Genomic DNA, 122,873 nt, shown 5'->3' with positions numbered 1-122,873 from the left:
GTTATATATGGTTATATGCGTCATTGACATCTAAGGGGTGTAGCCCCTCACTGTGTCAAAAGACATGAATGATTTAGAGACTTTTTTACAAAATTCCAAAATCCAGGATCATTCCCTTTTCTTTACAGGTGAGAAAACCTGAGGCCTAGAGAGAAGTCAAATGCCTGAGATCATTCATGTACTAAATTGTGGAGCCAAGATTCAAATCTACATCCTTGATTCCAGTTTTACAGTGCCTTGTTGAGTTCACCCATGGTTAGGGAGAGGTGACCCCACTTAACACAGAGCTGTCACAAGGCCTGAAGGGAGACGCTATCCTAAGAAAAGTGAGTCAGAGTCCAAAGCTTGAGGATAAACCAGAGGTTGTTCTGTGTCAGGAATCAATTTCTTGGGCACACCAAATGAAGGAACTGTGACAAATCAAGGAGTAAAGAGAGATAGCAGTGATAGGCCCACATGCCCCTATGGCTTCACAGTGATATATCAGTATGGTCATGTGGTGGCAGCTGATCTTTAGCCCCTCCCGACTCAGCTAGGCTGGTAAGGACATGGGATTAGAGAATAAAGAGAGAAATTGCAATGGTAGCTTCCAAATCTATGAAGCATTCAATTGACATTAACTCACCTTTTAAAATGTATATTATAAATTTAAAACCATCAACAAAAGCAAGTAATTAAATCTACAAGAAATAACTTCTTATTTAAAAGCCTTAGCATTCAATGATATAAAATCAAGTGAGTCCACAGACAAGCAAAAGAAATGTTCCTTGACCCCCTTCCCACCAAAAACCAGCTCACCAATGAACCCACATAGCAAATAACAAAGAAAACCATTTCTCCAAATTTATGGCAAAGAAACAGACATCAGAAAAAATATATGCACAAAAATATATACCAGACAATATAAACTGAATGAGCTCTCCTTTTGGAAGCAAAATAGCTCAGCTCAATCTCAGAGAGAGTTCTAGATCTCACCCAAGGGTTATTTCCTGAAGTCTCAAATGTAGTAAGCTTGGGTAAGGGGCATGATAGAAACTGCTAGTTTCCATCATGCTGGCCTCTTCTCAGAGTCTTTCTTTCCCCCAGAGAACTAAAGCAAAGCTGAGATGGCCATCTTCTCTCTCAAGCCAAAAGAGGCCGGCCTACTCTTCCTCAAATCAACTCCACCAATGCACAGGGGATAGAAAATCAATCTCCACCAATGAGGAGAGAATGCCATACAATTGGCACTATGAGCCAAGAATTACATAATCCTTGTACAAGCAAACTAGATACAGGACAAAGTGGAAATAATCCACAGGAAGAAGACAGATTGGGAAAGACTTCCTGTGGGAGGTTTTTGTTTTGTTTTGGTTTGGTTTTTTTTGCAGGGCAGTGAGGATTATGTGACTTGCCCAGGGTCACACAGCTAGTAAGTGTCAAGTGTCTGAGGCTGGATTTGAACTCAGGTCCTCCTGAATCCAAGGCCAGTGCTTTATCCACTGCGCCACCTAGCTGCCCCGCTGTGGGACTTGAAGGAAATTATTGAAGCCAGGAAGCAGAGACGAGGAGGGAACATTCAATGCATGGGAGAAAGCCCTTGCAAATGTCCGTTTGCAAAGTGCCCATAGTGTCTTGTGCATGCAACTGCCAGGAGGCCAGTCACTGCATCAAAGAGAACATATCAGGAGAAAGGTTGGAAAGATAGGAGAGGGTTAGGTTACAAAGGGCTTTGAAAGACAAACAGAGCATTTTGTATTTGATCCTGGAGGCAATAGGGAGCCACTGAAGTTTAACAGGGGGTGGGTGGAGAGGAGGGTGGTTGGCCCTGACCTTTAGCAGCTGAATGGAGGGTGAATTGGAATGGGGAGACAGACCCACCAGCAAACTATTGTAATAATCCAGGTGTGAGGTGATAAGGGCTTGCACCATAGTGGTAGCAGTATCGGAGGAGAGGAGGGGGTCTATCAGAGAGATGATTGCAAAGGTGAAGTCAATAGACCTTAGCAATAAGCCTGGATATGGCGGGAGGAGAGACAATGAGGAGTCCCGGATAATTCCTAGTTTTTTTTTCCAACTGATTACCGCCAAGGGAGGAAGGGGTCAAAGACAACTTGTGAGTTTTGATCCTGAGTGACACTTGATAGGGACTAAGATGGCAGACAGGCTCCTAGGGCCAGGAGAAATTTTTAAAATACAACAACAGCTGAGTAATTGACAGTGATGGTCCAACAAGAAGCCACACACACAAAAAAAAATCCTCAGCAGGGAAGTAGCATGGTATGGCTGGTGCTCCAACATTCTCAAACATTTTGGTCTTGGGACCCCATTATAATCTTAGAAATTAGAAATTATTAAGGACTTCCTCCAAAGAGCTTTTGTTTATATGGGTTCTATCAATATTTACCACATTCAAAATTAAATCATTTTGATATAAAATCGTTTTGACCTCACAGACCCCCTAAAAGGGTAATTAGGATCTCCAGGGGTCCCCCCAACCATAGTTTTGAGAATTGCTGGTATAGTGGATTGAGCACTGGACTTAGAATCAGGAATCCCACCTCCAAAACTTGCTGTGTGATCCTGGACTAGTTATTTAACTTCTCTGGTCTTGTTTCCTCATCTGTAAAATGAAAGCATTGGACTGGATGACCTCCAAGGTCCTTTCCAGTTCTAAATCTATGATCCTAAGTCATCTCCCCCAATTTTTCCACTCCCAATGAATGAGTTACCTTCCTCTGCAGCTTCCTTGGAAAAGTCACCTAGCCTTTGTTTGAATATTTTCCCAGTGCCGGGAAGCTCACTTTAATTTTTAACAAATTCTGCAAACTATTGAAATGGAACCCATTTCCTTAAGACTACTCCAACAGTGAGTCTATGCTCTATAATTCCCCAATTTTGTCTCTGGGAGCTCTGGTTGGAAACATTTTAAAATAATAGGCCCTCTTAAGACAAAATCAAATGGGCTTTGGGTTTCTCCACTGGAGGTCAACCCTGAATCTACTTCCCCATCACTTGACTTGCCTAGGACCCAAATCCTGGTTCAGATGGGTTCCCCTAGGAGAAGCCAAAATGAAATCACACAAAATCTCAGAATTCTAAAGTTCATCAGAGATTATCAAGACCAGTCCATACCTGGACACTTTGGAAGTGTTGGAATTTGAATCCAGTCATCTGATTTCATGTCCAAGGCTATCTCTGGAAGTTCAAAGACTAGGATGGGAATGACATGCTTTAAACTGGAAAGCTCCTCAAAGATCATCAGCTGTAACAAAATCATTTTCTAGAGGAGAAAACTGAGGCCCAGAGAGGGGAAGTGATTTGTTCCATGTCTCAAAATTGGTAAATATCAACCTTCCGGTCCAATATTCTTCCTACCATAGTGGGCTGCCTTGGAAGGCGCTGGGACTTAGATGGAGGTGGGAGATGGATATTCAGGTCAATTTTTGCTACTATTGCTTGGACAACAGCTTATTCAGTTCATCTGAAATGTGGTATTCATGAAGGGGAAAGAATGTGAAATAAAGTCGGGAAGATCCATTGGAGCCAAATTGCCCTTTATACTGCAGCATGCCACTCTAGGAAGTTCTGGGACTCCTGATGAGATGGGAGATAAAAGCTCATGTCAATTGGGTTTTTTTTTTAATTAATTAGTTTATATGTTTTTAACATCCTTTTTTCTTAATTTTGAGTTCTAAATTCTCTCCCTCTCTCTAGCGCTTCCCTGTTTCATTGAGAATGGAAGCAATATGATATCAATTAGACACATGAAATCATGCAAAACACATTTCCATCATCTTGTCAAAAAAAGACCCACTACACAATAAAAAGCAAGAAATATGAAGTGAAAAAAGTATGCTTCAATCTGCATTCAGAGTTCATCAGTTCTCTCTCTGGAGTTGGACAGCATTTTTCATCACGGGTACTTTGTATTGATCAGAGTAGCCAAGTCTTTCCTATTTGATCATCATTACATATTGCTGTTACTATGTCCAATGTACTCCTGGCTCTCCTCACTTCATTCTGCACCAGCTCATAGAAGTCTTCCCAGGTTTTTCTGCAACCATGCCCTTCGTCATTTCTTACAGCACTTATAGAGCTACTGTACTCCACAATCACATATCACAACTTGTTCAGTCATTCCCCAATTGATGGGCATCCCTTCAATTTCCAATTCTTTGCCACCACAAAAAAGAGCCAGCTGCTTGTAATATTTCTGTACGTATAGGTTCGGGTCAATATTCACTATTGCCTGGAAAACAGAAATGGAGACTGTATGACGGGAAATCATATGAAATAAACTTAGGAAGGTCGGTTGGGGCCAGATTGCCCTTTCTGCCCTAACACGATGCCTTGGGAAGTGCTGAGACTCGGATGTGGACCATACAGGGAGGAAAACAGAAGACACAATCCAGGGAGCCCCCAGTAGCACACTCCCTCACCTGCGCTGCCGCTGGCCAACAACCGAGATGCCGAGTCCTCCCGCCTTCCTAGAGCGTCTCAGGAAGGAAGCCGGGGGACCCGACTGAAGAGGCTCCGCAGGAAGGGGGTGTGTGCCGTCGAGGGGACACTTCCTGCCGGGACTGTAGCTTGGGACCGGGCTCAGGGCCTGAGCCGATGTGGTCTGTGTTTGAGTCTTGGGGAGTCTACTCTCCCCACAGTCCACCCCAGCAAAGCGCGCCCCATTCCACGTGAGGGACTGCGCTCCGAGGGCGGTCGGAAGGCCCCAGGCCGCGGCTGACCACGAAGTCCAGGGTGAGTCCAGTGGGGATGGGGAGTGACGGGAGCGGGTCGAGCCTCACCTGCCCCTTCCTTCCTTTTCAGAGCCCCTTCTATCCTTTCTCCACATTGGTTCCCACGGGTTCCTCCTTTCTCGTGGGCATGGAACCCCCAGCCGGCGGGCTGTTGCTCCTGGCTGGATTGGGCTGGAAGAGGGTGAGGGCAGGCGCGGCAACTATAGTAGGGGGCCCCCCGATGATGCGGCGAAGTCGGAAAGGCAGCAAGCCTTTATTAAGCTCCTACTATGTACCGGACATCGGGCTAAATGCTGGGGATGCAAAGACGGGCAAAAGACAGACCGTGCCCTGAAGGAGCTTGCAGTATAAGGGCGAAGAGAAATCGCCAACAACGATGTACAAACAGGGTATTGACAGGCTAAATTAGAGAGAATGAGCACGAGGACCGCACTCGCCTGAAGAGAGATCCGGGAAGACTTCCTGCAGGAAGTGCGATTTTATGTGGGACTTAAGGAATCCCCGAGGTAGAGATGAGAGAGAACATTCTAGGAATGGGAAAATGCCCGGAGTGGGGACTGGGAGTGCCATGTGCAAGCGGGAACAAGCGTGCAAGTGGATGGTGGACGTTGGAAAGATGGGGAAGGGGCCAAGTTATTCATTCAGAGCATTGAACCAGTATCCTAATCCCTGCTTCAGCACTAACGCTGCCATTTAGTAAATAGTGGGGCCTTGAGTAAGTCACTTCCCCACGTTTTTCTTGTTTGCAAATTAAGGAGGTTTGTAGGAGTTGAGCATTTCTTAATGCTAAGAGGGACTTAGAAATCATCTAGACCACCGGATTTATTTCACAGATGAACAAATAGACACCCAGAAGTTGAGTCATCAGTTGTAAGTGGCACAGATGAAATATGGACGAAGAGTAATGCTTTGCTTTGTGTTGGGGGCAGTGGAGGAGTGGGAGAAGGATTTCATGAGTGTGTGAACTCATCCATAATTTACAGTTTTAGAGCTTTGCCTGGGCACCAACAAACTAAGTCACTTGCCCTACATCACACTGCTCATATGTGTCATAGACAGGGTTTGAACCCATATGTTCCCTTCTCCAGAGTGACCGGTATCCAAAATGTTGTTTGTACTTCCTCTCACAAATTACATTTATCTGTCAGATTCCATCTTTTTAGATTCATCTCAGAATAATCTTTTTGTATCCTGATTCTTTTATCATACATTGGACTAGGGTCTAGGGCAATTAGGTGGTGTCTAGCCTGGAGTCAAGAAGACTCATTTTCCTCAGTTCAAATCTGACCTCACACACTTCCTAGTTGTATAACCCTGGACAAGTTGCTTAACCCTGTTTGCCTCAGTGTCTCCATCTGTAAAATGAGCTGGAGAAGGAATGGCAAACCACTCTAGTATCTCTGCCAAGAAAACCCCAAATGTGATCACAAAGAGTCAGCCATGACTAAAATAATAACAAAAAACACAGGGTCTAGAAACTTGGGGCATTTAAAAATATTTTAATAACTATTTCAATATATGATTGGTTTCCTTCATAATCATAGATATTTTATTTGATGCATTTAGCAACATTCTGAGGAGTCTACAGGCTTTACCAGACATAAAGTTAAGAAGTCCTAATCTAGATGATTGCTGTGATTCCTTCCAGGTCTAACATTATGTGACTCTAAATCACAGTGAAGGAGAAAACAGAATGTTTACCATTAAATTTCTATTCAGAGAGAAGATCATCTCAAAGGCCATAACCCCTTGAAGAACAGCATACCAGACCTTAGTATTCCAGAGGCTTATTGAAACATCATTACTCTGACTCCCTACATGGTGGTCTGCCTTAAGGGTACACACAATTTTATAGCCTCAAATAAACTAATGAACAGTGACCAAATACAGCTCTACAAGGTCATTACACAGAAATACACCATTTTGTTGGTTAGTACAGATAACTATAAGATTTTAGAGTTTGAAGGGACTATAGAGATAGGCCACATAGTCTGTCTCCTTCATTTTACAATGTATACTTAGAGAAGTAAGGCTATATTTTCCTGAGACCTAGAGGACTAAACTTGTTTTTACAAGGGCACACGGTGAGTTGCCAGTAGAACCAGGATCAAAACCAAGGCCTTTCTTGTCTCAGGTAAAGCATTAGATTTAGTTTACTGAACAGAGTCCTCGTCTTTGGAGTTAAGTCCCAGCTTGGACAAGTCACATGAGCATGATAGAAATAGAGGCTGTTATCGTTATTAGATAGATGAGGTTTCAGGGGTGCCATGGACAGATTCTACCCCTTCTGAAATTTAAATTCAATTCTACAAACTCTGATTATGTACCTACCCTGTGCCAGACTTTTCCTAGGTGCTGAAAATACAAAAATCCAATTGATTGATCCTACCCTCAAGGAACTTATATTTTGGGCGATATAGACGTATACAAAGTACTCCATAATAAAAAAATAGAGTATGTTGGTCAGGAAATTTGAGGAAAGAGAATACTTGCAGTTCAGGAACTCAGAGAAGGCAACGTACAGGTGCTGGCACCTGAGCTAAGCCTTAAAGGAAGAGGGTTTTGCAGGGGGAAAATGAGGAAGGAGAGTACTTGAGGCTTGGAGGATTGCCCCAGAGAATTTGTGGAGGTGGGAGGCGATAGCTTAGGTCAGTTTCTGGTATTGCCTGGAACAGAGGTGGGTGAGTTTTCTGAAATATCAGCTGCATGAAGGAGGATAATGTGAAAGGTTAGAAAGGTAGGCTGGAGCAGACTATGCTGATGGTGCTTAATGCTGCCTTCGTAATGGCAGAGTGCTTCAAGTATGTTATCTTATGTGAACCTCACACAGAACTTTGGTGCTATAGCGATTGTCATTTTACAGATGAGGAAACTGATGCTCAGAAAAGTGAAGTGATTTGCTCATGGTTATTTATACCTCAAGTGTCTGGGATAGGATGCTATGATACCCCTCCCATGAGGGAGATAGTTGGTACCTACTGATAACAGTACCTGAGGGAGAGTAGAACCTAAGTCTTGGAAAAGCTTGGAGAGAATGTGGTAGAAGTAATACAGAGCACTAGGTTTTTTATCTCCCCTACCCCTTTTCCTAATTTCCTTCAGAAAATGAACAAAACTCTGGCTCAACCTCCCCCCTAGCCTCTGTCCCATTGGAATGGAGTGTTTATCATTTTGAGTTTGAAGTTCTTGAGATATCCATCTGAATCCATCCTCACCCACCTGTAACATTAACTGTTCCCCAGGTCCCATCTGTGCACATCGCCAGAGGATATGGCAGCCCTGGGGGCAGTACAAGAGCCACTCTCTGCTCCAGCCCACATCAGCTTCCCATCACCTGGATCCCATCCAGGGCCTCCGCATCATGAGATGCTACTGCACCTCCAGGATCCCCAATACGGTACTCATTCTACCCCAGCCCACCCGCAGAGCTCTATGGCCCTCCACTTCAGCCAGAGCCTTCAGAATATATTCCCTTCATAAAGTCCTTGAGCACATTTTGATCAAAATTATTGTAGAGGCAAGTTGAATTTTTCTTCTCACTGCACATATGTCTGCTTTCCATTAGACATTTTACCATCTTTGATAATGATCATTTTTGCTTATTACAGGAACTGAAAGAAGGATACTTGTGAATTCGAGTTGTCCTAAATTTTAATAAATTTATTTTAAAATATTTATAGATGAGAGTTTGATACTTTTGATCATCTGTGATTTCATTAGTGGGTTTGCTTAAATCTGCCAGTGCAGATCAATATCCCTTCACTTTTCATCTTACTAGACTCCTGTCCATATTTTTCCAAAAGTCCTTCATAGATAATAACTCACTATAACATCACTTTGTGATGTATCAGATCACACACTTAGAGGTGGAAGGGCTCAGAGAGATCCTCTCTGGCACCTCATTTTGCCAGTGAGGATTGTGTGGCCCAGAGAGGAGACTTGGCCAAGGTCACCCACAAACATCAAGTAGCAGAATCAGCATTCGTGCTCTCATCTGCTGTTTTCAGTCAGTGACCTCTCCATTATTTTGCCCTCTCTCAATGTTTCAAAGCATTTTAATTGAAAAAATGAGGTAGGTAGTCAAGCGTTATCTTCATTTTACACTGAAGAAACTAAGGTCCACAAGCTGTTAAGTGTCAGAGCCTCAGATTGATGGCTCCGAGTCCAGTGTGCTTACCACTCTCCCACACTGCCTCACCAGCATATGAAAGGTCTTCATCGTATTCTTTTTGTTTTCAGAATACCATTGCATCATTTGGATTATTCCTCTGTTGCTTCTTATTCTTGGTGTGTGACCAAGCCTACATGCTTTTCCAAGTGCTCTTATCTTTGATATTGCTTTTTCTTCCACTTCTTGCATGTAGGTCATTGTAACATGTAGCATTTACACACCTCCTAAATATTTCCATTGTCCCTAACTTTTCTGGTCTTTGGAACTTTCCAAAGATTATGTTGTTCCATACTTTGCCAAAGTTGTAAATTTTAAACACAGATGAGATTTTTACAGAGATACATTTTGCCTCTTCTTTCCCCTTTTGGTTATATGATCTCTATGTTTGGATGTAACTACATATGCAATGTTAAAAATTGGGAGGAATAACTAATATGTTGAATAATAGGATCCCCAAAAAATCTACAAGCTAGAACATTTGGCCAAATCTAATAATAATAGGGCTAAATATAAAGTCCATAGAACTTGGTTCAAAGAACCAACTACACAAGTACAGGCTGAGAGAGAAATAGCTAGAAAACAGTAGGAAAAATACCCAGACATTTTAGTGAGTTTCAAAATCAGTGGTTACGGAGGAGATCATGGAAAAAGTATTGGATTTAAAGTTAGGGCATCTGCACTTGAATCTCAGCTCTGCCACTTACTACCTGTGTCGACCTGTTAACAAGTCACTTTTTTTTACCTACTTCGCTTCTCTAGGCCTTAGTTTCCTCATCTGTAAAATGAAATCGTTTGACTAGATCAGCAGTCTGATGAAGTCTGTGGATCCCTTCTAGAATATATGTTTTTACATGCATAAAATAAAATACATGAGGGGCAGCTAGATGGCACAGTGGATAGAGCACCGGCCCTGGAGTCAGGAGTACCTGAGTTCAAATCTGGCCTCAGACACTTAACACTTACTAGCTGTGTGACCCTGGGCAAGTCACTTAACTCCAATTGCCTCACTAAAAAAAAGAAAGGAAGAAATATAATTATCAAAATAGTAAAAACATGTCCATGGACCCCAGATTAAGAACCACTGAATTAGATGATTTCTGAGTCTCTCTCCAGCACTGTCTGTTCCAAGAACACTGTGATATAGCAGCCAAAAAAATTAGCTATATTTATTCAAAGAAGGCATAGTCTTCACTATGAAGGAGGTATACTCACTGCTGTTCTATGATCCAACCACACCTAGAGCATCAGTTCAGTTCTAGACAGCAATTTAGGAAGGACAAGAGAGCAGGTGCCCAGGAGAGTGACTGGTCTATAATCTGTGCCATTTGTGGCTAGGTCAAAGAAAGCAAGGGTATTTAGCTTGGAAGAGAAGATCAGGGCCATGGCTGATTTCAAGTATTTGGAAGGCAATCATGTAGAAGGAGAGATTAGATTTGTTCTCCTTAGCTCCACAGGGAAGAACAAAGAATAGTAGGTAAAAGATAATAGAGAAGTAGAATTTAGTTCCATGCAAGGAAGAACTTCCTCACAGTTAGGAGTTATCCAAAAGTAGAGTGGACTGCCTGAAGAGGTAAGAAGTTCCCTTTGGGAGCAGCTAGGTGGCGCAGTGGGTAGAGCACTGGCCCTGGATTCAGCAGTACCTGAGTTCAAATCCAGCCTCAGACACTTAATACTTACTGGCTGTGGGGCAGCTAGGTGGCGCAGTGGATAGAGCACCGGCCCTGGATTCAGGAGTACCTGAGTTCAAATCCAGCCTCAGACACTTGACACTTACTAGCTGTGTAACCCTGGGCAAGTCACTTAATCCCAATTGCCTCACCAAAAAAACAAACAAAATACTTACTGGCTGTGTGACCCTGGGCAAGTCACTTAACCCCAATTGCCACACACACACACACACACACACACACACACACACACACACACACGAGGTTCCCTTTGAAGAGTAGGACAGAGAACTGCCTGTCAGAGGCACAGGGGATTCTTGCTTACATAGAGATTGAACAAGGTGACTTCTATGTTTTCTTTCTACTCTGATTCTGACTCTGTGTTGCAGTCTTGGTTGGTGGAAGGTGAACACACACCAAAGAAATCATTTCTCTTTTGAAGTAGATAAAATTGGGATACATCATGGTGGCCACAGAGCCACTGTCCTCTGTAGTGCTCAGCCTCACCTCCTTCTCTCATTCTAGAGTCTTTCTCTATCCCATCATAGATTCAGATTAGTTAATATTATCCTTCCCACTGTCTATAATGACTTGCCATATGATACCAGTCTGGCAATTGTGTAGGAGATAGATTGAAGGGAGTTAGAATGGAGTCAAAGAAACCAATTAGGGGGCTATTGTGTTAGTCATTGCAAGGCTGATGAGGGTCTGATCCCTGATTTCATCAGGTGTGGTATTCCTTCTACTGACATTAAATGAAACCCCTCTCTTCACCTTAATAGAGCGTCTCCATGTAATGATGTGACTGAAAAAAACCTTGATTTGGGAGCCAAGCCAATGTTGATGAATCTGTTCTCATTTACCTAGACTGGGTTTCAGATGACAGAATGATAGAAACACAGTCTATTGCTGTGCCCATACTCGTGTTTCCAGTGTTTCTTGCATGGTTAAAACTTTCTAGAGGTTGAGATCCATTGGCATAACTTTCAAGAGCCCAGAGTCACCTTCATGCAATGTGGAGAGGGCTCTAGTAGAAAAATTAGGTTAATGAAGAGGGTATCCACATAGCAAAACATTCTGAAATGGCCTATTTTTACAGCATTCTTCAACAGCTGATTTCCTTATTTCACTTATCATTTTATCTTTTTGTATTATGAGTGTATGTAACTGTAAAGAACAGTTGGTTGGTTGTAAGAGCCCTGGACCTGGAGTCAGAAGGCTTGTGCTATAATAATCCTGGTCCTATCAGCAATTAGATGATCAAACTTTGTACTCAGTTACTTCCTTTCTCTGAGAAACAAAAATAGATGGACTAGATACAGAAACACATGCCTGCTGACCAGATATTGACTTGGAAAACCACAAGTTAGCATTATCTATGTTGGATTATTTTTTATTTTGTTAAATATTTCCCAATTACAATTTAATCTAGTTCTGGTTTGTGGCCCCATGGTGAAAAGTTTGACACCTCTGGCCTAGATGATCTCATAAGCTCCCTTCCATGTCTAAAAGTCAGTAACTTTGATATAAACTGAGGTTTGCTTATATTTTCCTATTTTTCAACAGCTTTTCAGACTTCTCTGTCAAATGGAGATATCTAGTCTGACCCTACAGAAAGGGTCCTGAATGAATGTTGGTTAAGTAATTTGTATTCAGCCAGTATTAAACACCTAGCATGTGCTATATTAGATGTTGTAAAGGATACAAAAGACAGTTTAAAACCCAGGACTTGTCTTCTAAGCATTTTAAAATCTAGATGGAAAGAAAAGACATACATATTAAGAAAATTAATAAGCAGATATGTGATCATCAGATTCAAAATAGGTACTAAGTACTAAGGAAACAGTAAAATAATGTTGAGGGGGTAGGGGGACCAACATGAAAAAAAAAAGTAATGACTGAAATCAGAGAACATGCTTTCAAACTTGTGCTGCTTACCACCTTTTTGACTTTAGATCACTTTAGTGATCCTCCCTCAGTTTCCTCATCTGTAAAATGAAGAGTTGGCTTAGATGGCCCCTTCATACTTTAGCTCTATAATTGTAGTATGAAGTGGGGTGGGATTACTCAGAGAATGTAAGAATGGAAAGGTTACTCTTGAAAGCTGTGGTGAAATTCTGAGGGGACAGCTTAATAATAATAGTAGTTGGCTTTTTGTACTTATAAAGTATTTGTAGTCAGAGGAGCTGGGTTTAAATACCAGCCCCAGCACTTAGTAGCTAGCTGTGTGATGATGGACTTCATGGTCTTTATCTCTGAATCTCAATATAACACTATCACAGCCTATACAGGACTGGAAGGGGCTTCCTAAACCTCAAAGCCTGAGGGCTTATAAAAATGTGAGTCATTTCATTTGAGCTTGGGAAGTGACAGATTGAGAAACTGAGGCCCCAAGACGTGAAGTGACTTGCCCAAGGTTACTTGACTAACAAATGGCAGCGCCAGGACTTGTTCCTCATTCTCATTCCCAAGTCTAGGATACTTTCCACTTGCAAATGTTCAGTATAAAGAAGAAAGACTTGCTTGATGTATAGAGACTTGGTCTAATGAACCATGTTGTGAAATGATAGAAAAGAATTTGGAAAGGTACCTGAGCAAATGATACAAGGCTGAAATTTGAAAAGATAAGCTTTAGAAAGCCACTGTATGTTTTTGTGTGGGAGAATGATGTCATAGATTTAGAGGGATAATTTCAGAAGTGCTGACACATACAAGAATAGGAAGATACATGAAGGAAAGGAAACCGTTAGGGGAGTGTTTCATTTAGCTGGGTTAGAAAGCCATTGGTGGAGACACAAAAAGAGCAATGAAAAGATGATAGGACCAAGAGAGCACAGAGTCATGGAAGCCAAGGGAAGAGCATTTGGAGGAAGTGATTGATGGAGTTGCCAAATGTGAAGAGATGGGAACAAATTTAAGAATCACCAAATTTCAAAGGTAGAAGGAATCTTAGACCACTGTCTAATCCAATCCATACTCCAAAAGAAAAAAAATCCTTCTACAAAATTCTGGACAAATGGTCACCCAGTTGAGGAAGGCCTCCCTTTAAGTGGAGCTCACTATAATTTTTAGGAAGTTTTTCTTTATATCAGACTTAATTCACTACTTTGAAATTTCTATTGATTGCTCCTAGTTCTGTCCCCTCCAACCAAATAGTATAAATCTCTTGCCTCTTCACATGACAGCCCTTGAAATATTTGGCGACAGCTCTAAGAGACATTGTAATGGAAGAATTTCCCCTCAGATGAGGGGAAAAGGGAAGGATAAAAGGTAGACAACTATAACTTCATGATTAGAAACTGAAAGTACCATTCCCGCCAAATTGCTCCTTACTAGCTCATCTGAATTCCCTTTCATATTTCTAATAATAGTTCTCTCTTTGGCTTGAACTTACCTCTAGATTTTGTGCTTATCCTCTAATATACTTACTCATTGTTCTTTGTCTCCCCTAGTCAAAAGTCTTGTGTTATCTTGTCTGGATTCATATTTATTACCTTATGTCCAAGACACTCATTATTTCACCATAACATCACTCTTCTACTCTACTTTCCTATCTTTTCATCAATTTATAAAATAACTTGAAAGTTATCAAAGTCATGGTACCCTCTTGAACATCACCATCAATTTGTAGAGGGAATATAATAGCTGTCTTCAGGTAGGGAGAGATTAGATTTATTCTCTATAGCCCTGGAGAACATAAGTAGGATTGATGGCTAGGACTTGCAAGACAGATTTCAGCTCAGGAAAGGAAAAGTTTCCTAACATAGCTGAACAAAAGGAAATGGGTTGCCTCCAATGGTAGGGGGTTCCTCATCACTAGAGATCTTCAGGTAGAAGGTAGACCATTTGTCAAGTACATAGAAGGGAACCTAATTACTAGTTGAACTAAACTTCTGAGGTCCCATCCAACTCCACGATTCATGCATCAGAGAGAGGATTTCACTACATGGCCTGTACAGTTATTTCCAAATCTAAAACTCTTTGAAATCATGATTCCGTATCTGTCATCTATCTCCATCAATTTCTTTCCCCTCCTACTTCCAATTAGAGAACAGGTGACTCTTTTTTTTTTTTTTTGCTTTCCATTTATAATTTCAGATTTTATGACCAGGACTGACAACAAGGTACTGATCCCAAAGCAGGAAATTTCTGAAGAAATAGAATCTTGTGGAACAGTATCAGAAATATTACAAAGAGATGTGCTACAGAAATCCAAATTTGGAGAAACCTATGAACTTCAAAACAGGTTAGATAGTCAGGTGGGAATCCCAGCTGAGAAGAGATGGAGAAACTCCCTTTCCCAGCAAAGAAAGGTACAGTTGACAGTCATGCATGAAGAAGCCCCTAGAGATGAGAGAGGCCATGAATGTACTGAATTTTCAAGAAACTTCAGCCTGAACTCAAATCTTGTTATAGAGCAGAGAGTTCCTACAGGAGTGAGACCTCATAAATGTGATACTTGTGGCCAGAGCTTTGGCCAACGTTCAGTCCTGATTCAGCATCTGAGAATTCATACTGGAGAGAAACCTTTTGAATGTAATGAATGTGGGAGAGCATTCAGCCAGAGATCAGAAATTATTAGGCATCGGAGAATTCATACTGGAGATAAACCCTATGAATGTAATGAATGTAGCAAAGCATTTAGTCACAGATCAACCCTTATTGAACATCAAAGAATTCACACTGGAGAAAAGCCTTTTGAATGTAATGAATGTGGGAAAGCCTTCAGAGGACGATCAGACCTTATTCGGCACCAGAGAATTCACACTGGAGAAAAGCCCTATCAGTGTAATGAGTGTGGGAAAGCCTTTAGTCACCGATCTGTCTTTATTGCACACCAGAGAATTCACACTGGGGAGAAACCTTATGAATGTCATGAATGTGGCAAGACCTTCAATTGGAGCTCAAGCCTTTTTCAACATCAGAGGGTCCATAGTGGAGAGAGACCCTATGAATGTAATGAATGTGGGAAAGCTTTTACACAACTTGCAGTTCTTATTGACCACTTAAGGACTCATACTGGGGAAAAACCTTATGAATGTAATGAATGTGGGAAGGCCTTCAGTCATGGTTCAAACCTTCTTCAACATCAGAGAATTCATTCTGGTGAGAAACCATATGAATGTTGTGAATGTGGAAAAGCCTTCTGTCACAGCTCAAAACTTATTCAGCACCAGAGAATTCACACCAGAGAGTGACCCTCTTAATGTGGTGAGGAATTCCTAAAAATTACTTTGGGGCAAGACCCCGTTAAAGATTATAAATTGAAGGGCAGGGCCCATTTTTGTCTAATTTTCTGTAGCACCTAATCTGGTGCCACATGCAAATAGTTTAATAAATTGTTTTGGTTGGCTAAAATGATAATTAATTATCATTTTTATAAGGATAGTGATTCTTGTGTTACCTGCCTCAAAGTGACAGTTTCTCCAATTGGTCATCTCCCTGCCAGAGAATATACAGCTGAAGTATTCCTTGGGAACATAGGAGTGTGACAGTCTAATTTCAGAATCATTTATTCTCCTCAAAAATGGATAAGAATTGGGCAAGGCAACTCTACTTCTTATAGGCCCCATTGAGAGAGAAAGACACCACCCCCTTCAGAAGCAGTCAGGAAACTTGGAAGATAATGAACCTGGTTTTTAATGTTTTAAATTATGATATGTTGATGGGATATTTAAATGAAGATAGCCTACAGACAACTGGACTTCTAGAACAAGGCTAGAGATAAAGATTTAGAGACATCTACATATAAGGGGTACCCATATGGTGAAGTCATGTGAGTAGGCTAGCTTCCCCAACATATAGGGTAAGGTAGAACATCCAAAAGTAGAAGAGAATAAAGAGGTTAGTGATATGAGCTAAGGCTTAAACATCAATCTCTAACATAATGCTTTAAGGTTTGCAAAGCACTTTACATATATTATCTCATTTGATCATCAGAACAATCCTAGGAGGTAGGTACTATTGTCCCCATATTATAGATGAGGAAACTGAGGCTGAGGTTTTGACTTACCTAGGCTCACAACTAGTAGTTTCTGAGACAAGATTTGAATGCAGGTCTTCCTGAGTCCCAAGTATAGCACTCTATCCACTATGCCACCTCACTGCTGCTGACATCAACAGTTAGAGGGTAGAACAAAGAAGAGTTCAGTCAATATAAGGAAAGATCAAGCAAGAAGAGAGAGGCTGAAAGGTGTGTCTTGAAATCGATTAATTAGAATTTATTAAGTTTCTACCAGGTACCACATTGTTCTAAGTTCTAAAGATCCAGAAGTGGAGAGAGTTCTGAGAAAATTGGAGCAGTTGATTGGAATGCAGTAGAGAAGTCATGAAGGATAATGGAAAATTTGACCAAATCAGCAGAACTTCTGTTCATTTTAGTATACATTAAACACCTACTGTGAATAGAACACTGTCGTAGGCACTGGGGGAGATAAGTTTAGAGGAGCCACTCCCCGACCTCATAGACTTTGAAGACTAGTAAAGGGATATGATACATAGTTAACTAAAATGAACCCTAGAGAGGAAGTGGCATTTGAAAGTGATTTATAATGAAAGTAGGAATTCTGTGTTCAGAAGAGAGCATATTTAGCAAGTGGAAGTTGGGAAGGTGAGATTGGGTCATTGGTTTTAGCTGGAGTTATTATGAACTGATAAGTACTGTGAGATCAAGGTTGATCTCAATAGGTCAGTACCAGACTGCAGGGCCTTGAATACCAAAGGAGTTTGGATTTTACTGAGTAAGTGATAAGCCCCAGAAGATTCTGTTTTTTAAAAAATCACATGACATTAAAATCCTGTGAGTAATTCATGAAAAAGATTACTCTGGCTACAGCTGGAAATAGATTGGTCAGAGTGTGGCAAGTAAGTGGAGTTGGCTAGACCTATTAAGAGACTATTGTATGGGCAGCTAGGTGGCACAGTGGATAAAGTACCGGCCCTGGATTCAGGAGGACCTGAGTTCAAATCTGGCCTCAGACACTTGACACTATCTGTGTGACCTTGGACAAGTCACTTAATCCTCATTGCCCTGAGGAAAAAAAAAAAACACAAGACTTGTAGTAGTCCATATAAATAACAATGAGGTCCTACAGAGTAGGTTAGTAACCAGTAGGACTAGAGTAGAGGAACAATTGTGATGCTTTGTAGAGGTAGAATCAACTAGACCTGACATTAGAGAACCAAAGATAAGGCCAAGGTTACAAACTTGGTGAATAGTGTTCCCAGTCATAGAAGGTGTTGCTAGAAAGAGAAGCAAGTTTAAGAGGAATGACTGTCAGTGAACTTTTATTTAGGGAATGAAGAGCACTTGCCCCAGAAGCAGTGAGGTTGTCAGGATGAAGTGTCAAACACTGTGGTACAGGGGAAAGAGCACTTGGATGTGGCATCAGGAGACTGGAATTTCAGTCTCAGCACTAACACTACCTGTGTGACCATAGTTAATAGAGCCTTTCTGAAGCTCAATTTCTTCATTTGCAAAATAATGATAGTGATTCTTGTGTTACCTGCCTCAAAGTGAATAGACTTAGAGTTAAAAGGGAACTTAAAGACTATATTAGTGTACCACCCTCTTTTTACAAATGAGGAAACTGAGGTCTAAAGAGTTTAGGTGGTTTACCCAAAGTCAGTAATCAGAGGAGGCAGGATTTGACCCCAGGTCCTGTGGCTCCTACCCCTCCTAATGCTGAACTGTCATCTTGCTTAAGCAAGATGAAACAAGTGAAACAGTGACTGTACAAACTGATGAAAGTGATTCACTCCAATGTGAACCATTAGAACTGGAGTCATTTTCTTCCCTGAGTGGGTCGTTGAGAAAAGCATACTTTGCTAAACTACTATAGAAATGTAAGTTATTAAATAATATGAAATCACATTTTTATGACATGGGTCTACAATGCATTATAAAAGAAGGTATATGAAAAGATGGAGGGGTTACTCCTTATTTAAGGTTGGGGGCATCATAGGGAAAAGAGAAAGGTAAACTTGACCTCCAAGTTGTGAGAAAATTATTAATCATAGGGTTTTTGGAGGACCCAGGGACACACACACACACACACACACACACACACACACACACACACACACACACACACACACTCGGGCCCAGCTGGTTTCCCAAAGTAGAAATTCAAAAGAAATGTAGAGTGACCTTCCTGACCTAAAGGAAGTTAGCTTCTCTTGGTAACCCCCAAATCATGTCAATCAATGCACTTGAATGTTACTGGCCAGTTAGCTTGGATCAGTGTGCAGTGACCCACCTCTGCCTGAGAGAGGATAAAAATCCTTGGGGAGAGGGGAGTTGGTCTCTTCTCTCTCTTGGCTAGGATGCTGGAGGAGGCAGCCATGCTGCCCCCCTCACTCTCCTCTCTATCTAGGTAATGTAGGGCCTCTGAACCCTACTTGGAGCCATGTGCTCTCTCTTTACTAACATTTAATATGATTAATAAATGCTTAATGCCCAAACTGGTGCAATAGACTATAATTTATAAGTAGCAATATATTAGAAACTCCAACTAAGTTCCCAATAACTTAGAACAGGGACAGGCATCCCCAGTGTATTTCAAACAACACAAAGTGAACCCTGGAAGGAATTGAGGTGGGGGGTAAAGTAATGCCACTATATTCAGGGTTTTATTGGAGAAGACCTAGAGAAAAGTGAGTGGAGATATTCAAGGGGTCAAGGACTGGAGCAGTCTCAGAATTTGAGAGAAGAATGTGTTTATCATGGGGGTATTGGTTGAAAGATAAAAACTTCCATATATCAATTAGTTTACATGTTACAGTTTATATTCTACTTGCTTCTCAAACCTATAAGGTATAGCTAGTACAGTTATTTGGAACTGAAGTCCCAGCTCTAAATAAAGGATTTCTATAATGATTTGCCCAAAGTCACAATCGTAAATGGGCTGGAATTCAAGCCCATGTCTTTCCATTATCACACTCACAAACCCCAGAGTAGAGGTTTGGTGGGAGGGAAAAGATAGGAGTAGGGTTACCACACTTCAGTTTTTGGATCTTCTCCCACTTCAGTTTCCAATCTGCTCTGCATTTTTTCATTTACTTTCCTTCCCCCTCATTCAATTTAACAATCATTGACCTGCAAAAGTAAAGGCACTGTGTCCATGAGTGTGGTGTTAAGGGCTAAAATTCTAGCTAAACTGTCTAAAATATCTAATGAGTGGTCACAAATAAATTATAAGCTTTAGCAAGAGTTAGACTTTTAGGCATTTATTAAGGAGAATAAGAATTTGGTAAAGAGAGAAGGAAAGGCCTAAATTCCTATCTATTAAAGGGAGAGCACATTTCTAGCTCCGCTCTCCACCAGAGTCCAAAGGAAAGCGAGACAGAGCGCTAGTCCCTTCCTTCTTCCTCTCACTAGCCAACGTCACTTCCTGACGCCAAAGAAAAAACTCCTGGTCTTGCCCTCAAAGACCTTTGCTTCATGAGGAAGGGGCAACATCTTGTAGGATTAGAGGGGGACCAGGGTTTGAGCCCTGCTGGCCTACTTAATTATAACAGTTGACATGTAGCCTTTTAATGTTTACCAAAAAATACATAATCTTCACATAATACATAATCACTTCACAATCCTGTCAAGTAATCGCTATTATTAACTCCATTATACACAATTGGAAATTGACTGCAAGAAGGTTCAGTGCCTTGCCCAGGTCAAAATATAGGGATTTCAACCTAGGTGATCTGGCTATTGCTGTCTTGGGCTACATTAATAGGGACAGAGGGTCAGAGTGCTAGATGTGACAGCCCTGCTGTACTTCACACAACAGGTGTGCCCAGTTCTAGGCACCACTTACATTTTAAGGACAAGCATAAGTTGGAGACTGGAATGGTGAATGAACTACAAACTATGCCACACCTGAATCATTTGAAACAACTGGTTGATTTGGCTGAAAGGTGAAGGTGTGGGGACAAGATAATGGTCTTTACATATCTGAATGGCTGTCATGGCCAAGTCCACAAGCACTGGCGAGCAGGAGCGGGAGCCGCAGGTACACGTAACAGAAGCAGGTATCAGCCCCATCCAAGCCAAACTTGACCCTAGTTGGAGCTGCTCAGAAGTAGCATGGGCAGCACCGGCGGGGGGTTTTCTAGCCAAGCCTGAAGGATAACTTGTCCCCTCCACCAGCACCCCTCCCCCCACTCCACCAGGTATTTATCACCCGCTAAGATTCAGTGGCTCACATCCTCCTCCTGAGCCCCGCCGAGCCCCGCCCCCCCCCTCCCGGCGCGGGAGGGAACCAGCGAGTCCTCCCGGCTTCCTAGAGGGTCACCGGGAGGTGCGAAAGTGTTGGGGGTTCGCATAGAAAAAGCAGTAGCACCGACCCTGCCCGGCCTCCGAGCCGGCACTAGCTGGGGTCAGGGATGAGTCCGGTACTGAGGTTTGTGTAGGGGGGTGAATGGGGGACGCCTGCGGCCAGTGCCAAGTCACTCCATCCCGGATGATGAGTTTGGATGAGTCCGCCCTCTAACTCCGCCCTGCTAGCGCTGAGCTCTGACCCCACCTTCATCACCGCCCCCTCTGAGCGCTGGCCCGCCCCCACTCTACCTCGCCTTCTCTGAGCGTTGGCCCCACCCTCAAAGCTTAGGCACTTCCGGGCCTCCACCTCTGGTCCCGCACCCCGGGCCCCGCCCCTCGACTTCAAACTTGCTTCTCCAGGCTCTTTCTCCCTAGTATACCCCCCCACACACACCTGTCTCTGTTTCGGTCGTGTACGATTCGTCGTGAGCCCATTTGGGGTTTTCTCCCTAAAGATACTGGAGTAGTTTGCCATTTCCTGCTACAGTTCATTCTACAGATGAGGAAACTGAGGCAAAGAGGGCGAAGTGACTTGTCTAGTGATCTATCTACTGCACCACCTTGCAGCACCCCCTCCCCCATACAATCCACACTTCCCCGTGCCAATGCAGTTTAGGTTGGTTTTTTTTCTTCTTCATTTCAATTCAATCAGTTGCTCAATAAGTCTTTATTAAGTATCTACTATGTTCCAAGTAGATGTGATGTTTGGACAAAACATAGTCCCTCCGTTTAAGGAAAGTGTAATTTAAGTAGGGGGATAAAGCACATACCAGAGTAACCATAATGTTCAATAACACATAAGTGTATTGGGGAGGTACAAAACACTGTGCTGTGTGAAGTCAGAGGCGGTTATTGACCGAGGGAATTTTTAAGAAAGCTTTATAGAGGAGGTGATTTTTGGAGTTTAAAGCATGGGTAGGAATTAAACCGGGGACAGCTGGGCAGCCCAGTGGTTAGAACACCAGACTTGGAGTCGGTTCAAATCCAGCCTCAGACACCTACTAGCTCTGCAGCCTTGGGCAAGTCATTTCACCCTGTTTGCCTCAGTTTCCAAATGAGTGGGAGAAGAAAATGGCAAACCACTTCAGTATCTTTGTCAAGAAAACTCCAAGTGGGGTCACAAAGAGTCAGACACGGCTGACTAACAAGAAATTAAACTGGGAGAATGGGAGGGGAATATTCCAGGAATAGCCTGAGCGCAGGCACAAAGGAAGGAAAACAAAGTGTTCATAAGAGAAAAGTCCCCTTCAGATTTTGTGGAAAGGAGTAATATTGCCTGGTGTGGTATCAGACAACAGAGGGAGGGCCTTCACCCCTAAGCAAAAGGATATGAGCTTTATTCCTCTAAAGCTTCCTGAGCAGGGAGATAACATGACCGTAGTATACTCATGTACAGGGAAATTTCCTCTGGTACTGGTGTAAAGGATATATGAGGGGCAACAGTGGGGAGAATGTGGGGGCACATTAGCCTTCTGATAGAAGGCTAAGGCTAAGTCACAGACCCATCTAATCTGAGTTTGAAGGTGCCTGATAGGCCGGCCCTCTAGTTCAATCTAACCCTGACCTCTCTTCTACATTGCTGATGAGTGGTTATCTGTACCCCAGCGAAGGGCTACCCACAACCAACCAACACAGCTCATTTTCCTTTTGTGCCATCCTAGTTGTGGGGAAGAACTGAAATCTGCCTGTTTGATACTTTCTATGCTCCCTGCTCTGCTCCGGCATGGAAGGCCTATACTAGGGTGATGAGCCTTTGAAAAGAGATGGAGTCAGAATCTGTTTCAGATTTGGAATCCTCTGAATGTGGTTATTTTAAGAATCTGCTCCTCTTTTATCAAGGTTACTCATGAATACAGGATCATGTGACTTGCCTAAGTTGACACAGGCAGTAAGTAGTCAAGTTTTGCTCATTCAATTCCTCTAATACCATTTTACTGAGCTGCTTCTCAAGGCTGTAGATTCAGAACTGGGAAATGTTATTTCCAATGGGGGTAACACTGGTCCTTTATTCTGTAAGCTCCCCCTATAAGGAAGCTCCCCAGAGAGATGCCAGGATAGGTTCTAGGTCCATCAGTCAATCAACAAGTGTTTGTTGAGCTCTGGTGTGCCCTGTGCTGTGGAGGAGACCAGATAAAGTAAAAGCATGGTCATAGCTCTCTTAGAGAGGTGCTGAGGTGGGCAGGGGAAACAGTCTAGATGAAGAGATAAGAATCACAGGATACAACAAGAACAGGACCAAGCAGTGTACCGTCAAGTATTCGAAGCTGAAGTTCAGGCCAGGCCAAAGTAGAGTCCAGCCTCAGTTCTGGCAAGATCAGGGGTTCCAAATCTTTTGTAAAGAGGAATCATTGTTAATTTAGCTGAAATCACTGAACCGAGTAGTAAGAAGATGAGGGTATTTCTGCTGGGCATCCTCCTAATAATCTGGGAGACCAGGAGATAGGATGTGGCAGAAAGGAGGGATGGGAGAAGGGGTGTGTAATGGAAAGATGACAGACAAGAGGGCTACTAGGTGGCACAGTGGATAGAGTGCCCAAACCTGAGTTCAAAAGTGGCCTCAGACACCTACTAGCTTTGCGACCCTGAGGAAGTCACTTAACCCTATTTGCCTCTGTTTCCTCATCTGTAAAATGACCTGGAGAAAGAAATGGCAAACCACTCCAGTATCTTTGTGGAGAAAGCCCCCAAATGGGGTCACAACTGAACAACAAAATCTGTTGTGTACCATCAGTCCCTGAAAATTATTAATATTTTTACTGTGTCATCATCTATAAGGGATGGATTTACTATTTATGCCTTTTTACATTTGTTTACAATATGTTTGTGCCCTGATACATGGTCAGTTTTTGTAAAAGTTCCTTACAGTGCTGAGAAATACATATATTCTTTTGCAATCCCATTTAGGACATATCGTATCATTTAGCTCTACTTTGTACAGCAATTTGTTCAGTTCTGTATTTTCCCTTTTGTTTATCTTTCTACTAGACATATCCAAAATTGATACCACATTAAAATATGTCATTACTGGGTTACTACTGTCTAGGTCGATAAGAATAAGGAATCAGGTGGGCATTTGGGGGGTGGTAAGGAATGGAGTTTAGATGATGACCTACAGAAATTCAGAATCACTGAATCCTAACTTTCTCTGAGCTCCTTGAGATCAGAGAATGTCTTTTGTCTTTCTTTGTATCCCTAGCACTTACACAGGTATATAGTGCTTGGCACATAGTAGATGATTTAAATTGGTTAGGGGGGGGCAGCTAGGTGGCACAGTGGTTAAAAGCACAGCCCTGGAGTCAGGAGGACCTGAGTTCAAATCTGGCTTCAGACACTTAACACTTACTAGCTGTGTGACCCTGGGCAAGTCACTTAACCCTCATTGCCCTGTGCAAAAAAAACAACCAAACAAACAAATAAATAAAATAAATTGGTTATCAACCTAGGACTGACTGACTCCTGAGCTTATGTCCTGGGGTGATTCAAATCTTTCAGCTTTGGAACCACCACCTTTCACCCCACCTCCAATTAATCAATTAACATTTATTAAACACTTGTTTGTAAGGGGGCAGACTATCCAGAGGATTGGTCCCACCACAATGAGAGGCTACTGAGATACAGAAGAAAGAAGCAGTCCACACCAGGGTGGTGATATATAGGGTTAGGTTTATTAGGGAAGTTTACTCACAAGACCTGCCCTGGGTGGCAACAGGATAAAATGGTGCATCCGCAACCACCCTTGATCTAGACCAGATCAGACATTATACAGAAACAGAACAAAGAAGGCTCAATGCCAAGAAATGGCCCATGGTCACATGGGTGGGTACATAGAAAGTCTTCCCATGGAAGCTGTTTTACTGTTTACAATGATCATGATGCCATAGGTCACATTCTCAGGCTCTTATTCCCACTGTGAGAAACAGGTGCTGACCACTTTCTCAAAATAAGTTCTTTCAGAGGCATCTTTGGTATGACAAAAGCTTTTTATTACATTCTCATGAGAATGGGCACGCACAGTAAAAACAATAGATGAGGGGGAAGCTATATAGCACAGTGGATAAAGCACTGGCCTTGGATTCAGGAGGACCTGAGTTCAAATCTAGCCTCAGACACTTGACACTTAACTAGCTGTGTGACCCTGGGCAAGTCAACCCTCATTGCCCTGCAAAAAAAACCACACACACACACACACACACACACACACACACACACACACACACGATGAGTGCAAGTGCTAAGAGTGCACAGCCTATATTTATCCTAAACCCTAACACAGTTAAGTCCCTTCCCTGAGTCACTATAGGTTGCTAGGCTCAGGTTCACAATCTTCCTGTAAGAGTTCTAACTAAATTCTCCATGATGTTAGCCCTCCCATCCACATGCACCTTCATGCAACTCATGATGGAAATTGGATGCAGATTTTTAGGCATGGGTGGAGAAGGTAATATTAATAAATCTATTAAGCAAGTTCAGTAATGACTAAGGTTGAACTTTTACCTACTTTTACTAGAACATGAGAGTCAGCTCAAACTGGTTTTTACGAGTTCTCCTTCTAACCCTGAAAAACTTACTTTTCTCACATTCTTGAGTTGAGGTAATTCAGCAGATAACATTCCTTATATGGGCGTGCTTTTCCCTGAGAAGAGCCCACTATTTTAACAGGTTGTTACTGTGTCTCACACACCACTCACTATTCTAAATATTTAAGAAATACTTTAGCATTTATTAAATGAATTCACATTAAACAACCAACTGCCAGTGGTAAGTCAGACAGTGCAAAGGCATAGAGCCTTCACCTCCCACACCATTCCCGTACCTTTCCCACCCTTGCCTTCCTGGTGCCTTGAGGAACGCACTGTGTTGCCCTCCTCTTATCATTAAATCTCTCCTCTTGCTCATTCCCCTTGCCTTCCTCTTCCACCACCCTTCCCTTTTCCACCCCTCCATGGCACCATTGATCAACCACTACCAGTGTTTCTGAAAATGGTTTATTTACTCATGGACTCTGTAGCGCCGTGTGCGTGTGTGGCCGGGGAGGGGGGAGGGGGGGGTTCCTCGGGAATCAGAGGCTCCTCTCCCTTGTAGGCTTCAGACAAAAGCTGGATGCCCATTGGTGGAGGGTAGAGCAGCTTGGCCACACCCCTCGGGCCCAGCATTCCAACTACTGAGAGTTCCGTCCGCCCAAGTTCCTAGAGAGGTCCCGGAAGTCGGGGATAGGGGAGAAACCTCCCCTCCGATGGTTCCACTCCAGGGGTCGGGGATCGCTGAGCCCATTTCCTGCCAGCAGTACTACTGGGCTTCGGGAAAGAGATAGGGTCAGAGTGAGTCCCCTGGTCCCCCAACGTGCACTCAGCCCCCAGCTTTGCTGTTGCGTCCTCTGTAGCCTCTGCTCCCGCGGAGGGCCGGGGTGGGGCTGGGAGGCCTGCGGGCGCCCCCTCCCCCTTCCCACACTGGAGCTCGAGCCCTTCCCGGAGGACCTGGGTGGGCGGGGCCAGGGTCTGGGGAACTGGTGGGAAGGGTCTCCTGATGTCTACGTACCTTTGGCTTTGAATTCAGGGACCTGATGTCCGCTCCACTTTGGACAAGAAGAGTAGCCCAACTTCTGTGGGCCTTAGTTCTTTCGTTTTACAAACGAGAGACCTGCATAAACTCTTTATCTCCTACGCCCCCCGCCCCCGTCAAAGTACACAGACTCTGTGTGGCCCTCAGTGAATTCACTGAGCCTCTCTGGGTGTCTCCTCTATAAAACGGGGGTGATACTTGAAATGGGGATGACCCCCTACCTCACTTTGGAGACTATATATGTGTGTGTATGTATGTATGTGTGTGTATGTATATGTATATATGTATATAAATGAGGGATTATTACTGCTGCTTCTCATAGCTCTGTAAGGGGAGGATTAGAAGGGACTGGAGACTGAGCCGTCCAGGTGGAACGGGGAAAATGTTCATCCGTGATATTTTGGAGAAAATCAGTTTTGGTTTAGCTCACTGAGTCTTGATTTATGTATCAAATACAAGTTTTTGGATTTGGAATGATCCCTGGAATCCTGGTGCCGGAGCATTTGAACTGATCTTAAGAAATTGACAATTCAGGCTTATTGATCCAGAGAGCGGGGACATTTTCAATTCAGAAATTTTTCCTATCCCCATTCTGGACTCAGATCTGAGAGAAGGTAGTTTGGAGTCAGAAGCATATTTGACCTTTGACATCTTTCCTTCCTGTTTCTTGGGCTTTCCTGGTCTAAGTAGTAAGAGAAAGAAGTATACATCATTTAGTCATCATGGCATCTGAAGCAAAGAAGGGAGAGAGGCATGGATCAAAAGTGAAAAAAGAAACTGAAAAGCCAAAGATCATTAATGTTTGTTTTAAAATCTCATTTCTCAAAACTAGAAATAATCTGCTCTGTAGCAGCACTCTGATACCTTTGAGAAATGAATGAGTATCCCACTTTTCCTGGTCCTGTGTCCCTAGAGGATGAATCGTTGGAAGTTTTTGACTAAAAGATCCTTTGTCATGGTGCTCTCAGCTTATGGTTTTTAATCATTCCCAGGAAACTCCAGGAAAACAAGGGTCCCATAAGCATCTCATAAGTCAGTGCCTGCTCTACCTGCCATCAACTTTTCTTTCACCTGGGACACTTCTTGGACACCACCATCAGAAAGTTCTTTACATCAAGGATCATCAACATGGTATTTGCCTTCTCCATAGCTAAGCTTCCTCTTCTCAGACAACAACCTCCTTGCTTGTCTTACTACTTGCTTCTCCTGTTGCAACAAACTACTGTGACCCTAGGGCCTCTTTATCTCCCTTTTCTGTTTTTTTTTTTTAATCTTAAAAGTATTTTATTATTTTCCAGTTACATGTAAAGATAGTTTTCAACATTTGTTTTTATAAGATTTTGAGTTCCAAATTGTTCTCTCCTCCCCCCTCTCCAAGACAGAAAGCAATCTCATATAGGTTATATATGTACAATTACATTAAACATATTTCTGCATTAGTCATGTTGTGAAAGAAGAATCAGAACAAAGGGAGAAAACCTCAAAAAAAACAAAAAAAGTGTAAAAACAGTATGGTTCGATCTACATTTAGATTCCACAGTTCTTTTTTCTGGATGTGGAAAGCATTTTCTTTCATGAATCCTTTGACTTGTCTTGGATTATTATGTTGCTCTATCTCCCTTTTCTTGACACTTTAGCCTTCTTTACTACCCTCCAGTTGCTTCATCTTATCAGTGAGTATATCAAGGCCCAGAAAGGGGAAGGAACATGCCCAGGGTCACATAGTAGTAAGTGGCAGAGCTGGGATTTTAATCCAGGTATTCTGACTAAATCTAACTCTGATCCTTACTCTTCAAATCTGCTTCTTCAAACTTCCTGTTTCAAGTATACCAGCATCATCCCAGTTCACAACTTCAAGTTCATCTGCTCTTCCTCTCCCTTAACCTCCACACACTTCACATATCCTGTCAGTTAATACATCTTGTCAGTTCTATCTCTATAACATCTTTCTGTTTATATGGCTACTAAATTCATTACATTTCACCTAGACTGTTCCAGTAAAGTGCTAACTGGTCTCTTTCCTTCCAGTCATTTTTCCCTCTAATCTATCTTCCACACAGTTGTGAAAATAATTTTCCAAAAGCACAGTTTGACCATGCCATTCCCCTGCTGAAGAATCTTCACTACTTCCTGTTTTCTCTAGGATAAAAGACAAACTCCTCCATTTGCCATTTAAAGCACTTCATAACCTGACTTCTGCCTTATTTCACATTAGTACGCTTCACAAGTTCTATTTTAGCCAAATGGTCTATTTGCTATTCCCCAAACTTGACATACTATTTCCTATTTTCCTGCCTTTGCACAGGCTCTCCCCCTTTCCTGGAATGCACCACCTCCTAACCACCACTTTTTTAGAATCTCTAACTTCAGTTACTATTTTAAGCACCATTTTAAACAGGAAGCTTTTCCTTTGTTGTTAGGATTTTTCCTCATAGAAATATTTATATTTACTTATGTTTACAAGTTATATTCCCCAATAAAATGTAAACTCCGCAAGGCAGGCACCGTTTTTCTCATTTTTGTCTTTGTATCCCTAATACTTCCTGTTGCTAATCCTTGTGAAATGGATTTGAATTGAAGCATGTGAAGGGGAGTGAATGCTTAACAGAGCATCCAAGAGACTCTAGCAGTAATAGAAGAATGGCTGTAGAAAATTAAGGTTTTCATGAAGCAGATCTCTGAACTCAGGCAAACAAGCAGGGACTTTGGTGAGGACATACAGAAGACACTGTAACCTAAGATGTGACTCAGTGATTAGGAGAGATTTAGAAAAAAGTAAAGGTATAAGACCAAAGCCATAGATCTTTGAACTGGTATCTGGGGAAGATGAATGGATTCAGAGAGCTAAATTCCAGTACTGGATCCTTCAAAGCATTGTAAATAGTGATGGGTCCAGCTTTATATTCCAGTTCTTAAAGATGCGTTTTTAAATATTTACTCTTTGTAACCAAGTAACATACATCTCATAGCTAGGAGCATATCTAAATTTTCATAAGATTCACGTTTCTGTGCCAAGTTCAACTCTGAGGCAGCAGAAATGTGTTGTTTCAGGAGATGGTGACTTTTGAGGATGTGACTGTGTATTTGACCCAGGAGGAGTGGGGGCATCTGAAACCAGCTCAAAGGGACCTCTACAAGGATGTGATGATGGAGAATTATGGGAATCTTGTCTTCCTGGGTAAGAATTTTTCCACTGTAATGACCTTTCTTTTTTCTTTTCTTTTTTTTTTAAGTGAGGCAGTTGGGGTTAAGTGACTTGCCCCGGGTCACACAGCTAGTAAGTGTTAAGTGTCTGAGGCCGGATTTGAACTCAGGTACTCCTGACTCCAGGGCTGGTGCTCTATCCACTGCACCACCTAGCCGCCCCTGTAATGACCTTTCTTAAACTACTTCCCTCTGAGAACAGATTTGAAAACCTCTTTCAGAGAGCATACAGGTCTCACTCTGTATTCATTAGGTACTTAATAAGCATTTCATTAATGATAGGATGCTGGGAGAAATATGAAAACTTTGCTTCCTTGTATAATGACTTATTCTTCTTATGACTCAGAGTGCTAACCATTACCTCCCTTCTAGGAACATTTTCAGGAGAACCATACCAGACAGATCTGTCTCTTTCTCTTTCTATCATATTATCAATAATCTTTTCCATTTTCCCCATCTGTCCCTTACAGACCTTGGAGCTGACACTAAGCTCTGAGAAAGTTCTGGTTTCTAAGACAGATAAGCACATTCCATTTCCTTCTCCATGATCAGGATTTCTATTCTCCAAACCTGATGTCATTTCCCAATTGGAACAAGGGGAAGAACCATGGGTCCAAGATGTGCAGGTACCTGAGGAAAGAGAGAGTTCAAGAAATGCTTATAGAGGTGAGTGGTAAGAGCTAGCCATATTATTGAATCAGGGCAGAACAACCATTTGGTATGCTGTTATACAAAGGAAAATATTCAATTTTGCTTCACACTTTTGCCTTGGGGTAAACACAGCATAGCTCAAACAGAATTCCTATTTTCTTCTTTTTGAGGTCACCATTTGACCAATAACAACAGTCCTTGCTCCAAGTCATCTCCCAATTCAGTTCTTGCAAACTGTCTTGTCAGTCCTATTTGTTACCCCTGCCCCAAACTTCCTTTCACAAATTCTATTATATTTCATCTCTTCCTCTGCCCTGATTGTTTTCCTAAACATACTTGCTCCCAGATTTTTCTTGACTTTCATATTCCTTACCACCTCCTCCTCCTCCACTTCACATAGTCCCCAGGAAATGTCAGATTTCATAGCCTCATTAAAGGACACTCTTGAGTTATTTCCTTTCGTACTCCCTCTCTCCCTCATCCCCCCCCCACCACCACATACTGAAACCATTTAAGTTACAGCTATTTCCCTCCCCATCCCTTTTACTGATTGCCAAGACATTTCAAGAGTTTTTAAACCTTCTTTTCTTCTCTGCATTCATTTCAGTTTGATACTTCTATTTTTCTTTCAAGTCACTTTATCTATTCCTCTCAAAAGAAGTAAATATGTGCATTTTTAATTCCAGGTCCTAAAAACAGGTCTGATGATGAGAATTTAATTCAATGCCAGGAAATTTATGAAGATATAGAATTACTTGGAAAGGTGTCAGAAAATTTCCCAAAGGATGTTTCCCATGTCCCAAATTTAGAAGTCTTTGACCATGAGGGCAGTTTAGAGATGAGAAATACCAGACAGCAATATCAATACACCAGACAGCAAAATCAATCTATCTTCCAGCCAGGAAGTTTTCAACAAGTAGAAGACTTCCAAGAGCAAATAAGTGGAAAGAGAGGCAGTAAATGTCAAGAATTTGACAGAGACTTCTCATGGAAGTCTAACCTCATTACATATCAGAAGGTTCTTACAAAAGAAAGGGACCATCATTGTAACATATGTGACCGTAGTTTTTTCCATCATTCAGCCCTTATTCAACATCAGAGAATTCATGCTGGGGAGAGGCCTTATGAATGTAATTACTGTGGGAAAACCTTCAGTCGAATTGCAGATGTCACAAAGCACCAAGTAATTCACACTGGAAAGAAACCTTATGAATGTAATTACTGTGGGAAAGCATTCAAGCGAAGCTCAGATTTTATTAAACATCAAAGAATTCACACTGGGGAAAAGCCCTTTGAATGTAAAGAATGTGGAAAAGCTTTCAGTAACAGCTCAGATGTTGTTATTCATCAGAGAATCCATACTGGAGAGAAACCTTATGAGTGTAATGAATGTGGGAAAGCATTCAATCGCAGTTCACATCTTACTCAACATCGAAGAATTCATACTGGGGAGAAACCATATGAATGTAATAAATGTGGGAAGGGCTTCAGTCAGAACTCTGATCTTATTCGACATGAAAGAATTCATACTGGAGAGAAACCTTTTAAGTGTAATGAATGTAGAAAAGCCTTCAGTAGAAGCTCACTTCTTATTGGACATTATCGAATTCATACTGGCGAAAAACCATTCGACTGTAATGAATGTGGAAAAGCCTTCAGTCACATCACAGGTTTTGTTCAACATCAGAGAATTCATACTGGAGAGAAACCATATGAATGTAGTGAATGTAGAAAGGCCTTTAGTCACCATTCAGTCTTAATTCAGCATCAGAAAACTCATACTGAACAGAAACCATTTGAATGCAATGAATGTGGAAAAACTTACAGTAGGAGCTCAATCCTTAATGAACATCAAAAAATACATACTGAGGAGAAGCTACATGAATGTAGTAAGTGTGGAAAGATCTTTCACCGAACCTCGCACCTTGTCAGACATCAAAAAGTTCATATGAAAGAGAAGCCATGTGAATGCCACATATGTGGGAAAGCCTTTATTCGTCCATCATTTCTTATTAAACATGAGAAAAATCATACTCAAGTCAATTTGTGAATATGAATATGATATGTAGCAGCAGAAAACTTTGGCTCAGAGAGCTCATTTTTTTTGTCAGAATACCATAATAAATTGGAAAAAGGAGAAGGTCTTTGAGGGCAGTGTCTAAATTTTTCTGCTCCAGTTGGAATAATAGCTATCAATGTGCTACATTCAATCAGAATTGATTCATAGTTGGTTAAATTATTAGAATGGTTAATTATATGGCCTTCAGTGACAGCCTGTGAATTTTAATCTTAGAATTAAGGTGATGGTAAAAAGGAGTCTTTCAATTTCAACCTCTCCATCTGGAAATATGAATTGGGTGGAGTAATATGACCTTTGTTTTTGCTGACTTTAAATACTTTGCTTTTATCAAGTCCCCACTGAGTCTTCTCCAAACTAAACATCCTCCATTCTTTAACTAGTCATAGCTAGTTGTTTCCAGTTACTTCATCCTTCAGTTCCTCCCTAGATAATCTCTGTTTTATAAACTTCATCTTCAGAATGTAGCGTCAAAATAACCCTCAACATAAAATTTCAGATGTGGGTTAAGTAGGACAGAACAATGTGAACACTTATAAATGCAGCCTAAGGTCATAATTGGATGGTCCAGATTTAAGATGTAAACACTGAACAGCCTGACTACTCACTTTCCTTGTCTCAGAAAGTCAACAAGCAGTGAAGGTGAACTGGATAAAAATAATCTTGCAGAGTTACATATTTCTAGGTGGACTTGTATGGTATCAGATAATTTGGAAGGAAAAGTAAATTCTGTCCACTACAAGAGAAAGGAGTTGTCCACTACAACCAAGGCTTGAGCTTCAAAAGGTGCGCCTGTTCCTACTCAGAGCACAATGCGGGATTGAACATATAATGCCCTACCCTTTGCTTTCCCAATGTCCACTTTACTGTCCAACTGAAAGACACAGGAAAAGATGGTGAGATAAAGCCCCAGAAATATATCAGTGTTGCTGAAGATCCCCACCATGAGCCTTTGCTACTCTTTTCTTTAGGTATATTTTCTGTAGCCCAGTACCCTTTTGCTCATTACAAATCCAATCTGGCTAATTTGAGGTTCACTTATACTAGTCCATTGCTGGGGCCAATCTGGGAGACTTTGCTCCCACATTTAACTGCCTATTCAAGGCTCAGCTGCTTCACATCCCAACAGCTTCTGGGAGGAGTCAAGAGTGAACTCCATTTTGAACAATGGGAAACCAAGTCATATGATTTATCCCGAGATTTCATATGGAATCTGTGACAGAACTTTCAGAACTCATGTTTTCACCTAGTAATTGTAAAGCACAGTACCTGGCCCATAGTAAAGGCTATATAAACTTTAGCTATCATCATCATCACTCACCAAAGTGCATCTGATAAGTGTCATTCCCCTTTCCATGACCCCCTCAGGTACAAGCGCATCCAGTATGTCCTAGGTTCTTAAACTGTGGATCTTGACCATATATGGGATCACGTAACTGAATGTGGGGGTCACGAAAAATTTGGCAACAGTAAAAGGTTATGTTTATCTATTTTATATACCCGGGGTGGCATAAAAAACTTCTCTGGTGAAAAAAGAGTTGCGAGTAGAAAAAGTTTACCAAATGCAGTTCCACACCACTCTTCGAACCACTTTTTACTTACTACATTTAATTCTTGTATGAGTATGTGAGCCACTGCATAGACTTCAAAGGTTTTCTCCAATCAGATGTCTCGTTCCAGTGGTCTTACAGGGTTTGCTATAAGCTCAGGACCATGTTTGCTTCTGGTCACACTTTCTAAGAGGAGCACCACCAAACCCAAGCAGTCCAGAGGACAGAGGTCATAGGATCACTCCAATTTAGGAGATACCTCAGAGGTCAGCAAGTCTAACCTGGACCTGAAATACAATATCCACCCCACAGTGGAAGCTGGGGGGGGGGGATAGGGGAAGGTGGGGGGGCGGGGAAACTGCCACATTCCAAAGTAGCCTATTCCACTTTTGGATATCTCTTGAAGTTTTTCTTTGTATTGAGCCTCCTATATATGGCTTCCTGAAACTTTGACCCATTTTTCCTAGATGATAATAAGAAATCACATTTATGTAGTTCTTTAAAGGTTTGCAAAGCCTATTGCTTATCATTTTTAAGATGTTTTTTCCTCTTCATCCTTTTTTTCCCCTTTAAAAAATTAGTCTTTATTATATGGAGTGGCTCTCATGAAGTAGAGGAGTACTAGAAGAAATCAGGCAATGTAACAACAAATTATATTAATAACTTTTTTCTTTTTTTTTTTTTTTTGGCCAGGCAATGAGGGTGAAATGACTTACCCAGGGTCACACAGCTAGTAAGTGTCAAGTGTCTGAGGGTGGTTTTGAACTCGGGTCCTCCTGAATCCAGGGCCCATGCTCTATCCACTGCACCACCTAGCTCCCCCTATCAATAAAAATTTTAAAACAAACAAAAAGGTTTGCAAAGAACTTTACAAATATCTCTCTTTATCCTCACAACAATCCTGGAAGGTAAGTGCTATTATTATCCCCATTTTACAGATGAAGAAACTGAGGCAGTTGTGACTATCCCAGGATCACACAGTAAGTGTCTGAGGCTGGATTTATGTTCAGGTCCTCCTGACTCCACATCCAGCACTATCCACTGCACCATTTAGCTGCCGATAACTCTGCCCTCTAGAGCCTAGCAACATAAGTCAAATTCCTCTTCCATCTGACAGCCTTTCTATTATTAAGAAGACAGTTATGTCAACCAATCAAGGAGCATTTAAGTGCATACTTTGTGTCAGGCAGAGTTAGGAAGACCTGGGTTCAAATCTTTCTGCTGGCACATGCCAACTATGACCTCTCAGTGGCTATGACCTCTGACTTAAGCAATTCTCTTAAGATTATAAATTGCAGAGAAGGGACTGATCTGCATTGGTGGGGGGAGTTTCTTCACTGGGGATTCCCTATACCAATGGAATCAGGTTTATTTTTTTTAATTGTCAAGCACTATAAGAAGCTGTGAGGATGCAAAGACAAAACAAAGCAATCCATGGCCTTGAGGAACTTACATTTTTTCTTTTTTTTTTTTTCTAATGAGGCAATGAGGATTAAGTGACTTGCCCAAGGTAGAAAAGCTAGTAGATGTCATGTCTGAGGCCGGATTTGAACTCAAGTTCTCCTGAATCCAGGGCCTGTGCTTTATCCACTGTGCTACCTAGCTGTCCCCTACGTTGTTTTCAAGAGAAACAAATACATACAGGATCATAGATTTGGAGCAGGAAGGGACCTAAAAGTTCTAATCCAACCCCCTAATTTCACATTGAGACAAATGAAAAGCCTAAGGGACAAAGTAGGTAATTAATAATCAATTTGTTAATTAGGCTAGCTAATAATAAATTGCTGGTCAATGGTTTCAGTAACCAAAGAGAACCATAGAGACACTGAATGCTTTAAATACCATTGGAAAAGGCTGCCCCTGACAGGTGAGACAATCTGATTGGTGAACGTTTCATGAAGAGGTGGGCTAGCAATCTTCAGCTCCTCCTGAGAATTCAGTTTAGATGAGATTTAGCCACCTCCAGCAATCTGGACAATGGAATCCATCTATACCCAGGCCACTCTGGTTGGTTTTCTCCTTCATGAGCTGCATTACCCTAAACTCCAATGGAAGGGTACAAAGACATGGATTTAAAGCTTTGGGGTTGGAATTAATTTAGATTGGATTATGTTTACACTCTAAACAGCAGTGAGGTCTCCTTGTTGGGTGAAGTCCCACCCAAAATCAAGGGACTCGTTCCTAAAGGATTAGGGCAAGCTCATCTATCAGCCTTGTCCTTCAGAAACTGGCTATATGACCACAGCGCCTGGTCTTTGAATGAAGAAATAAAAGAAAAAAATCTTCATCCTAATTTAATAATTGGTTATTAATATAATTGAAAAATAATCACTTCTCTCAACGGATGAGGACAGTAGGACCCATAGGGTTTAAATGACTCACTCAAAATCACATTCTGTACAAATGTAAAAATAAAATTTGGCAAATATTAAGTACCAAAGGCCAAATATTATTATATTTCTTCACAAAAAAACCACAAAGTTAAGTGATTTGCCCAGGGTCACACAGCTAGAAAGTGTATGCGGCCAGATTTGAACTCAGGAAGATGAATCTTCTTTTTCTTTTTTCTTTTTTTTTTTTGTGGGGCAATGAGGGTTAAGTGACTTGCCCAGAGTCACACAGCTAGTAAGTGTCAAGTGTCTGAGACCGGATTTGAACTCAGGTACTCCTGAATCCAAAGCCGGTGCTTTATCCACTGCGCCACCTAGCTGCCCTCAGATGAATCTTCTTGATTCCAGGCCCAGCACTCCATCTGCTGCATCATCTAGCTACCTCTTACTAGATACATACAGATTAAATAGAAAGTAATCTCAGAGTAAGAGTCAAACATTTATTAAGTACCTATTTGTGTCAGGCACTATGCTAAGCACTGGGGATGCAAAGAAAGGTATAAGACAGTCTGCCTTCAAGGAATTCACAATCTAATGAGGGAAGACTTCATATAAAAGGAAGCTGAAAGGGGGCAGCTAGGTGGCGCAGTGGATAAAACACCGGACCCGGATTCAGGAGGACCTCAGTTCAAATCCGGTCTCAGACACTTGACACTAGCTGTGGCAAGTCACTTAACCCTCATTGCCCTGCCCCCCCCCCAAAAAAAGAAGCTGAAAAGGAGGGGAAGGGTTATCTGGCACAGGGCCATGATAAAGTCCTGCAGTCATGGTGGGAAATGATCCATGGAAGTGTGAGTTATAGAACTGATTTCACCTTGTAAGATGATGAGTTTCTGGAGATCATGAAATCCAGGAGGGCAGCCAAGTGAGAAAAGAAATCTTGGGGGAAATCCTGAAAGTAGGATTTCAGCTTAGTCTTAAAGGAAACCAATAAAACCTAAGAGATGGAGGTAAGGAGAGCATTCCAGGTATGATGAACCAGGATCAAAGATGGAGTATGATGGGGAACAGCAAATGGGGAGCAAGTATAAGAAGAATAGAAAGTTAGGAATGGGCCAGGTTTATGAGGAGCTTTAAATGCCAAGCAGAGTTCACATTTGATTCTGGAGATAATAAGGACCTGTTGGGGTTTACCAAGTAGTGGGGTAACACTGGCAGATCTACACTTTAGGAAACTCACTTTGGCAGATGAGTGTATGATAAAGAGATGAGGCAGGGAAACCAGTTGGCCACTGCAATACACTATTTGATATGATTAGGGCCAGAACTAGGGTTTTATGAGTGAACATGAGAGATGTAAAAGTAGAAATGACAAGATTGGGCAGTGGATTGGATGGGTGACAGGAGATGAAACCTTGTCCAGGTGATTGTGAGGATGGCAGTGCCTTTGACAATGATAGAGAAGTTCAGAAGAGGGGAGAGTGTGGGGGGAAAGAAAATGAGATGTATCTAGAGCCTCTAGTCTGAAATGTTATAAAGGCAGTTGGTACCCAGGAGACTAGGACTAGATGTACATATATGGGAATCATCTGCATAGAAATGATAATTGAACCCCTGGGAGCTGACAAGATCCCAAAGTAAGATAGCATAGAAGAAAGAGAGGAGGTAGCCCAGGACAGAGCCTTGGGGGACCCACATAGTTAGCGGGCATGATCTGGATAAAGAACCAGCAAAGGAAGCCTGAGTGAAGAGAACTGAGACAGGTAAGAAGAGACAGTGGTCAATGGTGTGAAATGTTACAGAAAGGTCAAGAATGCTGAAAACTAAGAAAAGGCCACTAGATACACATAATACTGCAAAAAGAAAAAAACAGCACTGCAATTAAAGTCAGAGAACCCGAGTTCAAATCCTGCCTGTCATGTGCTACCTGTATGGCTTCATTTAAATCATTCTACCCTTCTGTGTCTCAGTTTGTGAGGGGTTTGGACCAGATGCCTTTTACATTCCCATTCATTTGTAGGACCACAATTCTGATACTCTCCCTCACTGGATTTGTTTCCTAATCTATAAAATGAGGATACCATCTTCTGCACAAGTCATCCCCCATGTCTTGAAGGCACTCGTTACTTATGGTCACCTCTCAGACTTCAAGAGTTAAGGTACCTGCTCCCTGAAAACATTTCATCCCCCATTTCCTGTTATTAATGCTCCCTCTCTCCTTAAATCAGCTTGTTTCCTAGATGTATCTCCCCTCTAGGGCCACTATCTCATAAATAAAACAAGGGCGATTAGACTATCAATAAGCCCCTTCCACCTCTAAAATTCAATTGACTCTGACTTTTCTTTGTATGTCCAACTGCTCCTTTCTTACTATCCTCCTTGGCTCACCCAGATTTCAACCCTGAGCCTTCTACTCTCCACCCTCAAAATTCACTTATTCAAGGCCACTAATCCACTCAGGATTTCAACTAATACCAGAGGGAAAATGCCTATTAAATAAGGAGAAATTTGACTTATATCTATCTCTAGCTCTAACTCTTCACACTCTCTCCAGAATACAATATTCAAAGGCCCAAAGAATATTTACTCTTTGAATATGGCCCAACATATGAGATTTCAGATCTTCTCCAATACATAAATCTAATTCCAACTTTCCCCATCACCAGTAATGACACTAATATTTTAATCAGAGAGAATAAAAATTCTTCTGATTAAGCCTATAGGTTCCAAGTCATGTTATTTTTATACAATTCACACCATTTTCAGATGGACAGCAAGCTTTTAGTTAATAAGGGACATTCTCTGATGGGGACACCTGACTGTCATTCCATGAGTCAATGGACTGCTTTTTTTTTTTTAATTAAGTGTATTCCCAGTGCTTAGCACAGTGCCTGGCACATAGTAGGTGTTTAATAAATGTTTACTGCATATTAGATAGTTATTGAAACCCTCACATTGTGGTTAAGGGATAAGCTACTACTGAAGGCTTTCAGAACAGCCCTCATTTTAATAATTTAATAAACAAGCATTGTTCTTCATTGTCTGCCTAGACGGTGAAGGGCTGGATGCTATATCAACAGAATCATGAAAAACTTAATGACTGTTCTCAAAAAGCTTATAATCAAAGGTCTGTGACCAAAAATACATTCTCTGTCATCCACAAAGTTCTTTGCCAAAACACAATACATTCCTAAATGAACACTTACCAGTTCTCTGATATTCAATGAAAGAAGTGCCTGGAAAAAGAAGGCTTTCTCACATTCATTTATTCTCTCTTTAGTACAAAAGTTCTGTTATTGTCTAAGTATGAAGTTTTCATTAAAAGCTTGCCTACACTTATCACTTTTGTTTGGCTTCTCCCTAGTCTGAATTAATGGATGTTCATTAAAAGCTGTGCTTCAGGGGCAGCTAGGCGGCGCAGTGGATAGAGCACTGGCCCTGGAGTCGGGAGGACCTGAGTTCAAATCTGGCCTCAGACACTTAACACCTACCAGCTCTGTGACCTTGGGCAAGTCACTTAACCCCAACTGCCTCACCAAAAAAAAAAAAAAAAAAAAGCTGTGCTTCATTTATGAGCTTTCCCATATTCGTGGTGTTTAAGCAGTTTCACTCTAATGTGAACTCTCTGGTCTCAAAGCAGCTGAATACTTTTCACATTTATTACATTTAAAAGGATTTTTAGTATGTTTTCTGCAGTGTTCAATAAAGAAAATACCTTCTATTAGAGATTATTTGATCTAGAATAAGAACTGAATGGCAACTGATTGATTTTTCACATTCATAAAAATTCTCTCCTGAATGAATCATCTGATACAACTAAAACTAGTCTAATGTAAGTAAAGGCTTTCCCACATTCATTTTATTTTTTTAAATGGCCAATGTGATATCTATGATATTCAAGAAGTAGCTTTTTGTTGAAGACTGTTCCACACTTATTACACTTACAAGACCTTTTCCAATATGTCCTCTGATGTCAAATAAAATCTGTATATTAATTGAAAAATCTATAAACTAATTGAAAATTATCACACATTAATTTCACTTAAACTGTTTCTTATCTGTGTGACTTCCCTAATATTCACCAAGCTCTGACTAAAGGGGGAAAGAGAAAGGATTAAGTATTTACATAGCACCTACTATATAACAGGCACTTTGCTAAGTGCTTTCAAATACTATTTCATTTGATCTTTTATAAAGGCTCTTTCACTTTCATCACACTTATTAGGTTTTCAAACCCAATAAATGAATTTTCTCATGTCAAATAAGATATGAACTCTGACTGAAGGATTTCCCACACTTATACTTGTAAGGTTTCTCTCCAGTGTGAATTCTCTGATGTTTTAAGAAATCTGAACTTTGACTAAAAGCTTTTTCACATTCATGACATTCATATGGCTTCTCCCCAGTATGAGTTCTCTAATGCTGCATCAGGTGAGAACTCCAACTGAAGGTCTTCCCACACAGATTACATAAATATGGCTTCTCCCCAGTATGAATTCTCAGGTGTTCCTTAAGGACTGACCGTCTACTGAAAGCTTTTCCACATTCATTATATTCATATGGCTTTTCTCCATTGTGAGCTCTCTGATGACAAATGAGGAGAGAATGGTGACTTAAGGCTTTTTTACATTCACTACATTCATAGGGTTTCTCTCCACTATGGATTATCATGTGCTAACTAAAACCTTTGATGTAGCTGAAGGCTTTCCCACATTTATTACATTTAAAAGGTTTTTCCCCAGTATGAATTTTCTTATGTTCAGTAAGATGTGAGCTTCGACTGAAAGCTTTGCCACATTCCTTACATTTATAGGGTTTCTCACCAGTATGAACTCTCTGGTGCTGAATAAAACTTCAGGACTGAGTGAAGGCTTTCCCACAGTCATTACATTTATAAGGTTTCACTCCAATGTGCACTCTCTCATGTCTAATGTAGTATGATTTCCAACGAAAAGCTTTCCCACATTTGTTACAAATGTGAGGTTTCTCTCTAGTATGAACTATCTCATGTAGAATAAGATCTGAGTTCTCACTGAAGGCTTTCCCACATTGGTCACATTCAAAGGGTTTCTTTCCAGTATGCATTTTCTGATGTCATGTAAGATGTGAGCCATGACTGAAGGCTCTGCCACACTGATTACATTCGAAAGGTTTTTCTCCATTATGAATTCTCTGATGTTTTTTTACATCTGAGCTGCGACTAAAGGCTTTCCCACAGTCATCACATTCATAGGGCTTCTCTCCAGTATGAATTCTCTGATGCTCAATAAGGGCTGAATGACGTACAAAATTCTGACCACATGTATCACACTTGTAGCTTCTTTGTCATGTCTGAATTCTTTGATCTGTAACATGGTTTGAGCTACAACTGACCAGTCTACCAAATTCATTAAATTCTTGGCCCTTCTCTCCTCCAGTTGTTTTCTGTTGTAAGACAAGCATTTGTTCAGAACTAGATTTACTCTGCCTCTTTCCCCTGAAATTTCTAATCTGGTCCTCTAAATTGCTCTCCTTTTCATATCCTTCTCCAAAGTCCAAGACCTGGGAAGTATCCTTTGGGTGTTTTGCTGATACATTTTTATGTATTTTTCTCCCTTTAGGAACTGCCTGACTTTGAGACAACTTCTCTTTGTGTTTTTTCTTACAACCTGAAACAAAGCAAAAATGCAAATATTGTGCCTTGTTCTTTTGGGGAGAAAGTAAACTCCGGGAGAAGAGGGATATTGAATTGACATGAATGGAGAACAAGAAAATGGCTTTAAAAATGAAATGATGGGGGGCAGCTAGGTGGCACAGTGGATAGAGCGCCGGCCCTGGAGTCAGGAGTACCTGAGTTCGAATCCGGCCTCAGACACTTAACACACACTTGCTAGCTGTGTGACCCTGGGCAAGTCACTTAGCCCCAATTGCCTCACTAAAAAAAAAAAAAAAGAAAAGAAATGATGGGGAGCAGAGAGGAAGTAGTAAGATAGCAACATTGGTAGCAGAAATTTCTGGGAGAACAGGATAACCAGTCAAATAAATGGATTGTATTAGTGATACCAAAAAAAATCAAAATAAGACAAATAAAACAAAAAGGGAATAAATGAACCTGAAGGCCACAGATGGTCAAAGAATGAGAATAATAGAAAGTGGCAAAGTAGAAGAGATGAGATTTAAGGGAATTTGAGAAAAGAAGTCCATGGGGAGAGGAAAAAAGGAGGCTAACAATAAATTGGAATACCTGAAATTAGGAGATAACTGGGAGTAAGAACTGTATTTGGGCAAAGGCAACCCCCCAAAAATGGAGAAAGGGAAGTAGTTCTACTGTTTCTGCAAGTACAACACATAAATGATTATTAACAGCCAGAAAAAGTCATAGCCACCCCAGCAAAGCAAAAGACCTGCTTTGTTGCCAGCAGAGGATAAATGTGCAATGACCATTGTTTCTCATTGCTCCAGGGCAAGTCACCAGGAGAATATGCTCCCACTCCAATGGTGATGGTGGTTTTCATAAAAACAGAAGCAGAATTGAAGGTGCTTATAAGTGCGCAATAGCAGAGGAGGAACAACTTCCAAAATGTGAAGGGGATATACCTTCACAACTAAGCTCTCACTCCAGAAGATGGAATCAGCCCAGTTGATGAGCCAATTATATTTGAAACTGGAGAGTCATTACAGTAGGAAAGCTTTGTGAATTCACTAGCACAGGCTCCTGGAAAGCTGACTTCTTGACCCACAATAGTTTGGAAATCCCATTTCTTTTTACCTGATATATGAATTTGTGTTCCTTTCCTAAGGGTTGCCCTGATGGTTTTGAAACCAGGAAGGGGCATCTTATCTAGGTTACCCCTGGACACTAAAGAATTCTTGTGAGGTTCTATATTAGTTTCAACTTTGCTGATAGAGCTGTGGAGTGGTACAAGTCATAATGAGTAAAGGGACAACCAGAGATGATGTTTGGTGGCCAACTGTGCCAATTAGGCTCCAACCTGAAAGTTGCTCTCAGACTTCTGAGCAGAATTAGAATATGAAACACTGAAGAGAAATCAACTGTGTAATTTAAGATTCTAAATGTGGGTTCTAATCTGTTCCCCCAGTTTTGGGGGAAACTGACAAAAATCACTGATAAAACGAGTTTAGGTTTTTAAGGGTTTATTGAAAGATAGAAAGAGAAAGATTGAGAACAGAATTCCAACAGCATGGCAATCCTATCTTTCCTCAATTTTCCTGTGAAGTCCTCTGCCACCACCGTTAAGTCAGGAACCAAAAAGAGACAGAGCTCTCCGCAGGCACTCCTTCCTCCTTCCTGTCCCCTCCCAGAAAATGGGAGGCTCCTCAAGTTGATTGGCTGCTAGCCTTGATAGACAGTACCCATGAGCAAACATCAATTCCTGACACCATGGAAAAGCCTCATGGCCTTGTCCTCTGAGGCATTCTCCTCATGGTGGAGCGTTCCTATAGTAAGTCTCCAGTAGGTGGTGTCGTTCCAATCATTACACCTCCCCTGATATTTCAAATTGTTCACCTTCCTACAAAACACATGCTCTTATTTCTGTCTTTTGCCAAGTTCTCCCCAACTCACCTTTGTAAGTTCCCTTTCTACTTGACAGCTCCCTTTCCTCAAGCTTCTCAATCTCCAGCGAACAGGATTCTTCCCCTCTTTCTAGCTGAGAGATGACATCAGGCTTGGAGACTAGAAATCATTATCATGGAGGAGAAGATAGAATGTGGTCAATTAAAGTTCATGCTAGCAAACTCTATTAGAGGTTTCTCCAGTGTCCTAAATCAACAGGCAAGAGTTAAGAAAAGCTCCAGATACACCAAAGAGATCCAAGACAAAAGTAAAGGTTCTATACGTACAAAAATATTTGTGGCAGTTCTTTTTGTTCTACTAAAGTACCATAAACAATCATATCTCCATCAGTTGGGAATGGCTGAACAAATAATGAAATATGAATGTAATGAAACATTATTGGGCACTGAAAAAATAACAAAAGGTTTCAAATAAACCAAGGAAGACTTGTAGGAACTGATGCAAAGTGATGTGAAAAGAACCAGAACAATTTATACAAAGACTATAATATTATTTTAAAAAAACAACTTTAAAGGACTTAAGAACTCTGATCAATGAAATGACCAATCATGACTCCATATGACAGATGATGAATTATGCTTTCCATCTCTTTTTTTCTGTAATAAACATTTTTATTTATAGTTTGGGGTTCCAATTTTGATCTCTCCCTCCTCTCTCCCCTCCCTGAGGTGGCAAGCAATCAGATATGGGTTATATATGTATGATTATGTAAAATATTACCATATTTGCCATTTTGTTTAAGAAAACTTGATTAAAAAAATGAAAGTGAAAAATAGCATGCTTCAGTCTGTTCCATCAATATCAATTCTTTCTTTGAAGATGGATAGTATGTTTCATCAATAGTCCGTTGGGATAGTCTTGGATCATTGCATTATTGAGAATAGTCAAGTTATTCACAGTTCTTCATCAAACAATATTGCTGTCATTGTGCACAATGTTCTCTTGGTTCTGTTCACTTCACTATACATTGGTTCATACAAATCTTTCCAGGCCTTCCTGAAGTCATTCTGCTTGTCATTTCTTATAGCACAATAATATTCCATCACCATCATATACCACAGCTTGTTCAGCTATTCCACAATGGATGGACATTCCTTTGATTTCCCATTCTTATGTTTTCCACCTCTTGAGAGAGATGTGAAAGATTTTAAATATAGAATGAGATATACATTTTCATATACAACCAATGTGTGAATTTCTTTTGCTTCATTTAGTTGTTACAAGGAAAAGTTGGGGTTCTTTTTATATCCTTAATTTTTTATTATTTTTTAATTTGTTTTTGGTGAGGCAATTGGGGTTAAGTGACTTGCCCAGGGTCACACAGCTAGTACGTGTTAAGTGTCTGAGGTCAAATTTGAACTCAGGTCCTCCTGAATCCAGGGCCGGTACTCTATCCACTGCGCCACCTAGCTGCCCCTCAAGGAAAAGTTTCAATGGGAAAGAGGGGAAGAATTAGGGTGGAGTAGAGGAATAATGATAGTGATGGAAAAATTTTAAAAAGCAGCAGTGAAATATTTTTAAAATACACAGAAGAGGGGCATTCAGAATGGGACACAGACAGGGAAATTCAGAATGGGACACAGACAAGCAGGGCAGTGTTGATACTACCACATTAAAGTTAACTTATACTTTAGTGGAGACTGATGATTTCATATGTGATCCTCTTTTCCTGTTCTTTGTTTATGGAAATGCTCATGGTTTTTTATGTTTGTAAAGTTCATGAGAATAAAAAAAGAAAATTAAAAAACCACAAGGTCAAAAAATTCCCCAGCTAATAGGATAGCAAAGTGAGGTGAGATCTAATAATACTTGATGGGGGTTCCTGAATATATTCTTAGAAGAAAGGTAGTTCAAGACGTATTACTAATGCGTTCTTTCTTACCCAGTGAGATAAAGTTTCCATAGTTCTCCAGCATCACATCCCTGTAGAGGTCTCGCTGAGCAGGTTCAAGAAGCCCCCACTCCTCACGTGTGAGATACACAGCCACATCTTCAAAGGTTGCCAACTCCTAAACAATACAGTATTGCTACTTCAGAGATAAACTTAGTATAGAAGTGAGGTGTAATGGAAAAAGCACTGGGATTTGCAGTCAGAGGGCCCAGGTCTGTAGCTTACAACCTGATGTGACTTTAAACAAGTCACTTCCCTTCAGTGAACCCCAGTTTCCTCATTTATAAAAATAGGAAGGTAGGAGAGAAGTGGACTAAATGATTACAAAGTCTCTTCCCTCTCTAAATTTATAATTTTAATAGGAATGATCAAATACAGTGCCTCTTTGTAGGAGATTTTCATTATTTAACTACTAACAAAAGAAAAAGTGGCTTAAAATACATAGTAAGTGATCAGATAAATCTACAACTAGCAATGGATCTGTCATCACTTATGGTGTCAACCTGTATTAATTATTAGTCAGTAGTTTTACTTAACTGCTTTTTATCCCCCTGCTCCCCTTCATTTTGATTCGTTGTTACAAAGGATGGTTCTCTAGGGAAACGAGGGAGAAGGGGCATATTTGTAAATGAACATGACATAAAACCAAAAGATAATAATAAACATTTTAAAAACCAATTAGGAGGACTGTTTATTTTCAGCCATCTGATTGCAAACACAGACAGTTGGTTTCTGATAACCCTGAGACACAATTAGCAAATGAGATGCTACAGCAAAGAAAACAGAGAAGAGAGGTTAACAAGGTCTGGGGAGGAAGAGCTGGTTATATACCAATGACATTGATGACCTGTGGTCAGGATGTCCTTGTGAACAAAGTGAGTTGCTAAGCAAGAGAATTAAGGCCAGAACTCCATGGATGGTATTGTTTGTTTCAAGTGACGTAGCCCAGAGACACACAGAGCTCTGGTGCAGAGGAAACTTCAATATTCATCAGCAGTGGAGGATCTCTGGGTCTATAAGCTATTTCCCAAAGGAAAATCCTGGCTACTGGCACAAAGACCCAAGATGGTTACATGGTTTTTAACTTAAAAATCAAAGGAGAGCTCCTAAGTACAGAGGCAGAAGCTGATCTTTGTAGAGGATAGAGGAGCCCCAATGATCTGTTGAGAAGGAATGTGCAGGAAAATATAAGAATAGTAAGAACTCACACTATGTATCAAAGTACAAAATGATATTTGGGTACAAGACACTTTTTTTTTTGGTGAGGCAATTGGGATTAAGTGACTTGCCCAGGGTCACACAGCTAGTAATTGTTAAGTGTCTGAGGCTGGATTTGAACTCAGGTCCTTCTGAATCCAGGGCTGGTGCTCTATCCACTGTGCCACCTAGCTGCCCCTACAAGACACTTTTGCATGCAGTGCCTTGTTTGGTCCTCAGAACAACCCTAAGAGGTAACAAATACAGGTATTATTACTGACATTTTACAGATCTTCAGGGTGGGAAAGCAATTCTGCAACTTGCCTAAATGCATATGCCAACACAAACACCTTCAAAGAATCAGAGAACCGAAGAACAGTGTAGGACTTCAAAAGTCACCTGGTCAAATCTAGAGCTGAACCAGAATCCTCTTTACAATTTACCAGATAAGTGGTTATCCAACTTTTACTTGAAGATCTCAAGTTAGAGGGGACCCACTGCTTCCTAGGCAGCCCATTCCACTTTTCAATAGATCTGATTGTTAGGAAAATGTTCCTTACACACAGCTAAAATCTGCATCTGTGCAACTTCCACTGATTATTTTTGCACTAAAAAAATCAGCTTTGGAATCAAGATGTTTATGTTGTCACTTATTAAAAATGCACTTCCTAAAATATGGTACCTAAAATTGAATCCATTGTCCCTAGGTGGTCCCTTCGGTGCCCAACAAAACAAGTCTATTCTTTCTTCAAATGATGGGCTTTGAAATAAGATAATCATTATTTGCTCCATATGACTTTTCTTCATGTTTAATATTCCCAGTTCCTCAAACCATTTCTCATATGGCATAAAGTTCTGGCCTAGACTGTGATGTCCAGAACTGAATACAACATTCCAGGTACAGTCTGACCAGAGCAGAGTATAGACCTTATTCCTGGACACTAAGCTTTCTTTAATGTAGCCAGAAATTAAATTAGTGTTCTTGGCTGCTATATCACACTGTTGGCTCACATTGATCTTGAATCCCACTGAAACTCCCAGATTTGCTTTCTAGTCATCTTGAATTGTGAAGTTGATTTTTGTAAACCGAAGTATAAGACTTAAAATGTATTGCTATTAAATTTTATGTTTTTAGATTTGTTCAAAGTTCTAGTTCATCAAGTCTTTTTGAACCCTGATACCACTCAGTATATGAGCTAATCCCCCAGATTTGTGTCATTTGAAAATTTTATAAGCATACCATCCATAGTATCTAAATCAATGATATTCAGCAAGGGGCCTGACATAGATCCCAGAAGCACTCTACTACAGACCTCCTTCTAAGCAACACTGAAACGTTAATAGAACTACTCTTTATTCAAATCCTTCCTCAGTTACTTATTAGGCACATGACCCTAGGCAAGTGATTTAACCATTCTCGGACTCTGTTTCCTAAGCTGTACAATAATATTTGATGACCTCTATGATCTTTTCCAGCTCTAAATCTATGATCCTATGGGTCATTTGATCAGTCCCAAATCTACCTAATCATACAATTTTCTAGCCCTTTTCTCTCCATCTTTTCCACAAGAGTATGAGAAACTTTATCAACTGTTTTGAAAAGATGTAGGTAAACTACAGCATTTCCCCAGTCTAACAAATTAGCATTTCTGTTGTAATGATTGGAATGATGCCACCTGCTGGAGACTTACTGTAGAAAAGCTCCGCGATGAAGTGAAGGTCTTTGAGGGCAAGACCAAGAGTCTTTTCTTTGGCGTCAGGAAGTGACGTCTGCTTGTGGGAGGAAGAAGGGAGGAACCTGGCGCTCTGACTGGGTCTCTTTCCTGAGGACGCTAGTGGAGAGGGGAGCTAGAAATGTGCTCTCCCTTTAATAGACAGATGAATGTAGGCCCTTCTCTCTCTCTTTACCAAATTATTATTCTCCTTAATAAATGCTTAAAAGTCTAACTCTTGCTAAAGCTTATAATTTATTGGCGACCACTCATTAGATATTTTAGATAGTTTAGCTAGAATTTTAGCTTTAACACTGTGAAGAAAAAAAAAGACTGCAAATAGCTATAATTTAGAATCTATATCACGTTTTAAGGGTTTGCAAAACACTTTACAAGTTATCTCCCTGGATCCTCACAACCTGTGAGACAGGTATAATTGTTATGTCCATTTTACAGAAGAGAAAACTGAGTGAGGTAGAGAAGTTAGGTGATTTTTCCAGGATCACAAAGATATTAAGTGGGGGTAGAATTCAAACTTAGGTCTTCCTGACTTAGTACTCTACACACTGTGCCACTCAGTTGCCAAATCCAGACCTCTTTCCATAATACCCTGATGCTTACCTGGAATCTACCCACCTCACTGCTAGATGGATTAATTTCTTCTGATTACCCATTTCATTTTTACTTCAGCTATTAAGCAGAATTTCTCCAGTGACATAAATCTTGTTTGCTTAGTGACCGTGTAAGTTTATCAAACATCAGAATCTGTTCAAATGCACCTTTTAACAAATTCAAATGAGTCCATGGGAAAGATCTGATAAGGATGGTGACAGGTCTAATGATATATAAAGTATATTCATAGCTGAAACACCAGAGTATATTTAGTTTGGAGAAGAGAAGAATTAGGAAAGATGGACCAGATATCTTTGGAAGGAAAATTAGAACAAATAAGTGGAAATCATAGAGAGACAAATGCCAATTTCCCATAAGAAAAAATTTCTCATCAGTACAACAGTCCAAAAATGGAACTGGTTCTAAGAGTCAGTGGGTATCCTATCACTTGAAATATTATATCCAAGGCTAGGTAATCATTTATCAGGAATGTAGTAGAAAGTATGGCCTAGATGACCTCTAAGGCCTTTTGCCACTTTAAATTTTATAATGTGAATGTTTCTCTACAAATTTTAGAAGCTTCAAATACCATTTAGGCAATGCTTAACAATTAAATCATATGAATGCAAAATGGATGATTTTGATTACATTAAAAAGTTTTTGTACAAACAGAAGCAATGAAGCCAAAATTAGAAAGGAAGCAAAAAGCTGGGAAGCAATTTTTATAGCCAGTACTTCTGATAAAGGCCTCATTTCTAAAATACATAGGGAACTAAATCAAATTTATAAGAATCCAAGTCATTCTCCAATTGAGAAATGGTTAAAGGATATGAACAGGCAGTTTTCAGATGAAGAAATAAAAGCTATCTATTGCCATATGAAAAAAAATGCTTTAAATCATTGATTACAGAAATGCAAATTAAAACAACTCTGAGGTACCACCTGATGTCTATCAGATTGGCTAATATGACAAAAAAGGAAAATAATAAATGTTGGAGAAGCTTTGGAAAAATTGGAACACTGATGCATTGTTGGTGGAGTTGTAAACTGATACAATCATTCTGGAGAGCAATTTGGAACTATGCCCAAAGGGCTATGGGGCTGTGCAAACCCTTTGAACCAGCAATACCACTATTAGGTCTTTTTCCCAAAGAGATCATAAAAAAGGGAAAAGGACCCACATGTACAAAAATATTTATAGCAGCTCTCTTTGTGATGGCAAAGAATTGGAAATCAAGGGAATGCCCATTCAACTGGGGAATGGCTGAAAAAGTTGTGGTATATGAATGTAATGGAATACTACTGTGCTATAAGAAATGATGAGCAGGCTGATTTCAGAAAAACCTGGAATGACTTAAGTGGAGTGATGCTGAGTGAAGTGAGCAGAACCAGGAGAACATTGTATACAGCAACAGCAACACTGTGTGATGATCAACTGTGATAGACTTAACTCTTTTCAGCAATACAATGATCCAAGACAATTCCAAAGGACTCATGATAGAAAATGCTCTCCACATCCAGAAAAAAGAACTGTGGAATCTGAATGTAGATTTCACCACACTGTTTCTACTTTTTTTGTTTTGTTTTTTGATGTTTTTCCCTTTTGTTCTGAACATATTTCTGCATCAGTCTTTCAGAACATGCCTGATGCAGAAATATGTTTAATGTGATTGTAACCCATATCAGATTGCTTTCTGCCTTGGGGAGGGTGAGGAAGGGAGGAAGCAAAACATGGAACTCAAAATCTTATAAAAACGAATATTGAAAACTATCTTTACATGTAACTAGAAAAATAATAAAATATTTTTATGATTAAAAAACAATTAAGTCATATGATTAACATGTGAGACTTGATTTTAGAACAACTCATCAGATGAAGAGATTACACATTACAGACTTATGAAAACAAGGAAAAAAGGAAAACAGTTGTAGAATTGTATACAAAGGAAGGAATCATCATTAAGTGCAAATATTTTACTAAAAGAAAAACACTCACTAGCATCTCTGTGGACAGAAATTCCATACATTAATAATAAAAATGGAATAACTGGAAAACAGCAAAGGCCATTTTTTTACTTCAACTTGAAACTATGCTAGAAATATTCAATGTGGTTGAAGTAAAACATATGAACCAGTGAGGCATTTACTCTATCAGCACAGCCTGAAGGAATGCCTCATGCAAATAAGGTATTGAGGAAAGTTTTCTGAATAGGTCACAACCTTTTGATCATGCAGTTTTCGAATCCAGAAAGGAGTTGCTCAGCAGCAACTGGCAGGGAAGGGATTTTTCTACTACTGATCAAGACCCCAACAACATGAAATTCAATGTAATGACAGGAATGGGAAAAGACAGTAGACCAGGGTATAATAATTTGTACCTACTTCAAAGGAGTGCTGTGAAGATCCAGTGAGATAATACATATAAAGCACTTTATAAACCTTAAGGTGTTATAAATGTGACAGTTGTTATTCTTCAGTCCTGACTTTGTTACTAACTCCTGTACAGTTTTGAATAAGTCACCTCTCTGGATTACAGCTTCCTCATTTGTAAATAATTTGGAGGAGGAACCAGATGCCCTCTAAGGTCTCTTTCTGGTTGTACAATCCTAGGAATCTAAACCAAAAGAAAATCCATCTTTGTTATTGAATTCTAGGAAATAGATATAAAACAAAGTCTGTCTAGGAGTTAAGAAAAACAACTAATTCACATTATTCAAAGCCCTCCAAAATGTCCATCTGTTTCTTGCCACTCTGCCTCCCCCTTGATGACCTTATCAGTTCTCATGAATTCTTTACAAAGATGATTCACAAATCTATATCCAAAACTTTTCATATGCTGAACTTCATCCCACACTATTGCCAGCTTGCATGCTAAACATTTCCACTCTGATACGCTGGCATCTCAAATTCAACATGTCCAAAATGGCACTCACGCCATTCAGTCAGCAGCTGGGTCTTGTCAATTCTATTTCCATGTCTTCTTTCACATGCCTCCCTTTCTTTCCTCACACAAGGCCATGATCCAAGTTCTGGCCCTCATCCATCCATTGCTGAGGCTATTCTAATAATAGCCTCTTAATGGATCTCCCTGATCCCACTTACTCCCTTTTCCAGAATACATACCAAAATAAGTTTCCTTAGGCCAAGGTCTGATTGTCATTCCCACTGCTCAGAAACCATGAGTGGCTTTATACACCTAACAAGACAAAGTATAAGCTTTTCATCTTGGGAATTTCAGCTCTCCCCAATTAGCTCCATTCAACCTTCATAGACTATATCATAATTCTCTTATTTTCAGCAAAATGGTTCTAGTGACTATTTCCACAGATTCAACATGCCATTCTTACACCTCTCCACAAGCTGCTTCTCATGCCTAGAAGGCACCTTCTTCTCACATCAGCTCCTCAAAATTATTACTTCCCTCCAAGGCTTAGCTTAGAACCATTCAATGATCTTCCCAATTATTAGGGCTCTCTCCCTCTGCAAATTACCTTGAATTTATTGATTGTCTTACTTGTCATATCCCTGGGACAACATAAGTTTCTCTCAGGCAGGGATTTATTAATTTTTTTCTCTGTCTCTGGCACTTAGCACAGTGTTTTCCACATAGGGTCCACTAAATAAATGTTTGATGAAGTGAATGGATGATCTGCTTGCAAAAGCAAGAAGAGGAGAAAACAGTTAAAGAGATAAACAGTGCAAGAGAATATCATCTTTCTTTATAGCGAATCAAATCAACAAGCATTTATTAAGCACCTATTATACACCAGGCGCTAGGCTAAGCATTAGGGATACAAAGAAAGGCAAAAAAGCCCCTGCTCTCAAGGAGTACAAAATCTAATGGAGGAGACCAAATGTAAACCACCATGTACAAACAAGACAGCACAAAGGGAAGGCATAGGCATTAAGGGAGACTGAAAGGCTTCTTGTCGAAGGCAGGATTTTAGCTGAGACTTGGAAGGAAGCCAGGGAAACAGAAAGACAGAGTTGAGGAGGGAGAGCAACAAGCAAAATGCCTGGAGTGGAGAGGTGAAGTGTCTTGTTTGTGGAACAGCCAGGAAGTCAGTGTCACTGGGTAGAAGGGTATGTGTAGTGAATAAGGTGTAAGAAGACTATAAAGGTAGGAGGGGGATAGGTTATGAAAGGCTTTGAATATGGATTTTCCATTTGATCCTAGAAGTTATAGGGATTAAATGTAGTTTGTTGAGAAGGGGTTGGACCTACACTTTAGGAAAATCACTTTAGTGGCTGAATTAAGGATGGACTGGCATGGGGAGAGACCTGAGACAGGCAGACCCACCAAGAGGCTACTGCAATAATCCAGACATGAGGTGATGAGGGCCTTCACCAGGGTGGTTAGCAGCATGAGAGGAGAGAAGTATTTGAGAGATGTTGTAAAAGTAAAATTGACAGATCCTGGCAATAGATTGAATATAGAGAAATGAGAAACAGTGAGGAGTTGAGGATGATACCTAGTTTACAAGCTTAGGGAGACAGGGAAGGTAAGAAAGAGAGTGAAGAAGAGAGGACAACCGCGAAGGTTCTAAACTAAATAAGTAATTTGAACATAAAACTGAATTCATTATAGTAGCAGACAAAAGATAAACTCAAAGTCTTCCACATCTAGATATTCTGTCATAATAATTAAAAAGAACTTTGGGGGGGGGGCAGGGCAATGAGGGTTAAGTGACTTGCCCAAGGTCACACAGTTAGTAAGTGTCAATTATCTGAGGCTGGATTTGAACTCAGGTCCTCCTGAATCCAGGGCCGGTGCTTTATCCACTGTGCCACCTAGCTGCCCCCAAAAGGAACTAATTTTTAAAATAGCATTTCCAACCAGGTATAGATTTCAGCCACTATAAAATGTGTACTACAGGATAAAACAATTATTTACTGATATGGAGTAGAGCAGAAGTTTTACTTCTAGCTACCTGCATACTGTGCTATTTTTGAGTGGAACTACTTAGATGACTCATATTCAGCATATGGTAAATATGACTCTAGGCTTCTTTCTGTCACCCTTTCCCTAATCTCACCATCTCCATTTCTTATTTGTGACCCAGATATTAGGTCCTTATGCACAACACTCTATACATGCACCTCCAGACCATCTTATTTTATATGTTGTTGTGTTCCAGCCATGTGTGTGAAGGGAGGAATGGTAAGAAGTAAAGGATTTCTGGACTGAAAGGAAATCTAGCACTGGATTTGAAGAAAGAGTCAAATTCAAGTCAAAGCTCTTCTACTACTAATTACATGACCACGGATAAATTGTTTACCTTCTCTGAACTTCAGTTTCCACATCTGCAAAAGAGTAATAAAAATAGCTGCACTGCTTATTTCACAGGCAGTGAAAGTTTACAAAAGGAAAAAAGTTTACACAGGAAAATCCTTTATAAACTGTAAATCACTAAACATAAGCTTTTCTAATAAGAACCTGGGGTTTCCCTGATTTGGTAGCACTAGGGGAATTCATGATGAGCCAAAATAGGAAGTCATCAGTTGAGAGAGGGAGCTCAGAATCAAAGGGGTGAGTACCATGTTGAAGATCTTGGAAGTAGAGCGGAACCTTCTGACGATGAAGTCCAAGAGGTGTCACAGGTGAAGGGAAGCTGATGGCAGGTAGAGCAGTCACTGACCTCTCAGCTGCCTCCACAGATCTTGTCTCCCTAAAGATTCCTGTCTTTATGCACAGATGGGGACCTGAGGATGATTCAAATCACAGTCAATTGAGAATGGGTTAGGAAAGACATCATTCGGTCAAAGCTTCAGAGTGGAGAATTATCTACAAGGGTTAAAGAGAGATTGGCATTTCCTCCTGGAAAGCAGAAAATAACAGGGAAAGGCAGATGCTGACTAACAACTAATGAAATTCACTACAATAGACTCTGAAGTAAATTTTCTTCTTTATGAGACATGCCCAGAAGCTTTGTAATTATTATAGAAATGAATTGGGGCAGCTAGGTGGCGCAGTGGATAAAGAACTGGTCCTGGATTCAGGAGTATCTGAGTTCAAATCCAGCCTCAGACACTTGACACTTACTAGCTGTGTGACCCTGGGCAAGTCACTTAACCCTCATTGCCCTGGAAAAAAATAAATTATTCCACCCTTTTCTATTATTGTCACTTTTTCTAGTCATGACAAATAGAATCTTTATAGTCATCTATAGAAATCTAGGTATGTATGATTATAGGTGATCTGTTCCCTCTTGTATATGATGAGGCAACCAAATCCAATCTATCTTTGATACCCCTAATTGCCCTTAGACAAGGATCTCATGCTACTTTGCTCTAATCAAAACAGTCAAAGGAATGTCATTGCTCACAGAACACATTATAACTCCTTGGTCTAGCATTCAAAGCCTTTCTGGAATCCATTCATTTATTCAACAAGCATCTACTAACACACCAGGCAGCTAGGTGGCCCAGTCGATAGTGCACTGGCTCTGAAGTTGGGAGGATCTAAATTCAAATCTCACCTCAGACACTTGGCTGTGTGACCCTAGGCAAGACTTAACCCCCATTGCCTTAAACATCCGGGCCATCTTCAGTCATCCTGATTTAGATCTTGCCACTGGACCTACATGGCTCTGGAGGAGAGAGTGAAGTTGGTGACCTTGCACAGCCCTCACTCACTTAAATCCAATGCACTGCAAGTCATGATCCTCTTTGAGAAGAAAGGACCAACAAGTAACACAGCATGCGAGTCCCCAACTGCAAGAAGCCTCCATTCTTTTGGAGTTCTAGCTCTACCCAAACCGGATTGTGAGCAGTTGCTCAGACAAGAGCTCCTCCATGACACCTTCCTTCGTCACCCTAGCCTCACCAAGCCTTTTGTCTGTACCTCCCTGAAGTACTTTTCATCAAGTGAGCTGAAGGCTGGCAGGTTCTAAGCTTCCGACAATGACATTGACAATGATATTAACACTGACAGTCCCAATGGCCCTCCGACCCCCTCCATCTCATAAATGGAGAAACTGAGGCGGGGAGGGGGGGGTGAATGTTAATCCCTAGATCATACGAGGAATCCCTAGCCCAGGATTCACCTAAGTGCTCCAGCCAGGAAGAAATCTAAAGCTTCCAGGGAACGAGAGGCGGGGCTAGGAGAGGGGGCGGTGCTGCCCGATCACACCCCCACGGGCCACGCCCCACCGGAAGTTGCGTCCTATGAGTGCCGGGAGTTGGACGGGGAGAGGAACTCCTGTTCTCCTTCGCCCACGTGGAGCAGGGACCCCCAAGGGGAGCCTAGGCCACTTTGGGGCCAGAAATCACACCCGCTTCACACACCGACCCAATTCCTCAGACCTAGCGTCATCCAGGAAGTGTTCTCCCTCTTCCGCCCCGCCCCCAAAGCACTTCCGGCGACGCTCTGGGAAGCTCGGAGGACTCGGCGCCTCGGTAACTCGTGTAGTGATCTGAAGGGCACTGGGAGCGAACAGACCTTGCAAAGTAGGAAAATTAAGTGGGAGTGTTAGGGTATCAGGGCATCTGAGGGGACTAGAGAAGAGGAAGGGGAGAGGGAGGGGAAAGAAGGAAAAGAGAAAAAGAGAAGAGGAGACAAGAAAAGAGGAAAGAAAAAAGGGGGAGAGGAAAGAGGTAAGAGAGTGGAGAGAAGGAAGAGAGAAAGGGAGAGGAGAGTGAAAGGGGGGAGGGGAGAGAGAAGAGAAGAGGAGAGAAAAAGAAGAGAGGAGGGAAGGGAGGACAGGGGAGAGAAAAAGGGGAGGGGAGAGAGAAAGGAGAGGAGAGAAGGGAGGAGAGAGAAAAGGAGAAGAAAGGAAAGAAAGGGGAGAGAAAGAGGAGAAAAGCGACAGGAAAGAAGAGAGGAAGCGAGAAAGAAAGGAGGGAAAGAGAAAAGTGAGGAGAGGGTAGAGAGTGAAAAGGGAGAAGGAGGAAGAGAAGAGGAAGGAGACAAGGTAGAGAAGAGAAAATGGGGAGAGGAGACGTAGAGGAAAAAAAGGGAGAAGAAAAGAGGAGGGGTGGAAGAAAATGGGGAAAAGGGAGGGAGAATAGGGAGAGGGAAGAGAGGCATCCAGAATAAGAATTTACTGAAAAAATCTCTGTTGCCTCTCTGCCCAGATTTCTTCGCTTGCCTCAATAATCATTTCATCATTCAAAAATAGGAGGACCCAGTGAGGAAAACTGATATTCTGGACCTTTGTCTGACTAACAGAGGAAATAGTTTGCTAAGGTAGACAAGGTGGGAACTTCAGGGAGGCAGTGACAATTTCATCTTAGAATTTATGAGAAAAGACAAAATTGAGCATAACCTGATGGATGCTCTAGATTAGAGAAAGCAGATTTCAAAGGGTTTCAAAGAAAGGATAGGTAGGGTTTCAAGAACTAAAATTCTACAGTCACCCTAGGAGCAATGAAAAGCTCTCAAGAATGAAATTCTGGGGGGCAGCTAGGTGGCGCAGTGGATAAAGCACCAGCCCTGGATTCAGGAGGACCTGAGTTCAAATTCAGCCTCAGACACTTGACACTTACTAGCTGTGTGACCCTGGGCAAGTCACTTAACCCTCATTGCCCCACAAATAAATAAATAAAAATAATAAAGAATGAAATTCTGAAGACACAAAGCAAAACCATTCTGATAAACAGGAAGAGGGGGAGGTGGGAAATCCCCCTAACCCCAAGACTGAGCTATATTCTGGGAAATGGGCACAAAAATAACCACTTCTCCTTCTTTCCAAGGAAGAGCAGGAGGAAGTATATGATGCCAGCACAAGATTTTGGGCGAAGATACCTGAAGGCTTTTTTGAAAGGTTTCTTTGTTGCTGTGCCTGTAACAGTCACTTTCTTAGATCAAGTGGCCTGTGTAGCAAGAGTGGAAGGAGCTTCAATGCAGCCCTCTCTGAATCCTGGGGGGAACCATTCATCTGATGTAGTGCTTTTGAACCACTGGAAGGTTAGGAATTATGAAGTGCAGCGTGGTGATATCGTGTCATTGGTATCTCCCAAAAACCCAGAGCAGAAGATCATCAAAAGAGTGATTGCTCTTGAAGGGGACATTATCAAAACAATCGGACATAAGAATAGGTACGTGAAAGTCCCGCGTGGCCACATGTGGGTAGAAGGTGATCACCATGGACACAGCTTTGACAGTAATGCTTTTGGGCCTGTTTCCCTTGGACTTCTGCATGCACATGCCACTCATATCCTGTGGCCTCCAGAACGCTGGCAGCGTTTGGAATCCATTCTCCCTCCAGAGCGTGCACCAGTTCAGATGGAAGAGAAATGATCTCCTTGCATCAGCATGGCTTCTTTGACTTAGGAAAACAATATTTTTTAAATGAAAGGCAGGAAGAAAGAAACCTGAAAGGCAGGCCATGTATTGGCTGAGGCTGCAAAAAGAGTCTTCATATATCCTATGGTTTCACATTGAAGCAAAAGATTTTCTTTCAGATGAAACAATTGTATGGTACATGATATTTTGTCTGGAGTACTTGTACTACAGTATAAATGTCCTGACAGTACAGTACCAAAAAAGAAATTTATTTGTTGATTTTTGTTTTCTTTTTTGGCAGGGCAGTGAGGATTAAGTGACTTGCCCAGGGTCACACAGCTAGTAAGTGTCAAGTGTCTGAGGTCAGATTTGAACTCAGGTCCTCCTGAATCCAGGGCTCATGTTCTATCCACTGCGCCACCTAGCTAACCCCCCAAAAATAAATTTACAATGTGACTTTCAATGGCCTTTCCATATGCCATGGTAGGATTGAATTGTTGGTATACTTGTTTCTTAATCTGTTGATTGCTGAATTTTGAAAATTTGGGTTTCAGCTGATGAAAAGTCCTGAACTAATGTTGTTTGATGAAAACATATTCATCTAGTAAATAGTTCGTGCATGATTCAGCTCGAATATGAAGAAATAGTGACACAGATGCAGTGTGAGTTTAATTGTCAATATTCACTGGTTAGAAAATGAATAGTGAACTTTGCCAAATAATAATTTGCTTTTTTTAAAAGGAAAAAGGGAGAGGTCGGTCCTAAAAAGACATGCTGATATACAGGGAGCTCTCCAATCTAGAGTGATGTTTGGAAGGGGGAAAAATATATTTGGAAATAAAGATGATGTAAAAAGAAGATATTTAAATGAGGTGGTTTTTTTAGTATACATAAGAAGGAATCCATGGATAATGAAGCATGAATACAAAAGCTTGGTACAGTTGTGTAAGTAGATTCAGTAGTAGTGAAACTTAAAATGGCCTGAAGGTCAGATCAGAGATACTGGCTGTGTCTAGGACTTTATCCCTCACTGCAACTTCTGTGGTGGCAGAGACAAGCCAAAGCTTTCAGGAGCAGGGACATAGGGCCTGAAAATAACCTGAGTAGACATGATTATCTGCAACCCAGAATCAACTGAAGACTAAGTAAACTAAGATGACCCCTGCTCATGTTCCTGGTGGTTGTTGTTTGTCCTTCCTTCTCAAAGAAGACCATGACATGGGGGGGGGGGGGGGGGACAAGGGGGAAGTGATGTCATGACTTGCAATGAATTGGATTTAAGTGAGGGAGGGGTGTGCAAAGTCACCTGCCTCACTCTCTCCTCCAGAGCCATCTGAATCCAGTGGCAAGATATACATCAGGATGACTGGAGATGGCCCTGGAAGGCAATTGGGGTTAAATGACTTGCCTAGGGTCACATGGCTACTAAGTGTCTGAGGTGAGATTTGAACTCAGGTCCTCCCAACTTCAGGGCCAGTGCTCTATCCACTGTGCTACCTAGCTGCCCTCCTGTCCCTGGTTGGGGAAGGGGATAGGATATGTGGAACGTTTTCTCTATATATTCTTTTATCCCTGAAAGGAAGGGAAAGCCCTTTCCTCCTTCCCATTTCTTTATATGCCTTGGGTGTCAGTGCTTAGGGACCAAAGACCTAGGTGGGAAATGGACCCAAAAGAAGAGATAGCAATGGCTATCCTCACTTTATCAGAGGAGAATAGGTACATTTTCTTTTTTTGGGGGGGGGCAGGGCAATGAGGGTTAAGTGACTTGCCCAGGGTCACACAGCTAGTAAGTGTCAAGTGTCTGAGGCCAGATTTGAACTCAAGTCCTCCTGAATCCAGGGCCAGTGCTTTATCCACTGCGCCACCTAGCTGCCCCGTCCTTTTTTTTTTTTTTAATAATTTATAAGTTTAATAAAATGTATAATATAGAACTCCATTATTTGGTGATTCAGAACGTAGAATAAAATTCTCCCCTTTCCCCACAAGACCTAGAGTTTCTTTTGCACATTAATTTCTGGGTGACAAGGTGTAATAGAGTACACTGGCCTGTGAGTAAGGAGCCCTGGGTCCTAGCCCAGGTCTTTTGATTCTAAGAAATTCAATGCTTTTTACATTCTGTAAATCTACTTTTAGCAGCATCCTCCCACATTAAGGACACCAGGGCACATTCTCTCCCTTTGGTTGAAGATGAGGGCACTGGAGATCAGGATGCCACCCAGTCATTTAGTTTTACAGCCAGAAGGGACCACAGAGATCACCTAGTTCAATTCCCTCCACCGAGAGCCAGAGACCATGTGCCTTGCTCAAGGTCAAATGGATACTGGCAGACCTGAGGCTAGACCCCATTTCTCCAGACTCAATCAGATTTTCAGTGTTCTTTCTTCACCATGCCGCCTCCCACCTGAATGGTCCTTAGGGAACAGTTCTGGCAGGAGAAATTAGGATGGGCTTTGTTGATAGAAGTAAGAATTAGGAGCTTATCTGCAGAACTCAAGATACCATGAACTTTCTTAAAGTTTACATAAAAATAGCAAGTATCTTCCTCACTAATTTCCTCCCCAAAATGAAACACTGAAGTGAAGGAGTACAGAGGTATGCCAATCTGGTTCAATTCAGGCTTATTTTTGAGGAAGTCATCCAGGGAAAGGGTGCTTTCAATGAACCAAGAAAGATCAGAATCAATTCTGCCGGCACCTCCCCTCTGACACAAAACACAAAAGAAAAACCAACCCAAGTAAGCAACTGTTCCAGGAAACAGTGGTGGTGATAGGATGAGTTAGGGAAAAGTCATGTATTTATGTAAAGAAAAGGAAAAGACACTATTCATCTAACCTCCCACATTCTAATAGCACTTGGCATGTTTTTTTTCACAGTGTACAAAAGTTCCCCAACATAGACATAAACCAGACTTGGTTTGCAGCTTGACTGAAAATGGCTTCCATGGTCCAGCCTCTACACCTCATGGGAAAATTCATATCATTCCCAGGGCCTACCTATTTGTAAACCCCCATCCTTCTTCCTAAGATTTTAAAAATTGGAGACCACATATTATCTATTCATGGCTGCCCTGTCCTTTTACTTTTTATTCTGTGTACGTTAAAGTTGAAATGAACTTCTACACTGTATCTAAATCTATGGGTGCCAAGCGAAGGGAACTGACAGTGAACTACTTAACAGGTTGGGAGGCTGGAACCAAAAGCTAATAATTTCCATATTGTATCTCCTAGCCTAGGGCCTGAGAACAAGGTGAAAAATATTTCATAACTATTGTGGTAAAAATTATTTGTGGTATAGACAGCTTTTGAAGGACCTCCCCTTTTGGGGGAGAAAAGATTGAATACTCCCTGAAGGGAGATTAGAGGGCACTTCCAGAATGCTAGCTCTCGAGTCACTTCCAGAACACTAGTTGGCGCTCGGTGTGACGACTGAGGTCCTGGTGGCGCGTGAGCCACCTTAGACTGGCAGGCTGTTCAGGTGTTGGGTGAGTTACTTACGGAAAACCCTAAATTCCTTTGAACTAGCTTAATAGAAAATGATCTGGGGATTGCATAGGCTAAGTATAGAGTTAAGAATATCTATCTGTATTTCTATTTTCCTATTTCCTTATCTTTGATTTTTTTTTAGTTTCACCTTTGTTGTTTAATTAATTCCCAAGTAATAAAATATGATCTTTTTGTGAACTAAAGCTTAGAGTCTCCTTTCTTATTGGCCTGGGAGAAATCTAAAAAGGGCAGTTCAGAGGGGAGGGTTAAACCTAAAAGGTCCCTCATATTTCCAGGACCCCAATATTAAGGCAAGTCACCCAAATAATGTTCCGTATATCAAATTTTGGCCCTCACACTATGTTGGAAAAGTGGCTTGGGTTTTGAGGCTTCCTGAGGTTTGGGTACTCTCTTGTAGCCAGAAGGGAAATTGCAGTCTGCTAAAAGGTAGCTAGCCCTAAGCAAGATCAGTTTCCACCTAGGACACATAGCACCCTACAAGGTTGAAAGGATCATTAAGACACATAATCTTTTTTTTTCCACAAGAACACTTTTGTTTCATTAGTAGGAACTTGAATAAAGTCTCTTTTTACTTTGCTTTGTTATGAGGTGGTCTGACTAGGCAGCCTCATCAAAGAGGCCAAAGTGCCAAAGGATCCCTACTGTCCTTGTCAAATGAGAGTTTTATCATGGGGGAGGGGCAGGGGTTTTCCCTCTGAAGTTTCTTCCAGGTCTAGTAGTAACATGAAGGCCTGCCCTTCCCCCTACTGCCTGCTTTTATCGTTGGGTTAAAGGCTGAAGAAGGGAAAGAGATCTTTTCCAAAGGTCTGGCCACTAAAACTAGTGGTGGCCAAGCGACCTCTGAATTTCTGAGGCAGAGTTGCCTGCCAGAGAGTGGAGGAAGAGAAAGCAGATCAAGTCCCAAAAGCTCCCAGATCCATTGTTCAGTCTGGTCCTGTGGGGAGAAAAGTGGAGAAAGAGCCTTCTGGGATGAAGTTGGCATCAACATCTCTACAGGTTCCTCAGAAATTCAGCAGTCTTGGGCCACAAAAGTTTCAAGGTCTGGGGATGCCTGATAGGCTGTCTGAGACACAGGTTCCAGAGAGAAACATATCATGGACACCACCTCCACAGTTGTTGCCAGGCCCATTAGCCTCCAGGACCCACAAACCAGCCTGGCTGCAGAGGACCAGTAGGAGCTGGGACTTGAAGGGACCCACCAACAGCAGGGGGCAGCAGGAAGGGAAGAATTGGGATCCTGAAGGATAAAGGGCAGGGCTGGGCCAGGCCCCAGCCCGGGAGGGCCCATATGCTCTTCTGCTTCTTGTGGCACCTCAAAAGTTTATGAGAGGGGGCAGCTAGATGGCGCAGTGGATAGAGCACTGGCCTTGGAGTCAGGAGTACCTGAGTTCAAATCCGGCCTCAGACACTTAACACTTACTAGCTGTGTGACCCTGGGCAAGTCACTTAACCCCAACTGCCTCACTAAAAAAAAAAAAAAAAGTTTATGAGAGGGCAGCTAGATGGTGCAGTAGATAGAACACTGGCTCTGGATTCAGGAGTACCTGAGTTCAAATCCGGCCTCAGACACTTACTAGCTGTGTAACCCTGGGCAAGTCACTTAATCCCAATTGCCTCACCAAAAAAAAAAAAAAGGTTTATGAGAAGAAAGTGCCATAAGGCTGGGAGGAAGTGGGGTGGGGAGAGGGCAGGGCCAAGCAGCAGCCCCAATGTTTGGATAAGTGTCTAAGGCATCTTCTCTGTTCAGATAGTTATTCAAGGGTCCCTGGCTGTTGTGGCATCCAGCATTTGAAAGATAAAAGAGTCTGTGAGGAAATCATTGGTCTTCTGACCTATCTATCAGGATTTCTCCATGAGAAAGTAGGGAGGCACATGGAGCTGAATCATACTTTCATTATGTATCCTGGATAATTATGTTCCCATCCCCTTCGATGATTTTGGTAAAGGTACAATCAGCATTATTGTAGTAACCCCAACTGCCTCACGGGGGAGGGGGGGGGGGAGGGAAGGCAAAAAGCCAGAGCCCATTACAGGAGACAAACTAGGAAAGTTGATAAAAGTGAATGCAGAAGCAGTAAAAGTGAAGAGGAGCTCATGCTAGATAAACCAGTGCAAATTCCAGTGTATGCCTTCTAAAGCCCTGGAGAGCCTCATTCCAACTCATACACTGATGAGTCAGAATGCCCACCCAGGTCAAGCCCTCATATCTTCCCCTTAAAATTCCAGGGGCAACGTTGAGGAGTCCAGGTGACTCTGCTCTAATGCATTCAGTTCAAGCCCCCAGTCCATTAAGTTCTCCACTGTTAACCACCAGTAATTAAAGCCCCAGTTTCATTTATCCAATCAATGTTAATTAGCTTTTCCAAAGACTGTTTACTGAACAGACATGAACAGCCTACCTCAGGCCCTGGGGAGAGTGGAATCAAAGTGGTGTCTACAAAGCATTTGCTCCACAAGGTTCACTTCTAGATGCCATAGGGCTGCTGGATGAGTTGCAGTTACCACAGAGCTGGCTTAAATGGGAATTTTGCCACTGCCTCACCCATTTTCAGCTTCTGGCTAGCCCCAATATGCATTCCAGCTCCCTAAATTCTGGAGCTTCCAAAATTCACCAAATGACAGCCTGAGAGCAGGAAAGAACAAATATAACAAGGTAAAGAATAGGAGCCATATTCATGGCTATCAGTGGGCCCAGGTGGAGCAGATTAAGGCTCAAGGCCTCTTTCCCCACCTAAAAGCTTACAAAGTGTACTGATTTCTCTAACTCAGCCAGGGAAAAAAAGAGGGAGTACTTTGGCCAATTAGTGCCTTGTAAAGGTGTACTTGGTCCTACCCTAGCAATCAATTGATAATGCTTGGTTTCAACTCAGCCACCAATTAGAAGGTTCCTCCTTCATATGCTAGGAAATAACACCTGTGAATGTTCAAGCCTATATTCCATCAGGCAAAGCATGCTTCGTTGCTCAGAAGCCCTGGGCTGTCACTGACCCATCTCAGTCCCATTATATCAGTAATAGGGTGGAACCAACAGAGACATGGAGAAGAGAGAAGCTAGAGTGAACTCTTGCACTTGAACCTGAAGCCAGCCAGTCACTCTGAACAGGGGTACTGAAAGTCAGTGCTTTTCAGAACTACAGTCACATAGCATCAAATTACTGATAAAACATTTCCTCCTGGATTTACCATAAGCATCTAGAATTCTACATAAACAAAATGGATCTGATTATCTTGCACCACCACCCCCAACCTATCCCAATTCTAAACTTCACTCTGTCTAATGTACCAATATCCTGCCAGTCACCCACATTTGCAACTTCAGTCATTCCTCACACTACCTCCATCTAATCAGCAAGAATAGATACTTCATTAGAACTAGACAGAGAAAGTAAGTTTCTCTCCACTGGAGGTCTTCAAATGGAAGGTGACTTAATAGGGTTCCTATCGAGGGGATTCCTGTGGAAGTATGAGTTAAATTAGATGGTCTCTGAGCTCTCTTTCAGCCCTGAGATTTCGTGATTGAAACAAACCCTGCTCCTAAGTAAAATTCAGTGATGTCCTTTGGTCCTCATTCTCCCATTCTATTTGCTACCTTGGTCAAGATTCAATGTCCTCTCCTTTGGCAAACTTTTCATAAGACCACAGATTTTGAGCTGGAAAGGATCTTATAGATCTAGTTTATCCCTTGGTTTATAGCTGAGACTAAGACTAGTGAATTTAAGTTGCTTCTCAAAAGTCACATACTAGTAAATGGTAGTCAGGATTTAACCCCATGACCTCTGGCTCGAAATCCAGCACTCTTTCTATTGCACCACAGTTTTGAATTCCACAGGAGTTCTTCAGTTCCTGTAACCTCTGCCATCCACTACCAACTACTGGACAATCTTGCTCCAAACCATTCCTCCCAAGAGATCAGACGAATTATAATGACTCAACACACATACAAACCTTTCCCCTTAGTTCCCCTACCTAGATGCTGCCACAGACTTCTGCGCCTTTTTATACTTAGGTTCTAATTAGTGTGAATAAAGAGTCCTCCCCGAAGTGATCACATTATTCAAATGGACACTGCATATTTCCACTGCATTGGAACCAATTACATACTTTATGTAATTATAACTTTAAAGGATATGAATTTGAGCACATGCATCCACTTCTGAGGATTCCTTATTTGCACTAATTAGGATCTGGCTGTATTCTCTAAAGTAGAGTTTCTTCACCATCTGCTGATCACTTTTTTTTTTTTAAGTGAGGCAATTGGGGTTAAGTGACTTGCCCAGGGTCACACAGCTAGTAAGTGTTAAGTGTCGGAGGCCGGATTTGAACTCAGGTCCTCCTGAATCCAGGGCCAGTGCTCTATCCACTGCGCCACCGAGCTGCCCCTTGCTGATCACTTTATGCAGCTACCTTGCCAGAAGCAGCAAATGGGAGATGATAGAGCACTACCTTGAGAGCTAGAGTAGCTAGATTCCATTCCTTTCTTAGCAGCTTACCAGCTACAGGCTCTTTGATATTACTTCCCTTCTCTGGGCCTCAGTTTCTTTATCTTGTAAGTTGGGGTGATCACAAGGGCCTTTTCCAATTTCACCATTCTATGGTATTATGACTTTGCTTATCAAAGCTCTTGCTCCTTTTCTGTCCATCTTCTCAGTTGTTGGCATCCCTTAAATATCAGCTTTGGTCCCTCTGCTCCTCTCTCTAGGTACTCATTTATTTAAGGAGCTAATTCACATCAACAGCAATTAAAAGTAAAGTAAAAAAAATTTTAAACCTAAAATTAATGTAGTCTTAGTCCTCTGAGATTCGCAAGTGTTATAATTAAAACAAGACCTCTAATTTAAGGATTTACAACCAACAGTTTTTAATCACTCAACTAACAAACACCTATTACCTGTTTGCTGATGGCACAGAATTGGATAGAATAATGAATTAGAAAAATCACTACACACAAAGAACTACTAACCAATTTTGGGATTTTGACTCTAGTCCATCAAAATTTTCTTGTCCTATTAAACACTGTACACACAATCGACTCAGGCGTTTACTTCTCCAGTGTTGGGTGAAGAATGATGGGCAAAGGATCTGCTTATTGTCTTATGTTCACATGGCTTTTACTCAGTAGGAATTGTCTTATTCTGAATAAGGCTGAAAATCAGTGAAGACTTTTACATACCCACATTCAATTGATTGTTTTTAGGGCTTTTGGGGGTTTTTTGGTTTTGCAGGGCAATGAGAGTTAAGTGACTTGCCCAGGGTCACAGCTAGTAAGTGTCAAGTGTCTGAGGCTGGATTTGAACTCAGGTCCTCCTGAATTCAGGGCCAGTGCTTTATCCACTGGGCCACTTAGCTGCCCCCACCCACATTCAGTTGAACAAATATTAACTAAGACCATGCCAGGTACAAAGCAGTATGTCCAGGACTGTGGAAGACCGAGAAAGAAAAAAATTAAGAAAGGTTTCCTTAGAATCTAGTAGGCTTAATCTTTTTTATTAAAAAAAAAAAAAGAACCTGGTAGGCTTATTCCCAATATGAATTCCCTGAAGTTGATAAAGCCTGGAGCACAGATGGAAAGTTTTCCCACAGTTGTTGCATTATATGGCTTCTCTCCTGTCTATTGAGCAAGGAGCTCATACCGAAAGATTTCTCACTTCTTATATTCATATGGTTTCTCCCCAGTATGAATTGTCTGATTATGGCATGATATCAGTGGATCAGAAAGCTTCCCCACATTCATTACATTCAAAAGGTTTTTCTCCAGGATGAATTCTCTGATTCTGAATAAGAGTAAAACTCCTTTGGGAATTTTATCAGAAATTTGCTGCAAATATTTTCCCCCCATTGTTTCCCTTTTCATCTTAGCTTTGTTACATTTGTGCAAAAACTTTTTAATTTTATGTAATCAAAATTATCTATTTTATCTTCTATGATCCTCTCTATTTCTTATTTGGTCATGAACTTTTCTCCTATCCATAGATCTAATGGGTAATTTTTTTAGTAGAAAAAAATTGGAAACTAAGAGAATTGAGGAATGGCTGACTGTTTTGGTTTATGAATGTAATAAAGTGCTATTTATTGTACTATAAGAAATGAGGAAACAGATGATTTTTAAAAGACACAGACTTTATGAATTAATGCATTATGAAGTGAGAACAGAGCAACAATTGATAACATCAACATTATAAAAATGAAGAACTTTGATGCCTTTTATAAACTAATAAAGAATGAAATGAAAAGAACCAGGAGAACAATTTACATTATAACAACACTGTAAAACAAACTCTAAGATTATAATCAATACACTGACTATTCATAATTCCAGAGGAACACTGTTAAGCCATTCTAGCCATTAGAGGGGTAGTGAATTTAGGGTAGAAAATGACGCATATTTTGGGGTATAGCCACTGAAGGAATTTGTTTTATTGAACTATGCATATTTGTTACAAGAAATTTAATTTGTTTTCCTTTTTAAATTTTTTCAGTGGGGTTAGGGGTAGGAGGGAGTGAAAACAGATTTTTGTTGCTATTGTTTTTTAAATAAAGAGATGGAAGAATGTTGCAGATGTGAAATGTTACATGAATTTTCAATTGAAGTCACTATCATTAATTTTACTTAACTTTGTTACAAGAAACTTCTCACAAAGTGGACATATTTTATAAATATATGTAATATAAAAACAAACTATATCAATAAAATGTTTTATCTGCCCTCAAAGTTCATGATCATTAATTCTCTCACTAATGAGGTTGGAGCTGGTTGAAGAATTTTCCACATTTAAAACAGTTAAAAATTAATTGAGCCACTACTCTGTGCAGGATATTATTATATTCTGTACCTATCATAACTGAGAGATATAAAGTCCCTGACATCATGGAATTTATACTGCAGTAAGCTTCTCCGAAGTATGAATTTTCTGGTGTCGGAGGAGCCTAGAGCTCAAACTGAAGGCTTTCCCACATTCATTACATTCATATGGTTTCTCTTCAGTATGAACTCTCTGATGTACAGTAAGATATGGGCTGCACCTGAAGGTTTTTCCACATATATTACATTGATAAGGCTTCTCTCCAGTGTGAATTCTCTGGTGTTGGCTAAGTGTGGAGCTTCGACAGAAGGTTTTTCCACATTCATTACATTCAAATGGCTTTTCTCCAGTATGGACTCTCTTATGCACATTAAGGACTGAACGTCTATTGAAAGCCTTTCCACACTCATTACATTTAAATGGCTTCTCTCCAGTATGAGCTTTCTGATGTCGAATAAGGACTGAATGTCGAGTGAAGGCTTTTTTACATTCCTTACATTCATAAGGTTTTTCACCAGTATGATTTCTCTGATGGTTAATAAAACCTATTAATTGAGTGAAGGCTTTCCCACATTCATCACATTTAAAAGGTTTTTCACCAGTATGAATTCTGCAGTGTTGAATAAGACTTAGTCTACTGCTTAAGGTTCTCCCACATTCATGACACTGAAAAGGTTTCTCACCAGAATGAATTCTGAGATGCTGAATAAGGCTTAACCTGCTCCTTAGGCCTTTTCCACATACATTACATTGAAAAGGTTTCTCACCAGTATGAATTCTGTTATGCTCAATAAGACGTAGCTTACTGCTTAATTCTCTTCCACATTCATTGCACCTATAGGTGCCATCTCCTGTATGAATTTTCTGATGCTTAATAAAACCTGACAACTGTGTGAAAGTTCTCCCACAGTCATTACATTCATAAGGTTTCTCTCCAGTATGAACCCTCTCATGTCGAATAAGCTTTGAGTTCAGACCAAAAGCTTTCCCACACTTGTTACATTTATAGGGTTTCTCCCCTGTATGAATTCTCTGATGTTCAGTAAGATGAGAGCTACGACCAAAGCGTTTTCCACATTCATTACATTTAAATGGTTTCTCTCCAGTGTGAATTCTCTGGTGTTGGCTAAGTGTGGAGCTTCGACAGAAGGTTTTTCCACATACATTACATTCAAATGGCTTTTCTCCAGTATGGACTCTCTTATGTACATTAAGGACTGAATGTCTATTGAAAGCCTTTCCACACTCATTACATTTAAATGGCTTCTCTCCAGTATGGGCTCTCTGATGTCGAATAAGGACTGAATGTCGAGTGAAGGCTTTTTTACATTCCTTACATTCATAAGATTTCTCACCAGTATGATTTCTTTGATGGTTAATAAAACCTATTAATTGAGTGAAGGCTTTCCCACATTCATCACATTTAAAAGGTTTTTCACCAGTATGAATTCTGCAGTGTTGAATAAGGCTTAGCCTACTATTCAAGGTTCTCCCACATTCATGGCATTGAAAAGGTTTCTCACCAGAATGAATTCTGAGATGCTGAATAAGGCTTAACCTGCTCCTTAGGCCTTTTCCACATACATTACATTGAAAAGGTTTCTCACCAGTATGAACTCTGTTATGCTCAATAAGACATAGTTTACTGCTTAATTCTCTTCCACATTCATTGCACCTATAGGTGCCATCTCCTGTATGAATTTTCTGATGTTTAATAAAACCTGACAATTGTGTGAAAGTTTTCCCACAGTCATTACACTCATAGAAAGGTTGTTCTCCATCTAGAATAAGTTTTGAGTTCAGACCAAAGGCTTTTCCAGACTTATTACATTTATAAGGTTTTTCCTCTATATGAATGCTCTGAAGCTCAATAAGATGTGAACTACGACCAAAAAGTTTTCCAGAGTCATTACATTCAAAAGGTTTCTCTGATGTAGGAATTCTTTGATGTCTTATGAATTCTGATTTTTCATTGAAAATATTTCCACAATCTTGACATTCATAACAGTTCTCTTCACAATGGTTTTGCTGATGCTTGGTAAGAGCTAAAATCTGGGGAAATTTGGGGCCACATACAATGCATTCATATCTTCTTTCTTTTGTGGAAACTTTTTGATATGTAATAAAATTTGAGTTCCAATCAAAAGTCTTACCAAATCCATTATATTCTTGGCTTCTCTCTTCTTTGGCTGTTTTCTTATGGAAAATTTCCATTGGCTCAGAACCTCTCTGCTGTAAAAAGTATTCAAGCTGACTCTCCCTTCTGGAGTGTCTTATGTGTCTAGCTAAATTGCTTTTCTGTTCAAAGATTGCACCAAACTCTGGTACTTGGAATACAACTCTTTGAAATCTTTCTGGTGTGTTTTCGCATAATTTAACACTCTCCAGGATTTCTGCCCCTAGTGTCAAATTCTTGTTCTCAGATCTGAACTTACAACCTGAAAATACAAAACAATACAACAATATATCCATTTCTCTACATTAGGAAAGTAAATCAGAGAACAAATACTAAATTTAAATTAATGCAAAACAAAAACATAAAAATTCAAAAGGCCTAGAAATTGTGTAGTTAAAAAAAAAGATGAGGGGATTAGAGTAGATGAAAAGAATTCTGGAGGGTAAGTGAGAAAGAGACAAGGTTTCAGAAAAGTCAAGCAGAGAAGGCCTCAAAAAAAATTCTTAGACTAAGCAGAACAAGTAAAACAGAGAAGAAATTAACAAATATTTATTAAGTACCTAATATATTCCTGGTTCTGTGCTAAGCACTAGAAACAGAAAGACAAAAGTGAGATGGTCTCTGCCCTCAAGAAGCTTATGTTCTAATGGAGAAGACAACATGTATACATATAAAAACATACAGAATATATACAAAATGAATACAAGGTAGTTTTGGGAAGGAAAAAAGAGAGAATGAAAGTCCTTAGCAAATACGGATCGAATATAATTCAAAAATTAAGATGAGGTGAAAAATAAATTAGATTTAAGGTAATTTAGGAAAGTAAGTTCACTGTAAGGGAGGGACTTACAACATACCAGAAGTGCCAAACCTAGGAGAGATAGGAATGTGGAGTTTAAATTATCAAACCTACAATAAAAGAAACTGAGGCAGAGCTCTGAGCCAATGGAACTTTATTAAAAAGTCCATGGTCCTCTCTAAAGAAATGGACCTCAGATTCTTCCTCATGATCTGAGATGCCCCTGGTCTCCAGGACCTTACTTTTATAGGGTTTGATATCCAAATATGCAAAAGAGGCATGTTAATACAGAATTTCATTGGCTGATGGACCTTGCTCTTTGAGAGCCAAAAATTAAGATGGACAAGGCAAGAGTAATCTCTGGTGACCAGATATCCTGTTCATGCTGGACAAGAGAAAGTTGTCTGGAGGTACAAAAATAAGCTGGGAAACTTTCTAAAGAATCAAGGATCCCACCATGCTGGGTTTGGACATGGAATATGAGTAAAAGAAGATGGAGATATCTTTGTCAGCATTTTTGTGGTAGTGCAAGTGAGCTTCATAACTGGTAAACAAAGAGTGAACATTACACTAAAGTTTGAGGCCCACTATAAAGGCCTACTATAAGAATGTATCTTGGGGCAGCTAGGTGGCGCAGTGGATAGAGCACCGGCCCTGGAGTCAGGAGTAACTGAGTTCAAATCCGGCCTCAGACACTTAACACACACTAGCTGTGTGACCCTGGGCAAGTCACTTAACCCCAATTGCCTCACTAAAAAAAAAAAAAAAAAAGAATGTATCTTATCTAATTATCCCTATATTATTTATGTAAAATATCGAACTGATTAATATTGATTGGATAGAGTAGGGGGTCCAAATAAATCATTTCTCATATGAAGCAAGGACTGATTGCTGCTGGGAAAACAGTATTCATTCTAAAGGAAGACCAAAAGGAAAGTATAAATTGTGATTTCTTTAAAAATGTAATTATAGGGGCAGCTAGGTGGCACAGTGGACAGAGCACCAGCCCTGGAGTCAGGAATACCTGAGTTCAAATCCAGCCTCAGACACTTAACACTTACTAGCTGTGTGACCCTGGGCAAGTCACTTAACCCCAATTGCCTCACCAAAAAAAAAATGTAATTATAAGTGATAAGACTTCAATATAGAGTTACTTAGGCTAAGCTGTCCCTTAAAATTATCTACAAATAAGTATAGGTACTCTAAATGTGAGTTCTTATTCCAACGACCAATAAATTGGAAAAAATTCAGCTACAATAACCAACTACTATTCCAGAGATCTCATGATGAAAAATGCCACCCATGTCCTGATAAAGAAGAGATGATGGACTTAGAGTACAAATTGAGACAAATATTCTTTAGACATGGCTGATAGAGAAATTGTTCTGCTTGACTATGCCTACTTATCCCAAGGGTTTTGTTTTACTTTTTCTTTTTCAATGAGGGAAATGGGAAGACATGAAAGAAAGTAGATTTTTGTACACTGGAAAAAAAATTAAAGAAAATGAGACACATCAGTATTGATGTTCTTGTGATAAATGAAACCTAAAGAGGAAGTTGCAGTTAAATAGATGTATGGTTCAGAGAATTTTGGAGAGGTAAAAAAAATTGGTAGAGTTGATTTCACTATATAACCAAAGGCAAAAAGGGAAATCATTTCTTGGGACAGCTGGTCATCTCATCACATAGGGATCATGATGAAAAGAAGCAAAAACACAATGAAAATAATTGCAGCTCATGTGCCAACATATGTTAAAGAGAATGAAGAGGCAGTGAAATTCTAATAAGAACTTGACAAGATCCTCTAAACCAAATCAACAAACACTTTGATATTTGGTGACTTCAGTACTGAAGGATGATGAAAAAGTATGCTATCAAATATGGCTCTGTTTTGAGAAATAAAAAACTACAAAAGGCTTGAAGCCTAAGAAACCTCACATTTCTTTATCATGAATGCCTTGTTCTAGAAGACAGTCAGGGGCGGCTAGGTGGCGCAGTGGATAGAGCACCAGCCCTGGAGTCAGGAGTATCTGAGTTCAAATCCGGCCTCAGACACTTAACACTTACTAGCTGTGTGACCCTGGGCAAGTCACTTAACCCCAATTGCCTCACTAAAAAAAAAAAGAAGAAGAAGACAGTCAGAAGTATAGGAAGCAGCCAGCACCAAACAACGTCACAAAAAATGCAACTGATCATATTTTAAACAGACAAGAGATAACTGGGTACTAATGTGAAAGTTATATTAGACTCAGATGTCTGTCTGTACACATACTATTAAATAAATGGTAAATATAAATATCAACATAGAATTAATTAAATGCAGATAAGAAGTTACTGTCAACAATTGCCACAACTCCAACTTAACCTATTCAACGAGCCATCAATGCTGAAAAATGAGAAAAGGAAAAAAAGGCAAAGAAATTGACACTGGTTACCACCTAGCAGTCCGTGCAAAAGCTAAATCAATGTAAAAGAATTGCCATGAAGCGTACAACAGAGAACAATCAGCCTTAGACAGCAAACACTTGATATCTTTTCCAAGTGAAAAGATAAGACAAAGACAGCAAAAGGTTAGGATACAAATTCATTTGTAAAACACTATGGAGAGGGCAGCTAGGTGGCACAGTGGATAAAGCACCGGCCCTGGATTCAGGAGGACTTCAGTTCAAATCCGGCCTTAGACACTTGACATTTACTAGCTGTGTGACCCTGGGCAAGTCACTTAACCCTTACTGCCCCACCAAAAAACAAACAAACAAAAAAACACTACAGAGGATACTAATGGAAGATTGCAAGGATTAAAAGCAATTCTGCCTTATGTAACAAGGAAAAACAACAAAAACTAAAACAAATCTACGCAAAGAATTATGCAAGATTAAACTGAACCATCATTCTAGAGCAATTCACAGATAAAACTGACAGGACGACAGAAAAATGGGAAAATCTGTCAATTAGTTTCATTATCAATATATCAACAAGCATTTTTATTAAGAAAAATGACACAGTTCCTACCCTCAAATAGCTTATATTCTACTAGGGGTATACAGCATGTTCACAAACAAGTAAACACAGGGTAAATACAGTAACTAGGTGGAGTGGTGGCACTAACAACTGGGGGAAACAGGAAAGGCCTGTGAAATAGGTAGTATTTGAGATGAAACATGAATGGAGCCAGGAAATTCAAGAGATGATCATAAGAGAGAGTATTGCAGGTATGGGGGAAAATGCAAGGGAATGAAGGTAGGAGATGTGCTGTTGGGCAGATATATCAGTAACTAAAACAGGCTGGATGGAGTGTAGCGTTTTTGAGTGAAAATAGCAGTATAATGTGCCTGAAAAGAATAGGCTAAAGCTATATTGTGAAGGGCTTTAAATGCCAAATAGAGATTATATTTTAACCAAAATTTGAAGCCACTGAAACTTCTTGACCAAGGAAGTGACACTGTCAGACTGTGCTTTAGGAGCATCAATATGACAGCTATGTGGAAGACAAATTACAGAGAGGAGAGATTAGATTCAGAGAGACCTATAAGAGAAGTCTATTGAAATATTTCATCTGTATAAGAGGTAATGAGGTGAGGGCCTTAACTAAGGTGATTGTGGTAAACAGAAAGAAAGGAAATGATTTAATAGATGTTGTAGAGGTATAATAAGCATGAGTTGGCAACAGACTGTATATAGGAAGTGAGTGAGAATAAAAAATCAAGGTAATTATTATTCCAGGGCTGCAAACCTATCTGATATGAATAGTGGCACCTTCAATAGAAACAGAGAGATTATTAGGATGGGTGAATGTGGGGTGAAAGATAATGAGTTCTGTTTGAGCATGATGAGTTTGAAGTGCCCTCAGAACATTTGGGTGGACATGTTTAGCAGGTAGCCAGAAATGTGAGACAAAAGGTCAGGAGAGAGATGAGGGATAGATAAGTCAAAGCTCCAAACAGTGAGACCCCAATTACTTTTTGTTACTTAAACTGGGGGAGTATAGCACGGTGAGACCAGTCATAGAAAGCAAGAGGTCAGTAGGGGAACCCTACATGCTCCCAAGAAGGATTCCCTTAGACCAGAAGACTGTCACAAAACCCCTTTCCAGCTTTATTATACATGATTCCCCATTTGTGCTACTCTTATGGTCAACCCAAACTGTTTTTGTGACTGCTCCCTATATAAAACATTCCATTTCCTGTCTTCCATGACTTTGCACTGACCGCTTCCCAAGTGTGATACAAATTCTCCTCATTTCTGCCTCTTAGAATTGCTGGGTGCCCTTAAGATTTAGCTTAAGTACTATATTCCCTGATCCCTCTAGCTTCTAGTGCATTCCCCACCCTACTGTCCAAATTGGCTAGTTATCTATTTTGTATAGATATGTTTCACCCAATAGAGGATAAAGGGCTGTTTCACTTTGTCTCTGTATTCCCAGTGCCTGGGACGGAGCAGATCTTTAATAAATGCTTCTCAATTAATAGGTAGATTGGGGAATCATCTGCATAGAGATGGTACCCTAACCCATGGGAGCTGATGAAATCACTAAGAAACAATGCAGAGAAGGCCTACGACAGAGCCCCAAAGTACATTCACACAAAGAGGTGACAAAAAACATCATCATACTTAGACCCAAATACTTCAGTTCCCAATATGCTACACAAAAAAGGTGAGATGGCACTTAAGACAAGGTTCAGAAGAACTTCTGGATCTGACCAAATCCATATTGGAAGCAACACAGTCTTCAGTTAGTCAGTCAATAAACATTTATTAAGTACCTACCATGTGTCAGGCACTATGCTAAGTCCTAGGCATACGAAAAGAGGCAAAAGACAGGAGACTGCGTGGGCAGTTGATTGGGGGGAAGCTAGATGCCGAGATGGATGTGTTCCTAATGATCCAGCGCCACAAGAAAATGATCTTCACAGATGCGAAGGAGTTGAGCACAGTATTTGAGCTGAAGCACCTTGTGGAAGGCATCCTCAAGAGACCCCCGGATGAGCAGTGGCTCTATAAGGACAACTAGCTGCTGGATGACAGTAAGACCCTGGGCGAATGTGACTTCACAAGTCAGACAGCCAGACCTCAAGCACCAGCCACTGTGGGGCTGGCCTTTCAAGCTGATGATGTATTTGAGACATTGCGCATTGAGTCTTTCTCCAGCCCCCCAGAACTGCCAGATGTCATGAAGCCTCAAGACTCTGAAAGTGGCACCAATGAGAAAGCTGTGCAGTAAGGGCCCAAGGCCCTACCCCCTAATACAATAACAAATTTTGGTGTCAGGGCTGTTGCCTCAAAAAAAAAGAGGCAAAAGATAGTCCATTCCCTCAAAGAGCTCACAATAAATAAGGGAGACAACATGTAAAACAGCTATGTACAAACAAGCTACATCCAGGACAAATTAAAAATAACCAACAGAAAGAAGCCACTAGAATTAAGAGGGATTGGGAAGACTTTCTGTAGAGGTGGGATTTTAGCTGGGACTTAAAAAAAAACAACCAGAAGACAAAGATGAGGAGGGAGAACATTCCAGGTATTGGGGACAGAGAATGATCTGATTTGGGAGGTGGAGTAAAGAGGCCAGCATCACAGATTCACAAAGTATGGGAGAGTGGGGGAGGGAGGAGAGGAAAAGGGAGGAGTGTAAGGTGTAAGAAGACTGAAAAGCTGAGGGAAAGCTAGTTTACAAAGGGTTTTGAAGGCCAGAGGATTTTATATTTGATTCTGGAGGTAATAGGGAGCCACTGGAATTTATTGAGCAGGGAGGTGACATGGTAGGCCTTGTATTTTAGGAAGATCACTTTGACAACTGAATAGAGAATGAACTGGAGAGGTAAGAGACTTGAGGCAGGCAAACTCACCATTGGGCTATTACAATATTCCAGGCACAAAAGAATGGCCACCAGGGTGATGGCAGTATGAGAGAAGAGAAGGGGGCACATGTAAGTGATATTATAAAGGTAAAAACAACAGTCCTTGGCAATAGTTTGGTTATGGAGAGTCTGGAAGTGAGAAACCAAGGATGACATCAAGGTTGCAAGGCTAGAGGACTGGGAAGATGATGGTACCTTCAACAGTAATAAAGAATTAGGAAGAAGGGAGAGTTTGGAAGGAAACACAATGAGTTAAGTTTTGGAAATGTTGAGTTTAAGATGTTTATGGCAAGATGTTTATAGTTCAAGGTGTCCAATAGGCAACTGGAATGTGAGACAGTAGGACAGCATAAAGGATAGAGCAGGAATATAAATAGATTTGAGAATCATCAGCATAAAGGTGATAACTGTATCCACGGGAGCTGATGAATTCACTGAGAGAAATAATATAAAGGGATAGTCACAGTAGTGGGCGACCTGGATGAAGATCCAGCAAAGGAAAATAAGGAATGGTTATCTAGGCAGAAGAAGAAACAGGAGAAGAGTAGTGCCACCCAAAACTAGAGAGAAAAGACAATTAAAGAGAAGAGGTGAATCAACAGTGTCAAATGCTAGAGAGGTCAAGAAGGATGAAGACTGGAAAAAGGTCATTAGATTTAGCAAATAAGAGATCATCGGTACTTTTGGAGAGAGCTGTTTTAGTTGAGTGATGAGGACAGAAGCCAGACTACAGATAATTAAGAAGAGAGTGACAGGAAAAGAAGTGGAGGAACATGTTGTATATGGCCTTCCCAAGAAATTTAGTCATAAAAGGAGGGAGAGATAGATGATGATAACTAGCAGGAACAGAGAGATCAAGTAAAAGTTTTTGAAGATTTGGGGAGTCATGGGCATGTTTATAGACAGCAGGAAAACAGCCAGTAGACAGGAAGAGATTGAAAATAAGTGAAAGTGGGGCAGCTAGGTGGCGCAGTAGATAGAGCACCGGCCCTGGAGTCAGGAGTACCTGAGTTCAAATCCAGCCTCAGACACTTAACACTTACTAGCTGTGTGACCCTGGGCAAGTCACTTAACCCCAATTGCCTCACTAAAAAAAAAAAAGAAGAAAGAAAATAAGTGAAAGTGGGGATGACAGGACAATTTGCTGAAGAAGATGGGATGGAATGGGATTACTTGTGTATGATGAGGGGTCTGCCTTGGCACAGAGAAGGACTACTTCATTATATGAGACAGGGATGAAAGAAGAGGTATCTGGTTGATGTGAAATGAGAAGAAGAGGGAGTTCTCGTTGAATGCCCTTAATTTTTTCAGTAAGACATATGACAAGGTTCTAAGCTGAGAGAGGTAGGAGAGGTAGATCCACACAGCAAAACCTTAATGGATGAAAAATTCCTATTGTTCATGACACAAAGTTGGCCAATTAACTGAGTTAGTACATTAGTACATATATTAGGGACTTGAGACAGACATTGAAATAAGCCTAAAATCGAACAGAGCAGGGCAGCTAAGTGGCACAGTGGATAGAGCATCAGCCCCGGAGTCAGGAATACCTGAGTTCAAATCCGGCCTCAGACACTTGACACCTACTAGCTGTGTGACCCTGGGCAAGTCACTTAACCCCAATTGCCTCACAAAAAAAAAAATTGAACAGAGCAAAGAGAGTGGGCTAGATGGCATTTAGGAAACTCCAAAGTACTTTTAATAATGCTAAACATTGTCCTGGTGCACTATATATGAAAACTCAAATGTTCTACTGGCAATGTTACATGGTTATCAATCTTAAAACTCTTTGTCCTCCAAAGAATCACAGTGGTAGGTGAGACAAAGGGTCATGGAAAGAAGCACAGTGAGTTGGAAGCAGGCTACAACCTATTTCCAGTGACAAGCTATGTACAGAAGTAGTATAAAAGGTAAAATATAGAAAGGAATAATTAGAAAAAGATACAGGTTGTTGTTCCTGTGTTGAGAGCTGGGGAGCAAACAGGGACAGTATGAGTAATGCACTAGTATCCATGAAATGTAAGAAGACCTAGAGGATGGCCTCTCTAGGCACATTGAGATCTCTATGGAGTGGACGACTAGGGAGAACATGAACTAGAACTACACAGACCCACAGGGAGTTGGATGGTTATGATTTACAACTGTGGAGGGAATACCTACATGGATAAAATCACAGATCCAAGGATGTACTGAAGCAGCCCAGAAAACAGGGGCAGTGTGGGGTGTCATAGAAGCAGCAATGGGTTTGGCATAAGAGAATCTGCATTAGCGTTCCAGCACTTTCACTTATTAACTACATGACCTAGGATCAATCACTTCTCTGAGCCTCAGTTTCCTCAACTGTAAAATGGGGATAATAGTACTTTTACTACCTTCATCTCATAGTGTTGTAGCAAAAGAGCTTTGTAACTTTTAAAGTGCTATAAAATCATATCCTTTATATAGTAAAGTATCACTTATGTACTAAGTAATATTACCTTTTAACCTCAATGAAAGTGTTTCTCACAGACTCACCTTTGTAGGTATTTCTAGGGAGCACCCTTTCCTTAGACACCTGTATATCCAAGACCCATGCTTCTTTCCCTTGCTCCAGTTGGCAGATGACCTCTGGTTTGGAGAAAGGAAATCCTGATTGTGGGGAAGAAAATGAAATGTGGTTATTTGAATTAGAAAATCGGAACTTCCTTAGCACTGTGTCATGGCTTAGTTTTTATGAAAAGACAGATCAAAAAAGGAATAGATAATAGGATAGGAAGGCCCAAAGGAAATGGGAAAAAACACATTTAAGGAATTAAATGGAAAAAAACCATGAGAATTAAGAAAATAGGTCCACTTAAGGAATTATAGGCCAAGATAAGATGAAACTAAGCTGTTTGGAAATAAGCAGAGAAAATATAAAACATTAATAGAATCAGTCAGAGGTCAAAAAGCACAATAATCCACACATCAGTGACCTAATTAATGTGGCTATTCCCTCCAACAACACAGTCTACAACCCCTCCATTCCTGCCCATTCTTGATGGGTTTCCAATTTGTCCTCCCACAAATTAGTCATAGGGTGACTGTGGAGGCAAGAGGAGCCTTTCTTGCATTTTTTTGACATTGCTTGATATTGACAAAGTATAAAGGCTGTCCATCAATTATCTGTCACTTTCAGGACAGGATCGGTTCATCTTTTTTCCAGTCATTCACATATGTCTCTATGTTTATACCATATGTACTAAATATGTTGTTTTCCTTGTTAGTATGTAAGTTTTTGAGGGGCAGGGATTGTTTCACTTTTGTCTTTGTATCCTGTACACTGAGTAAAGTGTGTGGCACTTGGTAAGTGTTCAATAAATGCTTGTTGATTAATTCAGACTTTCTTTATATTTCTTTTCCTTTGTAATCTCTTGTTTCTTATGTTATTGCCTATTCAAATCCACAGTAAGCTTTTTCCACTGCCCTTTGGGTGAGGTGCAAGAGAAACAAACAAATAAGCTCAGAAAATATTTCAAGTGGAAATAAGATTGAAAAGCAATATAGATCAAAGTGAAAGATTCATAAGAAAGATAAGTGAACCTCAAAATTATTAACATTGCAAAAAATATTAAAGAAAAGAATGTGATCAGTATGTGTCAGAAAACTGAACAATTAAAATTTTCTAGGAATATTTTAAAATAAATGTTGTACTAAAGACAGAATTTGCAGAATCTCATCCAAAGAGGTACTTGAAAAGTCAACTACCCAGTCACATAATTATTAAATTTTTAAATTATAACTAAGAATAAACCCTTAAAGCTGCAGGGAAGAAAGACATTACTTATCAAAAAGCACCCATTTGAAACTCAGATTATTATAAAAGAATGAGAAATAACAGAAGCAGTTAGAATATAACATATACTATTTTTTCTCTTAATAGTATTTTTCCCAATTATATATATAGTTTTCAACATTCTTTTTTTTTTTTTGATGAGGCAATTGGGGTGAAGTGACTTGCCCAAGGTCACACGGCTAGTAAGTGTTAAGTGTCTGAGGCTGGCTTTGATCTCAGGTCCTCCAGGGCCAGTACTCTATCCACTGTGCCACCTAGCTGCCCCAACATTCATTTTTGTAAGATTTTTGAGTTCCAAATTTTTCTTCCTTCCCCTTCCCTCCCCCTCCCCAAGACAGCAAGCAATCCAATATAAGTTATACATGTACCATCAAGTTAAACATATTTCTACATTAGTCATATGGTGAAAGAAGAAGCAGAACAAAAGGGAAAAACCAAAAGAAAGAAAAAAAACAACCACCATAAAAGTGAAAATAGTACACCTCAATCAGCATTCAGACTCCATAGTTCTTTTTCTGGATGTGGATAGAATTTTCCATCATGAGTCTTTGGAATTGTCTATAACATATACTGAGTTTAAAAATAAGGGCCTCAATCCAAGAATCAGTTTCCTAGCAAAGTTAAAAATTCTTTTTGAAAATAAAAAGTGGTCATTTAAAAATAAGATGACTCTGAACAGTTACTTGAGGAGAAGTCCAGCTTTGGAACAACTTTTGGAGTAGCAGTGGAGAAATAAGAGGAATAAACAAGAAGTCTTTGGGAAAACAACAAAGAATAAACTCAAGTTTTTAAAAAGAAAAAAAACTTTACAGCATACTTTGAGAAACATCTTATATTGTTCCAAATAACAGTAACAATAAAAGGAAGTATGGCATTATAGGCACAGGGATAGACTTAGGGTCAGAAGGATTTCAGGTCAAACCCTGTCTTTGACACTTCGTAGTTGTCTGACTGTGGTCAAATCACTTAACCTCTGTACCTCAAATCAGAAAGCATTCAGAGAAATATACAACGTGGAAAGGTACCAGTGACAATGAAAAACATCAATATTAAAAATATGCCATCATAGCAATTAAATATTTAAAGAAAAAATTAACTGCAAAAAGAATTAGAAAAATAAAATAGTGGAAATTTCAACATCCCACTAGTGGAATATAATAAAGTCAATAAAGAGATAAACAAGAAATGTCATAGACTTGTGTAGTCTTAAAAAATCTAAATGTGAATGGAGAAAATATACATATGAAACATTTATAAAAATCAAGCATATTCTAATACAAATAAATTCTGAAAGGGAGAAAATATAAACACTAAATTAACAGGCTGCAGAACAAATAATAAACAAGAAAAATGTTATCAAAATATGGATTGTTAAATGGGTACTAGAGGGAATTGTTGAATAAAGCTTGAATCAAAGAGTAAATTACAGAGGTAGTCAAAATTTAAAATAATGAAAATATAATTTTATCATCTAGAATAAATTTATCATCTAAGGGCTGAAGCTAACATAATTCTCAGAAGCAAATTTAGATACCTGAACAAAGTGTAACCATTGGAATGATGCCACCTGCTGGAAAGCTACTGTAGGGAAAGCTCCACTATGAGGAGAAGGCGTCTGAGGGCAAGCCATGCAGTCAGGTCCTTGGCATCAGGAAGTGACGCTTGCTCATGGGTATTGTCGATCAAAGCTATCAGCCAATTAGTTCGGAGCTGTGTGTGTGGGGACAGGACATTTAGAGTTTTCACAGGAGGCTTGTGGGATTGAGAAAGGTGTGTCTCGTGCTCTTTGGTGAGGACTCTTGTGGAGAGTGGAGCTAAATGCACTCTCCCTTTGATAGATAGATGAATCTAGGCCCTTTTCTCTCTCTTCACCAAATTCTTATTCTCCTTAATAAATGCTTAAAAGTCTAACTCTTGCTAAAACTTATAATTTATTGGCAACCACTCATTAGATATTTTAGACAGACTAGCTAGAATTTTAGCCCCCTACAAAAGGAAAAAAGAAAAGATGAAAGAGTTAAGTTTGAAGTTTTAAAAATTAGATAAATCAATATACTCTAAGCAAACAACAAACAAAAAATCCTAAGAATTAAAGGAGAAAATAACAAGAGAGAAATAACTTAGCAAATAAAACAAAGAACCTTTTTAAAAGATCAATAAAATTGCTAAACCATTAGCAAACAATAAAAATGAAAGAAAAGAAAACAATTATAAAAAATGAAAATGGGACTACACAACAATGAAAAATATGTATGTACTACAGCTTATGAAGGGTTGCAAGAGAAATTATTTCTTACCCAGGGAGACAAGAATCCAATAATTGTCCAGCATCACATCCTTGTAGAGTTGCTTCTGTGCAGGGTCCAGAAGTCCCCACTCGTCCTGTGTGAGATACACAGCCACATCCTCAAAGGACACCAATTCCTGAAACAATACAATGCAAATCTGCTACCTATGGGACCACCTTAATATGTAATTTTGCGAGATAAAGGAATTTTTAGATATGGCTGGTATCCAAAGGAATAGGGACACTAATTGGTCCCCGAACACAAGTGGAGATATAAAATATATTCAGTGACTGGAAAAGAAACTGAAGTTCAAGTTTTCACCACTTATGATACCAAATAGCCACCACCATACTTCAGACCCTTATTACCATTCACCTTGACTACTGTCATAGCCTGCTAACTGGCCTCCTGTGTTTCCACCTCCAATACATCCTTCCCCCAGTTGCCATAATTATCTTTCCAATACTATGGTCTATGTCACTCCTCTGTTCAAAAACATTTAGCAGTTCCTTATTGCCTATGGAATAAAATGCCAACCAGTTAGCAAAATACTTACTGACCCTCTATACTCTGGCTCCTAACTACCTCTCTACTCTTTTTTTGGCGGGGCAATGAGGGTTAAGTGACTTGCCCAGGGTCACACAGCTAGTAAGTGTCAAGTGTCTGAGGCCAGATTTGAACTCAGGTACTCCTGAATCCAGGGCCAGTGCTTTATCCACTGTGCCACCTAGCTGCTCCCCTCTACCTCTCTACTCTTCACAAAATTCTCCTCCATGTACTCTATGTTCCGATCAACTGGAATATTAGCTCTTCCCCAATCCCACCCTGTACTCACCAAATGTATAGTGAGAAAAGATCTTAAACATTCTTGAGTCCAAACACCTCACTTTGAAAGGGAAACTATATGATCTAGAAATGTAAAGTGACTTGTTGTCACATTTTAAGTGTCAAAAGAGATATGGGCTACAGTCTTCTAATTCAAGGTTCAGGAATCTTGTAAATATGCTATTGCCTCATGGAGCTTACAACAACATGTGCAAAGGTAAGTAAATCCAAGGCAACATTTGAGAAGGGAAAGAGTGCCAACAAATTGGGATATCAGGAAATACTATCAGGAAAATCTATGGATGCTGGCACCTGAGCCTTGAAGGAAGCCCGGGATTCAAAGGGGAAAGGGGAGTGGAGCTGAGAGGTGAGGAAGTGGGGAGGGAAAGAGAGGGCAGAGGGAAAGGTGGGGGAGGAAAGGCGCACCTGTGCATTCCAGGCCATGCAAGGTTCTCCCATTCTTTCTATGCATTTCTCCTTTACCCACACCCCTCTTTTACTTTATGTCAGACTTACTTGTATGTGTCTTATTTCCTTTATTATAAAGTAAATTCTATGCTGACTCTCATCTTTGTACCCCACATACCTAAAATAACATCTTCCTTCCATTGAACAGATATTTAATACATATTTATAGTTATCAAACTGAATGAGAAATTTTTTTTATATTCACCCAACTCATTGCAAGTAGAGATCCGCAAGGAGGCAGTGGAGAGAGTGACAGTACCTAGAGTCAGACCCCAGTCCAAATCCAGCCCAGTTGTGTGACCCTGGACAAATCAATTAACTTTAGTCCACCTCAGTTTCCTTCTCTGTACAATGGGGATAATGATAGTACAATGCCTGGTATGTCATAGGCATTTAATAAGTATATATTCCCTTATTAACTCAAACCATTAGAGGTAGGAGGACTCTAAAGATCATTAAGCCAAACCTATCACTTTATAGGCAAGGAAACTAAAGCCTAGAAAGGTTAAATTACTTACTCAAAGTCATAGAGCTATTAAGAAGTGGATTCATAGGAGTCAAATTCAAACATCCTAACCCCAGGCCAGTCCCTGCTCTAATATGCCCTTTGGCCTCAGGCTCCCTAATGGCTCAGTCACACTTGCCAACCTGGTGACCAGGAACAAAGACAGCAGGATAAATGGCAGAATGAGTGGGATCTTTCCAGAAAGAGCAGGCTGCACATGGACAAAAAACTATTCTGGTGCAGCCACCATACTCTCCAAAAAACCTGAGGTATCAATACTTTTTTTAAAAAAAGTTTCGCTAAAGTTGAATGCTAAAAGGGTTTGGGGTGGGCAGGAGGACTCGTGTAGATTCTACTATACTTTGATTAGTTTTTAAAAATCAAATAAATTCTTTAAAATATCCAGTAATTAAACACCCACACATGATTTTCATCATTCAGATCACTGTGGGTCCAAGCGTGGGTGGCAGAAATACTTAAGAAATTTAGTTGTGTTTGGACACGGTAGCTATTTCAATATTTTGATGGGTACCTGGTTTAGTTAACATGGATATTCTTTCATCTAAGCAGACTGCAGCTCATCCCTTCATTCTCATGCTGTGGGATTCTTGTCTATGCCAGCATGAGTCCTTCACTGGGAAATCTAATTCAGTATGCCAGAGGCCTTCCCTTTTTTTTACTATTTAAAAAAAAACAAAAAACAGTGCAGGGCTAAGATTCTCCACTTGCTGTTCCTTGCTTTTGCTACATGACTTCTTTTCCCAGTTATACACACCATTGATATTCTCCTTAAAAAACAGAATATTCACAATCAAACAGGAGAAAGAGCTGGCTAGACTGCATTTCAGACACTATGCCATTGTCTCAATAAAAAGTAGTTGTTCCAGTCTTTTTTAACACCAACATTCTTGAGGAGACATGACATGACTGCATATCATGGATTTTAACAATCAAAAGTACAAGTGACCCAAAGGGAAGAGATGGATGCTAGATATAAGCTAACTGCATTGAATTATCAATAATGACTAAAGTGAACTGAATCACAAATGGTATTATAGGGTCCTGATCAGTGTGAAAAAATGTGGTATAAGTTTGATCACTAGATGAAGTGGCTGCTTATGTTGTGAAAGCAGGACAGTCTAGGGGATAAGCTGGTATCCAAAAAATGTTCCAAGGTCCAGAGAAAGGCTTCAAGTGTACTGGGTGGATTTTCTATGATGGATGTATAAGAGGCAGGGCATAAACGCATGGAATGGTACAATGCGGATGGGCTCTGATATGTACCACAGGTGAGGGCTGACACAAATATGATCACTTTATACATTAAATGTGAATATCATGCAGGTATCACTCTGTGTTAACTTGCCCTAATTTATATGCATCTTTCTCAACTGTGTTCCTTTAGTTCCCCATCTAGATTATAAACTTAAGAACATATGGGGCAAAGGGTAGGAATTACCAAAATAATGAATTGGTTTTAAAATTAGATATTTGAAAAGGGCTAATATTTACAAAAGAAAATTAAATGATACTTCTAGGGTTTACTGAAAGAATGGGGGAAACTGAATGTCCTGCTTAAGAATAAGAGAAGTTACACTTATACATGATAATTTATATACTATTTTATCTGAGCCTCACAACAATCCTGACAAGCAACATTACAGTAAAAAGAGTAATAGAACTTGAAGTCAAGTTCCAGCCTCATTCTACCACTTCCAAGATGTGGCTGTCACACTTTTCCAGTGTCCCATCTGACTTCTCTGAGCCCCAGTTTCATCTGTAAAATGGTAATAATAATATTGGCCCTAACTTGACCTCAGCGTGTTTTGGTGAGGAAAGTATTCCATAAAGTGTTGCATCTTCTATAAATATAAACTAGTGACTTGCTCCAGAAAGCGGCAGAGCCAGATTCAAACCAATCTCAAAAAATGTTGCCTCCTCTTTGCTGTCTCTGTATATTCTATCCAATTAACAAGGAACCTCACCTATAAAGGAAGATAGGAAAGAGACAAGCACAGGAATATGCTTATGATCTTTTATCATCTTTCTATCCTCAAGGCTGAACACAAATCCTTGTACACTCTTTTTTTTTTTTTTGGTCAGGCAATTGGGGTTAAGTGACTTGCCCAGGGTCACACAGCCAGTAAGTGTTAAGTGTCTGAGGCCAGATTTGAACTCAGGTCCTCCTGACTCCAGGGCCGGTGATTTATCCACTGTGCCACTCTACCCACTGCTCTACCTAGCTGCCCACCTATCTGTACTACACAGAAAAGTCTCTCACATCACTTTATTGGTATTAACTACTTTCCAGTTTGGAAAAATACTGGGTAGGACAAAAATCCTACCCAGTTTTAGCATTCTTGGAATACTTGGAAGGAATGCACCAAACAAGTACCAATAAAGGATGTATTTGTGGGTAAACCTGTATTGACAACAAGATTGAATAGCTGAATTTATATTGATTAAAGTCAACATTCTGGAAGGAAGGAGAGAAGAATGCTAGCCTGACTGCCTGCAATGAATGGCAATGAGTCAAAATAAAAGCAAAGGGGTAAACACTGGCCAAGAATTTAAAACATCCCTATTTGCATAGGGCATGATTGTATTTCTGAAAAATGCAAGGGACTAAAAAAAGTTATGAAAATGAATTCATCAAGGAATAAGATATAAGTCCAGAAAAATTATTCACCTTCTTATATACTATAAGATCAAGAACTAAAAATAGTAGCTCATATTTGCAAGGTAATTTCCTCACAACCCTGTAAAGTAGGAAATAAAAGTATTATCTCCATTCTACAGATGAGGAAACTGAGGCTCAGAAAGGGGAAGTGATTACTCCAAGGAAACCCAGTTAGTAAGAAGCAAAGCCGGGACTTGAATTCAATCTCCTGACTCTTAGGTTCAGCATTTCTCTTACTCCTCTACATGGCCTCTTTAAGAAATAGTACTTACAATTAGATACAACTTTCAGATTCCATAAAATGCATGCCAGGGGGAAAAAAAGATCAGGTGCAGTTGTCAGACTTCTATTCTCTCACAAAATGAGAGACTATTGCTTCTATTCCTTTCTAATTACTCGGGGTTTGATGTAACTCCTTTCATCCAGGTTTTTGTTTAAGAGGACTTAAGGAACATTGAATTATCACAGTAGAAGCATTTTCAGTAATCTGAAAAATATGGTAAATGGGAATTGTGTCAGGACATTGGAAACAAGAAAATAACTTTGACTTATCAATAAAGAGATAGTTTGTGAACACAGGGAACCCATGCTGACTACTGATGCTAAGAGCTAGTCTTGCCACACATCCTAAAACCATTTCAATTTTGATATTCATATGGCTGGCAAAGCAGGAAGACTATCTTAGTTTCAACACGATGGCTAACAAATTCTCCCATGATCTTCTTGGGAAAAGACATATCAATGTGGTCTGAAGAACATACATAAATGGGTTTCTGGTTCATAAACCAAAAAAGTATGATTTCTGAACACTATATTTTTCAACCTTATATTTTTAACCTTAATGTTAAATGAAGAAAAAAGGGATCCATTAATCTAATGAGGAGCTTATTAACAAAGGTGAGTAAAAGGATTACTACTTTTTTGGCTTTTACATGTCATACATGTACACACACATATATGAGGGTGTGCCTGTATGCACATACATGTGTGTACCTGTGTGTGCACATACATGTATAGAGATATGTAGATATAGAAACCGATATAGATATAGATATGGATAGGTATAGGTATGGGTAGGGGTATGGGTATAGGTATATAGATAGGTATAGGTATAGGTATATAGATAGGTATAGATACAGTAATAGTTATAGATAAAGATATAGGTATAGGTATAAGAATAGGTATATAGATAAGTATAGGAATAGGTATAGGTATAGGTATGGGTATGAGTATAGGTATAGATATAGGTATATTGTGAGTGAGATTTTCCCCGTCCCTTAGTTATAAGAGATTTACTATAGTTTTAAGTGATTTAATTAAAATAATATTCAATATATTAACAAAAAATAATTGTGATTCATATAGATTGCATAAGGTTAGTAGGTCAAGTCCTCTTTCCATGTTTCTCAATTTTCCTATGACATAGTGTAGTAGATCTTGTGATATCCGCCCTAGGAAATGTCACAGGGTCTGTAGGTGGTCAGTAATACTGTTCACGCCGCTTTACACTGGCCTACTGTTCATGCTGCTTTACACTGGCCTAACAATGATCCACCCTATTGATATCATAGTGCTGATCCCTTGTTATTACTCAAGACTATGTCCTAATTTTAGATAATGCCCCCCCCCGGGGTATATAAACCTATGTAGTTTGTACTTCTGGGTCTTTCAGGCCCAAAGCCTGGATGACCGGTTTTGTTGAGGGACTGGCCCTCCCTCAATAAACCTATTTGCTTCAGCCTGGAAACTTTGTTATTTTCATTCTTCCATCGGACTTAAAATTTTTTCCGCGACAATATGGACAGGTATAGGTATAGTAATAGGTATAGGTATAAAGACAGGTATAGATATATAGATATAGATATATAAGCATCTCTCTCTCTCTTTCTCTCTGCCTATCTATCTACCTACCTACCTATCTTTTTATTTATTAGGCTATTTAAAACAAAAACAACCCCTAGAATGGAACTACAAAGCTAAATCATACTCAGAATATGATCAGCTCTGACTCCTGGCTTTTCTCTGCTATCCTTTGTCCAATAGTCCCATTTTGCCCTAGGTACCTAACCATATCACCTTATGAATGTACCTACTAAATTTAATTTTGGTTTTATAACTGGATAGAGTACAGTCATTTAGGAAAGATGGCCAGAGGTGAAGGCCTTCAACACTGAAAGACAGAAGACCAGGGCTCAAGTATTGATAGATGGCTGTTGCTTAAAAGCAATGTTATCATGGGCAAATCACCTAACCTCTGTAACCCTCAGTTTCCCCATCAGCAAAATGGGGATAATGATATTGGCAATATCATTGCATTTGGGCTATTGTGGGGGGGAAAGTGTTTTGTAAATCACTATACAAATATAAGCTATAATGATGAGGGTATAGGGTTATGGTGGGTTTCTGGCAATAGGGTAATAAAACAGCTAAAGAATTTGGCAATGAAATGAGCTCAGCTACAGGGAATGAGTACCATGTTGAAGATTGTGGAAGTGGAGTAGAACCTTCTGATGAAGAAGTCCAAGGAGTGTTCCAGGTGAAGAGAAGCTGATGGCTGATGAAACAGGTGTTGACTCCTGAGCTACCTCCTAGGCCTCTGTCACCCTGAGGCTTCTTGTCTCTGGACATAGATGCATCCTAGAGATGATTAAAGGTACAGAAGTTGAGAATAGGGTAGAAAAAAAACCTATATTCAACCAAACCTCGCAGCAAAGATGTATCCCCCAGGAATAAAAACTCTCTGGGCTTCAGTTCCCTCATCTACAAAATGAGGATGATCTCAATGATTTCAAAAGTCTCTGTCAGATCTAAAGTTACCACCTTGTGGTCTCATCTCACATAGTGACTACCCTGGTTCAGGCCCTCATAACATTTCACCTGCACTATGACAATAGTCTCCATATTAGTTTCCCTGCTTCCAGGCTTCCCTTATCCAATTCATCCTTCACATAGCTCTTAAGAAACAAAGACGGGGCAGCTAGGTGGCACAGTGGATAGAGCACCGGCCCTGGAGTCAGGAGTACCTGAGTTCAAATCCGGCTTCAGAACATTGACACACTAGCTGTGTGACCCTGGGCAAGTCACTTAACCCCAATTGTCTCACCAAAAAAAAAAAAAAAGAAACAAAGACACAGGCATAAAAATATCATAATCTTCATCCAAAATCTTCAAAATCTATTGCTTTAGAACAAAACAAACTCCAGTCAGGCACTCCACAATCTGGGAACTACTTTTGCAGATTTTTTTTTTATATTCAAATCTTCACATACCATGGTTTCAACTAAACTGCCCTACTCCTCCAGTAGTACTGCTTTGCCTAGGCTGGCTGTCTCCCATCCTTAGAATGTATTTTCCCCTCTCCTCCATCTCTCAGACTCCCTAGTCTGAGTTCTGAAACTACTTCCTCCTTGAAGCCTCCTTTCCTAATCCCTACAGCAGTTAGTTGGGGCAGGTAGGTGGTACAGTAGATAGAGATCTGGGGGGTAGGGGCAGCTAGGTGGTTTAGTGGATAGAGCACCAGCCCTGGAGTCAGGAGTACCTGAGTTCAAATCCGACCTCAGACACTTAACACTTACTAGCTGTGTGACCCTGGGCAAGTCACTTAACCCCAATTGCCTCACTTTAAAAAAAAAAAAAAGAGAGAGAGAGAGAGATCTGGGTCTGTGGCCAGGAAGACTTGAGTTCAGACCCAGGCACAAACAATTACTCGCTGTGTGACCCTGGTCAAGTCACTTCACCTGTCTGCCTCAGTTTCCTCATCTGTAAAATGGGGGTCATAATAGCACCTACCTCCCAAGGTTGTGGTATCAAGTAAAACAATAACTGTAGGGGCAGTGGATAAAGCCCCAGCCCTGGATTCAGGAGGACCCGAGTTCAAACGTGACCTCAGACACTTGACACTTACTGGTTGTGTGACCCTGGGCAAGTCACTTAACTCTCATTGCCCCACAAAAAAAAAAAAAAAGAAAGAAAGAAAAGAAATAATAACTGTAGTGCCCGACACGTGGATAAGCGCTACATAAATGTTAGCTGGTGGTGTAGTAGTAGCATCTACTACACTACAAGGAATTATCTTGTATTTACTTATCGTGTTACCTAGGTGCATTCCCCACCTCCACCCCCAACTTCTAGAAAGAGTGAAAGCCCCTTGAGAGTAGCCTTCTTTTTTATATCTTAGTATATTCCCAGTACCTGGAGCCGCAAACAGGCATTTAACAGTTGTTTGCTGAGAAATGGGCTGAAGCATATTTGTCCGATGCCTGAGGGCATTAGGGACCAGCTGGTTAAGACAATGAGTAATAGTGTGTTCCGTGGCTGGACACAGCCTCTAGAAGGCTGCGTTAGATCTTAGAGAAATCAGCAGGATCGCTTTCCCTGTTCCAGTTTCCCTGACCCTGAGCCTGCACAACGTTCAGACACCCAGGAACCTGGGGCTCCGCAGGCTGGGTCGGGGTGAAACCTTCGCCAGATCGCCGGCTGCTCGAACCCCGCAGAGGCTTCCCTAGTATAGGAGCACGTCACCATGTCCCCCGCCTCAGGCAAAGCCCCCGACCCCACCTCTGACGGATGCCCGATCCAGTCCCGGGGCTCCTGGCACAACGTCCGGGGGCCCCGCCCTTTCAGCTCCCACCTGGGATGCCGCCACCTCCTCCGGGAAGCCTCCCCGGCCTCCTCATCGCCCCAGTCTACACGTACCCTCACCCCGCCCCCCCCCCCCCGCAGCCCCGCTTGGGGTCTCTGACGGGAATCCGGAGCCCACCCCCGCCGCCTCCCTCACGGCCCAGACGGGAAAACTGAGGCCCAGGGTGCCCGGGGGTAGTGACAGCCAAGCAGGAGAGGGCTCAGACCCTGGGCTGCCCACGGCTCGGGGTGCGCGAAGGATGGCTGCCCCCTTCCCTTCTCCTCCCCTCCATTGCAACCCCCCCTCCCCCGCCCCAATAAGCAGGAGAACCCGGCGTGCTGCAAACCCCGACCCCGCCTCCTCAGTTTGTACTAGCTCACCTGACCCGGCTGGGGTTGACAAGGGACCGGAAGCCTTCTCGCCCCCTGGGACCCTGCGGTCGGCCTTCACCTTCCCACTTCTGGGACGCTCTAAGAAGTCTGGAGGACTCAGCGTCTCTGTGGTCGGTCTGTAGGGCTGAGCCTGCAGAACTGCTTCTGCCACAGCTACCGTCCCAGGCCCCCTCCCCAAACTCCCGGAGGTGAAAGTCAAGGAAGGGGGCTACAGAGAGCTGGAGGGTTCATTCCGCTTGTTCTCCGTCCTTGTAATCCAGTGTTCTTCCCACCCATCCATTGAAATTCTAATAGCGGGCTTAGTGGAAAGGTAGCCGGGGCGGGGGGGGGGGGGGGGGGGGGTGTCCGTGCATTTACACACCCTCCCCTCAATTAATGTTATGTAAGCAGTGTATGAGCATAACAGAGTTTTAAATGTGCAAACAAAATGGTCTATGCCCGGGGAACTTCTTGGGTTCAAAGAGAACTGGAGTAGCTGATTTGGCAGAGGCAAAAGGCAGCTGAGCAGTGGACTAGTCCAGTGACGGAGAGAGCTCCAGGCTTGAGAATGCGGTCTGGGGTAAAACCTTTGCAGCGGGAGGGGGCCCAGAGAAAGCGTCACGTTTCCCTTCCCCAGACCGAACCAGAAGGAGACAATGTGACCACCCAAAAAAGAGAAACACAGAGGATGAACACGCAAATACAGATATAGCCACCTGAGGAGGGAAGCAGCTTCAAGGAGCATGACCCCCTGAACTGTATTGCTGTTAATGGACTCAAGAAGGGTCGTCCAGTCTAACAGGGGCCTGGCCTTCCCGTTTGTGGAGGCCGCCATGTGATGATGCACTGTGGATGCTGAGGGATCCTGCTTCCTAAAAAGTTGAATAAAGGACACTTGGCTTTAACTTCAGAGCATGCACAGCTATCCCATAATTTTCCTGTCAGCTCACTAGATGTTCTTGGAAAGCCTTTTAAATGGATGTTCAACCAGAACTGTTTGAAAAGGCACCAAAAACTTACTTTTTTCCTATTTGCAGGACACAGGTGTAAAGATAACACTCTGAGCACTGGAGGGCTGATGAGGGAGGTGCCATTCTCCTCAATGGGCTAACTGGTGAGCTCATGGCCTCCTAGGCAAACCTTCTTGGGGACCAAGAAGCTTCTATTTTTGTCTTCTTTCCTTTGGTACATGGCCTTTAACTAGAAGTTGTGAGCTTACCCTGGGTACATGAGTCTCCTCTGTCATGGACCTCCGGGTACTTGTGGGAGAGCCTGCCTCAGACTTTTATGGAAGAAATGTTTTGTACCAACTGTCTTTACTATGCCACCTTAGCAAAAACCCTTTGCTAAAAACCTAATTGATGTCTACTGACTGATTAAAATGGGACAAAGATCAGTGGTAGCTTGTGAGTGATAGTATTAGAAACCCCAGCAACTTTCAGGGTTAATAACATAATACACAGATACATATATCTTTGTGTGTGTGTGTGTGTGTGTGTATTCATGTATGTATATGTGTATGTATACATGCCATATAAGTAATTTCTGGGTCATGTGACCAATAAGATGAAGGGCTAGACATTTTCTCTGCTCCTCATGCCCTCTCAAACCTCTTCAAAATAGAAATTATGCACCAAAGATAAAGGAACTTTGGGAGCCCCCGTGGTCTAGGACGTATGGAACCCCAAAACAGTTAAAAACAAACAAACAAAAAAAACCACAGACACTTACCTGAGCTCAAGTAGCACTCCCTCTCCCACTGTCCACCATGCTACCAGCAGTGAGGCTATACTAGCCAAAGTGATCCCTGGGCTTGCAAGAAAACCCACCCCACATACTGCTCCTCCCTGCCTTCTTCCAGTTCCATGAAGAGCTAGACTCTAAGCTTTGGAAGTTGGCTAGGGTCTCAGTGGCCTGTACCCTGGCAGCATTCTGCCTAATTAGGATTAGGAAGATTCAGTTTTAGACATGTTGCAAAAGATCTCTACAGAAGAGCTGAGGAACAAAAGGACTAGGATGTATGCCTAGACTTGAAACAGAGATCAGTCTCATAAAACCCACCCCAAAGCCAAGCCTCAGCCACCCAAACTCTCTGGCTTCAGTAACACCAGTGTGGCAGTTCTGCAGGACTTGTGTGTGTGTGTGGGGGGGGGGGGACTGTGCACTACTCTACTAAGTTTGAAAGAGCCTAGCATCTAACTGGAGTCAATTCTGTCTCTCCAAAAGTCATCTGGGGCAGGGACCTGGGCTGGGAAATTGTCTGGTATGGGAGATGTCTGAAATGCTTTGAGATCAAGTTGCTAGGGAAACCACTCCTCTCCCAGAGAGGAGGGAGTAAACAAATGAGCAACAGGGGAAAATAAAGGGGGAAAAACAATGCTGAAATTACCAAAGATCCTAGGAAGAAAACTGAGAGACCTTGAAGATAAGCAGAGAAAAAAACATTAATAACAGAAACAAATATGAACTTCCAAGTAGATTTTGGAATCAGCCAGAGATTATAGTTAAATCCATAGAAGATGATAAGATCACCAGATAAAGTAGTATAGACAGAAAAGTAGTAGTATAGAGAGAGAAGAGGCCCAGGACAGAGTCTTTTGGGACACCCATGGTTGATGGTCATGAGCTGGATGACAATCTAGTAAATAAGACTGAGAAGAAGCTGTGTAATAGAACTAAGGAGGAGAACCAAGAAGAAGTGGTGTCTAGAAAATATATAGAGAAGAGAGTATTAGGAACAGGGTGATTAACAGTGGAGAATGCAATACAGAGTCAATCAGGATCAGTGTCAAAGGCTGCAGAATGGTTGAGAATGAGAAAAGGCCACTGCAGGACAGAGCCAAGACAACAGAGTAGAAACAGCAACCCAGCTGAATTCTTCCAACATTCCCCTCAAAACAACTTAAAAATAATCTATCAACTTGAATTTTGGAGAGGCAGAGACAACATAAAGTCAGGGTGAGACATTTCTAGCCTAAAACAACTTAGGAAGTCAGGAGGAGAAGTCTGTGACATTGGTGTGGGAGATAGCCCAGAGCACATCCAGTTGAAACACCAGCAGTGGGCCATAAGCCTTGGAGACAGCAACAGTAACAGCAACACCAGCAGCTTCAGGAATTCTCATCCCAGAGATGGTATGGTCAGACAACTGGACAGAAAGAGATCACAAGGGATTTTTTGCTGGCACTGGGTGCAGCTGGTTCTGACTGGCAACTCTATTACCCATATACAGTTCTAGGTCATCGTTCCAAGGTGGAGAGAAGTGCTTGTGGTCAGTCACAAGGAAACAAGGGCCCTGGTGACAGTTCCAAGGGAGAGAGGAGCACTAGCACTTGCACCTGCAGAGAAAGAAGGGACCTGGTCACAATTCCAGGGCCAAGAGGAGTGCTAGTGCTTATAGCCGTAGAGAAGCAGGGACCCTTGCTGGGTAGAGATAAAAGCACAGAACAGGAGAGCACTGACCACACCTCTCCCTGGATCACATCACCTTGGAACCAATGAAAATTTGCAGACTCTCAGAACTAGCTCTGAAAACAGCAACATGAAAAAGTCTGAAGCTTGGGGCAGTGTTTTCCCACCCTGAGGTGAGCAGAGGCCCAATTTAACATAAATTTCAAACTCAAGAAATAGGCTAGAAAAACGAACAAACAACAACAACAACAACAACAAAAACCCTTGACCATAAAAAGATAGGAAGACCAAGACACAAACTAAACACTAAAGAACATAACAACATTTTGAAAACGGCTATAAGCAAAGCCTCAATGAAAAATGCTAATTGGACCCAAGCCCAACATGAATTTCTGAAAGAGTTAAAGAAAGACATAACAGTGGCAGAGAAAAATTTGTGAAAAGAAATGAGAGTAATGTAAGAAAATTTTGAAAAGAGAATTAACAGCTTGATAAAAATCACAAAAAATACTGAAGAAAATAACATAAAAACTAGAATTGGTAAAAGAGGTACAAAAATTCACACTTAAGAAAATAATTCTTTAGAAATTGGAATTGGGCAAATGGAAGCTAATGACTCCATGAGACATCAAGAAACAATAAAATGAAGTCAAAAGAATGAAAAAATAGAAGAAAATGTGAAATATCTCATTGGAAAAACAAATGTCCTGGAAAATAGATTGAGGAGAGATAATTTAAGAATTATTAGACTACCTGAAACCCATGATCAAAAAAGAGGTGAGAAATTATATTTCAAGAAATTATAAAGGAAAACAGCCCCAATATCCTAGAACCAATTTAAATATAAAAAACCAATCACTGCCTAAAAGAGATCCCAAAATGGAAACTTCCAGGAATATCACAGCCAAATTCCAGAGCTCCCAGGTCAAAGAGTAAATTTTGTAAGCATTCAGAATAAAATAATTCTAATATGGTGGAGCCACAGTCAGGATCACACAAGATTTAGAAGCTTCCATATTAAAGAAGCAGAAGACGATTTGGGATATGATATTCCAAGAAGGCAAAGGAACTAGGATTATAACCAAGAATAATTTACCCAGCAAAACTAAGCACAATCTTTTTGGAGGGGTGGAGAAGGGGCGGGGAAATGGATATCTACTCAAATAGAGGACTTTCAAGCATTCCTGATAAAAAGACCAGAGCTGAATAGAAATGTTGACATTCAAACACAAGACTCAAGAGAAGCATAAAAAGGTAAACATGAAAGAGAAATCATAGATACTCAATAAAGTTAGTTTACATTCCTATATGGGAAGATAACACCTGTAACTCCTAAGAATTTTCATTATTAAGGCAGTAAAGGAGCCTACATAGACAGAATGCATGGGCATGAGTTGATTATGTTGGAATAATCTCCAAAAATTAAGAGATGAGAAAGAGGGATGCTTTGGGAGAAAGGGAAAGGAAAAGTAAGAATGAGGGAAACTATATAAAAGAGATGTGCAATGGAAGAGCTTTTACAATGGAGGGGAAAATGGAGGAGGGGGCAATGCTCGAACCTTACTCTCATAAGAACTGGTTCAAAGAGGGAAGACTATATATACACATTCAGTTGAGGTCACAAATCTACTTTCCACAGAAGGGGAATATGAAGAGAAGGGGATAAGAGGAAAGGAGGGCATCAATGATAAAAGGGACAGTAGATTAAGAGAGGCAGTTGTCAGAAGTAAAATAGACTTTTGAGGAGTTACAGGATGGTTGGGTATTGCCTTAATTTTCATGTAATGGGAAAAAAAATACTTTATTAATTTAAAAAAATAAATTAAAAAAAAGATACTAGGGGCAGGTAGGTGGCGCAGTGGATACAGCACCAGCCCTGGGGTCAGGAGGACCTGAGTTCAAATCCAGCCTCAGACACTTAACACTTACTAGCTGTGTGACCCTGGGCAAGTCACTTAACCCCAATTGCCTCACTTAAAAAAAAAAGATACAAATGAGTTGAATATTAACAGATACTTATATAGTGCTTTAACATATGCAACATTCTTTTTACATAGTGAGAACAAATAGGTAATCTCCTCCTGACGCCCAAGTGTAGAACCAGAGGCCACTTCTGCTGTATTCTATCTCAGTGCTGAAGGATTTGGTACTTTAGGATGACGCAGCAAACCCTACTTGGTCCTTTGGCATCCTCTATAATGGCTCCAAGCTATGGGAGAAGGCATCAGTTTTAAAGGAGAGAGAGCTTCCATTTTCTTTCTCTTCCACCTTAACTTGGAATTTGGGGCTAAGAAATCCTTTCTTTTGGAATTCCTGGAAGGGCTGGGGAAGAGCAGCCTTTCTTCTCCTTGGCAAAAATTGTAACTACTCACATGTGGCTGCTGGAGCAGATATTCATCCAGGTGACCCTAAGCTGGGATACCTATTCTGTTTCTTTTCCTGAGAATAGGCACACAAACAGTGACCATGAGATGGATATTTCAAGCCTTGGCTTGTGAAATTGGAGATGTCAGGAGTTCCTGGGTCCTTCCATCAGTGCTGATTGAACTAAAGAAGGTGCCTCTATTACACCTATACTACCACAGTGCTTCGTAAAAGAGAAGATGACCACTGGCAGGAGGATGAGCCCAGTCACTGGTCTAATTTGCCAGAAGATGTGGATTTTGATGGAATTGTTCAGAAAGTACAAAGCTAAGATGTAAATGTCTACTCAATAGGCCCACTAAATACTTCATGTTTTAATGTTTTAAGTATCAACCTCCTGGAAGAATAAAATAATATCTACAAATGACTGCTTTTATGTTTAAGTGTTTTGTCAATACATGCTGTGATTCTTCTACGAATTTCTTTTGTAAAGGAAATAAACATCTGTCTCATAACTGATGCATACTGTATATTGATTGATATATTTCTACTTTACCTTTGAGGGAGACCTTAAACATGAGCAACACCTAAGCTTTTTGTTTGTTTTTTGTTTGTTTGTTTGTTTGTTTTAGGGCAATGAGGGTTAAGTGACTTGCCCAGGGTCACACAGCTAGTTAAGTGTCAAGTGTCTGAGGCTGGATTTGAACTCACGTCCTCCTGAATCCAAGGCCAGTGCTTTATCCACAACACCTAAGCTTTAAGTGATTTTCTCCAGGGTTCTGAGGTGGGAGGATAAAGAACCAATATAAAGAACCAGGTTCCTGACAAGCAAGATGATTTCAGAAAGGCCTGGAAAGACTTGTATGAACTGATGCATTGTGAAGTGAGCAGAACCAAGAGAACACTGTGTACAGAAACAGCAATATTGTTTGATAAAGAACTGTGAATGACTTAACTATTCTCAGCAATACAATGATCCAAGGCAATCCCAAAGGACAGTTGATGAAATATACTATCCACCTCCGAAGAACGAACTGATTTTAATTGAACAGACTGAAGCATGCTATTTTCACTTTCTTTCATTTTTTTCTTTTAATCATGTTTTCTTGTACAAAATGACTAAAATGGTAATATTTTACATAATTGTAAATGTATAACGCATATCTGATTGCTTACCACTTCAGGGAGGAGGGAAAAAAATTGGAACTCAAAACTATAAATAAAAATGTTTATTATTTAAAAAAAAAAGAAAAGAACCAAGTTCCCTCAGGGCTGAACCCAATTTCTGTACATGGGTCGGAGCTTGGGGTGTCTTCAGAAAAGAGTGAGTCTCCCAGACCTGCTGGCCCAGTAGTGCCTCATTATTATAATATATACATTGTGTCATTTAAGCCTTTCAATAATCCTGTGAGATCCATGGGCTAGGGATAGGAACTAGATTTTATCATTTTAGAGGAACTCCCAGATGAGGAAACTCCCTTTACCAGTGCAGGCTGGCACTTTCTGTCCAAGATCTGTCTGGAGTCCTGAGAAGGTAAAGAGACTTGCTCTGGATAACACAGATGTGTTGAAGTCTTGCCTTCCAGGAGGGTTCTTGATCCATTATATCACACTGCCTGTCATGGGAGATAAATCCTGCAACTATTATCATCCCCATCTTACAGGCAATTAAACAGCCTGAGATGGAATGACTTGCCCATGGCCGAAAAGGTAGTAGATATCAGTGGTGAAATTTGAACTGGGGTCTTCTTGACTCCAAGTTCAACACTTTATCTACTATGCCTCTATAAAGGATTTGATGGTATACTGATCCAATTTATATATAACACAAGGCTAGGAGGTATAGTTAACATGTTGGATGAAATAAAAAAGATCTTACCAAGCTAGAACATTGAGCTGAATCTGGTCAGGTAAAATTCAACAAAGATAAATGTAAAGACTTCCATTTGGATTTGGGGGTTTTTTTTTGTTTTGTTTTTGCAGGGCAATGAGGGTTAAGTAACTTGCCCAGGGTCACACAGCTAGTAAGTATCAAGGGTCTGAGGTCAGATTTGAACTCAGGTCCTCCTGAATCCAGGGACGGTGCTCTATCCACTGTGCCACCTAGCTGCCCCCTTCCATTTGGATTTTTTAAAAAATCTACCTCACAAATACAAGATGAAGGAAGTATGGGCTAAACAACTCATCTGAAAAAAAGGCATGGGGAGTTTCAGTAGACTGCAAACTTACTATGATTCAACTGTTTGATATAGCAATCTAAAACATTAATACAATCTTAATCTCCATTGAGAAAGGCATCATATTTAGAAAAAAGGAGAATAGTCCTGTTGTATGGTGCACTGGTTATACTAAATCTTCAGCATTGTGTTTGGTTTAGGTACCACATTCTTGGAAAGATATGAGAGAAGATTAAGAGGAAGTTGATTGGAATGGTGATGGGCCTTGAAATCCTGCAGGAACTGGGATTACTCTAACTAAAGGAGAGAAGACTTAAAGGGTATATGAGTCAGCTTCAAGTATTTGTAGGGCTCTTATGTTCAAGAGGAATTAGACTTGTTCTGCATGGCCAGAGGGCAGAGCTAGGAACAACCGGCAGAAGTTGCCATGGGTTTAGATTCAATGTAAGAAAAAACTTTATCATTCAAATGGAGGGGCTAGGCTAGATGCACTTGAGGTCTTTTCCCCCTCTGAAAATCTTACTGCCTTCTCTGTCATTACTGTCCTCTCCCTGGTCCCTCTTTTTTTTTCACTTATGAAACTGTCTCCCCTCTCCAGTCCTAGATGTGATGCTCACACATTTCAATATTCATATTGATCACATCACCCCTTTGATCTGATTTCTTTCTTTTTTTTTTTTTTTTTTAGTGAGGCAATTGGGGTTAAGTGACTTGCCCAAGGTCACACAGCTAGTAAGTGTTAAGTGTCTGAGGCTGGATTTGAACTCAGGTACTCCTGACTCCAAGGCCAGTGCTCTATCCACTGCGCCACCTAGCTGCCCCTGATCTGATTTCTAAACCTCAAATTCAATAGCCTTCTTATCTTTCCCTGAATGTTCACCTTTAATCTTCCCTTCTCCCTAAATTACTACATTTCCAAGCTTTGGAACTCTTTCTTTTTTGTTTTTTTTTGGGGCAATGGGGGTTAAGTGACTTGCCCAGGGTCACACAGCTACTAAGTGTCAAGTGTCTGAGGCTGGATTTGAACTCAGGTACTCCTAAATCCAGGGCCAGTGCTCTATCCACTGCGCCACCTAGCAGCCCCAAAAACTCTGACTTCCTAATTGCCAAATACAACCTCCTATTCTCAGCCTCATAGAATTACAGAGTTGGGTGAGGCTATGAATATAATGTAGTCTAATCTTCTCATATTACAAGTGAGGAAACTGAGACTCAAAGTGGGGAAGTGACTTCCCAAAGTCACACAGATATGAGATTTGAATCCAAATCATAGGATTTAAAGTAGGAAGAGACTTGAGAAGTAGGCAATGGTTGGTTCCCAGTCTTTTAGAATATGAAGACCTCTTTTTAATATAAAAAAAATTGTCAGAGTCCCATTATGGTTGTACTTCCAGCATCCAATGATTGAGAAAATGTATGATGAAAAGGCTACTAGGAATTCAGGAATGCTTTTAAATAATCTTGTATTTTTATTAGTCACAAAAAAAATCTACACACATTTTTTGTTAAAAAGCAATACATAGTATAATACTTATTCAGCCTAAAGAGCATATGTTTGCTTATTTATTATAATTCTACTTCACTTACACTGACGTTACTCCAAAAATCTGCAGTAAACACAGTAGCCTCCACTGAAAATGAAAATACAGCAACTGTTCAGTCATAAACACAATGACTCACAAGTAATTCAATCAGCAAGCCCTCTTGCTAATGCTCACCATGCTTCTATATGAAGTCTCCTTGAAGGGAACTGGAATCCATCTGGTTCTGAATGCTCTAATTGTTCTTTTCAGCATTCTCACTAAAATACATCTTATAAATTGATAGGGAAAAAGCTATCCCAGGTAAATTAAGCATCCAAAATTGATCTCTGGTAGGACAGTCTCTAAGCCCAAATAACCGCTGAAATCATAAAAATTCACAAGCAACTACTTTCTAACATATACCAATATAGTCTTAGAACTTTTCATCATAAAAAAATACATAAACTGAATTAAGCTGAAAGAAAATATAATTATTCAAAACCAAAGCAGGATTATCAGTGAAAAAGCAAATTTGATACCTCGTGAAATCAGACAGTAGACAACTCCAAAGACCCACTCTAGGAGGGGGCAGGTTTCAGCAAAAGTAAAGGTCACATTTCATTCTGAAAGGTCAGGAAAAAATTTTTCTTATTAGGCACAATTGAAACATTGATAATATAAAACTGGTCAACAAAAACCCCGTTATTCATACTAATATATTCTTTGGAGTTAAAGATAAAAATAGCTGTGCTTGATGTTCATACGGATTCAGGAACTTTTATGATACAATAATTTTGTATCATAGTAGTGCCCAGGGATCTATGACCCATGGCTGGTAACAGAATAGTCCAATTCCCTAATTCTACCAGGGAGGTATTGAATCCAGGGTACTTTCCACTATACCACACCACAATCCTAACTTATTAGTTTCCCCCAGGGGCCCCTTCCCATGATCCTTTTCAAAGCAACAACTTTGGATAATATCTCCCTCTTCATGTTGCCAAACTCAATAGGTTTAAGGATTCTATCTTCTCTTTAGGCACTCTAACATGGTTCTATATGTACACACAGCAACTATGCAGTATGGTTAATAGCAAATACCTCTGAAGTTATTTATTGCTCTCCCAGCTCAATACAATTATGTCTTTTCAATCTTCACCTTGAATGATTTTAGTGGCATTGCACATGCTTAAACATCCCACCCTTTGGGAAACAATTAAGTTACTTAAGATTCTCTAAAGCCACCACAATCTAAGTGGCATAATGTAGCAATTCTTCAATTACCTTTTCAGCTCTTTATCTAGAATACTCCCCACTCAAGAGGTCAGACCAAGTTGATTCTAGGTTTTTCAGACCCAGGCTGGCAGAGCTTTTCAGCAATTCTCTGTAATGTGGGCCTTTTCACTTAGTGTTCCCATCTACATATTCCCCCTCTAGACAGCTGAGAGCCTTTTTTGTCACTAGATTTACCAAGGAAGAACTTCTATTCATCTGACTGATGAATTACAGTAATACTTTATTAGAGGTAGTAAACAGTTAAAGAGTACTGACCTGAAAGTCAGGAGAATTAAGTTCTAGGCTTCCTTAGGTCCATTACTTTCCTGTTTGTGTTTCGGTTTCTTTCAATTTAGGAAGTTCAACAAATTTAATTTAAGATATTTCTTAAATGCCCACTATTTTCAAGGTACTATACTGTGTTAGGGAATGAAGATAAAAAGATAAAAACAAAAAAATCCTTGTCCTCAAGGACATTACATTCTACTGTGATGTTGCTTAAGTTGTTTGAGCCAGAGAAATGCACGATATTTTATATTTTAGGAAGATTGTTCTGGAAGCTGTTTGAAGGATGAAGAAGCAAGAGACTAAAAGTAGGAAGACCAATTAAAAGGGTATTAAGTAGTTATGGGAGTGTCTATGTGAGTGAAAAAAAAAAGGATTGGATTAGAAAGACATTGTGGGGGCAGCTAGGTGGTGAAGTGGATAAAGCACTGGCCCTGGATTCAGAAGGACCTGAGTTCAAATCTGGTCTCAAAGACTTGACACTTACTAGCTGTGTGACCTTGGGCAAGTCACTTAACCTTCTTTGCCCCACCAAAAAAGAAGGAATGAAGAAAGGAAGGAAGGATAGAAAGAGAGAGCGAAAGAAAGACAGACAGACAGACATTATAAAAAAAGAAACAGCAGGACATGGAAACAGCAGGGTTGAGGTAGGACTTACTGAGGTTCTGAGGATGGTACCCTCAAGAAAAAAACAGCAGTTTAGAGGAGGGAAAAGTTTAGGAGGAAAAGTGTGAGGTCAGTTTTGATGCTGACAGGACAACTGGGTGGAGATATTCAGCTAACTTTTGGACATGCATAATTGAAACTAGAGACATGATCTCTAAAACCCATTTAGTTTTGCTTTTCTATGATGCAATGATTTTCTCCCAACTACCTTAGTACTGATCCCATTTCTTACTACTCTTCAAATGTTAGTATTTCTTAAGTGTCAGGACTGGGTCATGTTTCTCTGACTAAATACGCACTTGTTTAGGGACCACATTAACTTACGGGATTTCAATTACTATCTCTGTTCCACAACAATCTCCAGTCCTAACTCCTCATAATCTTTCTCCAAGATGGGATTCTCATATAATGACTAAGAAGGTAGTTGCCACTGAAGGAATTTACAGTCATCAGTTTAGTCATTTGATGAACCAGTATGTATCAAGTATGTTTCTAAAAACGGCACAGGGCTGGATGCTATACATTCTGAATTTTTAAAAATTTAGCCATTACCCTCAAAAACTTTACAATCTATTATAAGAATATGACATACCATATATTCTTCAATCTATAAATATTATCCATTCCCAATGACTATTTCATGTATAAGTTAACTGGAGTGTAAGTTCTCTGGTCTTAGATGAGAAATGACTGGTAAATAATGGCTTTTTCTTTATATGTTATATTCACATGGCTTCTCTCCAGTTTGAATTCTCTATTTATCTGATAAGATGAGAACTCTGAAGGCATTTCCATGTTCATAACATTTAATTCAGTTCAACCATTAACTAAGCAACTACCGTGTGCAGAGGTAGGGGAAAATGCAAAGTTTAACTAAGATTACATCACTGGCCTCAAGGAGCTTAGAGCCTAGTGGGCTGCTCTCTAGTATGAATTCTCTGATGTCGAATAAGGGTGGAGCTCAGACTAAAGTTTTTCCCACATACATTACATGCATATGGATTCTCCTCCGTGTGAATTCTCTGGTGTATAGTAAGGTATGAACCACATCTGAAGGTTTTCCCACATGCATTACATTCATAAGGTTTCTCCCCAGTGTGGATTCTCTGGTGTTCATTAAGGGTAGAGTTTCGAGTAAAGGTTTTCCCACACTCATTACATTCATATGGCTTTACTCCAGAATGTATTCTTAGATGTTCATTAAGAACCGATCTTCGAGTGAAAGTATTTCCACATTCATCACATTTAAATGGTTTCACTCCAGTGTGAGGATCGTTGATGTCGAATAAGGACTGAATGGCGGCTGAAGGCTTTTTTACATTCCTTGCAAATATAAGGTTTCTCTCCAGTATGGTATCTTTGATGATCAATTAATCCTAAGAATTTACGGTAAGATTTTCCACACTCATTGCATTTAAAAGGTTTTTTACCTGAATGAATCCTATAATGCTGAAGAAGACTTGACCTGCTGCTTAAGCCTTTCCCACATTCACTACACTGAAAAGGTTTCTCACCAGTATGAATTCTGCAGTGTTCAATAAGGCGGAGCTGGCTACTTAAGATTCTCCCACATTCGATGCATTTACAGGTGCCATCTCCAGTATGAATTTTCTGATGCTTCATAACACTGGACAATTGAGGAAAATTTTTCCCACAGATATTGCATTCATAAGGTCGTTCCCCAGTATGAACTCTCTCATGACAATTAAGATTTGATTTTAGCCTGAAGACTTTATCACATTTGTTACATTTGTAGGGTTTTTCTCCAGTATGAATTCTTTTATGTTCCGTGAGATTTGAGCTACGACTAAAGCTTTTTCCACATTCATTGCATTCATATGGCTTCTCTCCAGTGTGAATTCTCTGATGTCTTGTAAATCCTGATTTCTGACTGAAGGTTTTGCCACAATCACGACATCCATAACGTTTCTCTCCACTGTGAATTCCCTGGTGTTGAATAAGGGCTAAATGCTGAGAAAAATTTCGGCCTCTTCCTCTTTTAGGAATTCTTTGGTGAGTTATGAGCTTTGAACTCCAATTGAAGGTTTTACCAAATTCATTATACTCTTGGCCATCATCTCTAGACATTTGGTTGTGGAAAACTGTCAGCTGCTGAGAGCCTCTTGGTTGCAAAGCTGATTTACTCCATCTCTCCTCTAAGAAGTGTCTTGTTTGTCCTTCTAAATTGTTTTCCTGTCCAAAGGCTAGTCCAAATTCTGCAGTTTGGAATATGTCCGTTGGGGGGTCTTTCTATTATATTTCCATATAGTTCAAGTGTTTTAGGGATTTCCTCCCTTAGAGTAAAATTTTCATTCTCAGATTTGTTCTTAAAACCTGAATAAAAAAAGGTAACAGTGACCACTTCTTTGGGAGAAAAAATTAACACTACAGCAGAAAAAGAGAATTTCAAACTGAAATAAAAATAAAACAGAAATTTTAAAAAATTTCAAAGTGCCAGAAATTACCAAGAGATCCAATGAAAATATGGGGAGAGAAAAGGTATTCAGATTATCACCTCCCTAGGAAGAACATGCAGGATAGAAGAAAAGGTGAGCCCAAACAACTAAGTACACCCACTAAGAGAGTGAGGAGTTCTACCCACAACTCATTTTATTGCTCAGGAGTCCGCAAATTAGCTTTGCTCTCATATTCTGCTCTCTCCAATGGGATCTGATTTCACCCACTTTACCACTGTAACAACTGGAGAAAGTTCTCCTTCAGGCTCTTGCATATCCTCAACCCATGACTCTTCTCCTTGCTCCAGCTGGGAGATAACATCAGGTTTGGAGAATGGAAGCCCTGATTTTAGGAAAGAACATATAGAACACGATGATTCATACTAAAATACCAGAACTTTCTAAGCTCACAGCTGGACTGTAGGTCTGCAGATAGGGAATGATTTTTAAAGCTACAGCTAATATATAGAAAGGTCAAATGAGAGATATGCGAATGGTCTCTGAGCTGGGTTCAAAAACCTTTTTCTAGAAGGTGGTTAGTTTGGAAATGTTGCCATAAAAATTACTTCTTACCCATTGACACAAAGTTCCCATAGTTCTCTAGCATCACATCTCTGTAAAGATTCCTCTGAGCAGGATCAAGCCATCCCCACTCCTTCCTTGTGAAATATACAGCCACATCTTCAAAGGTCACCAGCTCCTGAAAGAATACATTCTTGCTGCCTCATGGAAGTTTGGAACCACTTTAGAAATTTTAAATATTTAGTTTATGTGTATAAAGGCTATATGACAACCAGTTGCAGTGCCTGGAAGACCTGGGTTCAAGTCATACCTCTGACCATTCTAGTCATGTGACTCTGAGCAAGTCTTAGTGCTCCAAACAAATTTCTTAAACCATAAAGGGTCAAGCAGTTCCTGAGCAGCAATGGTAGATATTTACTTTACCAGAGTTTCCATAAACCAATGAATTGTGGGTCCAAATGAAAAAACAACCAATCAACCTATCTAAAAGGGAGAATATGTTCCTTAGTTCCTATTTAGTACTGGAGGTAATTTATGATCCTATGTATTTGGTACCTTGGTAAGAAACCTAAATATAAAGTGCCCCCAACTTAGCATGTTAAACTTCCTCACTAATGCTTCACCCTGGCCATTTTCTGCCCTGCCCTAGGTGCCCATACTACACACCACCCTTTCCACCTCTTGCTCTAAGCACTTTTGATAAAAACAACACTACCCCTGCCTCTGGAAAGGGCAGAGCAATCCAATGTCCTATCATCCTACTTACCATCTTTGTCATTCCCCAGACAATAAGTCCCTTCCCTTATTGCCACCTCTAGGGTACCATGGCTTTAGCTGTTTGGCCAGATCTCACAAGGAAAAAATCTGACCTCCCATTCACCCTGTTACATAAGGGGAGGTATAAGTGCATGCACATCTTTACAGCATGCTACCACTCTGTCTTTGACAGTCTTAGAAATTTTCTTATCAAGTTTCCCAGCGAAGTATAGATGGAGTATGGGATCCAAGACATGCAGAACAGGATGCTCAAATAAGGAAGGGCCCTATGTGGGGCACTTAAAGTGCAGACAGCATGAGCTAGCCAAGCACAGGGAAGTCACACAACCTTTTGAACAATCAACCTCCTGAGCACGTGCCCCTATACCTCTGAATCGTGCTTGCACAGACAAAGGCTTTCTGCCAGGTATGCCTATATATATGTGCGTATATATATATATATATATATATATATGTGTGTGTGTGTGTGTGTGTGTATATATATATCAGGAAAAGTTGAAGAGGGGCTAGATGGGAATTCACATAACATCTGCCAGCCATCCTGGACACTGACCCCACCCTATAAATAAGTCTCCTTTGAATCTCTTTAACTCTGGAGTTGTCAATGGCTTTCTTCAATATCAAGTTGTTATCTCGTGGATACAGGAGACATATACATCTGAGCCCCTGCTTGTATCCAACAACTGGCATAGTTAGCAGAATACCATACCCTATACCACCCTCCAACATGCTATCTTCCCTATTAAGAGTTTAAGCTCCAAGGGAGCAGATGTCTAAATTTTGTATTTGTATCTGTGGCACTTTGCACAGTATCTGACACATATTAAGTGCTTAATTAATGCTTTTCATTATTTCATTCATTGCTATTTTGAAAATTGCATTTCAATGTAATTGGTTTCCTTTGTAATCTGATGTATTTTATGTATTAAAAAACCTTATTTCAGGGCAGCTAGGTGGCACAGTGGATAGAGCACTGGCCCTGGAGTCAGGAGGATCTGAGTTCAAATCCGACCTCAGACACTTGACACTGTGTGACCCTAGGCAAGTCACTTAATCCCAATTGCCTCACCAAAAACAAAAAACAACAACAAAAAAACCCTTATTCCAAGAATGGGTCCATGACACCCCACCCCCCAAAAAGAATCCTTGAACTATACTATTGTAAAAGCATCCTAACTAGTTTCCTTGCCTTCAATTTCACATATCTCTAAAATTGACCCTCTGAACAGTTGCCAAAACAATATTCCTAATTCACAGGTCTGAACATTTCATTCCCTTAGTTAGAAACTCTCTATGACTACCTGATTATAGAGCTGAAATTAGAAACTCCTTATCCATGAATTTAAAACTCTTAGAATATGACACCAAAAAAAAAAAAAAAAGAACTGCGGAGTATAGATGCTGAATGAACCATACTATTTCTTTTGTTTTTGATGCTGTTTTTTTTCTATTTTGAGGTTTTTCATCATTGCTCTGATTTTTTTCTCTTATAACATGACTAATGCAGAAATAGGATTAATGTTATTATGTGTGTGTGTGTGTGTGTGTGTGTGTGTGTGTGTGTGTATATATATTTATTTATAACCTATATCTGATTACCTGCTGTCTAGGGGAGGGGGGAGGGGGAGAGGGAGGGAGAAAAATCTGAAATTGTAAAGCTTATATAAACAAAAGTTGAGAACTATCTTTACATGTAATGGAAAAAAATAAAATACTTTATTAATTAAAAAAAAAGAATAAGCACCGGCCCTGGATTCAGGAGGACCTGAGTTCAAATCCGGCCTCAGACACTTGACACTAGCTGTGTGACCCTGGGCAAGTCACTTAACCTTCATTGCCCTGCAAAGAATTAAAAAAATAAAAAAATAAAAAAAGAATATGAACCAATCTACTTTCCCAGTCTAATTTCAAAATACTTCCTTTCATGCATTGTACATACTACAACCAAATGGAGCTACTGGTTGTTTCCTGCTTCCATTATTTAATCATTACTTCATTCATTCCTGATTTCACTTGCATCCTCAACACCTCTGTAAATTCCCCAAAGCCTTCTCTTCAAATGAGGAAAAAACTCATCTGACAGCTCTACCTGCTCAAAACCTCTTTCTTCAAAGTCTAGATAAGTATTCCATTAATCCTTCTGATACCTTAAACTGAAAATAATCTCTCTCTTTTCAAATTCCTTTAAAACACCTTTTCTGAATCTCTATATCCCTAACCCATTTGACCTTTTATCATTTTTATTTGAGTATATATCCAATGTCCTTTATTATACTATCAGCTCCTGAAGGGCAAAGGGTTTATTATTTTTCTTTTCTTTATTCCTTCCTTCCTTCCTGTCTTTTTTTTGTATTCTAACAGATTACTTTGCATATAATTTTGTCAGCAAGGATGACTGGTCTTTAACCATATCATGGAACGCTGTAATATAGATTTTTTTTTTTGGTAAGGCAATTGGGGTTAAGTGACTTGCCCAGGGTCACACAGCTAGTAAGTGTTAAGTGTCTGAGGCCGAATTTGAACTCAGGTCCTCCTGAATCCAGGGCCGGTGCTTTATCCACTGCGCCACCTAGCTGCCCCGTAATATAGATTTTTAAAAAAACAACTCACAGAATTTTAGAGCTGGGACTTTAGAGATTATCTAGTTCAACTCTATCATTTTGTAAAAGAGGAAATTAGTCCATAAAGGGGCAAATGACTTGGCCAGATTTGCCATGATGATTGCTAAGAGCTCATCATAGTATCTAATTGGGATCAGCCTCCTAACCACACCAACTTTCTGTCATGATCCCCGGGGTTGCCACTGTAATCTCCAAACTAGAATTCAGGGGTTGTGCTAATTATTGATGAAAAGAGACACTGTAATCTCCAAACTAGAATTCAGGGGTTGTGCTAATTATTGATGAAAAGACACACACACACACACACACACACACACACAAAGTCACAACACCTAGCAGGCTACAGCCACCTGACCGTGTCATCTTCCTACTATGTTGCTGTTTCCATAACTCAATCTCTGTGCCCTTACATCCTCTTTACCTTTTGATCTGGAAACAGTAATCAAATGGATACTATCGAGTTCTACTAGAAAGGGCATAGTATTCAACTGTTCGACAGCTCCACTCAACATCCTTGTAACTTTATCCTTCCCTAGCCACTACTCCTCTATACATATTGTTTCCATTAGGATAAAAGCTTTTTCAGGGCAGAGACTGTCTCATTTCTACAACTGTCAGTAAGTAGTACATTTTGCCTACTGCTTTTTCATTCATTCCTTCATCCAAGTACCAAAACAAAGACCTGAATCCAAATTTTCTGGCTCTAAGACCAATACTTTATAAAAACTGCTATATCAGGCTAACTCATCTTTACTGAATTGAAACACAGTCAGTTATTGACTACACATCACCACCTGCACCTGCTTCCTTCCCATATAAGTCCCAAATAAAATCCCGTCTTCTACAGGAAGCGTTTCTCAAACTCTCTTAATTCTAGTGCCTCCACTCTCTCAATTATTTCCTATTTCTCCTGTTTATATTTTTGTTTGCTGTCTCCCCCATCAGATTGTAAACTCCTTGGGAGCAGGAACTCTGAGCCTGGCACATAACAAGTGTTTATTGATGATGTACATGTTTGTAATGGATTTTGTTTTTCTTAAATTCATAACTGGATGGTAGGTGAGAGGGTGAGGCGAACCTTGTATAATTAAAACAAGTATCTTTGAGTTTACTAAATACTAAAGAATTAAATACATTTGCTTCTGTAGATTGTATCCCTAATCTATTCTACTGATCAATCTCTCTACTTTTTAGTCATTACCTAATTGTTTTTAATAATTACTGCTTTGTGGTATATTTTGAGATCTGGCATTGCTGGGCTCCTTTTGTTCCTATTTCTTTACATTATTTCTCTTGAGATTCATGACCTTTTTTCTCCTTCCATATGAATTTCATTATTGTTTTTTTCTAGTTCAATGAAGTAATCCTTTGGTAGTTTGATTGGAATGGCATTAAATAAGTAAATTAATTTAGGTAGTATTATCATTTTTATTAATGAGAAAATTAAATAGCAGTACAGAAGTTAGATTTTGACCAACACACACTATATACAATGACAAGTTCCAAATAGGTATATGCCCTATATGTAAAAGGTCACATCATAAACAAATTACAAAAACATGTGAAAAAATTACCTATCAGATCTATGAATAGGAAAGAAAGTTAATGATCAAAGCATAACACAGAAGATAAAATAGATAATTCTGATTACATAAAACTAAAAATTGTTTGCACAAACGAATCCCATTAAGCTAAGAATAAAAGGAAAAAAATTAGCTTGGGGGAAAGTCTTTCTAAGTTTCTCTGATAAAGATCTCTTTCACAGGATATATAAGTAGCTGATTCAAATTTCTAAGAAAAAGAACCATTCCCCAATTGATAGTTTAATACAAAGAGACAGTTCTCAAAATAAGAAGTACAGGCCATCTATAAAAATATGCTCCAAATTACTACTGATCAGGGAAAATCAAATAAAAAGAAATTCTGATATTCTAACTCATACCTCACTGGAGTAGCAAAAATGACAAAAAGGGAAAATGATAAATGTTGGAGAGGCTGTAGGAAGACAACCACATTGATTTATTGTAGGTAGACCTAAGAATGGATACAATCACTCTGGAAAGCATTTTGCAATTATACACAAAAAGTAATAAACAGTGAATGCCTTCTGAACTAGTTATACTACTGGTAGACCTATACTAAAAAGAAAGAGGAAAAGTTCCCTTATGTACAAAAATATTTATAGAAGCTATTTTTCGTGGTGGCAAAAAACTGAAAATTAACCAGAGGTCCATCAACTGAGGAATGGCTAAATAAGTTGAGTTAAGTGAATGTGACTGCAGTACTACTATGCTCTAAAAAATAAAGAAAATGGTGGTTTCAAAAAGACACGGAAAGAGGGGCAGCTAGGTGGCGCAGTGGATAAAGCACTGGCCCTGGAGTCAGGAGTACCTGAGTTCAAATCCGGCCTCAGACACTTAACACTTACTAGCTGTGTGACCCTGGGCAAGTCATTTAACCCCAATTGCCTCACTTAAAAAAACAAAAACAAAAACAAAAAGACATGGAAAGACTTATATGAACTGATAAAGGGTGAAGCAAATAGAACCAGCACAACTTATACTATAATATCAAAATTATAAAAAGGAACAATTGTGAGGACTTCTATAAAAAGATGAAGAATGAAATGAATAAAATCAGAACAGTTTATACAGTAGCAACTATAAAAAACAACTTTGACAATTTTAAGAATCATGATCAATAATAATGATCATTTATGATTCTAGAAAACTGATGATGAAATATGCTATTACAAAGAAGCGATTGATTTAGTGTAAAGAATGAGACCTATATAGAGTACACTATATACATACACATATATAACAGAGACATATATGTGTGTATATATATATATATATATATATAATAGATTATTTTTTTAAAAGGGAAGTAAGGGGTACTACAGCTGTGAAATGTTGGAGTCAATTTCAGATGAAGTTACTGTATCATTAGTGATGTTTAAGTGTTTTATTTTGTTGTGTTTTACTTTGTTATAAGACAGCTCTCACAAAGTAGGATTAATTTGTAAATGTTTGTGATATAAAAACAAAACACACAAATAAAACTTTTTTTTTTTAAATCAAGCAAATGAAGGGGGAAACATCATTGCTCAGCCCAACCAGCTGAAGAAACTCTCCCTATTTAGTTCAGTCAGTCATTAAGGCTATAGTTGAAATCTTTCCAACTTGGAAGGTCCTGACAGATTATGAATGTGCTATAATTTTTCAGAACCTAGGATCATATCCACACCTTGAAGAGGCACAAGAAAGAAGTTGGATGGAGGATATTTATTTACAGTGCTTGCTGCTGGCCTACCTCCCTGAAATGCCTAATCCAGAGATCTGACCACATTATTCCCCTATTTGTAAATCTATGGTTCTTTATTGCCTCTAGGAAACACATACACTTTGGTCTGACAATTAAAGCCCTCCCCAATCTGATTCCCACCTGCCTTTCTTCAGTCACTTCATATGATTCTCTAAGAATTCTCTATTCTTGCCAAACTGGCCTGCTCAATGCTTCTTCTAAATAACAGCCCAGTTTCTGCCTCTATATGTCTTTGCTCAGCTGGACCCCAATGTCTGGGGTGCTCTCCCTCCTCACTAAACTTTAGGGAATCCTTCAAGGCACGTTCTGAATTATAAAAATCCAGGCAAATTCATCCCCATAGGGCAATTAAATGTGTCAAACATTACATTTAAGGGGAAAAGAATGAAGACTGAAAAACATGGATATCATGACTGAGGAGGACACTGGTGACCTCTGACAGCAAGGATGGCAGAAGTGAAGTTGGCAAAGTCTTGAAGAGACAAAGGATTAGGTATAGCAATTTTTATATCAAATAACTGGAGGAAAACTGGGTACCCAATGATTGGAGGAACTGATAAGCAAATTGTGGTGCCAAACACAATGGAATTAGTGCTATAAAAATAAACATAAAAAATTCAGAGAAACTTGGGAAGATCTATATGAACTGAGAAAAACTGAGGCAGAGCAAGAACCATTTACATGATGACCCCAATAATGATGATAATGATAATAACTAACATTATGTAGTACTTATTATGTGCCAGGCACTGTAGAAAGCACTTTAAAATTATTGTCTCATTTAATCCTCATAACTGTAACAATTGGAATGATGCCACCTGCTGGAGACTTACTGTAGGAAAGCTCCAACATGAGGAGAGAGCCTCTGAGGGCAAGACCATGCATCTTTTCTTTGGCATCAGGAAGTGAAGTTTGCTTGTGGGAGGAAGGAGGGGGAGGCTGGCGTGCTGGCTCACTCTCTTTCCTGTGGACTCTGGCGGGGAGCAGAGCTAGGAATGCTCTCTCCCTTTAATAGATAGATGAATCTAGGCCTTTTCTCTCTCTCTTTACCAAATTCTTATTCTCCTTAATAAATGCTTAAAAGTCTAACTCTTGCTAAAGCTTATAATTTATTGGCAACCACTCATTAGATATTTTAGACAGTATAGCTAGAATTTTAGCCCTTACATAACAACTATGGGGGGTACATCCTATTAATATCCCCATTTAATAGGAAACTAAGAAAGCTTAAATGACTTCCTGAAGATCACACACCAAGTAAGTAACTGAGATTGAATTTGAACCAGCAAAGGTCATTCTTTAAGCAGACATATGAACCCTTTACTACAAGACCAAGAAAGCCAGACCACCTGTACAATGTAGAGATGCTGATGTTGAGTATATAAGGCACAGTCTCCATCCAGTGATTGGGATGTCCAGGCTATTTTAGTCTAGGCTATTCTAGTGGGGAGGGCAAAGCAGGAACCACCGCATCTGCCCAAGCACCTATGGCATCATCAATACTAAAAAGTATAACACTGGGGATAGTAAGATTCCGGTCTTTATTACTGAGATGTGCTGATAGAACCACAGCTCTGTGTGGTCTACCTCCACAAGAGGCTCATGAGTGCATCTTCACAGGAGACCACAGGAAGCTGTATTCAACAAGCATCCTTGGAACATCACCTGCTATATCTTGTAAGTAAACTCTTGTTACTCTAATCTTGGTGTAGGAATGATTATTTTGCCAGATTTCATAGCCTACAACAGGACTCAACAAAACATAATTGAGACAATGAGTTCAGTAAAGAAAATGATAAGATGAATCCACAACAAATTATTCCAATAAAAACAAGAATGATAAAGAAAATCAATGAAGGTTTAAGAGAATAAATGATAAATGAATCATTAAGATTACAGAATATAAATAATTTCTTTAAAGTATTCACATTCTGTCTACTGCCAACAAAGATTAAGAACCAATTTTTAAAAGACTAGCTTCAATCAGGCATGATTTTAAGTTACGATAAACTGTCTCAGGATAGTAAACGTACAAATAATTATACTCTTTGATCCAAATAACTCCATAATTATTATCTTGAAAGTAATTTTTTTAAAAACTGTAAAATCTATTAAAACTGCACTACTTGCAATATGAAAAAACTGTAAATTACATAGGTGTCCAAGGATAGAAGAATGGCTGAATAAACTTGTCATTCATATAAAATAAAATGGAATATACTAAAACAATTAAGAATTATAAATATGGAAATATAAAATAATATAGAAAAACCTCATATAAACTTATGTGAAGCTAATAAAACAGTAACAGAATATCTATACTGTGACTTCATAAAAGGAAAAAATTGTACATAAAATAGGAGTTAACAGAGATCAGACACAAAACAGAAGATATTTGTGTACTGAAATAAAATTTTAATGTAAACAGTTTTCTAGGCTGTTTAATCAGTCTTGATTATGTTTAAAGTTCAGCAATAACTGAACTTTGTTCAGTTCAATAAACTATAGAAGAGGGCAGCTAGATGGTGCAGTAGTTAAAACACTGGCCCTGGATTCAGGAGTATCTGAATTCAAATCTGGCCTCAGACACTTGACACTTACTAGCTGTGTGACCCTGGGCAAGTCACTTAACCCACATTGCCTAAAATTTTTTTTAAAAATTAAAAAAAAAACTATAGAAGAAGGCATGCTGGGCATTAAAAAACTGTTATGATTTTTCAGAATACTATCTTGCACAAATTTCTTAGATTCCATCCCACTAGTTCTAATTTAAGGCTTTTTCTTTTTATTTATGTTTGAGAAAACATAAGGAATATCTAATTATTAGTGCAGAGTAATGATCAGCCATATTCGAAAATCATGGAAATGAAAATAGTGGCTCTAAGACTAGGTATGAAAAACAGGCAAGATTTCTAAAAATTGGAAAAAGGTGGATTCTAGAAATCACAGAGTAAAGAGGCAGCAAGGAGGCACACTGGATAGAGTGTTAGACTTGAAGTAAGGAAGAACTGAGTTCAAATCCTATTTCAGATACTTCCTTAGCAATGTGACCCTGGACCAGTCACCTAGCCTCTCTGTCTCAATTTCCTCATATGTGAAATGAGAATGCTAATAATAGTACCTATTTCACAGGGTTGTGGAGGATTAAATAATACATACATATGGGCTTTGCAAAACTTAAAAACTTAATAAAAACTTATTATTCCCTTATAAAATTCTACAATGGATTATTTTTAAAAGGTTTCTAAATGAGATCACTGGAAATCAAGCATGGGTTTCTTAAGAACAAGTCATATCAAATGAAACTCATTGCTTTTTTGATAGATTAACTACACTGGTTGAACAAAGAGTAAGGTTTTGGGTTTGTTTGTTTTTTTTGAGGAAGCTACTAAACAAATCCTGTCATTAAATTCTTGTGGACAAGTTGGAGAAATGTAGGTTAGATCAGGTGTCAAACTCACAGCACACAGCCCACAGGTTACATGTCAGCCTCCAAAACTACAGAATGGGGTCTGAAACAGATTAAAATGTAATGGGGGAAGGGGCTGGTAGGTGGCACAATGGATAAAGCACTGGCCCTGGATTCAGGAGGACCTGAGTTCAAATCCAGCCTCAGACACTTGACACTTATTAGCTGTGTGACCCTGGGCAAGTTAGTCAACCCCCATTGCCCCACCACCCAAAAAAAAAGTAATTGGGAAATGTTTAACAAAATAAATAAAAATACAATATAAAATAATGTTAATTTGTGGTTTTCTAAGTCAATATGCAGCCCACAGAGAACTGTTTCTATTTGAGTTTGATACCCAGAGTTAGATGATAGCAAATTTAAGTACATTTGTAGCTAAATAAACCATACCCAAAGAAAATGAATCTCTAAACCCTCCATTTGTCACACTTCTTTGTGAAGTTTAGTGTTAAAAAACAAAAAACAACAACAACAAAAAAAACCTGTATAGATTACTCTAAGGTGGAGCTTAATAATACAAAGTAAAAATCTTACTCCCCAGCTGGTAAACACTTTATATGCTAATATCATACTATTTTATTTTAAAATAAGACTATAGGGCTGACTCCTACTTAGTGTGCATGAAATCAGGCTTCTTTCTTCTATTCCAATATCCCCATACAATCTGCATTTGTGATGCAGATGTCAGTCTATGCCTAGCTATTGAAATTTGCGTTAGTTTTATATAGTGAAAGGTAGTGTGGTTACAGTAGATATAGGACCAGCCTTGAAGTGAGAAAGATCTGGATTCAAGTCTTGCCTCTGAGACATACAACTAGCTCTGCAATTGTGGGCAAGTCATTTAATATCCCAGTGACCCAGAAAACTCTCTAAGATTATAAATCGAAGAGAAGTTGCTGATCTCCATTGGTGGAGGAAGTTCCCATGCCAGAAGGTCCTTAACCAATAAAATCAAAGGTCTAAATAAAAAATTTTTACATCACATCACAGTGCACTCCAGTTATTTGTCAAGAAGTAAGAAGGTTCCAGACTAAATACAACTCACCACTGGACTTGGAGTTTGAGCCCCAGCTCTTCTGCTCATAAGCTTTGTGATCAGGGCAAATCACTTAATCTCTCGGAGCTCAGTTTTCTCATCAGTGACATGGGAATAACATTTTGCAATGCTAACCTCTCAGGGATGTTGTGAAGAATATGCTTGGTAGATCATAAATAACTGAGGCTAAGGTGTTTTGGGGACAGTAGATGGGTAGGTGATAAATGCCAGAGGCTGGCATCTAAAGGGAAAAAGTTCAGAGATAGAGGACAAATACCATGTTGAAGACCATGAAGGTGGTGCAGAACCTTCTGCTGCTGAAGGATCTCAGATGAAGAGAAGCTGATGGCAGATGGAAAAGGCACTGACCCCTGAGCTGCTGCCAGGATTCTTGTTTCTCTGAGAAGGCTCCTTACTGTCTGTACACAGATAAGAATCTGAAGATAAGAAGCACAGGAAATTGTCATTCAACAAAACTTACAGTGAATAGCTTTGTCCTACAGGGGCAAACAAAGGGCAGTAGTTGATTCTGTGACTCCTCAGGGGAACAGTATGGAAAGACAGTGAGTAAAGCTAGTCACAATGTCCAGTTATTATATCCCAGGAAAATGAATATGGTTTTGATAGGACTTTGCCTTTTAATAGTTATAAAAATTAGTGATTTCTGACTTCCCTATTTCTGTCAATTTTTAGTGCCTCCAGAAGGAAACTATATGTTTCTTTATCACAGGTTCTTAATCTTTTTATGTCATAAACACCTTCGGCAGTCTGGTGAAGTCTATGGATATCTTCCCAGAATAATATTTTTAAATACATAGATTACAAAGGAAACCAATAGTATTGAAAGTTACAAAATTACCCCCCCCAAAAGTTCACAGCCTCTATATTAAGAACCCTAATGCTTGTGTGTCAATTTCAAATCTGAGTCACACAATCAAAAAAAGTTGAGCCAGAAATGTCCTTAGAAAGCATCTAATCCAACCCCTGCATTTTGCAGATCAGGCAAACAAGCCCCAGAAGTCATGTAATCTGCCATTTTAAGTGGAATTATAGTTATTTATTTCTGTCTTACCCTCATACAAGACTATAAACTCAATAAGGGTAGGTTTTTATAGGGTTTATAGGTTTTATAGGATTATAGGTTTTATCTGGCAGAAGCTGGAATTTATTGATGGATTATTTTATTAAATTTATTAAATTGTTTTATTAAAAACTAAGCATGCAATGTAAAGTTATAAATGATGCCTAAGATGATTCTGAACAACTAGGTCAAGAAAAAACTAAAGATATAATATGGAAAGATCCTGCTAGTTACAATATGGTGGCAGTGAATTTACTTAAGTGCAAGATGTATACCAGATGTGTTCAAAGTGAGAAAAACAAATGGATTCTATTTTGTAATTGATTTCCTTCTGTATCATTGCTGACATTTTGTATAGCTGCTTAAATTTCTTTGTCTCTGAGTTAAGTTCAGAAGTTCATGGAGTTCAAAAGTTCAGTTTTCCTTTCTGAGTTAAGTTTAAAAGTTCAGTTTCCCAATAAATCACTTTAATTAAAAGAAAATCTGTTGTCTCTATACCACTGGCTACTCTTATACAATTAGAAGAAACTTATCTATATACCATTAGTTACTCTTGCAGGTGGACTAAATCAATCAGAATTTCCTAGGTGGAAGGTGGGGTTATTGTTAGTCTGCATTCCCGATTTCTAACCAATCATGTTGCATGTATGATGCTATAAGTTCTATAACCAATGATATTGTTTTCCCCATCTATGATGCAGCCTTCTAGTTTTTAGATGCTCTTCCTTTTGTCTGTAAAAATTATATCTGCCCTCATCAGGGTTTTTTGGCTTGCTGAGGAGCAGGAATGTTGTGCCTCGGTTTACCTTAATTTCAATCATAACAAAAGGAAAGTAATGCCAATTTTAGTCACTTACCTCAAGAGTGTAAGGAGCAGCAAGCCTTTAGGGCTGGTCTATAGACCTCCTGTCTTAGAAAGGGTAGCAGAAGAATGCCGCTTTACCTGATATGCATAGGCTTAGCCAGTAACCAGCCCAGAGGATCTCCATGATAGTCAAAGTATTATCGGAGTTTTCCCTCAAAGTATAGCTTCCCTGACCAGGATCCACTCAGATCAATGATGAGATTTTACTGCAAGTTACTCAAAGAAGTACTTGACCTAGGAGATCTAGAACAATGGTTCACCAATTCCAAGAAGAACTGTATCTTATTAAATATGCTGTGAACACTTAGGCCAGAGTAGAAGGGTACATGGAGCCAGCACATGACATTTCAGGAACACACTCACAGTAGCTCTAGGAATGATGCCACAGGATTTGCCCCCACCTTATTTGGAAGAACTGACCTTTAATATGAGCTTTCGAATGTCACAGACAGAAGTAATATAGCAATCCATAACCAGTAGTTTATGTGACTGGCAGAATTAAGAGAAGCATACCACCTGATGGCTTCAGCAAGGAAAAACATTTGAGGGGAACAAATAATATTTAATCTTGGAGTATGCTTAAGAACTCCAAATGGGAAACATTTTTGTAAAGAATTCCTGGGAAGCAATTCTGTAAAGCACAATATATTGTGTATTGGTGGAAAGCCATAACACATCATGTAAGTAAAACCAGAAAGTATCAGTCTACAAAACAGTACTGAAAAATGAACAGGCCCTAAAAAGACAATATATGTAATCAACAACAATCTGTAGAGGAACTGGTTGAGCAGGAACATAAGAGTTACAGGAAGTCAGGGGGCTGAGCCCAGTGAATCCATAGATCATAGTCAAACACCTATATCCCAATGTAGAAAAGACTCAATTTGGAGATGGCATTAATCAGGATTTTAAGGATAACGAGATCTAATCTGGTGTGGTGTTAGGAAATGCAGATTGCTACTAAATCTATCTCAATATTTAATCAATCAATCAGAAAACAACTACCTTAAAATAAGAGAAGCTAAACCCAGAAGAAACCAACTCATTCCTGTTATACCATCATTGGCAATCTCAGGGAAGCAAGGCCATATATAGCATCTTTTTACTTCAGACAGCAGATAACTCCAATTGATTCCAAGCGTCCATAGGTCTACAACTTCTGTCATTGGCCAATGTATCCAGAAATGGTTTTCCCCCATAAATAATGAGCCATAACATCCAGAATTGATAATAAACCATGGCAGAAATGCTGGAACTATCCAGTTCCAACTAGGTTAATGCATGGTACAGTATAAAATAATCAAGAAGAATGTCATCCAATAGAACATAAGTACCTGCTGGTAGAGGTCAGTCTCCTGCATACTGGGGAAATGGCAGGCCAATAATAGAATTCATGTAAAGTATACTTTATGCAAATTTATTTTGCATGAATACTAGTGCATAATATTACTGCATGCAAATGAATTTTGTATGAACATGACACATAATACCTGGAGTCATTTTCAAAGCCTTCAAGTTTTTTTGATTGAAAGATAAAAAGTAGTGAATGTTGGTTAATTGCCACTTCCCCCTCTATTTTCCATTTGAGTTAATGAATAAAGTGTGTTTACCTCAAAGGATATGCATGGTAATAGATGAGGCTAATAACCACCAGAAAATAATAAGATCCTTAAGAAAAGATCTGGAACAACCAGAAGAGAATAAAGTGGGTTTTTTTGTTTCGCCATGCACTCAGATGACATCCTCCAGACTGGGGTACTCTACAGACTTATCTTATCCCTGCCTGATCTGAAAAACTACATGACCATAGTAGGGATATGCGAATAAAGGCAGCAAAGA

The 122,873-nt window shown here is 40.0% G+C and overlaps 7 protein-coding genes and 1 pseudogene across 18 annotated transcripts; 4 read left to right on the top strand and 4 right to left on the bottom strand.

Annotated features, from left to right (window-relative positions):
• Positions 1–4,538: 4,538 nt before the first annotated feature.
• LOC122741259 (zinc finger protein 501-like) lies at positions 4,539–15,918 on the top strand. 2 transcript variants are annotated; one of them, XM_043984532.1, is made up of 3 exons: positions 4,539–4,734; positions 7,976–8,130; positions 14,670–15,918. In XM_043984532.1, the coding sequence occupies exons 2-3, from the start codon at positions 8,004–8,006 to the stop codon at positions 15,767–15,769; spliced, it is 1,227 nt and encodes a 408-aa protein (XP_043840467.1). In that variant the 5' UTR covers positions 4,539–4,734; positions 7,976–8,003; the 3' UTR covers positions 15,770–15,918. The 2 variants fall into 2 exon arrangements, with proteins under 2 accessions (XP_043840467.1, XP_043840476.1); XM_043984541.1 differs by lacking the exon at positions 7,976–8,130.
• Positions 15,919–25,861: 9,943 nt separating this feature from the next.
• LOC122741241 (zinc finger protein 135-like) lies at positions 25,862–33,825 on the top strand. Of its 5 annotated transcripts, none has more exons than XM_043984483.1 (5): positions 25,864–26,204; positions 27,438–27,576; positions 29,497–29,623; positions 30,202–30,315; positions 30,987–33,825. In XM_043984483.1, the coding sequence occupies exons 2-5, from the start codon at positions 27,574–27,576 to the stop codon at positions 32,348–32,350; spliced, it is 1,608 nt and encodes a 535-aa protein (XP_043840418.1). In that variant the 5' UTR covers positions 25,864–26,204; positions 27,438–27,573; the 3' UTR covers positions 32,351–33,825. The 5 variants fall into 5 exon arrangements, with proteins under 5 accessions (XP_043840445.1, XP_043840435.1, XP_043840418.1 ...); XM_043984493.1 differs by having other exon boundaries at positions 25,865–26,198; XM_043984518.1 differs by having other exon boundaries at positions 25,884–26,204; positions 31,383–33,825.
• Positions 27,155–56,405, bottom strand: LOC122745844 (zinc finger protein 34-like). The gene is made up of 5 exons (XM_043991308.1): positions 56,292–56,405; positions 54,784–54,948; positions 45,716–45,842; positions 43,822–43,932; positions 27,155–27,174 (listed from the first exon to the last, which is right to left on the bottom strand). The coding sequence occupies exons 2-5, from the start codon at positions 54,784–54,786 to the stop codon at positions 27,155–27,157; spliced, it is 261 nt and encodes an 86-aa protein (XP_043847243.1). The 5' UTR covers positions 54,787–54,948; positions 56,292–56,405.
• Positions 56,406–56,418: 13 nt separating this feature from the next.
• Positions 56,419–59,690, top strand: LOC122741271 (mitochondrial inner membrane protease subunit 2). Of its 3 annotated transcripts, none has more exons than XM_043984563.1 (2): positions 56,419–56,643; positions 57,940–59,690. In XM_043984563.1, exon 2 carries the CDS (start codon positions 57,959–57,961, stop codon positions 58,484–58,486), a length of 528 nt encoding a protein of 175 aa, XP_043840498.1. In that variant the 5' UTR covers positions 56,419–56,643; positions 57,940–57,958; the 3' UTR covers positions 58,487–59,690. The 3 variants fall into 3 exon arrangements, with proteins under 3 accessions (XP_043840498.1, XP_043840490.1, XP_043840509.1); XM_043984555.1 differs by having other exon boundaries at positions 56,423–56,694; XM_043984574.1 differs by lacking the exon at positions 56,419–56,643 and adding an exon at positions 57,300–57,433.
• Positions 59,691–68,070: 8,380 nt separating this feature from the next.
• On the bottom strand, positions 68,071–93,493 carry LOC122741212 (zinc finger protein 345-like). Of its 5 annotated transcripts, none has more exons than XM_043984456.1 (6): positions 92,379–93,087; positions 90,661–90,824; positions 88,460–88,674; positions 83,719–83,845; positions 80,122–80,235; positions 68,071–71,212 (listed from the first exon to the last, which is right to left on the bottom strand). In XM_043984456.1, exons 4-6 carry the CDS (start codon positions 83,750–83,752, stop codon positions 68,847–68,849), a joined length of 2,514 nt encoding a protein of 837 aa, XP_043840391.1. In that variant the 5' UTR covers positions 83,753–83,845; positions 88,460–88,674; positions 90,661–90,824; positions 92,379–93,087; the 3' UTR covers positions 68,071–68,846. The 5 variants fall into 5 exon arrangements, with proteins under 5 accessions (XP_043840391.1, XP_043840399.1, XP_043840385.1 ...); XM_043984464.1 differs by having other exon boundaries at positions 90,692–90,824; XM_043984450.1 differs by lacking the exons at positions 88,460–88,674; positions 92,379–93,087 and adding an exon at positions 93,189–93,493.
• Positions 76,614–76,970, top strand: LOC122741283 (annotated as a pseudogene).
• Positions 93,494–105,782: 12,289 nt separating the features above from the next.
• Positions 105,783–106,503, bottom strand: LOC122745838 (zinc finger protein 3-like). Its single transcript, XM_043991296.1, has 2 exons — positions 106,311–106,503; positions 105,783–106,237 (listed from the first exon to the last, which is right to left on the bottom strand). Exons 1-2 carry the CDS (start codon positions 106,501–106,503, stop codon positions 105,783–105,785), a joined length of 648 nt encoding a protein of 215 aa, XP_043847231.1.
• A 577-nt stretch (positions 106,504–107,080) lies between these two features.
• LOC122734765 (zinc finger protein 707-like) lies at positions 107,081–119,639 on the bottom strand. The gene is made up of 4 exons (XM_043975840.1): positions 119,366–119,639; positions 107,910–108,036; positions 107,570–107,679; positions 107,081–107,214 (listed from the first exon to the last, which is right to left on the bottom strand). Exons 1-4 carry the CDS (start codon positions 119,378–119,380, stop codon positions 107,176–107,178), a joined length of 291 nt encoding a protein of 96 aa, XP_043831775.1. The 5' UTR covers positions 119,381–119,639; the 3' UTR covers positions 107,081–107,175.
• Positions 119,640–122,873: the final 3,234 nt, after the last annotated feature.

The sequence above is a fragment of the Dromiciops gliroides genome, chromosome 1 (genome assembly GCF_019393635.1).
Source record: "Dromiciops gliroides isolate mDroGli1 chromosome 1, mDroGli1.pri, whole genome shotgun sequence".
NCBI classification, from domain to species: domain Eukaryota; kingdom Metazoa; phylum Chordata; class Mammalia; order Microbiotheria; family Microbiotheriidae; genus Dromiciops; species Dromiciops gliroides.
The sequence above is the reverse complement of the archived record's forward strand: the minus strand, read 5'-3'. Positions and strand labels throughout refer to the sequence as shown.

What these genes read in the sequence shown, in the direction of transcription:
- LOC122741259 (XM_043984532.1), top strand. Translation starts at nt 8,004, where the DNA reads ATGGCAGCCCTGGGGGCAGTACAAGAGCCACTCTCTGCTCCAGCCCAC. An exon ending in CCTCCAGGATCCCCAATACG is followed by an intron (nt 8,131 to 14,669) that starts GTACTCATTCTA and finishes TTATAATTTCAG; the next exon opens with ATTTTATGACCAGGACTGAC.
- LOC122745838 (XM_043991296.1), bottom strand. Translation starts at nt 106,503, where the DNA reads ATGAAGCATCAGAAAATTCATACTGGAGATGGCACCTGTAAATGCATC. An exon ending in GCATTATAGGATTCATTCAG is followed by an intron (nt 106,238 to 106,310) that starts GTAAAAAACCTT and finishes TGATCATCAAAG; the next exon opens with ATACCATACTGGAGAGAAAC.
- LOC122741271 (XM_043984563.1), top strand. Translation starts at nt 57,959, where the DNA reads ATGATGCCAGCACAAGATTTTGGGCGAAGATACCTGAAGGCTTTTTTG.
- LOC122741212 (XM_043984450.1), bottom strand. An exon ending in TTGGATTCTTGTCTCCCTGG is followed by an intron (nt 80,236 to 83,718) that starts GTAAGAAATAAT and finishes CCCCACAATCAG; the next exon opens with GATTTCCTTTCTCCAAACCA. An exon ending in CCCTAGAAATACCTACAAAG is followed by an intron (nt 71,213 to 80,121) that starts GTGAGTCTGTGA and finishes TTGTATTTTCAG; the next exon opens with GTTGTAAGTTCAGATCTGAG.
- LOC122741241 (XM_043984483.1), top strand. An exon ending in TGGGAATCTTGTCTTCCTGG is followed by an intron (nt 29,624 to 30,201) that starts GTAAGAATTTTT and finishes CTCCATGATCAG; the next exon opens with GATTTCTATTCTCCAAACCT. An exon ending in TTCAAGAAATGCTTATAGAG is followed by an intron (nt 30,316 to 30,986) that starts GTGAGTGGTAAG and finishes TTTTAATTCCAG; the next exon opens with GTCCTAAAAACAGGTCTGAT.
- LOC122745844 (XM_043991308.1), bottom strand. An exon ending in TGGAAACTTTATCTCACTGG is followed by an intron (nt 43,933 to 45,715) that starts GTAAGAAAGAAC and finishes AATGATTTCTAG; the next exon opens with TCTCCAAGCCTGATGTCATC. An exon ending in TAGAAAGGGAACTTACAAAG is followed by an intron (nt 27,175 to 43,821) that starts GTGAGTTGGGGA and finishes TCTTTGCTTCAG; the next exon opens with ATGCCATGATGACTAAATGA.
- LOC122734765 (XM_043975840.1), bottom strand. An exon ending in TGGGAACTTTGTGTCAATGG is followed by an intron (nt 107,680 to 107,909) that starts GTAAGAAGTAAT and finishes TCCTAAAATCAG; the next exon opens with GGCTTCCATTCTCCAAACCT. An exon ending in TTTCTCCAGTTGTTACAGTG is followed by an intron (nt 107,215 to 107,569) that starts GTAAAGTGGGTG and finishes TTTTTTATTCAG; the next exon opens with GTTTTAAGAACAAATCTGAG.